The sequence below is a fragment of the Somniosus microcephalus genome, chromosome 2 (genome assembly GCF_052327205.1).
Source record: "Somniosus microcephalus isolate GS21.2 chromosome 2, FLI_Smic_1.0, whole genome shotgun sequence".
In the NCBI taxonomy this organism is placed as follows: domain Eukaryota; kingdom Metazoa; phylum Chordata; class Chondrichthyes; order Squaliformes; family Somniosidae; genus Somniosus; species Somniosus microcephalus.
Window position 1 is genome coordinate 157,874,843 of NC_140988.1, and position 144,179 is coordinate 158,019,021.

The 144,179-nt window shown below is 44.2% G+C and overlaps 2 protein-coding genes across 4 annotated transcripts; both read left to right on the plus strand.

The window, feature by feature from the left end:
• The first annotated feature begins 18,692 nt into the window (after window positions 1–18,692).
• Window positions 18,693–100,911, plus strand: lin54 (lin-54 DREAM MuvB core complex component). 3 transcript variants are annotated; one of them, XR_015073252.1, is made up of 15 exons: window positions 18,694–19,703; window positions 22,294–22,973; window positions 32,310–32,403; window positions 32,495–32,637; window positions 35,072–35,230; window positions 41,712–41,928; window positions 48,424–48,494; window positions 51,115–51,312; window positions 53,278–53,369; window positions 54,192–54,263; window positions 65,508–65,610; window positions 69,748–69,885; window positions 79,306–79,508; window positions 93,521–94,990; window positions 99,649–100,911. XR_015073252.1 is itself a non-coding variant. In XM_085964805.1 (14 exons), the coding sequence occupies exons 2-14, from the start codon at window positions 22,320–22,322 to the stop codon at window positions 93,720–93,722; spliced, it is 2,346 nt and encodes a 781-aa protein (XP_085820931.1). In that variant the 5' UTR covers window positions 18,694–19,703; window positions 22,294–22,319; the 3' UTR covers window positions 93,723–100,911. The 3 variants fall into 3 exon arrangements, 2 of the variants coding, with proteins under 2 accessions (XP_085820944.1, XP_085820931.1); XM_085964805.1 differs by having other exon boundaries at window positions 93,521–100,911; XM_085964818.1 differs by lacking the exon at window positions 35,072–35,230 and having other exon boundaries at window positions 18,693–19,703; window positions 93,521–100,911.
• Window positions 100,912–112,826: 11,915 nt separating this feature from the next.
• LOC147123062 (small ribosomal subunit protein RACK1-like) lies at window positions 112,827–118,476 on the plus strand. The gene is made up of 8 exons (XM_085964832.1): window positions 112,827–113,016; window positions 113,700–113,871; window positions 114,397–114,544; window positions 114,899–114,994; window positions 115,717–115,827; window positions 116,921–117,061; window positions 117,754–117,855; window positions 118,294–118,476. Exons 1-8 carry the CDS (start codon window positions 112,908–112,910, stop codon window positions 118,357–118,359), a joined length of 945 nt encoding a protein of 314 aa, XP_085820958.1. The 5' UTR covers window positions 112,827–112,907; the 3' UTR covers window positions 118,360–118,476.
• Window positions 118,477–144,179: the final 25,703 nt, after the last annotated feature.

Genomic DNA, 144,179 nt, shown 5'->3' on the forward strand with positions numbered 1-144,179 from the left:
CTGCTTTTGTACTCAATACCTCTATTTATGAAGCCCAAGATCCCATATGCTTTGCTAACCACTCTCTCAATATGTCCTGCCACCTTCAGGATCTATGCACATGAACCCCCAGGTCCCTCTGTCCCTGCACACTCTTTAGAACTGTGCCATTAAGTCTATATTGTCTCTCCCTATCCCTTCTGCCAAAATGCATCACCTCACACTTCTCCGTATTAAATTCCACCTGCCACTTGTCTGCCCATTCTGTTAGTCTATCGATGTCCTGTTGCAGTCGATTGGCATCCTCCTCACTGATTGCCACACCTCCAAGTTTGGTATCATCGGCAAATTTTGAAATTTTACTCTGTATTCCAATATCCAGGTCATTTATCAAAAAAAGCAGTGGTCCTAGCACTAACCCTAGGGAACACTACTGTTTACCATCTTCCAGTCTGAAAAACAACCATTTACCACGACTCGCTGTTTTCTGTCCTTAAGCCAATTTCTTATCCAAGCTGACATTGACCCTCCTATTCATGAGTCCATGCCTCTGTTTTTGGCTATGACTCCCTGTCTGCCTTGGAGACACTAACCCGCCTCCTGACGTTACGTAGGGTCGGGTCAGGTGCGGCGGACTTTCAGCCTCAAAGCCAGGCTTTGGCAGGCCAGATACGGCACATGGGCTGTATTTTGCCAACCACTGCTGTAGACAATAGTTGAAATGGCAGAGGGTGCGAACAAGGAAAGAGGGCTGGAGAAGGTTGTTTGGGGGGGATGGGGAGTAAGTCTTGGACGGATTTGAAAATGGGAATAAGAAAGAATTTGTATTTATATAGCCCTTGTGAAATGCTATACAGCCAGTGAATTATCTTTTGAAGTGCAGTCACTTGTTGGCACATGCGGCAGCCAATTTGTGTACAGCAAGGCTCCACAAACAGCAATGGGGTAAATGATCAGTTAATCTGTTTGTGTTGAATGCGGGACAACTATTGGCCAGGACACTGGGAGAAGTTGGATAACTTGGTGGACAGATTGAGATCAGGTGGCTTAGTCTTTTTTTTGAAACCTCTGCTGGAGAAGAGTTATAGTAAGTTTGCATTGAAGTAGAGACCATTTATACTGTGCGGAATGGGCCGTATGTGAGACTTGTGAACATTCAGTTTCTCCAAAGTAGCCAATACATTTTTAAATGAGTGCAAACTTCTGCTTGGTCTGCCCAGCTGTGAAACTTCTCTAATGTCCAGATTCCAAAATGGCAATCCCAGTTTGTGTGCCATTGATTACAATATGTGTATTTGCCATTGCAGGCAACAAGTGAAGTCCCATTTTTAAGATGGTTTGGCTACCTCCTGTGCCATTTGTCTGTGTTGTTTACATTGTACGGTTGTCATTGGCTGCATTCTTGCTGTTGGAGGCAACACTCTATTGGAAAAGGAGCAGATAATTTGTGCAGGAAGTAGAAATGTCACACTGACTTAATTACAGGGTGGTTTTTTGAGCTTGGAGTTAGGGAAAAGCATAGAATAAGTAAAGGCCATTCGTTCCACCAAGCCTTCTATCTCCACAGATTATCCCTTCATGGATTCTTCCCCAATTATTTAATCTCCTTGCTATCTTGGGTCAAGGAGAAAATTCATGTATAATTTCTCCCTGACTTGGAGGTAGTTGAGTGAAACTGCAGAATATCAGTATACCCTCACTGACATTCTGACCTGGCGGTTGCTTTCTACAGATTACGCTTTGTTTGGTCGCTGCAAGCACCATATCCTATTTGATTCTGTCTTTCGATCCATATCTCTAACCTTCAATTCCACTCAACCAGATAGTTATCTAGCCCTATTCTAAAGGCATTAAGTACAGAATAGTACTGCATGTGTGGCTCATTTTGTACTTGATGCAGGAGGGTCCAAAGTTGACACTGAGTGACGTAACTAGAAAAGTGAATGCTTTCATTCTTCAGCAATTGCTCTTCTCACCTTGGTGTATACAAAAAAACCCTGGAAGGTTTTGAAAAGAAAAAAAAACTTTGAAGGAGCTTCCCAATGGTTTAATGGGTAAACGTCTGGTACTGAGGCATACAGATCAGAATGTCTTTGGTTTGCTCGACAGTCTGTGTTGAGTTAGGTCATCTCAGTCAGGGCAGCTATTGGTGTGCTAAAATCATTTCCCCAGGACTAGGAAAGGGGAAAATCAGGAAGGATTCCTGCTTCTGATTGCTATCCATTGATCCATGCTGCAAATGTGGTAGATTAGCCACAATTGTTTGGCTTTAGTTAGATATGCAAAATTCAATGAGCTTTTTAACACAAGTCTAATAGCCTGCTGATGCTCACTGTCAAGGCTCAAAATGAAGAATGGCTGTCTGAATGACATTCTGGACGAAAACCAATGCTTGTGTCCGTAAGTGTCACAAGGACTTGATGCAAGGGGTCAGAGAAACTAGAAAATAAAACTCCAAAGAATCTGACATGATGACCTAAGAAATAGGAGCAGGAGTAGGCCATTTGGCCCTCTGAGTTTGCTCCGCCATTCAATAAGATCGTGGCTGATCTTCGACTTCAACTCCACCTTTCTGCACTATCCCCATATCCCTTGATTCCCTTAATATCCAAAAATCTAGCGATCTCTGTCTTGAATACTGAGCATCCATAGCCTTCTGGAGTAGAGAATTCCAAAGATTCACAACCCTTTGAGTGAAGACATTTCTCCTCATCTCAGTCCTAAATGGCTGACCCCTTATTCTGAGACTGTGACCTCTGGTTCTAGACTCCCCAGCCAGGGGAAACATCCTCTCAACATCTACCCTGTCAAGTCCTCTAAGAATTTTATGCATTTCAATGGGATCACCTCTCATTCTTCTAAACTCCAGAGAATATAAGCCTATTCTACTCAATCTGTTCTCACAGGACAATCCCTCCATCCCAGGAATCAGTCTGGTGAACCTTTGTTGCACTCCCTCTAAGGCAAGTATATCCTCCCTTGGGTAAGGAGACCAAGACTGTACATAGTATTCCAGGTGTGGTCTCACCAAGATCCTATATAATTGCAGTAAGATGTCTACTCTTATTTCAATCCTTTTGTAATAAAGGCTAACATATTTGTTTTCCTAATTGTTTGCTGTACCTGCATGTTAACTTTCAGTGATTTGTGTACAAGGACACCAGGTCCCTCTGAATACCAACATGTCCCAATCTCTCACCATTTAAAAAAAAAATCTGCTTTTTAATTTTTCCTACTAAAGTGGATAACTTCACATTTTCCATATTATATCACATGTTCTTGCCCAGTCACTTAAGGTGTCTATATCCCTTTGCATCCTCCTCACAACTTCCTTTCCCACCTAGCTTTGTATTGTCAGCAAACTTGGATACATTACACTCGGTCCCTTCATCTAAGTCATTAGATTGTAAATAGTTGAGGCCCAAGCACTGATCCTTGTGGTACCCCATTAGTTACAGCTTATCAAACTGAAAATGACCTGTTTATTCCTACTCTCTGTTTTGTGTCCATTAACCAATCCTCAATCCATCCATGCTAATATATTACTCAATCCCATGAGCCCCAATTTTGTGTAATAACCTCTTGTGTGGCAACTTACTGAGTGCTTTCTGAAAATCCAAATACACTACATCTACTGGTTCCCCCTTATCTACCCTGCCAGTTACAATCTCAAAATACTCTAATAGATTTGTCAAACACAATTTCCCTTTCATAAATCAGTATTGACTCTGCCCAATCATATGATTTTCCAAGTGCCCTGTTACCACATCCCTAATAATAGATTCTAGCATTTTTCCTACTACTGATGTCAGGCTAACTGGTCTATAGTTCCCTGTTTTCTCTCTACCTCCTTTCTTAAATAGCGGGGTTACATTTGTTACCTTCCAATCCGCGGGGACCGTTCTAGAATCTAGAGAATTCTGAAAGATTAAAACTAATGCATCCACTATCTCTGTAGCCACCTATTTTAAAACCCTAGGTTGCAGGCCATCAGGCCCATGGAATTTGTCAGCTTTTAGTCCCACTAATTTATCCAGTACTATTTCTTTACTAACACTAATTTCTTTAAGTTCCTCATTCTCACTAGACCCTTGGTTTTTCACTATTTTTGGAATGTTTTTTGTCTCCTTCCGTGAAGACTGATACAAAGTATTTGTTTAATGTCTCTGCCATTTCCTTATTCCCTATTATAATTTCTCCTGTCTCTGCCTGCAAGGGACCCATGTTTACTTTCGTTAACCTCTTCCTTTTTACATACCTATAGAAGCTAGTCGTTTGCTCGTTTACTCTCATTCTATTTTCTCCCCCTTTTTCAATTTCTTGATCCTCTTTTGCTGAATTCTAAAATCCTCCCAATCCTCAGGCTTACTACTTTTGGCCACATTATAAGCCTCTTTTAATCTAATACTATCTTTAACTTCTCTTGTTAGCCACGGTTGGACCACTTTTCCCGTGGTTTTTTTTATCCTTAAGGGAATGTATATTCATTGTGAATTATGAATTATTTCTTTAAATGTTTGCCATTGCTCATCTACTGTCATATCTTTTAATCTAGTTTTTTTAACCTACCTTGGCCAACTCGCCCCTCATACCTATGTAATTTTCTTTGTTCAGATTTAAGACCCTAGTTTCGGCCTTGACTAAACCACTCTCAAACTCTATAAAATTCTATTACCTGTATATTATGAGCACTGTACCCAGAGGCTCCTTTACGACAAGCTTATTAATTAACCTTGTCTCATTGCACAATACTAGATTTAAAATAGCCTGTTCCTTAGTTGGTTCCTCGACATACTGATCTAGAAACTATCTTGAATGCATGCCATGAACTTTCCCTCTGCACTATTACTGCAAATTTGCCCAGTCTATATGAAGATTAAAGTTACCCATAATTACTGTATTACCCTTGTTACATGCACCTCGAATTTCCTGATTTATACTGTGCCCGACACTACAAATACTGTTAGGGGACCTATAAACTACTCCCACCAGTGTTTTCTGCTCCTTGTTGTTTCTTAGCTCCACCCAAAGTGATTCTACATCTTGTTTTTCAGAGCTAAGATCCTTTCTCTCTACTGTCTTTATCCCACCCTTTATAATCAGATCTAGCCCCCCTCCTTTTCCATTCTGCCTATCTCTTCTAAAAGTCAAGTATCCTGAAATATTTAGTTCCCAACCTTGGTCACTCAGCAACCATGTCTCCGTAATGACTATTAAATCAAACCCATTTACTTCTATCTGTGCTATTCATTCATCTATTTTGTTGCGAATACTTCGTGCATTCAGATATAGAGCCTTTAGTATCAGCAGTGGCTCAGTGGGTAGCACACTCGCCTCTGAATCAGTAGGTTGTGGGTTCAAGTCCCACTCCAGGGACTTGAGCACACAAATCTAGGCTGACACTCCCTCAGTGCAGTGTTGAGTTCTTGCCCAGGCCAACATCCCCAGCATCGAAGCTTTGACCACGCTCAATCAGCTCCGATGCACGGGTCACATTGTCCGCATGCCCGATACGAGACTCCCAAAACAAGCGCTCTACTCGGAGCTCCGGCACGGCAAGAGAGCCCCCGGTGGGGAGAGGAAACGCTTCAAGGACACCCTCAAAGCCTCCTTGAAAAAGTGTAACATCCCCACCGACACCTGGGAATCCCTGGCCCAAGACCGCACAAAGTGGAGGAGAAGCATCCGGGAAGGCGCCGAACACCTCGACTCTCTTCGCCGGGAGCAAGCGGAAGCCAAGTGCAAGGAGCGCACGTCAACCCAAGCACCCCACCCACCCGCCCCTTCAACCACCGTCTGCCCCACCTGTGACAGCGACTGTAGGTCCTGCGAACTCATTTTTAATGTGGAAGCAAGTCATCCTCGGTTCCGAGGGACTGCCGAAGAAGAAGAAGCAGTGCTGAGGGAGTGCTGCACTGTCAGAGGTGTCGTCTTTCAGATGAGACGTTAAACTGAGGCCCCGTCTGCCCTCCCAGCTGGATGTAAAAGATCCCATGGCACTATTTTGAAGAAGAGCAGGGGAGTTATCCCCGGTGGCCTGGCCAATATTTATTCTTCAATCAACGTAACAAAAACAGTTTACCTAGTTATTATCACATTGCTGTTTGTGGGAGCTTGCTGTGTGCAAATTGGCTGCCACGTTTCCCACATTTCAACAGTGACTACACTCCAAAAGTACTTCATTGGCTGTAAAGCGCTTTGAGACGTCCGGTGGTTGTGAGAGGCGCTATATAAATATAAGTCTTTCTGTCTAACTTTTTTCTGCTTTTCCTTGATGTCACCTTAGTCACTAATGCCCTATTATCTTTGTTAAACTCTCTGTCCCTTTGGGACCCACTCTGCTTAGTTTTACCCAAATCACTACTCTGCTCTACGCCTTGACATTTCTCTTACTGCTTTTGAATTTACCCTTTCCTGAATCCTCCCAATTCCCCTTCATTAGTTTAAAGCCCTATCTACCATCCTAGTTATTCGATTCGCCAGGACACTGGTCCCAGCCTGGTTTAAGTGGAGACCGTCCCAATGAACAGCTCCCTCTTTCCCCAGTACTGGTGCCAGTGCTCCATCACTTTAAACCTCTGCCTCCTACACCACTCATTCAGCCATGCATTTAACCTTCTAATCTGCTTGTCCCTATGCCAATTTGCGCCTAATAATCCAGAGATTATTGCATGTGAGATTCTGCGTTTTAATTTGGACCCTAGCTCCTCAAAGTCTCTCAGTAGAATCTCATTCCTAGTTCTACCTATGTGGATCACGACAGCTGGAGCCTCCCTCCCACTCCCAAGTTCCTTAACCCTGGCACCGGACAGGTAACAGTCTTTGGAACTCTTGGTCGTGGCTCCAGAGAACAGTATCTATCCCCCTGACTATACTGTCCCCACCACTATAATATTCCTTTTCACCCCCCCCGCCATTTGAATGGCCTCCTGTACCACGGTGCCGTGTTAGTTTGCTCATCGACCCTACATGCTTTGCTCTCATCCACACAAGCAGCAAGAACCTCGTACCTGTTGGATAAGGGCAAAGGCCGAGGCTCCTCCAGCACTGCACCTGGGGTCCCCTTACCTGCCTTAGTCACAGTCATGCCCTCCAGTCCCTGATCACTAACCAGGCCTGTACCACTAAGGGGTGTGACTGCCTCCTGGATCAAAGTGTCCAGGTAACTCTTCCTGCTTCCTGATTCCCTGCAATGTTTGCACCTCGGACTCCAGCTTAACATCTCTGAGCTGAAGCTCCTCGAGATGCAGACACTTACTGTAGACGTGGTCGTCCGGTATCACGATGCTCTCCACAAACTCCCACAAGCTGCAGTTGCAGCACACCACTTGTACTGCCATCCCTACGTAATCTTATTTTATTTAATTAAAGTTTATGTATCTAATTAACTTAGCTTATAATTTAATTTTTTAACTAATTACTTAATAAGAACATAAGAAGTAGGAGCAGGAGTAGGCCATACGACCCCTCGGGCCTGCTCCGCCATTCAATAGGATCATAGCTGATCCGAACCTAGACTCGCGTCCACTTCCCTGCTCGCTCCCCGTAACCCCTTATTCCCTTATCAGCTAGGAAACTGTCTATCTCTGTTTTAAATTTATTTAATGTCGCAGCTTCCACAGCTCTCTGAGGTAGCAAATTCCATAGATTTACTACCCTCTGAGTGAAGAAGTTTCTCCTCATCTCAGTTTTGAAACGGCAGCCCCTTATTCTAAGATTATGCCCCCTAGTTCTAATCTCACCCATCAGTGGAAACATCCTCACCGCATCCACCCGATCAAGCCCCTTCACAATCTTATATGTTTCGATAAGATCGCCTCTCATTCTTCTGAATTCCAATGAGTAGAGTCCCAACCTTTCCTCATAAGTCAACCCCCTCATCTCCGGAATCAACCGAGTGAACCTTCTCTGAACTGCCTCAAGAGCAAGCATATCTTTTCTTAAATATGGAAACCAAAACTGTACGCAGTATTCCAGGTGTGGCCTCACCAGTACCCTGTATAACTGCAGCAAGACTTCCCTGCTTTTATACTCCATCCCCCTTGCAATAAAAGCCAAGATTCCATTGGCCTTCCTGACCACCTGCTGTACCTGCATACTAACCTTCTGTGTTTCATGCACCAGGACCCCCAGATCCCTTTGAACTGTAGCACTTTGCAGTTTCTCTCCATTTAGATAATAACTTGCTCTTTGATTTTTTTCTGCCAAAGTGCATAACCTCACACTTTCCAACATTATATTCCATCTGCCAAATTTTTGTCCACTCACTTAGGCTGTCTATGTCCTTTTGCAGGTTTTTAATGTCCTCCTCACTCACTGCTTTCCCCTCCCATCTTTGTATCGTCAGCAAACTTGGATACGTTGCACTCGGTCCCTTCCTCCAAATCATTAATATAGATTGTAAAGAGTTGGGGTCCCAGCACTGACCCCTGCAGAACACCACTAGTTACTGATTGCCAACCCGAGAATGAACCATTTATCCCAACTCTCTGTTTTCTGTTAGATAGCCAATCTTCCACCCATGCCAGTATATTGCCCCCAATCCCGTGATTTTTTATCTTGTGCAGTAATCTTTTGTGTGGCACCTTGTCAAATGCCTTTTGGAAGTCCAAATACACCATGTCCATTGGTTCCCCTTTATCCACCCTGTTTGTTACGTCCTCAAAGAATTCGAGCAAATTTGTCAAACATGACTTCCCCTTCATAAAACCATGCTGACTCTGTCCGATTAAATTATGCTTATCCAAATGTCCTGTTACTGCTTCCTTAATAATGGACTCCAACATTTTACCAACCACAGATGTTAGGCTAACTGGTCTATAGTTTCCAGCCTTTTGCCTGCCTCCCTTTTTAAATAAGGGCGTTACATTAGCAGTTTTCCAATCTGCTGGGACCTTTCCTGAATCCAGGGAGTTTTGGAAAATTACCACCAATGCATCCACAATCCCTACCGCTACTTCTCTCAAGACCCTAGGATGTAAGCCATCAGGTCCAGGGGATTTATCCGCCTTTAGTCCCATTATCTTACCGAGTACCACTTCCTTAGTGATTTTGATCGTGTTTAGCTCCTCCCCCCCTTTCCCCCCCCCCCCCCCCCCATAGCCACCTGTTTGTCTAGTGTTGGGATATTTTTAGTGTCCTCTACTGTAAAGACTGATACAAAATATTTGTTCAGCATTTTTGCCATCTCCATATTTCCCACCATTAATTTCCCGGTCTCGTCCTCTAAGGGACCAACATTCACTTTAACCACCCTTTTTCTTTTTATATAACTGTAGAAACTCTTGCTATCTGTTTTTATATTTTTTGCTAGTTTACTTGATCTAGTTTAGGTTCTAGGTAGATTAAATTTAATATTTACCTCTATCATAAAGCACTAGAAGTATTGGATGCAAAATGCAGCATCTCCTTCCCCCTCTGCACCGAATTCACACTTTCTCCAAATTCCCAACTTTTACACTCTGTTTAGGTGCAATCTGTCTAAGACCACTCTGTGATGACTGTTGGGGAATAAGGGACCTTCATTACAGTAGCTGATCTATAATAAAAACAGAAAATGCTGGAAATACTCAGCAGGTCAGGCAGCATCTGTGGAGAGAGAAACAGAGTTAACGTTTCAGGTCGATGACCTTTCGTCAGAACTGGAAAAAAGTTAGGGATGTAACAGATTTTAAGCAAGTGCAGAGGCAGGGAAAGGGGGGAGGGGAGGAAAGAATACAAGGGAGGACAAAAAGAAAATACTGCAGATGCTGGAAATCTGAAAAAAATTGCTGGAGATACTCAGCAGGTCAGGCAGCATCTGTGAAGAGAGAAATAGAGTTAATGTTTCAGGTTGATGTCCTTTCGTCAGAACTGGGAGGATCTGTGATAGGATGGAAGGCAGGAGTGATTAAATGACAAAAGGTATGATAGTACGAAGCAAAAGGAGATGGTAATGGACAAGAAAAGAAACAAAAGATGAGTCTAGATGAGGTGTGAATGGGAATGGCAGAATCATCAACCGCTGCCATGTGAGAGAAAAAAATAGGGGCAGAGGTTATGATCTGAAATTGTTGAGCTCGATGTTGAATCCAGAAGGCTGTAAAGTGCCTAATCGAAAGATGAGGTGCTGTTCCTCGAGCTTCATTGGAACAGTGTAAGAGGCCAAGGTCAGAGTGGGAGTGGAGTGGACTCAACATCGAGTTCAACCATGTAATTAATAGAAACCATATTATAACAATTTTTTGTAATTTATGAATGTCAGCAGTATCCTGAGGTTTAATAACTGTCCTAAATTCACGGTCAGCTATCTATTTTTGTAAGTTCGTTTGAAAAGCAACTTTATGGTAAACCATCTTTTTATGGCAGAATGGTGATGCAGCAATTTGGGGCACCAGTATGTGTAACCGTGATGTGCTCCTGGGATTTTGCTATGTGGCATGGTTCTTGTCTCGGCTGTGTTGTAGGAAATTGCTGTGCAGAGGCTAGGCAGTTTCCCACAGAGTGGGAGAGGAACGTCATCCCCCTTGCTGCTCTTGCACTCCTCTTGGTGGTTGTTTCAGAGAACTGTTGGCAGAAATCTTCAAGTAAGTCACTTGTGTTTCCTCTTGGCTGCAGTTGCTGCATGGCCTGTTGAGGTGAAGGAATGTGTAGCAAACCAAAGGCCAGTGGAGCTTTTGATGTGATGGTGCAGAGAGAACAGCTGTTCTAACAGTGGCTGTCCGTTGAAGTCTGCTCAGCTGGAAGTATCTTTTATAAAATGCTGTAACATTACTACCATTTTGATGTGCACGTAAGAATTTGTTTCCAGAACCTTCGGTTGACCTTGTAAATCCTGTCAGTGTGAGGGAAACGTCACTGTTTCAAAGGTGTAGTGCATTGGTTCCAATGAGTTGTACCATGGGGGTAATGGATGCAAATTTATGCCTGTAATTTTCCGTAGTAAGTTCTCAATCAGAGTAGATATTAGGATGTTCTGGAGAAAACAAATACATGCTTTCTCCAAAGGAAATTGAAGGGCAGTTTGTGAAAGAGAATGTCATGTTGCTACTTCCCCATTGCACCACCTTGAGTGGCAAAAGATCAAGTTGCCTGCTTATCTTTTTTTGTCAGGATAGTGTGTGATGGTCCCTAAAAAAGGCAAATATTATTTAAAAAATATTGACAAACTAGGTCTCCAGAAAGATGGTCTGGTATACATGATCACTTAAGCTATTTACAATGAAAGCTTTCTTTTGGATGAGATGCTAAACATCGCCTACCCCCTCAGGTGGACATAAATGGTTTCATGGCACCGTTCAAAGAAGAGCAGAGGAGTTCTTCCGAAGTTCTAGTCAACATTTATCACTCAACCAACATAATTAAAACAGACTAACTAGTTGTTTACCTCATTGCTGTTTATGGGACGTTGATGTGTGCAAATGGGTTGCCACATTGCCCTACATTGCAAAAGTGACAACCCGTCAAAAGTAATTCAATGGCTAGGGAGGAGCTGAACAGCGGTCAAGGGATGGAGGAGCAATTGCTGAGAAGTAGGGAAAAGAAAGGGAGAGAAATTTTTGGAGTTATTAGCTGAGACTTCTACAATGTTACACTCAAACGTGCCATTTGGCCCATCGTCTGTCAGTGTATTTCTCCACAAGTCACCTAGTCTAATTTGACTCTCCTGTTTAATCCCCCATACCCTTTATTATAATCTGACCTCTGCCAAAACAATCCACTGTACTGGCATCATCCTGGAGAGCAAAGATAAGCCCAGGCTTCTTTTATCTGCTGTCAACTGCTTCCTTAAACCCTTCTTCCTGTCCCTCCACCCTCATCGCTAACAAGTGTGAGGAGTTCATGGATTTTTTTTGTCATCAAGATAGACATCATCCCTTCAATTCCCTCTGCTGCTGCTGCTTTCCTATCCTTTCCCACTACGTCAAACATTCTCGCACTTCCCCTCTCAACCTAGCCCTGAACTTCTGTCTGTCCTATCTTCCCATGCCCTCTCCAAGCTCATCTCATCCATGAGGCCAACTTCCTGTTCCCTCAACTCCATTCCCACTTAACCCCTAACTATTCAACTTCTCCTCATCGCCCCCATGCTAGCTAAGATTGTAAATGGTTCCAAGCACTGCCTCCATCCCTATCAAAATTACTGTCATCACCCCCTTCTCACAAAAAAATACCCACAACCCCATCTTTCCTCACAAAGTAACACCCCACCCCAGACTCCCTTTCCTCTCCAATGTCCTTTGGGGCAGGGGAGGATTTTGGAGATAGGGAGGGATGAAACCAAGAAGGAATTTTCAAAGGATGAGAATTTTAAATGATGGACTGGAAGCCAGTCTAAGATAGCAAAGACAGGTGATGAGCAGCTCAGACTTGGTGTGGAGCAGGAAATGGGCAAGAGTTTTGTGTGAGCTGAAGTTCAGAGGATAAAGGATTTGTGGCCATCCAAGATTACAATGGACACCCACATGGAAACTGACTCCGTTTCTGTGAATGACGACGGCAAGGGACAGCAAGTAGATGTAGGCGGGGGCTGGTCAATGGATGAATCTTTGGAGGACTCCCAAGGTGACTGTGCAGTGATGGGAACAGAAGGTATTGCAAGAAATGTTCTGGCAATGGTCGGATAGTAGGACTAAATGAAGGCAGTCCCATTGAGCTGGACAACAGAGGAGATGCATTGGTGGAGAATGATGCGATGAATTGTGTTGAAGGCTGCAGAGAGGTCGGGGAGGAATAACGCACCGTGGCCACAGCATCAGAGAATATTGTTTGTGACAGTACTGTATGAGGTTTAGAAGCCTAATTGGAGAAACTGGCATGGACCTGAGATGTGACAACACGTTCAAGGGAGTTGGTGAGGAAACGTACCTGACATGCCTTCCAGGCCCACATGCTAGCTCATATTGTAAATGGTTCACTCTCCTTGGGTACTTTTTTTTTCCACTACCCCGGCTTTCAAATCTGCCGTCATCACCACTGTTCCCTCTAAGATGCGCAGCCGCACACTGATCCCTGAGCTCCCATGCATTTCAAATGAAAAGCCGCGCTGGACAGCTGGAGTGGGGGAGGGGCCCAATACACAATGGCCCAGATTCCAGACAGAGTCGTTTGCAAATCTTGCCACCTCAGAGCTGAACCCAATTGGAAATGAACAAGAGAGTTGGGGCAGTGGCCACATGTTAAGGGAGTGGGTGACTTGTTGATTGTGTTGCCCTCTGAGAAGTTTCACGTGCTGCAGGCAGAAGCGGTAGAGGAGCTGAGCTCAGCCGGCTCCCAGCAGCTGTGGTGGCCGAGTGGTGAAGGTGTTGGATTGGAAATCCTAATTCCGCACAGGTTTGGATCCTACCTGCGGCGGATCAATTTATTCTTTCGTCTAGTTCACCTTGGTGATCCCTGGCCCTGAAACTGCTCAGCCGGCTCCCATGGTGATGAGGGCAGCGTGTCCTTCCTCTTTTGGTGCCGTGGTTCCGGGGGCCTGTGTACAGAAACTCCGCGTTCAGCGCGGAGCGTATCAGAGCGGGCCAGTTCAGTGCAGCCAGCCACCACTATGGGGCTGGACCAAGCCTTCAAATCAGTGGGAGATTGGTAGATAAACAACGTGTACCTCATCTTATTAAACCTAGACAGGTGAGTGAGTTGCTGAGTTTTACCTGCAACAGGTGAGTAAGAAAGCACTTTGTTGCTGTCAGATGGCAGTGACATGTTTTAGGAGAGGAAATGAGAAACGAGTTTGTGTGCGAATTTTGAGTTGTATGTGAATCCACTTTTTAAAATAAAATGATCCTACTGCAGATGGGTTTGTAAGATTAGGCTTTCAATCATTAGGTGAAGCATTTTAGCAGAGGGAATGAGTGATTAACACAAGTTTAACTTATTTTTATTTGCTACTTTTTACTAAATCCAATGTTGCACCAGGGGTGGATTTATGGTTTTAGTCTTGTTGCTGATGAAAGTTAATAAAAACCTTAATAATAAAAAGTGGGGAAAATTGCAGCTTACTTTTGAAAATCAGAATTCTGGCATCCTGTTTATATTTTTAGAAATGTTGAGGCACCTCACTTTCTATAGGCCAACCCAATTAGTGCATCTGTCTTCTGAAGAATTCAAACTTCCTGGGCGCAACAAAGGTTGCCTCTTGTGTTGGATGGTAGAGTGAGTGTGGCTAGCTGAAGACACAGCCGTCATTGGTGGAACGATTAAAATCGGGGAATGTGCAAGAGGCCCGAATTGGAGGAGCACCGAGATCTCGGAGGGTTGTAGGAACTGTTCCTTGTAAGATGTGCAGCCGCGCAGCGATCTGTAAGGTCCCGCACACTTAAATTCAAAGGCCGTGCGCAGTGAGTTGGAAAGCTTGGAGCGGTGGGAAGGGCCCAATACACAGTGGCCCAGGAATCCTCACAGAGAGTTGTTTATGACCTCGGAGCCGATCCAAATTGGAATAGCATTTGCAAAGATACGGAGCCCTGGAACCCGGTGAGCGTTGTCTTGGGATTCTGTCAGTACTTTTTTCTGTGGAGACAAGTGTAGTCCGTTCCCGGAGACTGAGTGGCGGTTACACTTTGGAACAACACAGGTGGAGGCATAGCACATGTACAGTGGTTGCTGGAAGGAGGCTACAGCAAACAACTTTTAGGCCCCCGGTGAAACAAAAATGAGAATTTTTTTTTAATTCGGAAAATTGTTTAAAGCTGAAAAAAATACGGGAAAATTATGTTGAATGTAAGTTCCAGTTAAATTTTGCCAGGTGTTGTCCCCTTTTTGAAAGAGTTTTTCAGGGTTGTTTAAATCATGTTGAGAGAGGGGAAAATGTTTGTGTCTGAGTCTGTGAGAGACTGAGGGAACGGCAGCAGAAAAAGAGGAAACCGCTTCTCCAAAACTGATCCCAACTCATCGCCAAGGCTGCGGATAGATAACCGGCCTCCTTAGGATTGGGGAGTTTAACCACTTTATTCACTTTCTTGTTTGAGCTCTGTTTGGAATTAGAGTTTATTTTATCATTTTTGTTGTATGTTTAACGACGGCGTTGAAGCGGGAAAGAGAAGAAACTTGGAGCAACTTCTTCTGTCAAAGCTGTAACTAGATTTTTAATGAACTTTTCACAAAAATGAGTGTTAACACTTTTCCCACCTAAGTTTCGAATATGATTTTGGAAGAAACGAGCAAAAATCAATTTTCCCCTCATCTAAACAAGTTTCAACCAGGTCTTGAAGTCCAAATACTTTTAAAGAGGCTCAAATGCTTAACACATTTTAAAATTGAAATTTCTCTTTGATTTTGAGCGATCGAGTGAATTGAGTAGCTTTACACAAACATGCAACCATGCTGTTGAGGAGGGGGAGGATTTGTAGGAGTTACATATTACTTTTTATTGACCTTTTTAAAAATATATCATTAAAATGTTTAGGAAGAGAACCAAAAAAGGGGGGAAAAACACAAACCATTTTATTTTGTCTGTTCTATAGTCCTAACTAGTCTCAGGAATAATGTAAATATACATTTCCTCTTAATCGTTTAGTGGAGTGTTAATAGAAGCAAGTTATGTAATGTTGTAGAAAAATTGCAGGAAGCTACTTTAGAAGAAAACACTGTTTATTGAGAAAGACACAGGCAGTACTTGATTAAACCGATGTACAATTTTGATTTGGTATAAATGTTTGAAATAGGAGATTAAACATTGAGAGTACAATGGAGTTTGTTTCCCACTATTTAATTGCAAATTACCAAAAAAAAAAAAAAAAAAAAAAAAAAAAATAATTCAACTCTTTTTGTGATAAGAGCAGGGATTAATATTGTGGAGAATGTTTGAGAGAAAAACATTAGAAGCGAAATTCTTAAATTAACATCTTTATGTCATCATATTAGTTAACATTTCCACGTCAGTTTGATTGGTTTTCCTGTCCAAGAAGAAAGATGAATGATTTAACAAAAATAAACAAAGCTTTTCCTGCTTTTTGTTTTTAATTCAGTATGTGTTTTTCTGCACTTGTGAATAAGTGCTGCATTTCTGACATGTTACGTGGGGTGGAGGCGGGGCGGGGGGGGATGCTGGTTCAAGAAGACAAGCTTTATTCATGGAAGTGATTGAAGTTGAAAATACGGATACCCGTTTTTGTTCAGTTCTTTTTTAACACTGTGAACTACAGCACTTTATATTTGTTGGTTGTCTGGTTGCATTGTGATTAATATTCTAATTACTTATGTGGACGTACAGCACGTCAGCGCCATAGGAAAGCCGCTGCTTGTGCAGCCATTGCTATAGTGATGTGAGGGATGGGCTAATACGTTCAAATCTTTAGAATTAATACATATTGCACGAATAGATATGCCTCTTTCAGCTCACCTTGGACTTTTGGATTGTTTGTTGCTGCAAAACTGTGTAACTGAGTGACGTTTCTGAAGTGTTAATGCATTATTATGCAGTTCTTTTATATCCCAGTCATTTCTGACAAGTAATTTAAAAAAAAAAAATAGAGTTTGTACATGACGAACTAAAAGCTTTTAATTAATTCTACCGTAAACAAACTTGCACAATAGGCATGTAAATGACAAATTAATTTCTATATAGATAAATGTGAGGTGGTGCATTTTGGTTGGAGGAATAAGGAGACTAAATGGAGTAGAGGTGCAAAGGGATCTAGGGATATAGATTCACAAATCATTAAAAGTAGCAACGCAGGTTAATAAAGCAATAAAAGTGCAAATAAAGGTAGTGTCTGACTAATTTGATTGAATTTTTTGAGGAGGTAACAAGGAGGGTTGATGAGGGTAGTGCGTTTGATGTAGTTTAGCAAGGCTTTTGACAAGATCCCACATGGCAGACTGGTCAGAAAAGTAAAAGCCCATGGGATCCAAGGGAAAGTTGGATCCAAAATTGGCTCAGTGGTAGGAAGCAAAGGGTAATGGTCAACGGGTGTTTTTGTGACTGGAAGGCTGTTTCCAGTGGGGTTCTGCAGGGCTCAGTACTAGGTCCCTTGCTTTTTATGTGGTGTATATCAATGATTTAGACTTTAATGTAGCGGGCATGATTAAGAAGTTTGCAAGTGAGACGAAAATTGGCCGTGTGGTTGATAGTGAGGAAGAAAGCAGTAGACAGCAAGAAGATATCAATGGACTGGTCAGGTGGGCAGAAAAGTGGCAAATGGAATTCAATCCAGAGAAGTGTGAGGTAATCCATTTGAGGAGGACTAACCAGGCAAGGGAATGCACAATAAATGGTAGGTTACTGAGAAGTGCGGAGGATCAGAGGGACCTTGGAGAGCATGTCCACAGATCCCTGAAGGTAGCAGGACAGGTAGATAAGGTGGTTAGAAGGCATATGGGATACTTTCCTTTATTAGCCAAGGCATAGAATATAAGAGCAGGGAGGTTGTGCTTGAACTGTATAAAACGCTAGTTAGGCCACAGCTAGAGTACTGTGTACAGTTCTGGTCACCACATTACAGGAAAGATGTGATTGCACTAGAGAGGGTACAGAGGAGATTTACGAGGATGTTGCCAGGACTGGAGAATTTTTGCTATGAGGAAAGATTGGATAGGCTGGGGTTGTTTTCTTTGGAACAGAGGAGGCTGAGGGGAAACCTAATTGAGGTGTATAAAATTATGAGGGGCCTAGATAGAGTGGATAGGAAGGACCTATTTCCCCTAGCAGAGAGGTCAATAACCAGGGGACATAGATTTAAAGTAATTGGTAGAAGGATTAGAGGGGAGTTGGGAACTTTTTTCACCCAGAGGGTGGTGGGGGTCTGGAACTCACTGCCTGAAAGGGTGGTAGAGGCAGAAACCCTCATCGCATTTAAAAAGTATTTGGATTTGCACTTGAAGTGCCGTAACCTACAAGACTATGGACCAAGAGCTGGAAAGTGGGATTAGGCTGGATAGCTCTTTTTCGGCCGGCCAAGACACAATGGGCTGAATGGCCTTTTTCTGTGCCGTAAATTTTTATGATTCTATAAAGCACTAGGGTTCATTTTTAAAGGAATGGAATTCAAAAGCTAATGGCCACTTACACAAGATATCTGAGGGTTGGTTCAGCACAGTTGGGGGTGGGGGATAGACTTTTTTTTCTTTTGTACTGTAAAATAAATTCCTCTTTTCCCCATTGGGCTTATGTTTCAAACAAATAAGGCCATAGTTGTGCTTTATTGTGGAGTGTGCATTAAGATTCTCCTTAGAAAGAAAAACTTACATTTATACCGCGCCTTTCACAACCACCGGATGTCTCAAAGCACTTTACAGTCAATGAAATACTTTTTGAAGTGTAAGTCACTGTTGTAATGTGGAAAACGTGGCAGCCAATTTGCACACAGCAAGCTCCTACAAACAGCAATGTGATAATGACCAGATAATCTGCTTTTTTCTTTCATGGGTTGTGGGCGCATTTATTATTCATTCCTAATTACTCTTGAGAAGGTGGCGGTGAGCCGTCTTCTTGAACTGCTGCAGTCCGTGTGGTGAAGGTACTCCCACAGTGCTGTTAGGGAGGGAGTTCCAGGATTTTGACTCAGTGATGATGAAGGATCGGCAATATACTTCTAAGTCAGGATGTTGTGTGACTTGGAGGGGAACTTGAAGGTGGTGGTGTTCCCATGCCCCTGCTGCCCTTGTCCTTCTAGGTGGAAGAGGTTGCGGGTTTGAGATGTGCTGCCGAAGAAGCCATGGCGAGTTGCTGCAGTGCATCTTGTAGATGGTGTATACTGCAGCCATGGTACGCCGGTGGTGGAGAGAGTGAATGTTTAAGGTGGCGGATGGGGTGCCAGTTAAGCGGGCTGCTTTGCCCTGGATGGTGTCGAGCTTCTTGAGTGTTGTTGGAGCTGCACTCATCCAGGCAAGTGGAGAATATTCCATCACACTCCTTACTTGTGCCTTGTAGATGGTGGAAAGGGATAAATATTGGCCAGGACACCAGGGATAATTCCCCTGCTCTTCTTCGAAACAGTGCCTTGGGATCTTTTACGTCCACCTGAGAGAGCAGACAGGGCTTCAATTTAACGTCTCATCTGAAAGATGGCACCTCCGACAGTGCAGCACTTCCTCAGCACTGCACTGGAGTGTCAGCCTAGATTTACGTACTCGAGTTCCTGGAGTGGGACTTGAGCAGCAAGCACAAGTGAGCACCGTTCCGCTACTGGTTTAAGTATTGTGGTGTTTTAAGGACCTGGTTTAATAGATGTTAACATATTCTAATTCAGTGCTGTTATTATGGACCTCAGTCATGAGCTCGAAGCTTGATGGATGCAACCAAATGTCGGTGTTCATCCCTAAAATATGCAATGTCAATACTTGCCCTCATGCTTGCCTGGAAGGTGACCTTTGTGTAATTTGTGGCTTTAATCTCTATCTGCTTTTTGCTGCATATGTACATGATAAAGCCCAGGCCATGTTGTGACCATAGTGCTACCCTGGAGTAGTTTAGATCCTCTTGGATTCCAGGACGAAAGTGGAGCTATAACAAGTATAAACAAAGCTTCAAAATGAAGAGAAAAGGAACATTTCCCAACACTGCCAGGTGCAAGAACATCAATCCCACTCATCTAGTGTTCAAATTTGGTATTTCAGATTATATGACTGCAAAAAGGAGTACATGGCATTGGTTCTTATCAGCTCTGCAGATATATGCCATTATTTGTGTATATGATTGTCACAGATCCCATTAATTGTTGTATACTGAAGAAATGTCAATGCAAAAGATTGGATAACTATCAACATGTAGCCACAGAAGATATTTTGAATCACCACTCTGAAGCAGAGTAAGTTCACAGGCAACTTTTAAAAATTTGAACATTTTTCCTGTTAATTGTCAAATATTTGTATATAACTTTTAAATCAACATGTAACCTTGCTTGTATGTTCAGAAGTACCTAGTTAAAATTCACTTGTAGATTCTGCAGACCGCCCTGATATATGAACTTGTAGAAATCCCCTCACTTTCGCTCTCCCCTTCGCTCACTCTTTCTCTCTCGCAACCCTCCACTGCCTCTGATTTGTCACGCTGCTTGTCTAACATCCGGTATTAGATGAGCAAAATGTCCCCATATTAAATATTGGGAAGACCAAAGCCATTGTCTTCTGTCCCCGCCACAAACTCCATTCCCATCCATTGACCCAATCTCTCCCACTGACCACTGTTTTAGGCTGAACCAGACCATTCGCAACCTTGGTGTCCTATTTGACCCTGAGCTGAACTCTGACTCCATATCCTCTCCATCACTAAGACCACCTACTTCCACATCCGTAATATCACCTGTCTTCACCCCTGCCTCAGCCCAGCTGCTGCTGAAACCCTCATCCATGCTTTTGTTACCTTCAGACTCAACGATTCTAATGCTCTCTTGGCCAGCCTCCCATCTTCCACCTCCATAAACTTGGGTTCATCCAAAAGTCTGCTGCTCATATCCTAACTCGCACCAAGTCCTGTTCATCATCCCTGTTCTTGCTGACCTACCTTAACTCCCAGTCTCCGAACACCTCCATTTTAAAATTCTCATCCTTGTGTTCAAAACCCTCCATGGTCTCGTCCTTCCTTGTGTCTGTAACCTCTTCCAGCCCTACAACCTTTCGAGAACTCTGCGTTCCTCCAACTCTGGTTTCTTGTCCATTACCCACTTCCTTAACCCTACCATTAGTGGCCGTGCCTTCAGTCATCTAGGCCCCAGGCCCTGGAATTCCCTCCCTAAACCCCTCTATCTCTCTCCTCCTTTAAGACCCTCTTTAAAACATTTTGGCCTAGAAATTCGGTTGGTTGCGCCAGGGATTAGCGCCTAAAGAGGGCAATAACTGGGGCGATAGCCAAATTCCGGTGGGGCGCAAGGCGTTTAGCGCCTCTCCCTATATTGAGTATGCATTTAGCGCCGGCGCTAACGCTTAGCGCCCGCTCATGGGCGCAGGCTAATTATGATGTCATCTGAGTGTGCAACGCCTTTTCGGCGCCCCAGACGGGAAATTCAGTGGCGCCCCCCTCCGTAGCGCCTGGCGCTATTAGTGACAGTTTTCCTGGGCCTTGCCAAGTCGCTTTCGGGCTGGAGGAGCGTTATTTAAAGGGGACTGGTGTGGTTTAAAAACGGCACACATTTCTGGTGCACAACTTCCTCGAGAGCTACAAAGAGTTGCTGACCTGCACACTGAGAGCCATTTGACCACTGGGCCCACGCTGGCAGAGGAACAGCAGCCTTCTGACCATCGCCTTGCTGTTGGTGAGCCTTGACAACGGGGAACCTTCCTGTGGGCACTTATTATGGGGCCTGCATTGGAGGGGAACGTCCTGCTGCTGAATCATCTGGAAAGGGCACTGAGACGCTGGGAGAGGGGGGCGGGCATGGCCAGACGGAGGAGGGCCAACGGATGTCGCCACAGCAGACCTTACGCTGGCAGGGTTTTCCGACAGCAGTTTTCCTACATGAACATGCCGGAGGAGCAGTGTGTCAGAAGGCTGCGATTTAGAAAGGAGGTGGTGACTGAGCTGTACCAGCTGCTTCAGCCAGATCTGCAGCCGGTCTGATACCCCCAAGCCTGTGAAGGGCAAGATGCATGTAAATAGCAGGCATGGCCATTGTAAATGAAGAAAGTGTTTCATTACACAAAATGTGGTTCCTTCAAACATGAGAAAGCTATGGCAACAGAAAGCAAAACGAACACATTGGCACATAACTGGCTCTCACACCCGGGAGACTGTCCAAAACATAAATCACATTCCGACCATCTTCCTTGGCCTTGATTCCACTGCGCCAACCAAAGCATCCAATGCCCCATCAGTGAGGCGTTCCGCCCTCTGCCTCACCCTTTCCATTTCTTGCTAGGCTAGTGCGCCACAGGTAGGCTCCCACCGCTTTGAAGGCCTACAAGGCAGTGAGTGTGTCTGGTGATGCCAATTGACCTGCCCCTTTAAGAGCTGGCCGGCACCAGTGTGTCTCAGGGAAAGTGATTATTGAAAGCACCTGTGCTGCGCCCCGCCACAGCGATATTGGGTAGCGCCTCTGCGTTAGCGCCTTAAGAGTCGCGTGCAGCGCCTGATTTACTGCCGCAAACACCATCAGGGGCGCAATGACCCAATATCGCACCAGGTGGCGCTAAGTCACAGCTGGCGGTACTCTTAGCGCTTCGCCAGATCTAACGCCCCAAACGGGGCTATACCGAATTTCTAGGCCTTTCTCTTTAACTAAGCTTTTGGTTATCTCTCCTAATGCAAGTTGTTGTTGAATAATGCACATTGAGCTGGTAGCCACCAAGGATGAATCCTGAGAGAACTTTTCTTTTTGCCAAGTCTGTTTTTAAAACCTGATACATGGTTATTTCAATTGCTGCAGCTGCAGATTTTACTTTTTTTCTCGCCTTTTGTTTCAGTTACCCAGTCCTCGCAAAGCATTAAGATGGAGGTGGTATCGGCTGAGGTGAATAGCCTGCTTCCTGAGGAGATAATGGACACAACCATCATCGAAGATGACAGTATTGAGGCTGTCACGATAACATCAGAGCATGGGGATCCCGTTCCCATGGAAACTGAACTCGAGGAAATTGTAGATCCAGATGAAGGCAAGAACTCTCAGATTCTGTCGAGCATTGCAGACCACGTCACTGTGTTGACAAATAGTACTATTATTTTAAGTGACCCAAGTGTAAAAATGGAAGTTAATACTGAGAGTGCATCAAAGACTACTGGTAAAATTGACCTCCCAAGCACAACTGCTGGAACACCTGTGACTTTAGCAGCAAATCAGATTGTCCTTAATCCAGTATCAGAACCCTCTGATTACCACATCTCCAGCCAAACGATTAAGTCGGAGCCAGTAGGACAACAGCTGGTAGTGACTACACTTGGAAAGTCCAGACAGTCCATCGTACTTTCATTGCCACCAAGTCAAGCAGCCCACCTTCAAGTCTCATCTCAATTACAAGCCATGGACCCCCAGGTGCAGAAACAAATCAAGGTGGTTACTCTTGGTGGAAGAGTTGAGGGAAAGGCAGCAGCTGGAGTATCAAATGCATCAGCTCAGACTACACAAAATCAGATGAAAACTGTGCAGGTAAGAGATGAGATGTTTCTAATTAAATTCAGTTACTGTACTGAAGCTTAATAGATTGCAAATCTGGTGAAGGTATTGAACACTTAATGACGACAGAACCGGAGGTGTCAACATAGAAAAAACCCTATCTATGTGACATTTTCATTAGTGAGCTGTGTACCTCGTGAAGTTGTTTTGCAGTACAGTTAGCTAAAAGTGACAAGCTGTGCCTGTCAAGTGGGTATTGGGTCATGGCTAAGTGACATTAGAACATTGCCCTCTCTTTCAGGTTCTTTTCTCTGTCTTAATTTATCTCCCTTTCTCTTTCCTTCCCTTTTTCTCACCTCACAGCCTGCCTGACTCTGGGATGAGCTTTTAGTGCTTTAATAAAGGGCTTTCACTGCTGCTGTGAATGCTAGGTTCGTCGCCTCTGTTGCTTTCTCTTATTCCTTAGCGAGAGAAATGCTGAATGCAGATCACACGATATTGCAGATGAGGGAGGGCATTTAGTTCAACTTAATTCATTCATTCCTGAGTCAGAAGGTCGTGTGTTCAAGTCTCACTCCAGAGACTTAAGCACAAAAATGTAGGCTGACACTGCCAGAGGCGCCGTCTTTCGGATGAGATGTTAAACCGAGGCCCTGTTTGCTCTCTCAAGTGGACGTAAAAGATCCCAAGGCACTATTTCAAAGATGAGCAGGGGAGTTATCCCCGGTGTCCTGGCCAATACTTATCCCTCAATCAACATCACTAAAAACAGATTATCTGGTCATTATCACATTGCTGTTTGTGAGAGCTTGCTGTGTGCAAATTGACTGCCGCGTTTCCTACTTTACAGCAGTGACTACACTTCAAAAGTAGTTCATTGACTGTAAAGCGCTTTGGGATGTCCTGCGGTCGTGAAAGGCGCTATATAAATGTAAGTCTTTTTCTTTCATTGCTGCTTCTAGTTGTTTCTTATGATTCCAGTTTCTTATGATTCCAGTGTCTTTGTCTCCACTACTTTTATCCAGAAATCAATTCCAAGTGAATACTCATTGTATGAAGAAAACCCTCCTGATATCTGTCCTAAAGTTAGCATTTACTAGTTTGAATTTGTATCCCTTTGTCCTACTGCCCCTACTTAATTTAAAGTAGTACAGTATTCTAGATTAACCTTTTCCATACTATTTATCTTTTATATAGCTCTATAAGATCGCGTCTCCAATATCTCCTTTCTAGGCTTAAAAACCCAGGTCTCTCCAATATTTCCTCAGACATCCGACGAGAGATCAGCCTTGTGGCTCTTCTCGGCAATGCTTTTGGCATCTCAATATCTCGTTGTTCAGCAACCAGAACTGGACACAGTACTCGAGGTGTGGTCTGACTGGAGCACTGTGTGCAGTTTGATCATGATTTCCTCTGTTTTGGCTGTGTAGTTCATTCAGCTATTGGCTTTGTTGATTGCTGCTATACATGTTGAGCACTGAGTCTTCTAAAACTCTTAGGTTTCTTTAAACTTCATCCGTGGCTATTTCAAAACCATTCATGAAGTATTTATGTTGCCCATTTTTCCTTTTATGCACAATACTTTATATTTGTCTGCATTAATTTTTATCTGCCATTGGTTAGCCGATGTACATGTTTTGGTTAGCTCATTCTATAGTCTCTGGTCTGCCTCTCATTCCACAACCCCTCCTTGTTTGATGTTTGAAAATTTAACCAATTTGCATTGAGTTTCAAAATACTAGTCACTGTAAATTTGAAGAGTAGTGGTCCAAGCACTGAGCCCTGGCAGGCCACTCAGAACTTCCTCACCACCCTGACATCACCTCTCCAGCCAGTTTCTTATCCATAACTACCACTTTAAGTTTAATTAGTAATCTTTCACATGGAACTTCAAATACATTTTGGAAGCCTAACAATGTCAAGGAGTTTGGTGTAGGCGACTTGGGTTATCACTTCCTCAAAGAAATCAAGGAAGTTGATCAGGCAGGATCTTCCATATCTAAACCTGTGTTAACTGCTGTTTATTTACTAGGTGATTATTGTACAGATATTCCTCAAGTCTACTACTGATCAATTCCATTAATTTACATGGAATCAAAGTAAGACTAATGGCTCTGTAGTTGCCTGCCTGTGTTTTGTTACCGATTTTGAATGTGGGCACCATGTTGGCCTGTTTTAAATCTATTTGTATTTCCTCAGCGTCCATAATTGTCAGTGCCTCGCAAATCTCCTCACTAGTCTCTCAACCTTCTGGGATAATACCAGCTAACCCTAAGGATTTACTTGTTATAAGACCTAGAACAATACGTCATAGAACCAACCAGGGAACAGGCTATTTTAGATCTTGTAATGAGACGGGGTTAATTAGTAATCTCATAGTAAAGGATCCTCTGGGGAAGAGTGATCATAATGTGATAAACTTTCACGTTGAGTTTGAGAGTGAAATACTTCAGTCTGAAACGAGAGTCTTAAACTTAAATAAAGCCAATTACATAGTTATGAGGGGCGAGTTGGCTAAGGTAGATTGGGAAATTAGATTAAAAGGTATGATGGTAGATAAGCAGTGGCAAACATTTAAATAAATATTCCAAATTTCTCAACGAATATACATTCCATGGAGAAATAAAAATTTCACAGGAAAAGTGATCCATCTGTGGCTAACTAAAGAAGTTAAGCCTAGTATTAGATTAAAAGAAGAGGCTTATAATGTTGCGAAGAATAGTAGTAAGCCTGAGGATTAGGAGTGCTTTAGAAACCAGCAAAGGATGACCAAAAAATTGATAAGGGAGAAAATAGAATGAGAGTAAACTAGCAAGAAATATAAAAACAGATTGTAAGAGCTTCTACAAGTCTGTAAAAAGGAAGAGAGTAGCAAGAGTAAACATTCGTACCTTAGAGGCTGAGACAGGTGAAATTATAATGGGAAATAAGGAAATGGCAGAGACTTCAAACAAATATTTTGTATCTGCCTTCACAGCAGAAGATACAAAAACATACCAAAAATTTTGGGGAACCAAGGGGCTAATGAGAGTGAGGAACTTTAAAGTAATTAAGATCAGTAGAGGAAAATGTACTTGAGAAACTAATGGGACTAAAAGCTGACAAATCCCCTGGACCTGATGGTTTACATCCTTGGGTTCTAAAAGAGGTGGCTGCAGAGATAGTGGATGCATTGGTTGTTATCTTCCATAATTCCCTAGATTCTAGAACGGTCCCCGCAGATTGGAAGGTAGGAAATGTAACCCCACTATTCTAAAAAGGAGGGAGAGAAAACGGGGAACTACAGGCCAGTTAGCCTGTCGTCTGGAAAGTGCTGGAATCCATTATTAAGGAAGTGGTAACAGGGCACTTAGAAAATCATAATATGATTTAGGCAGAGTCAACATGGTTTTATGAAAGGGAAATCATATTTGACAAATTTATTAGAGTTTTTTGAGGTTGTAACTAGCAGAATAGATAAAGTGGAACCAGTAGATATAGTATATTTGGATTTCCAAAAGGCATTCGATTAGGTGCCCCATAAAAGGTTGCTACACAAGATAAGGGCTCATGGGGTTGGGGTTAATATATTAGCACGGATAGAAGATTGGTTAATAGACAGAAAACAGAGAGTAGGGATAAACGGGTCATTTTCTGGTTGGCTGGCTGTAACTAGTGGGGTGCCGCAAGGATCAGTGCTTGGGCCTCGGCTATTTACAATCTATATTAATGACCTAGATGAAAGGACTGAGTGCAATGTATCCAAGTTTACTGATGATTCAAAGCTAGGTGGGAAAGTAAGATGTGAGGAGAACACAGAGCCTGCAAAGGGATATAGACAGGTTCAGTGAGTGGGCAATAAGGTGGCAGATGGAGTATAATGTGGGGAAATATGAAGTTATTCACTTTGGTAGGAAGAATAGAAAAACAGAATATTTAAAAAATGTTGGTCAATACAATATTAAATGTTGGTGTTCAGAGAGATTTAGGTGTCCTCGTACAGGAAACACAAAGCTAGCATGCAGGTACAGTAAGCAATTAGGAAGGTGATGTGCCTTCAATAACCACAAAACTAGAAGTTATAGACTTTAACAAGTTGGCTTTTAATCACTAAGATCTGAGCTAACATCTCAACACACCGACTGGCTCACAGGAATGAGTCATACAGATCCTGAGATCTTTAAGTAAGAGAAGTCAGGGGCGGAGCCAAGAGCCAAGACCTGGAACCTTCCAGGTTAGCCAGGAAAGAAGAAGTGAAACTAAACACCGTGTGGGGGAGGGTAATATACATGAGTGCAAAACGAATACAGGCAAGACAAACAGATTTCATTACAGAAGGCAAATGGCATGTTGGCCTTTATTGCAAGGGCGTTGGAGTACAAGAGTAAGGAAGTCTTGCTACAATTGTACAGGGCTTTGGTGAGACCACACTTGGAGTACTGTGCACAGTTTTTGTCTCTTCATCTGAGAAAGGATATGCATGCCTTAGAGGCGGTGGAACGAAGGTTCATTAGATAGATCTCTGGCATGAGAGGGTTGTCCTATGAGGAGAGATTGAGTAGATTGGGCCTGTACTCTCTGGAGTTTAGAAGAATGAGAGGTGATCTCATTGAAACACACAAGATTCTGAGGGGATTTGACAGGGTAGATGCTGAGAGGTTGTTTCCCCTGGCTGGAGAGTCTAGAACAAGGGGCATAATCTCAGGGTAAGGGGTCGGCCATTTAAGATTGAGATGAGGATGAATTTCTTCACTGAGGGTTGTGAATCTTTGGAATTCTCTACCTGAATGGGTGGTGGATGCTGAGTCGTTGAGTATATTCAAGGCTGAGATCGATGGATTTTTGTACTCCTCGGGGAATCGAGGGATATGGGGATTGGGCGGGAAAGTGGAGTTGAGGTCAAAGATCAGCCATGATTTTATTGAATAGTGGGAGCAGGCTCGAAGGGCCATATGGCCTACTCCTGTTCCAAATTCTTTTGTTCTTTAATCATGTCGTATTTTCATCTCATTTACATTGAAGTTTTGAGTTATACCTTGGTACTCTTTTTTTGGGTTGTGGTGTGCATGTGTTATCTTTTGACTACTTTTTTGGAGATGGGGAGGAGTGAGGCCACGAGTGATTTTAAACACAAGAATGGGAATTTTAAGTTGGAAGTGTTGGCAACTGGGAACCAATGTAGGTCAGCAAGAACAAATGGGTGAGAGGGATTTGGTGCAGGATAGGATTCATGATCCTGCTTGTGCTGTGCAAGATGCTTGGCTCCAGACATAGTGAAATGTCATTTTTTTCATGGATATCCTTTGATCCATTGTTTGAAAACCATTAGGGGACACTTTGTGCTGTGGGCTCATGCTCACTCGGGACTGAATTGAGTCTGTCTAGCTGGATTTATTTTGGACCCTTATTGCCAACTCGGAGGTTATCATGCCATCAGTCTGGGCTGGATTTGGACCCAGGTCCTAGAGGTGTAAGTCCTGACATTGTCTAATCTACTGCACTAACCAGATCCCAAAAGTAAATTTTAATGCTTTGATCAATAGTTTATAAACAATTTCTGCTGAAGTTGTGAACTAATCTAATATTGAGCTGTAGACAAGTTTTTCTTCGACTGATTTTATGGTGCAAAGAGCATGAGAGAATGCAAGAAGAAAATATTATGTTTTTCTTATAGTGATGGGACAGGTTTTGCTTTGAGAATTCATCTTGCATTCCGAGGTAAATGCTAAACATTAGTAATTTTCTTGAAGAGCAAGTTACATTGATATATTTGAACATCCAACAGCGAATACAGAGCACACCGGTTTCCTGCCCCCCACTATCTCTGTGCATGGTGTGTAAGGGACCTCGAAGGGAGGAAATAATGTAAAATGTAGCAATTAAAAAATATATATATACACATACCATGCATGTGTGAAAGTCGCCATCAATAGCAAAGCACTTAACCTTTACGAGGTGTTGTAATGAACTTCATTACAAAGGTTTGTGTTCTATTTCTCCCCCTGATTATTTGAGGTTAGTCAATGCTGATTTAAATAGTTGTTAAAGCTAACGATTTAACTCCCTCATACTAACAATGTATGATTTACAGGCTGTAGTTAAGACACCCTAGATTTATGGTAACACAAGCTGAAATGTTGTAAAGCAGTAACACATCAAAGGGTTTAAATAATGAGCATTTTGAACTGACTTACCACCTGTGATGCTGCCTCAACTCCAAGCTGGGATACAGTTTTGTAACACTCAAGTCAGACTCTTTATTATGTACCGCTGGAGTTCTTGGGGGCTTTTCTGTTTTCTTTTTGCATTTGAGCAGTAGGTGTTATAATAGATAATGGATATCAGGCTTCCCCTGGAAACCTCCTTCCTATCTGATGCTAGGGAGTACAGGAAACTTTGTGCTATCCGGCACCGACGGGACCGAGCTGTTGCCGTCCCATCAAAACTGCCGGACAAACCAGCGCTAATGTTGAAACATACGGAGATTTTGAGCTCCGTATCTGGCAACAAACCCTGTTGCTTGCTTCTAAACAGTCGGCCGTACCTTGCAAGCGTCTCTGTAGCTTAGCAACAGCTTCAGCGAGACCTTGCAGAGCCTGACTGGTGGAAAAAAAAGCAACGAAAAGAAGAAAAAAAACGAACGAAACGGCTCCTGATTTTTGCCGGTGGCTCGAGCATTCCGGACAGTTAACCTCCGGATAAACCAAAGTTTCCTGTACTAAGTTTAATTTAACTGTGATAGGGAAATAAATACACTACTGTACAGTATTTGCAGTACATATCCACATAGATCATTAAGCTGGTTTCACTTCTGAAGAGCCACATTATTCTTGAGTTGTTTAAATTCACGTGTCTAACAGCCATGTTTTTCTTGAGATATATTGGCAAAGCAGAACCCTGAAAAGCTGACTGTTGAAACTGGCTGTAGATATATTGAATTCATTAAATAAATATATTAAACCTGGGTGGTGAGGGGTGGGGGGAGAATTGTAGATTAATAGCAGTCAGTCTCTTTTAAACACTGCAGCCATAAAAATGAGTTCTAAAAGGGAGCTAACCACCACATTTTTAAGTATTGGTTTAAAAAATTGCAACAAGTTATCAATGATAGCTTAATTTTACAATCTGCCCTTGAATAATCTGTGTGAGATAGGGAAATTAGAGCTACAAAGATACAGCCATCACTCAATACTCCTTGCTCGTTTTTACATTGTTATAGTTGCAACTATTTCATTTAGTTGCTATTATTTGGATCCCAAGTCGACTGTTTCAGCTTTAAAATGTCACAAAGTTATTTTTGTACTTGAGCAGTTAAAAGGATTAAACAACATTTTCATCTTGCTGCATCTGCTATTCAATGGAATGTCTTTTGATCATCATTTGATTTGATTTATTGTAATAGCACTAGTGATGTGATTTTAAATAAGCCTGCATACAACAAATACTTCCCTTGATGCACTTTCTCTCTTTTGGTCCCCAGAAATAATGTTGTACCAAGGGAGAGCTTCTTGGCAATACATCAATCCACTAATTTTACATTTAACTATAAACAAAATTCTATTTGCATGAAACATTTGAAATCGCATTTGCCGCAGTGCAGATCTTTTTAGTTGGAGAACTCTAACTAAATGACTGCAGTAGAACTACCATTATTTTGTTTCCCTGGTGAATAATGGAAATTGGCAGATTAACAAGAATCTGCAAAATTTGGTTATGCATATATGACACAGCAATGCACTAGTCACAGAAATAAGGGCAAATGCAATACAATAAAACATTGAATTCAATCTATTGTGGGCTGTGAGATTGATTTATGTTCGACAGGGGTGGTTGATGTTCGAGGGCAATGCAATGAGGTGACATCTTCCATAACTCTTTGTCTCAAATTCTGGCAGAGTATGAATAATAGAGGTTCCACTATATTCAAAACAATTGCATTATAATCTTAGAATCACTCCTCGTTACCCATTTCTTCAGTGTATGAAAAGCTCACAGACCAGCATTCTTTAGTCGGATCTGAGCGTTCTGCAATTAAGAGTCCTGAATGACTACAGAGCTTCTAAATCAGTGAAATGGAAACCAAAATTAAACCACTGTTATTTCCTTTTTTTAAATTGAGCCTAAATTAATATCCAGTATGAGTGTTCTTGCATGAAACACACATCTGATTACTCCCCCTCCCCCTTCTCCTACACCCCTGTGCCAAATGGCTGTAGAAAGACATTCTTCCTTTTGTGCTCCAGCTATTTCCACAAATCTTTGGCTCAAATTTATTTTCTCCTCGCTTGCCAGCTCTCCTGGCAGGTTCTCTGCCTGCTTCTATTGGGTGGTATCTATAAAAAGAAGGAAAACTAATAAGTAAAATCAAACGAGAAAAAAATTGGGATTGAAGAATCAAAGATTCTAGAGAATATTAAAAATACATTTTTAAATTGCATCAGTTATGTTTCAATCACAACAACAACAGCTTGTATTTATATAGTGCCTTTTAATGTAGTAAAATGTCCCAAGGCGCTTCACACGAGTGTTATAAAACAAAATTTGACACCGAGGCACATGGAGAAATTAGGGCAGGTGACCAAAGGCTTGGTCAAAGAGGTAGGTTTTAAGGAATGTCTTAAAGGAGGAAAGGTAGAGCGGTGGAGAGGTTTAGGTAGGGAATTCCAGAGCTTAGGCCCTAGGCAGCTAAAGGCATGGCAGCAAATGGTTGAGCGATTAAAATCTGAGATGCTCAAGAGGCCACAATTAGAGGAGCACAGATATCTCGGAAGGGGGTGCGGGGTTGTAGGGCTGGAGGAGATTGCAGAATTAGGGAGGGGCGAGGCCATGGAGGGATTTGAAAACAAGGATGAGAATTTTAAAATCGAGGTGTTGCTTAACCAGGATCTCTTCACATTCTGCAACCTAATTTGGAGTCCAAATGTCCAGTGCCGTGAAGTAGTGAGACATATTTGGGCTAAATGACGTAACCAGACTCTGACTTTTGCCTAAAGTCTGCTACCTATAACGTACAAGTAGAAAATAGTCAATCACCCCTGGCGTTATACACGCACACGTCAGAGGATTTGGTCTCTCACCGTCTCTGCTGTCTTTGTGTTGCTGTTTCTGTCTCTCTTTTTTTCCTCTTTTCTTCCTTCCCCATATCTCTTGTTGGTTTTCTCTCTCTTCCCTTTTTGGATGGGTAGTGTGGCAGGGAAAGGACCCAACAATGGCTGCAGGCTGCATTTGGACTGGTCCAGCTAGCCTGTCTCATCCAAACAGTGTGCAGCCTACATGCACTATTACACCCTTCGTGTGACAGAATCTCCTGGTAGGGGCCCAAAACCAGCAAAAAAGGCCAATTTAAGGATTTATTATTTTTTTATTTACTGAAGTTTATGTATTTTGCAGATCGCCAAGAAATGCACGCCCACTTCTGCTGCAGGACCAATGATCACAAAATTCATCATTGCCAAACCCGTCCACAACAAGAACCTTATAACAGGTCATTCTACCACAGTTCTTATGTGAACTTTATTCTGCAGAATGTGTATATTCAAATGTATTTACTTTTGTTTTTTGTGGTTATTTTGCAGGTAGAGTTCTTCCTCAGAATACACTTGGAACTGCCCCAAATACCATCACCATTTCTGAAGGTGGTATTGGGTCCAATCTCCATTCTGCAGCACAACAGACCGCTAACAAGATAGCTATCTCTCCACTGAAGTCTCCAAATAAGGTTCGCTCTCTCCCTCTCTGTTTGGAGCGGGGCAGGGGTTTGGGGGGGGGGGGGGGCGGGCGGAGGTGGTGGTAATGGGGGGAAGGAATTTGGAAAAGTTTAAAATTTGAAGTCTGGAATTGACTAATTTTATTTGACTTATATTACTTTTAAAATTAAAAAATTGTGAGGTTGATTCTGTGCTATTACTAGCTATTCCCACTTATCCTCTCCTCTCAAAAAGGAAAACAACTGAAAGAACAGTGGTACTGGGTAGCAGTCAATTATACTATTTTTCACCTGGGGTCTGAGTTTGAATCAGTCTTAGCCACATAGGATGAGTTTTTTTTTCTCTTTGTAAGGGTCTTGTGTGAAATGAGTTTGAGCAGTCTTAATCTAATTATTAAAGGGAGTGGGTCATGCTGCACATTTACCCATAATTTGGTAGAACTTAGTAATGGTGTACAAAATGGAGGTGTCATGCTGATTCGCTTGGGTTGCTCCTCTTCTGAGGCATATTGTTGGCGCAGAGAGGAGCAGCTTTACTCTGCATTTAATCCAAGATATACCTGACCTGAAAGTGCTTTATGCATATTGGTTCTAACACATTGCATTTGTTGGCAAGGGGAGGAGGAGGAGGACATCCAATGTTTAGCAACAGTAATTTCACAGAAGAGGGGGAAACTAGTGAAAAAATCTTTTCATTCATGTGTCACTGTACAACATTAGATTTGTCATTACACAATCAAGGTTCCTTGGTACCAAGCCAAGGCTTCACATTTGTTGAGAAAAGTATCAGTGTTGTGCTTTGTGCCACAGAATTTCCCATCTTATTATGTATAGCTGGTTTTGTCATAACAGCATGGAAAATACTGGATGGTTGGCAATGGATTACTATCTGTATTCCACTACCACCATCCATTCATCTTGTTAGAAATTGGTTTTGAGAGTGGTATTGTAGGCAATTTAAAGTAGCCCTTGAGTGATGGGACTTTGCAGAATAATGGCATGTTATAGAATCTCCCAGGAAACCTGATTTGCACAATTATTTTCACACTCATCCATCCAAATTGAGAATAGAAGTGGAAGAACACAAAGGACTGAATGACACAAGGAGCTGGAGAGTTCTCCCTTTACCCTGGGGCCTGGATTTATTTATAAAGCCTGAGGGTGCTTCAGATTTTAACATTTTTCTTTTTCCACCTTTAACGATGATTAAGTTAGGAGATTTCAGTAATCCCACAATTTTGCATTGTTCTACATAAATACAGCTGTATTTCCCCTGACAACTTTGTAGTACTTCATCCTTTCACAAAAGGGTTGCATATAGATGTGGCTTATTAAGTATTCATCATCATTCTTCCTGTGCCATTGAGGCACATTAGGCAGAAACCAATTGGCACCATCCAATTCTGTCTTGGGATTTTGTTTTCAGCTCCTGTAGTTGCAAGTGCACTACAGCTGTATCCGTTACTGTGTTGCATAGAGTTACTCTTGTTCGACCTCTCACTCTTCTCTTGTGGTTTCCAATTCCATGATTGCTAAGGGATTCTTGTGTCAGGCATTCTCAGAATGTGAGCATTATAGATCCATCTTCTCTCCTGGATTGTTCTAATCAGTGGTGGCGCCTGTGCTCTTTGAAGTACGCTTTCATTTGTCACTTTGTTAAACCATCTGATGTTGAAGAGCCATTACAGACATCTACAGTGGAAGCTGTTGAGATGGCTTTGTTAGACTTCCAGGTTTTTGATCCATATAGGAGCATAACCAGCACATTGCTCTTAAAAATTCTCAACTTCGTTTTCTCTCCAATCGCATTTGACTTTCAGATTGAGTGAAGTGTTTGAAAAGTTCCACTAGCTTTTCCAATGCAAGCTTTGACATCTGACATGCAGTCTCCATCGTCCTGCACCACACTGCCTAAGTATGTGAAAGAACGCACAGTTTGCAGTCATTCACCTTCCAGGTGTTCTTTGTCAGAATTAACCCGGGTTTTTGCACCGTTTATGTATAATCCAACTTTCTGGCTGTTTCTGAGAGAGTCTAGCCTGTCTTTCTTTGCATGTCTTCTGATCCGTTGGAGGGAATAGGCTGTTCCCATTCCATGCTTTTCTTCTGCCCCCCTCTAATGCCTTTCCAAAGCAGTCCTGCTGCAAGTGACCTGCAGTATGGAATTGAAATGGTAATAGGATCATTTTGTATGGTGACAAACAGAAAATGTTAATCAGTATTAACTATTTTGGGGGAAATAATTGATTTTGAATCACAAAACTAAATGTTTATGCTATCTTTCTGATTTGCTAGTGGAAGGAAGACATACCAATACGCACAGTTCTATTAATAAAGGATTTGGTGAAAATGTATTGGGTCTCTAAATTTGTTGGGTTACTCTTTCATCTATAGACAAGAATAAAAATGAAATTTGATATTTTTTTTCTGTCGCCTAAACATTTAGCATTTGACAGTCGTGTCAGTGGCCTCACGGGCACCAAACTCGCCTCAGAAGTCACTGACTGTTCCACTCACCATGGCTTTGGGGCAGCAGGTTCTCACAATGCAGCAGACAACACCAACATCTCCAGCCAAATCTGCCTCAAGTCATGCCACGCTGCAGGTAAAGCTTTTTCAGGCCTAAGCCAAATTATGGAATTGTAAAACTGCATTATAGTATTGATGGGTGCAGTCTTAGCTGCAATAGTTTTTCATTTTAATCCATAGGTCTAATTAATGATCTTTAAACCATTGAAATCACTGGATTATTCATTAAGTAGGTAATTATACTTTTTGGCTGCATTTTGCTTATGGTGCAAAAGATATTTTCAAATTGAACCAGGCTAAAGGGTTGAGATTAGTTTGTTCCACTCAAGGAGATGTACTTTATTTCTAATTAAACACTTCTACAGTTCTTTCCATTATTTCTAGTCATTTCAATAATGGTGCATTGGGCTACATGCTCATGCTATCATGCTGTGACAGAGTTCCCTATTGTGTGTTTGTGCACAACTTTTACTCGTACAGCAAGTTTCCCAATACCCTATTCTGATTGAGAGGTACAAGTGGGCACAAGATGTATAAGGGAAGTGGAGAGGAAAGTCTGGTTTGTTGATCATGGCACTTTTGTACACCACCTATTGACTGCTTATGGAGCAGCACTTGTAGACGTCTTGGAGCTGGTTGAGTACCTGCATTCTTGAACAAGAACAGTGACGAATGCAGTCTAAAGGAGAAAAGAGGTGAACTTGAAGGCACAGTGGATTAGTAAACTAGTTCAGCTCTGGATTCAAATCTAGCACAGACAAAATTAATTGAAAGTGTTTTTGGCTGTAAGCCAGCCAAATTAAATTGATTTTGGTGTACTAAATTGAATTCCTAGTGAGCAAGAAACCACAGTTGGTTTTCAATTACTGTTTCTAGTTGCCAATGGGACTTCCACATTTGAAATATTAGAAAACGGCAATACTTCAATGCTCTAAAAGAGGGTTAAGGCAGCCACATCTAGCATGCTTATTTCTGTTCAAATTAAAAATTAACTGTTGCAGAAAAATTAAGTCATTTAAATCTTTCTAAGATGACTAGCTGTGTTGAAGTTGTACTCAGTGGCTATGTTGGAAGTATTCAGTCATGGGCTAAGTTTGTTTAACAAATTCAAATGGGACAAGGAGCTGCTGTTAATATGTTAGGGAGGGGAAAAAATTGCACCAAAGAACCCACTGCCAGTGGGAGTGCTGCAGGGTTACATTTACATTTACTTTTCATTTCCAGCAACACTGCTCTCCTCCCTTCCAATGGAATCTTCCTTACCAATCCACAATATTACAGGTCCTGACTGGAGGGGGAAGAGCACCATTGTTGGAAGTGAAAGTGAATGCTATCTGTTTAATTTCCTAACAGTAGATTAGCTTTTCCACCAGCAGGTTTTTCAGAAATGAGTGCTTTTCATAGCACTTAATCTCACCATAAGAGGGAGGGAGGCTTGCTGTTGGGCTCGTCCACCTATTTAAAAGCATGCAAAACAACTTAAAAAAAATATTTATAAAGAGAGCCCACACGGGGTTGCTGTGTCAAGGATGACAGTACTACAACCTCTCAACAGATTATGGAAAGCCAACAGCTGGAGACTGCCAGACTCCCTCACCATTTAAACTTCCTCTGGAATCCTTTCCCACCAAATCCTTGGTGCAATGGCCACTGATGCAGCTGCCTCTAACTCTCCTGAATCCCAATACTGTTCCTTCTAATTCAGTTACTTGCCTGAGCTCTGATGCTGGTGTCACGACCTGTCCATGGTTGTAGAAAAGTTTTTAAAAAAAAGAAAAAGTGCAAAGTGAAGCAGCAGGGAGAGAGAGAAAGAAGTGTAAGCGGTTTTTGATCCTAGCCCAATTGCTAGACAGACGGTTCGAATCGCCCCCGCCTTAAGAAAGTTCTATACCTGGGAATTATTATTCAGAGTTTAAATGAAATAAGTCACGGACAGGAATGCTTCAGTGAAAAATCAAACTTGTATTTATTTGGTCTAACACACACTGGCTAAAACATGCACTACTTTAGGGGCAGCACGGTGGCATAGTGGTTAGCACTGTTGCCTCACAGCGCCAGGGACCCGGGTTCAAATCCGGCCTCGGGTGACTCTCTGTGTGGAGTTTGCACATTCTCCCCGTGTTTGCGTGGGTTCCCTCCGGGTGCTCCGGTTTCCTCCCACAGTCCAAAGATGTGCGGGTTAGGTTGATTGGCTATGATAAATTGACCCTTAGTGTTAGGGGGATTAAATACGTGGGGTTACGGGGATAGGGTGGGATATGTGTTGGTGTAGGGGTTTACGGGGATCGGGTGGGATATGTGTTGGTGCAGGCTCGATGGGCCGAAATGGCCTCTATCTGCACTGTGGGGTTTCTGTGATTCTGTGTGATACTAAACAAAATCACTGTCTCTGTGGAGAATAAAATCCAGGTTACAAACAACATACATACAGTACAAAACTGGGGACTATAACAAGCAGTAATTCCCTTGTTGCTATGGTGGACTCTAATTCCACCCCTACCAACGAATTACCCAGTCGCATAAACCCCTTCGCCTGGCTGAACCAAACAAAGCTCCCACATAGAAACATAGAAGATAGGAGCAGGAGTAGGCCATTCGGCCCCTCGAGCCTGCTCCGCCATTCAATGCGATCATGGCTGATCATCCAAATTCAGTACCCGGTCCCTGCTTTCTCCCCATACCCCTTGATCCCTTTAGCCGTAAGAAATATATCCAACTCCTTCTTGAATATATTTAATGAATTGGCCTCTACTGCCTTCTGTGGTAGAGAATTCCACAGGTTCACCACTCTCTGGGTGAAGAAATTCCTCCTCATTTCTGTCCTAAATGGCTTACCCCTTATCCTTAGACTGTGACCCCTGGTTCTGGACTCCCCGACCATTGGGAACATCCTTCCTGCATCTAGTCTGTCTAGTCCTGTCAGAATTTTATAAGTTTCAATGAGATCCCCTCTCATTCTTCTAAACTCCAGCAAGTACAAGCCCAGTCGTCCCAATCTCTCCTCATACGTCATTCCTGCCATCCCAGGTATCAGTCTGCTGAATCTTCGCTGAACTCCTTCCATGGCAAGAACATCCTTCCTCAGATAAGGCGACCAAAACTGCACACAATACTCAAGGTGTGGTCTCACCAAGGCCCTGTACAACTGCAACAAGACATCCTTGTTCCTGTACTCAAACCCTCTCGCTACGAAGGCCAACATACCATTTGCCTTCTTAACCGCCTGCTGCACCTGCATGCTTACCTTCAGCGACTGGTGCACAAGGACACCCAGGTCTCGTTGCACTTCCCCTTTACCCAATCTATTGCCATTCAGATAATAATCTGCCTTCCTGTTTTTGCCACCAAAGTGGATAACCTCACATTTATCCACATTATATTGCATCTGCCATGCTTCTACCCAATCACCCAACATGTCCAAATCATCCTGTAGTTTCTCGGCATCCTCCTCACAGCACACACGCCCACCCAGCTTTGTGTCATCTGCAAATTTGGAGATATTACATCTAGTTCCCTTGTCTAGATCATTAATATATATTCTGAATAGCTGGGGTCCAAGGACCGATCCCTGCGGTATCCCACTAGTCACTGCCTGCCATTCGGAAAAAGACCCGTTTATTCTAACTCTTTGCTTTCTGTCTGCCAACCAGTTCTCTATCCAAGTCAATACCTTGCCCCCAATCCCATGTGCCTTAACTTTACACGCTAATCTCTTATGTGGGACCTTATCGAAAGCCTTCTGAAAGCCCATCCACTGGTTCTCCCTTATCTATTTTACTAGTTACATCCTCAAAAAATTCCAGTAGATTAGTCAAGCACGATTTACCTTTTGTAAATCCATGTTGACTTTGTCCGATCCTGCCACTGTTTTCCAAGTGCTCTGCTATTGCATCTTAATAATGGACTCTAGCATTTTCCCTACTACCGATGTCAGGCTTACCGGTCTGTAATTCACCCTCGGAATAGCCCAAAAACTTCACTTCTGAGAGCCCTTACAGCTCACCCAGCTCGCCTGGGATATCGGGTTACCGGCTTGGGATACTCGAGACTATGCTTACCCCCACATGTGGTCGGTTTCGATCGCTCCGCTCGGCGGCTTCTCTGGTATTAGGCCAATCTTGTTGGAGCAGGGGCGAGAGAGAGAGAATGGTGGAAAATAATCTATCTTTATAGGAGTCTCTGCTACCCCTGTCTTTCCCGCCAATCTTTAAAATCCTTTTGTTTCTAAGCACTCCGGTGCTTAATCAGTGATGGGTCACTATCGGACCCATGAGTATTCTGTGATTGGATTAATGGCCCTAAGTCTGGGACATATCTTTGGTCTTTGTGTTGGGAAAAACTGGCTCCTCTTTGGATGGCAGAGGCTAGTGGGTTCATTGTTCTGCTTCTCTTCTGAGATGGAGGTGAGAAGTGCTTTGCATATTAGAGTGGCCTTTCTAATAAGTTCAAGTTCAATGGCCCCCTTCCTTTTTCCAGGACTGTCGGGCAAACCCATACATTCTGGATGACTGACAGTTCTTTTGTCACGGCCAACTGCCATGCGTTCTCTGGAGTTTTAACAAAACCAGCCCCCCACGCATCTGCACAGGGCGATCCCACCACAGGGAAAACACCCTCAGCCCATAAAGTTCACAAAAATATTCTCGACTGAGTCCATTCTTCAAACAGAGAGTTTGCGATCTCTTCAGAAGCTGAAGTAGAGGAGGGGGCAGACTGAAGTGCCAGCAGAGAAGGGGAAAGAAATGAACTGATGGAACTGGAAGTGGTGTGATCAAGAAACAAAAGTAGACATGTTTAATGATTATTCTACTCAGCTCAGAAGTGATTTAATCATATGTGGCCCAGTTGCTATTTGGGGAGAAGCTGGGTTCATGTTCAAACGTTGGCTTTATTGGGTGAGTTATCCAGCTGTTGGCGAGACCTCTAGATGGAGTAATGTACAACAGAGGAAGGACAAGTAACAAGACTTGCATGTACCCCACAGAAAACCACCTATTTGGTCATACTGAAACTGTGAAGAAATTCCACAGCTTAAACTCTACCACCATGTTTCCTGAAAACTTTTGTACAGCAATGCTAAAGACACTCGGTACCGATTGTATTTAGAAAGTGGCATGATTTTGACCACACACTACCTTGTGTCATTGCACAGTCTGATCTGTTGTAAAGAGGGTTCTTCTAGTGGGTTAGCTGAGTCGGCCTGTTTTCCTTCCTTGTAAAATAGCACAGCATTTTATCCAGGGATGATCTCTAAACTGCAACCTAAAGCTAAGCATTCTATTGATTTTTAGCCTGGACAACTAGGAAAGCTATTTTGTTGGTAAACAACAATTTGGAAATTGGTTCTAAATGGGTTTATAACCTTCAGGCATCTTGGCCCTACTCTTGGATCTCCCTTCCTAAAGCCCTCTGCCTTGCTGTTACTCACCCCATCTTTAAAAACCTCCTCAGACCTGAGATTTTCAACTATGCTTTCAGTCGGCTCTCCTGACTCTCTCAATTTCTCATTTGTGAAGCACCTTGGGATGTTTACTGCATTGAAGGTGCTATATAAATGGCTTGACCATAACTTGCTATCAATTTTTCAAATCTTCCATAAACAAATTTGGAAGAATCCACAACAGTGATCTTACGGGAAGAGCAGACTTAATGGGTCAAATGATCTTTCCTGTACTTCTAAACCCAAATACCACACATTTTATTGTATAAATGTTAACTGTAATTCTGGGCGATTGTAGTAAACAAAGGTTGTTGCTCATGCAAACTGTAATGCATTGAAAACCTTGCATCTGTGCTCACTTCCTGTCTGTAAAAATGTACTAACCGTTGTCATGTATTAACTTATTCTCATTATAAATTTCTCTGTTCATATTTATAATAGGAATAATGGTAATGTTGCACAGCCTCTGTTTTTGTCTCCTAGTTCCTCATCCTGTACTGCAGAGAGCCTCCTGTGTTCTAACCATCTCAACTTCTCTGCTTCCAAAATTGCTGCAAGTTTATCTGAGTAGTAGCTACAAATAATGACAATGTATTACTTTAAAATGGGGACTGAATTACACCTGCACACCCTTGTCTAAATATCCCCCCTCCATACTGTAACCTCGCTTCACCTAAATACTACAGTTGGTCTCCATTCCCCACATACGTTGCCATAGGAGATCGACTAGTTATATATTAAAAGCTTTGCATATTGTGTGCACTTCCTGTCATTTCCTGCAATGCTTTCTCTGCCAAACCTTTTTGGTAACACTCCTATTGTTAAAAGACAGCATATTTTCTGAGTTACTGTGAGCAGTTCCACAGGAGATCTGCTAGTATTAAACTAAAATGCTACTTTAAATGCAAAACCAATTTTAAACTTGAACCAGTAATGAAAGTTTATTTAATTGCACAAACCATATGATATTTGAGGTTTTTTTGGAAAATGCTCTGGTAACTAATCTGCTTTCAAAGTTTTTGGGGTCTGCAATTATTTTGTGAGTATGAGAATTCCAGTTTATAAAGTTTACCATGATATTTTTTTATTGATCACTATGTATGGACTTCCTGAGCAGACAGTGAAACCAGCAGTCCAGACGCTAACTATGGGAACAATGAATGCCACCCAGTTCAAAACCATCATTCCTCTGGCAACACCACCTAATGTTCAGCAGATTCAAGTACCAGGCAGCAAGTTTCATTATGTACGCCTAGTTACTGCAACAACGGCCAGCGGCTCCCCTCAGACGGTCAGCTCCAACTCCAGCACCAACACACAACCCTTATCGCAAGGTTTGCTTCAAGAAAATTAAATTTTGTGGAATTTGTTTTGTGTCATGGAGTTTAATCTATATTAAAACATTTCTGAAATGTCAATTTTTCTGATCTAGGAATTGGTTGGTGTCAAATATTAAGAACTAAAGCTTTCCAGCCAATAACTATAAACAGTTCATAAGGTGTGGAGAGAAAGGTTAATGTTAAGTTTACAAGGAACAGTAATTATTTAATAGTTCTAGCCGAGGAGTAAATATTTTTCCTGTAAACTCATTTAGTGACCCATGTATGCTTAGTATTTTTAGCTTAAAATGTTGTTTCTTCCAGAAATTTTATTTCAGCATTATCAAAACCACTGTTTTCACCCCCCTCCTTTAAAAGTCACATCCTTGACCCCTCTATCCCTGCAAACTACCGTCCCATCTCCAATCTCCCTTTTGCTCTCGAGTTCTTGAATATGTTGGTGCCTCCCAAATCTGTGCCCATCTTTCCTGCAACTTCCTGTTTGAAGCTCTTTAGTCAGGTTTCCGCCCCTGCCACAGCACTGAAACAGTCCTAATCCAAGTCACAAATTACATTCACTGTGACCGTATCCCTCCTTGTCCTTTCTGCAGTTTTTGACACGGTCACCATCCACCTCTAACACCTTTACTCCACTGCCCACCTGAGTGGGAAAGCCCTATTTGATTGTAGGCAGAGTATCTCTAGCAATGGCTTCTCTTTCTGCCTTTGCACTGTTGCCTCAAGTCCTCCAAGGAACTATTCTTTGCCTCTTCTCCATCTACATGTTTCCCCTTGGCAACATCATCCATAGATATGGGATCCACTTCCAAATATATTCTGACGGTACGCAGCTCTATCTCCGCTACCTCTCTCGATTCCTCTACTGCCCGTGTGGTCAGACTACCTATCCAATGTACAGTGATGGATGAGCTGCAGTTTCCTCCAGTTGAACATTGGGAAGACTGAAGCCATCGTCTTCAGCTCCTGCCACAAACTCCATACCCTCACCATCGATTCTCTCCCTGGCCATTGTCTAGGGCTGCACCAGACTGTTGACAATCTTGGCATCCTATTTGACCCTGAGCTGGACTTCCGACCCCATATAGTCTCCATCACAAAGAGTGCTTACTTCACTTCAGTAACATTGCCTGCTTTCATCCTTACATCATCTGCTGTTGAAACCCTAAGTAATGCTTTGTTATCTCCAGACTCCACTGCTCTCATCTTCCACTTTCTGTAGACTTCATTTCATCCAAAACTTTGCTGTCTGTATCTTATCCCACACCAGGTCCTGCTCACCTATCATCCCTATCCTTACTGACCTACGTTGGCTCCCGGTCACCAACGCCTGTAATCTAAAATTTGCATCTGTGTTTAAATGCCTTCATAGCCTGATCCCATCCTACCTCTAATTTTCCCCAGCCCTGCAGTCACCTGCCCTGAACTCTGTTCCTCTGATTTTGGCCTTTTGTGCATCTCTTCCTCCTTCCCTTCGCCCCACCATTGGTGGATGTGTCTTCAGACATCTAGGCCCTTTGCTCTGGATTTTCCTCCCCAAACACCCCCACCTCTTCACTGTCCTCCTTTTTAGACTTCTTTGACCAAGCTTTTGGTCACCTCTCCGAATACTCCTCCTTTGGCTCAGTGTCCATTTTGTCAGATTGCATCAATGTCTGGGATGCTTTTCTACATTAAAGGCACTAGATAAATGTTGCAAATTTTGAGAGTGAAACTTTGGCGGTTTTATAACTTGTGTAACTTTAAGAAGAGAAAACTGTCTGTTATTCCCAGGTGTTAGTTTTATAGTTTATACTGTTGATGATATTGTTTTTTGTGTTGGAGCTGCTGGATGTCATTTTAAGGACCAGCTGCCACTGTTTTTTGCCTGCCTTGATCATACTGAAGAAATGGTCATTTTTAGGTTATTAGTCAAATTTGCAGATGGGAAATAAGTTTGGAGGAAATTGGCAGAGTTGATCATCAGTTAGTACGTAGCTAATGGATAATAGGAATTCTACAGCAGGAAAATGCATATCAAGATATTTGCAGTGCTTCCACAGTGGCTGTAACAAAAGAGCTCTGGCCCAAACATTTTGACTGGTACAACACCACCATTATTGTCTAGTTACATTGCGCAGATGACATGACCAAGGGGCATTAAACAATGTCTCGCACTGACTCCAGAGTGTAACATTCCAATTTCCTCTCAATTGAGTGCCTCAGGACACACCAATGTGCATACAAATGCATGCAGTGATGTGAAGTGTGCATATTCTCCAAATTTGCACAGTGATGTTTTGAATTTGAGTAAACTGGAGTTCTTCTTATCACCCAGTCAAAAACAACTTGCATTTATACAGCACCTTTTAAAGTATTAAACATCCCAAGGCGCGTCACAGGAGTGTTATCGAACAAAATTTGACACCGAGCCACATATAAGGAGATATTGGGACAGGTGAGGTAGGTTTTAAGGAGCGTCTTAAAGGAGGAGAGAGGTAGGTTTAGGGAGGGAATTCCAGAGCTTGGGGCCTAGGCAGCTGAAGTAATGTACAAGCTTATTTATTGCATTTACCATGCTTGAACGGGGCTGCAAGCTGGTTCCAGGTTACTATGTTGCCTCTAGCTGTTGGAAGCATAAAATGTTAGCACAGAAAGCGGCCATTTGGCCCATCGTGCCTGCACTAACTCTGAAAGAGCTATCCACTTACTCCCATTTCCCTACCCTTTCCCTATATCCTTTAAAATTTTTCTCATGAATATTTATCCATGCCCCTTTTAAAAGCAGTTATGGATTCTGCTTCCACCACGGTTTCTGGTAAAGCGTTCCATTCCCTAAGAACACATTGGGCAGGATTTTGCTCTTAGCAGCGAGCGAACGGCGCCACCCGTTCATTACACTTGCACTTGCCCACAGACATTCTACGGGATATTGCACTGGAACTTGCTGTAATTAGGGCCATTAAGGGATGGACAGGACAATACCACAGGTGAGATGGCAGAAATATTAAATCATTATTTCGCTTTGGTATTTACCAGGGAGATAGAAATGGTGGACATGACATTGGATGATGAGATGAGTAATGAGAAGTGCATTTAAAATAAAAAAAGGGGATATTTTAAACTAATCAAACTCAAAGAAGATAAAACCTCTGATTTTATTGCATCCACGCATTTTAAAAGAATCTAGGGAAGAGATAGCAGAGGCATTACTACACATATTTAATAATTTGTTAGAAAAAGGTGTCGTACCAGAGGACTGGCGGATAGCTAATATAATACCTATATTTAAGAAGGGACATAGAACATGTCCAGGGAATTATAGACCGGTCAGCTTAACATCGGTGGTAGGAAAAATAATGGAATCCCTACTAAAGGAGAGAATAGAAGAACATTTAGAAACGAAAAGTATAATAATAAATAGTCCACATGGATTTCAAAAGGAAAAATCTTGCTTGGCCAACCTTATTGAATTTTTTGAAGCGGTAACAGAGAGTAGACAAGGGTAATGCAGTAGATGTAATTTATCTAGATTTTCAAAAGGCCTTCGATAAGGTACCGCATAATAGACTAATGAATAAGGTCAGAGAATGCGGACTTGGGACAAGTAGCAGAATGGATTGCTAGCTAGCTTCAAGACAGATAGCAGAGAGTGGGAGTAAAGGGTAGCAGAAGGTGGGTAGTGGTGTTCCACAAGGATCAGTGCTGGGACCACTGCTGTTCACAATTTACATTAACGATTTAGACTTTGGAATCAAAAACACAATTTCTAAATTTGCAGGTGATACCAAATTGGGGCGATAGTCAATACTGAGGAGGACTGCAACAAATGACAGGAGGACATTAATAAACTTGCAGAATGGGTAAATAATTGGCAAATGAAGTTCAACACAGACAAATGTGAGGTATTACATTTTGGAAGGAAGAATAAAGAGGTGACTTATCACTTGGAGGGTGAGAGTCTCGGTGGGGTAGAGGAACAAAGGAATCTCGGTGTACAAATACACAAATCACTAAAAGTTGCGCCGCAGGTTAGCAAGGCCATTAAAAATGCAAACCAAGCACTAGGGTTTATTTCTCGAGGGATAGAATTGAAAAGTAGGGAAGTTATGCTAAACCTGTATCGAACCTTGGTTAGACCACAGTCTAAGTGGTACTGCGTGGAGTACTGCATGCAGTTCTGGTCACCATATTCTAAAAAGGATATAGAGGCACTGGAGAGGGTGCAGAGAAGATTTACAAGGATGATGCCAGAAATGTGAGGGCATACATATCAGGAAAGGATTAACAGGCTGGATCTCTCTTCTCTTGAAAAAAGAAGGCTGAGAGGTGACCTAATAGAGGTCTATAAAATTATGAAAGGTTTTCATAGAGTGGATACAGAGGGAATGTTTCCACTTGTGGGGAAGAGCATAACTAGAGCCCATTGATATAAGATAGTCACTAAGAAATCCAATAGGGAATTCAGAAGAAACTTCTTTACCCAAAGAGTGGTGAGAATGTGGAACTCGTTACCACAAGGGGTGGCTGAAGCGAATGGTATAGATTCATTTAAGGGGAGGCTGGACAGACATCTGAGGGAGATGGGAATAGAGGGTTATGCTGATAGATTTAGACGAGGAAAGACTGGAGGAGGCTCGAGTGGAGCATGAACACCGGGCATAGACTGGTTGGGCCAAATGGCCTGTTTGTGCCGTATATCCTATGTAATTCGAGGGATCTGGGACTTGTGTGAACAGGGCAAGCAACTGTGTATCTCCTTAACCAATTAGATTGAAGAATCGTTAATGAGCAGCACAGAGTCTGAACCAAGAAGTGCCAGTTAGAATATTTAATTCAATGTAAAATCAGGTACTGAAAACGAAATAGAGAGGGAAAGAAAGATAGGATTAAGAGAGAATGATAAAGACAAAGAAGAATGAAAAATTATTTGTAAATTAAAAAAAAACCTCCAACAATAATTAAAATATGAAGGAATGAGACTCCACACTTGTTGCCGTTAATTTTCAGTGCTAGCGAGGTTGTTTGACAGTAATTAAAACTTATCATGCTGTTAAAAATTTACTTACATTGGAATGGACAAGCCCTAACTTTTTCTGGCGAGTTTAGTGGGTATGTATCACGTAAGAAGCCCAACCTCACGCTGTTGAATGTATCTCCATGCCGAGTCTCTCAGCAAGATACGGTATAGCACAGCTTCTGGAGGTGCAGGGTAACTCGGACAGCAGCCACCTGACTTACGCATTTAACTGTGCATGTGCGGACGACGGAAGTTGCTGTCCAATTTACACGTTAATAACGGTGAGGCTTAACGTTCTTTCTGCAGCAAAATCCTGTGTTTTTTAATTCTAGCCTCTCCCTTCATTCATGAAGGATCTTAAATTTATGCCCTCTGGTTACTGACTCCTGGACCAGTAGAAATAGTTTTTTCCCAAAAAGCCCTCAAAATTTTAAGTTTAATTTGGAATCTATGTGCCCAATCTGTGTCCTCCTGAAGTTACTTACCGCCTTCTTCACAGCTAACCATGCTCCCTATTTACGTCATCTGCAAATTTAGATTTTTGCACGACATTGCCTCAGTCCATAGAAAAGCATTAGTCCGAACACTGACCACTGAGGACACCACTGTTTGTATCCCTCCTGTCCAAAAAACAACCATTAACCAGTATTCTCTATTTTCTGACCTTCAACTTCCTATTCAAACTGCCACATTATTTATGAATGCTGAGCTGTATTGCCAAATACATAGAGTATAAATCCAGGGCTATCGTGTGCTGCTCTGGTCAGGCCACACCTTGAGTACTGCATTCATTTTGGTCATCAAAGCACAAGCCCTGGAAAGCATTGTAGCAAAGGTCTACAAGGCTGATTCTTGTGTCAGGTTCAGGACTGAGTTATGTGAAAGGCTAGAAATGCTCACTCTTCAGCCCTGAAAAGGAGGTAAATAATAGGAGACCTTTTTTTAGAGATATGCAAGATGCTAAATGGTTATTCCAGAGCACATGTGAAGTTAAATCATGACTAAGACAAGGAAAGTGGAAGGCAAGGTCTGAGTTCATTCCAGGGGCAGTTGGCTGCTGTGATGAAGGATCTATAAGTTTGAATGGAAAGGGGAGCATGGAGGGCTCAATGGATCCTCCCATCTGTACTTTTAAACTTAAATTTGTAAAAATATTACAAAATTATGTTTGTTCTCTTGAGCCACAATTAAAATATATTTAAAACCTAAGTACATAACCTTTTGCTGATGAAGCAGAGCAAATTTACATTAAAAAAAAAATTGTTTCTAACCCTTTGAGTGCCAGAACCTCTAGCAGTTTTCAAAGTATATTTTCCAAAGCTACAAAACTTGCTTCCACTATGAATATTACCAGTTACAGTATTATAACATGAATTATATTCAGAGCTATAGATGATTTAATTTATAGTTTATTTTTGGTGGGAGGGGTCTAAAGTTCTACAATATTTCCATCATGTCCTGTTTTGTCACACTTTTTTGATTCTCTTAAACAGCTAAAACAGTTGTACTGAATCCACAAGTTCGAATGTCTGTCCCAATTGCACCAGCACAGAGTATAAAAAATGTAAGTAATAAGTCAAATGCTATAATGTAGTTTGTCTTTACATCTATGCACATCATTCAGCCATATCGCTGATAAACTGCTGCCATTTCAATAACTGTTCACTGGTTTAATGCTCATGTATTTTTGTAAAATAGTGCTATTTTTGTTCGAACCAGCATTTATAACGTAATGCACTATATTTATAATTTGTTAACCAGACATTTGCCTCTGTCATATTCCACATCCCTACACTGACATTTTTCAGAGGACTATCTGTGCCATGTGCCTGCAGCTTGATTTCTTCACTATTTGCATTTGCTTTAGTTTTTTTTTTAAACAATTTAATTTTTACCTTGACCCTTTTTCTTTTGTGCTGTTTCTCTTCATATAAATGTCAGGGTGTCGGTCTTTTACTGTTAAATTTTGATTTGTGCAGGTGGACTTTACATTCATTAACTTCAGTGTATGATTTGTTACTTGCTCTCCACTCTTTCAATCTTTGTGCAGTGCTAGAAGAGATGGACTAGTATAGAATACAGAATTTTCTTTTGTTGCAATTTCATTAAAAAAAAAGTTACTTTTTTTTTGGATCATAAAATAATACAGCACAGAAGGAGGCCAATCGTGCCCGTGCCAGCCCTTTGAAAGAGCTATCCAATTAGTCCCACTCCCCAACTCTTTTCCCTTGGCCCTGGATATTTTTCCCCTTCAAGTATTTATCCAGTTCCCTTTTGAAAGTTGTTATTGAATTTGCTTCCAGCAACCTTTCAGGCAGTACATTCCAGATCATCAGAACTCCGTGCATAATTTATTTTTCCTCCTCTTGCCACTGGTTATTTTGCCAATTACCTTAAATCTGTCTCCTCTGGTTAACAATCCTTCTATCACTGGAACAGTTTCTCCTTATTTACTCTATCAAAACCGTTCATGATTTTAACACCTCTATTGAATCTCCCCTTAACCTTATCTGCTCTGAAGAGAACAACCCCAGTTTCTCTAGTCTCTCCACGTAACGGAAATCTTTCATCCCTGGTATCATTTTAGTAAATCTCCTCTGCGTCCGCTAAGGCCTTGACATCCTTCCTAAAGTGTGGCACCTAGAATTGGCCACAATACACTAGCTGAGGCCGAACCAATGTTTCATAAAGGTTTAGCATAACTTGCATATAAAGAATTATAAAGCCATGGATCCCATATGCCTTTTTAACAGTCTTCTTAACTTGTCCTGCCACCTTCAAAGACTTGTGTACTTACACCCCCAGGTCTCTCTGTTCCTGCACCTGCTTTAAAATTGTACTGTTTAGTTTATATTACCTCTCCTCACTCTTCCAACCAAAATGAATCACTTCACTGCGTTAAATTTCGTTTGCCGTGTGTCTGCCCATTTCACCAGTCTGTGTATGTCCTTCTGATGTCTGTTACTATCCTCCTCACTGTTTACTACATTTCTGACTTTCGTGTCATCTGCAAACTTTGAAATTATGCCCTGTATACCCAAGTCCAGGTCATTAATATACACCAAAAAGAGCAGTGGTCCTAACCCCACTTCCCTTCAGTCTGCAAAACAACTGTTCACCACTAATCTCTGCTTTCTGTCCCTTAGCCAATTTTGTGTCCACTGCCTTTTAATTCCATGGGCTTTAATTTTGCTAACAATGGGTAGCAGTTATGCTACAGCTATACAAAGCCCTGGTTAGACCACACCTGGAGTACTGTGAGCAGTTCTGGGCACCACACCGTAGGAAGTATACATTGGCCTTGGAGGGAGTGCAGTGTAGATATACCAGAATAATGCCTGGACTCCAAGGGTCAAATTATGAGAAGAAATTACACAAACTAAGGTTGTATTCCCTGCAATTTAGAAAGTTAAGTGGTGATTTGATTGAAGTTTTCAAGATATTAAGGGGAACTGATAGGGTAAATAGAGAGAAACTTTCCACTGGTTGGGGAGTCTAAGGGGACATAGCCTAAAAATTAGGCCCAGGACTTTCAGGAGTGAAGTTAGGAAACACTTCTACACGCAAAAGGTGGTAGAAGTCTGGAACTCTCTTCCGCTAACAGCAATTGATGCTAGGTCAATTGTTAATTTTAAATCTGAGATTGATAGATTTTTGTAACCAAAGGTATTAAGGGATATGGGGCAAAGGCCCACGTTAGGTCACGGATCAGCCATGATCTGATTGAATGGCGGAACAGGCTCGAGGGGCTAAATGGCCTACTTCTGTTCCTTAGTCTATTATGTGGTACTTTATCAAATGTCTTTTGAAAGTCCATATACACATCGACCTCAGTACCCACATCAATCCTCTCTGTCACTTCATTGTTGCAAGGGCCTTTAGACTGCTGCTTCCCTGCACTTTGCTGAGTGTGTACATGTTTAATTTTTTTAGCGTCTGTAAAATAATTGTATGTAATTATAACACACTGTTATTGCAAACCTCTCCTAAAATGAGAATTTCTTTGGCCCTTGCTGAAGTTTCATTTAATGCAGGCAGAGGAGTTCAAACCCTCATTAAATGAACCCTTGATTTTTAAAAATGCTTTTGAGTTTTGATTGTATACAAACCAAAGGTAACGTTCTACCTCACAGTAGTTAATACTCAAGTTTTAAAACCAAATGTTTTTGTAATTCTGGCTTTAGGTGCTTCCTAAACCCATCGGCAGCACTACACAAATAGTTACCACCAGCCAGCCCCAGCAGAGACTCATTATGCCTGCAACAGCACTGCCACAGATCCAGCCCAATTTAACGAACCTCCCACCAGGCACTGTTCTGGCACCAGCCCCTGGAACTGGCAGCATGGGATACGCAGTAGTTCCAGCTCAATACGTTACACAGGCAAGTAGAACAATTACTTGCTCGGACTTGTAGAATTGAAGTTGTTTTGAAATGTATAAGATGATTGTAACTTAATTCAATTTTTTGCCTTCTACACCCAGAAGCTGCTTTTCTACTATGTGAGACCTGTTCTAGCACTGCTGGATTGCACTGCATCAGGCAGTCTGCTGCAACCGGGAAGTAAACCTACTGGGATTTGCTATGGGGCATGCCCAGAAGACCTGGTTTAAAAATAATTCTTTCCAGGTGCAGGCCTTGGTGAACCCTGGCAAACTTATTTCCAGTTGCAGCTAGCTGTGAGCCTCATGTGCCAAGAATATGTGGTGTTAGTGTTGGTTTTGCGTGGTATAAAAGCAGCTATAGACTGTATTTGTAATTGTGATTCACTGATTCTTTTCACTGTTTCCTGCTCATGACTGTGATCAATAGAACAATGGTTTTTGCTCCCTGTTGTTAGTACAGGTTCTTGCTTTGGAAATCAATGTGAACTGCTTGTGTGCGTACTGAGCACTGGCTGCCATGCTGTGAAAATCAACACCATTCAATTAGAATGCTATCATGCCATTGATTGCACATGATGAATACAGAATTTTCATTCTTTTCTGTCGCTATACATGTCAGCCTTCGTCTTTTTTTAAAATACAAGAACATAAGGAACAAAAAAACTAAATGCTGGAAATCTGAAACAAAATAATGGAAATATACAGATCATTAGGATCTGTGAAGAAAATGTTTCAGGTAAAATGCTTCATCAATGCCATTGTAGTAAAGGATTGCACCTGCAACATTCAAGTATTTATCTAAAAATTACTGACCTTTGTTTTGAGCTTGAAGATGAGCTATCACGCCACAGCTTACAGAATTATAACTCCAATTTTTAAAAATGCTGTTCTGTATCACTTAACTCTAGTCCTGTAACTCTTCAATCATAAGTATAAATGGTTCAGTGGTAGCACTCTTGCCTTTGTCAGAAAATCGTGATTTCAAGCTTCACTCCAGAGACTTGAACACAAAATCTAAGCTGACACTCCCAGTGCAGTACTGAGGGAGCGCAGCACTATCGCAAGTGCCATCTTTCAGATCAGACGTTAAACTGAGGCCTGTCTGCCCTCTTGGGTGGATGTAAAAGATCCCACAGCACTACTTCGAAGAAGAGCAGGGGAGTCCTGGCCAATATTTACCCCTCAACCAACACCTTAAAAAAAAAAAAAAAAAATCAGATTATCTGGTCATTATCACATTGCTGTTTGTGGGACCTTGCTGTGTGCAAATTGGCTGCAGCATTTCCTACATTACTACACTTCTAAAGCATTTCATTGACTGTAAAGTGTTTTGGGACGTCTTGAGGTCACGAAAGACGCTCCATAAATGTAAGTCTTTCTTTCTTGATACACCCATTACATTGACCAGCTGAATTAGGGTTCTATTCTCCCAATATTGACGTGTATATAAGTACACTTACCCTGATTCCCAAACGCATATGTGCTTTGTCTAATGTAGTTCTAAGCCATGAAGACTAGAAGATCCCAGGTTTCACTGCTGATCTCAGCTAAGACTGCAATTGTGAAGCTACAATTAGCATTAATGCCCCGGGTTATGGAAAAGAAAGATTATTCAGGTTTCCCACCACTACCCAGTGACTGTTAGCGCAAAGTGCTTTTATGTCAGGTGAGGGCAGAATGGGGACCCTTGTGATGCTTTCTGCAGCTGAATAGTTGCTTTAATTCATACGTGAAGATACCAGATGACGCCTAACATTGCATTATACTTCAGAATAGAGGTGAAAACTGAAAGTAGTACTTTCATTTATCCTAAAGATATACTGAAATAGTTCTCCATAGATACTGTGTTTTGTTCAGATAATGCATTTATAAATAATTTTAAAACTATTATAGGTGTTAGTAAACAGACGAGGAAAGTGATAAAATATGCTGCAGGTTATTTAACTTTTTTTCTTTTCATTAGTTACAACAGACCTCCTATGTTTCAATATCCAGTAACAATGGGTTTTCTGGAACATCCAGTATTCAGACTCAAGCAAAGTTGCCCATCAATGGGTAAGTCATTAAAACATCTTAACGTTAGTATATATAATGATTGCAAAGTTCAAAATGCTACTGTTGACTTCCATGAACCTAAATTTCAGATGTCTCTTTTTCAGCTTATGGGTCAGTAACTTTCTATACAGTAAAATATCCAAGTGACGGGCAGTGGAAACTTGCCTATATTAACTGGTATTATTCTGTCCACTGGGCTTTCTGCATTTGTCTTTTTCGGGTCAAGCAATGTCCTTCGCTGTTCTTTCCTCCCTCCTGCAAGATTTTGATGATACAGAATATAAATATAATCCTACAAACGGCGTGAGAAAGTTAGGGACATGGGTTTAATTTATTGATATTTCTCCTTCCTCTGAGTTATTAACTTGAGCTGTGTTTGTGGAGTGCCTTCACATTTGTGGCCTAAAGTCAGGCCATCTGGTGGCTCACAAATTTCTGCCACTTTTCTAGCTATAATTCATGAATTTTTCACTGCTGTTCAGAAAATATCAGCTTGTTAGATGCTGAAACACTATTGCTTTAATTGTCAGTGTTGCTTTAGTGATTGAGGAAGCAGTTCCACACTTTTATAATGCTTTCAAATAGAATTTTTTAAAGAAAAAATAAGGTGGGAAGAACATTTTGAGCAAAATGTGCATTGTTTAAATTGCATGAAGAGCAATTTGCATACATACATTGATTCCAAAAATTCCATGGGTGTTGAAATTAGTTCTGCTTTGTAAACCATAATTCCTATATTAAACAATGTATTCATTAGCCAGTTAAATTAACTTTATTTTTATTTCTTCTTTCTCTCTCCACCTCTTTTTCTCTTTTATGCAGGTCATCAACTTCAGAATCAGGATCACGACCTAGGAAACCTTGTAATTGTACAAAGTCTCAGTGCCTCAAGCTGTAAGTAAGATGTTTTCAGTAGCACTGCAAAACATTGATGTCCTATTTTTTTTAAATTCATTGATGGGATGTGGGCGTCGCTGGCTAGGCCTGCATTTAGTGCCCATCCCTAATTGCCCTTGAGAAGATGGTGGTGAGCTGCCTTCTTGAACCGCTGCAGTCCATATGGTGTAGGTACACCCACAATGCTGTTAGGAAGGGAGTTCCAGGATTTTGGCCCAGCGACAGTGAAGGAACGGCGATACAGGTCCAAGTCAGGATGGTGTGTGGCTTGGAGGGGAACTTGTAGGTGGTGATGTTCCCATGCGTCTGCTGCCCTTGTCCTTCTAAGTGGTAGAGGTCGCGGGTTTGGAAGGTGCTGTTGAAGGAGCTTTGGCGAGTTGCTGCAGTGCATCTTGTAGATGGTACACACTGCAGCCACAGTGCGCCGGTGGTGGAGGGAGTGAATGTTGGAGGTGGTGGATGGAGTGCCAATCAAGCGGGCTGCTTTATCCTGAATGGTGTCGAGCTTCTTAAGTGTTGTTGGAGCTGCACTCATCCAGGCAGGTGGAGAGTATTCCATCACACTCCTGATTTGTGCCTTGTAGATGGTGGAAAGGCTTTGGGGAGTCAGGAGGTGAGACGCTCGCTGCAGAATTCCCAGCCTCTGGCCTGCTCTTGTAGCCACAGTATTTATATGGCTGGTCCAGTTCAGTTTCTGATCAATGGTAACCCCCAGGATGTTGATAGTGGGGGATTCAGCGATGGTAATGCCATTGAATGTCAAGGGGAGATGGTTAGAGTCTCGCTTGTTGGAGATGGTCATTGCCTGGCACTTGTGTGGTGCGAATGTTACTTGCCACTTGTCAGCCCAAGTCTGAATGTTGTCCAGGTTTGTGAAGTGTTTACTGACTCCTCTTCTCTCTTTCCCCTCCCCGCCCCCCCTCCCCCCGCCTCCCCCCCGAGTACTGAAAAATATTTTGTAAATTTGAAAAAGCACTATCTTTTAATGAGTATCCATGATGTGGAGATGCTGGTGTTGGACTGGGGTGGACAAATGTAAGAAGTCACACAACACCAGGTTATAGTCCAACAGCTTTATTTGAAATCACAAGCTTTCGGAGCGCTGCTCCTTCGTCAGGTGAAGTGGAGAGATGCATATAGGCACAGCTTATATAGTACTGCCAGATGATTACAGGTAATCTTTCTAACTGCCCTTTATCACACCTCGGCAGAGAGATAATCACAGCAATCAAAGGTGTGAATGGTGTCCAAACAGGTCAGTCAGGAAAACATTACATCAAAGAGTCATCCTGACTCGAATCGTCGTTGGTTTGTTCTCTCTACACAGATGCGGCCGGACCTGCTGTGATTTCCAGCAAAAAAATAGTTTTTTGTTTTTCATACAGACCCTAGCACCTGCAACATTTGACCCCACATCATTGTTCTTTGATGTAATGTTTTCCTGACTGACCTGTTTGGACACCATTCACACCTTTGATTGCTGTGATTATCTCTCTGCCGAGTTGTGATAAAGGGCAGTTAGAAAGATTACCTGTAATCATCTGGCAGTATTCTCTGACTATATAAGCTGTGCCTATATGCATCTCTCCACTTCACCTGATGAAGGAGCAGCACTCCGAAAGCTTGTGATTTCAAATAAAGCTGTTGGACTATAACCTGGTGTTGTGTGACTTCTTACATTTTAATGAGTATGTTGGTGGACTGGGTGAGGTGCTAGTGTATCACCTCTGGGACCTGGTTTCACACCCAGTCCAGACTGATGGGAGAGTGTCTCCTCTCACTTCTGTCTGCAATGGTCCAATGTGAAATGAGTTGGCACTTTCAATACAGTTCCTAATGAGCATAGACCGACAATACAGAACTAAATGGCACACTTTCTTTCTTAATGCATATACAGTACTACATTGATCAGCTGGATTAGGGTCCCATTCTCCCAATTATTGAAGTGTATCAGGGGATTTAAGGACATGGTTAATAGTGGAGAAAAGGAGCTGGGGGAGTCACAGGATGGTAGAAGTGGATAAAATGTCAACTGTTGCAATAGGAGTTTTCTTCTGATGTTTCAGCTCTGGTATAAGACTAGAGTGCAGGGCGCTTTGCTATGCTTCATGATGGCACTGGTTGCCTGAAATGGTTAGTATCCCACTGTCCAGTACTAAGCTTCTTCACCATTAGAATAAAATTCACGAATTGTTACTCTTTTAAAAAATAAAACACACACACACACACCTTTCTGGTCTTGCTGCTCTTGAGCTGACCACAAGGGCTGGTCTTCAGAGAAGAACCCTGTGGCAGCTTTCACAATGATTCCTCACTCATTTTCTTCCCCTATCCTTAATAGGGACATGTTTCAACTACATCAAACAAAAACAACTTGCATTTATATAATGGCCCTGAATTTGCGGTTGGAGGTGTACCTCCGGAGTACGCCTCCGACCTGCGAAACATCTATGAACCTACCTCCTGGCTCCAAAGCTACGGAGAGTTTGGGTCCTGGGCCTCCATGTGTAAGCCTGCGTAAAGGCCCACAGATCCCAGGGACGTAGGTGGTTTGGAAACATCCCTGGGATCACGTGGGCCAGGTCCTCCAATGAGAAAGGAGGATTCCATTTCCAAATGGAATCCCCTACAAACCCTAATGGAATCCCCAAATAATTAAACAATTTAGACAACTCTAATAAATATAAATGTTCTGATTTTCAAATGTAATTAAAAGTCCCTTCATTACAGCAAATACAATAAAAATGTAATTTTTTGAAAAATAATGTTAAACATTTTAATCTGGGCCAATATTTGCATAAACTAATTTTAAGTGTTTGTGCATTTTTTTATTTTTTATTTAAGATTTATAACAACCCTTACGCTGGTGAAAGCAGGCCCTACGCCTGCTTTTACCAGCCGTAAGAGTTTCGTGGGCAGTAGTTGGGCAAATAGCGAAAGCCAGCGAAGTGATTTTCTAGTCGGTTCGGATGATCCGTCAAGGCATACCTTAACAGATCGCAAGTTCCGGATTTTACATAGAATCATACAAAGTTACAGCACGGAAGGAGGCCATTTCGGCCCATCATGTCTGCGCCGGCCAACAAAGAGCTATTCAGCCTAATTCCACTTCCCAGCTCTTGGTCCATAGCCCTGCAGGTTACAGCATCCCAAGTGCACATCCAAGTACTTTTTAAAATGTGGTTAGGGTTCCTGCCTCTACCACCCTTTCAGGCTGTGAGTTCCAGACCCCCACAACCCTCTGGGTGAAGAAATTTCCCCTCAAATCCCCTCTAAACCTTCCACCAATTACTTTAAATCTGTGCCCCCTGGTTTTTGACCCCTCTGCTAAGGGAAATAGGTCCTTCCTATCCACTTTATCTATGCCCCTCATAATTTTATACACCTCTAAGGTCTCCCCTCAGCATCCTCTGTTCCAAGGAAAACAGACCCAGGCTATCCAGTCTTTCCTCATAGCTAAGATTCTCTACTCCCGGCAACATCCTTGTAAATCTCCTATGTACCCTCTCTAGTGCAATCACATCTTTCCTGTAATGTGCTGACCAGAACTGCACGCAGTATTCTAGCTGAGGCCTAACTAGTGTTTTATACAGTTGAAGCATAACCCTCCTGCATGCGCAGTGCATGCAGAAACACGGAACTTGCGGGGCCTTCAGAAGGCTTATGACGGCGTCGCTGAGCGTATGCCATCGAGGACGCCATAAATTCTGGCCCATTGGGCTGGATTTTCTCAATGGGGACGTGCTGGAGGCGGGACTTCTGGTTTCAGGGTTTCAGTCCTGTCCCCAGCAACGTCTGACCAACCCACGCTATTTTCCCTTGATTGACCTTGTTACCGGCCAATTAAGGGAAAGCTGGTGACAGATGATGTCCGCGTATGACGCTTCATCTGTCGAAAATTCTTTGCCAGATGAACTGTCAGCGTTTGACAGCTTTGAGAAGCTGTCAAACACTGACAATCTCTGCTAAGGTGAGCCGTTGCACACATGCTCAACAAGATCTCTCTTCTCAGCAGAAAGCAGATGGCTGCTGCATCTGAGAATGCAGCAGCCATTCTGTCATCTCTGCCGTTGAGATGAGGCATCTCCGGATCCTCAAAGGTTGAAGCCTGCAGAAAGAAGCAAAGGTAAGGAAACTTTTTCCAGCACTTTACACTCACCTTTTATACTTAACCTGTCCACACTTGCACCCACCACTTACCTCTACAGCTGACATTTCGACCCCTCTCACCCCCGCAGACCCACTGCTCGCCTCGCTGACCCTGGCGAGGTTCGCAGCCGTCAGGAAGCCCACACTTGCAGGTGTAAAATGGGGAAAAGCCTCAAAACTGCCTGTTAACAGGCAGTTAATTGGCTCTAACCCCCTTCCTGCCTCAAGGAGACAGATCCCTGCGCGACTCGGGGACCCGCCTCCCGGGAAGATGGCACGAAGGCGGATTGGGAGCAGTGTCGGTATCCGCTCCCAGTTTCTGCCGTTTTCCCGGCAGTCCCGCCTCCATACCCGCCTCCCCAGGGCTGGGAAAATTCCCCCCATTGTCTTTTGTGTAGAAAAATGGCCCATGGTGCTTCACAAATGAACAATCGGACAAAAAAAAAAATGCAGATTCAAATTTAAAAAAAATTAATTCTCGGGATGTGGACAACGCTGACAAAGGCAGCATTTATTGCCCATCCCCAGTTGCCCTTGAGAAGGTGGGCAGCCTCCTTGACCTGTTGAACTCCATGTGGTGATGGTGCTCCCGCAATACTGTTAGATAGGGAGTTCCAGGATTTTGACCTAGTGGTGAAGGAACAGCAATATTAGTCAAAGTCAGAATGGTGCAACTTGGAGGTGATGGTGTTCCCATGTACTCACTACCCTTGTCCTTCTAGGTAGTGGAGGTTGTAGGTTTTGGAGATGCTGCCGAAGAAGCCTTGGCAAGTTTTTTTTTGTTTCAAAAATATACTTTATTCATAAAAATTTGTCAAAATACATTACAATACAGGCCACATCACATTTCTTGTAGTACAATACAAATTAACTGTGGTACATGACACTCATTTTACAGAGACAAATTGCAATATATTTTCATTGCACATTTTATAAGTCATACAGCCCGAGGGTTCAAGATACATTTCAATACTTGTCAAAATACATTACAATACAATCCATATTGCATGTAGCATAATGCAGATGAATGCAGTACATGGTACTCTATTTACACAAACAGATTACAAGTACATTTTCATTAAGCCATTTCTGCATCATACGGCCCGAGGTTTTTTTTTATACTGGTTCCAGCCCCTCGGTGTACTGTGACGGGAGGGCCTTAAACTGTGGCCCTTCCCCATCGTGCCTCTGCGGCAGCGGCGCCAACCTTTAGTGCGTCCCTCAGCACGTAATCCTGGACCTTGGAATGTGCCAGTCTGCAACACTCGGTCGTGGACAACTCCTTACTCTGGAAGACCAGCAAGTTTTGGGCAGACCAAAGGGCGTCTTTCACCGAGTTGATGGCCTTCCAGCAGCAGTTGATGTTTGTCTCGGTGTGCGTCCCTGGGAACAGTCCGTAGAGCGCAGATTCCTGTGTTATGGAGCTGCTCAGGATGAACCTCGACAAAGACCACTGCATCTCTTTCCAAACCTTCTTTGCAAAGGCACATTCCAGAAGGAGTTGGATGACTGTCTCGTCCCCCCTGCAGCCGCCTTGAGGGCAGCGTGCGGTGGAGCTGAGACGTCGGGAGTGCATGAAGGATCTGATGGGGAGGGCCCTTCTCACCACCAGCCAAGCTACGTCTTGGTGCTTGTTTGAAAGTTCTGGCGATGAAGCATTCTGCCAAATGACTTCGACAGTCTGCTCGGGGAACCATCGACAGGATCCACCATCTCCTTTTTCCATAGGGCCTCGAGGACATTACGTGCTGACCACTGCTTTATGGCCTTGTGGTCAAAGGTGTTTCCCTTAAACTTTTCCACGAAGGACAGGTGGTCCGGCACGGTCCAGCTGGATGAAGCATTCCGCGCCAGCGTGGCCAGACCCATCCTTCGCAGCACCGGGGACAGATCTAACCTCAGCACCTAGTGACACTTGGTGTTTGCGTACCGAGGGTCTATGCACAGCTTGATGCAGCCGCACACAAAGGTGGCCCTCGGGATGAGGGCGACGTTGGGTACGTTCTTTCCCCCTTTAGCTGGAGATTTGTACATCGTGTCCCTCCGAAAACGGTCCATTTTTGATCTCCAGATAAAGTGGAAGATGGCTTGGGTGACTGCGGCGGCACTGGAGTGGGGTATGGGCCAGACCTGCGCCATGTACAGCAACACAGAGAGCACCTCGCACCTGATGATCAGGTTCTTGCCCGCAATCGATCGGGTGCGCTGCTCCCATATTTCCAGTTTCTGCTTGACCATGTCAGTACGCTCCTCTCAGTTTTTGGTGCACACCCCAGCCGCACCGAAGCATATTCCCAGCACCTTCAGGTAATCTGACCTGACGGTGAAGGGGACAAAGGATCAGTCGGCCCAGTTCCCAAAGAAGTAGTCTTGGCAAGTTGCTGTGGTACATCTTGTAGATAGTTTTTTTTTTACTAGTGGTGGGGCTGCGGATGGTAGAGAGATGCAAGAGTAAACAGGAAGTAATCATAGAGAGCCTCATCGGTGATTGAGACCTCCTGAAGTGGAGAGGCTGAGCGAGCTGGCAAGGTTGAGGAGATGATCGTGTTTACATGAAGGGTGAAATTCAGTTAAGATCGAGCAGCAAAGTCTGAGGAGTCCAGTGTTGAGGCACAGGTTGAAATCAACAGGGGTGAGGAGTTTCATGGTGTAAAGGCAAAGGAAGGAGATATTGGTGGGGAAGTCAGCACAGGACTAGGTAGAGTTTTACACAATTTTAAGGGAGGTGGGATCAATGAAAGAGAGTGAGCTTGAAGGAGGTGAAGACCACTGTTCCCTCTAAGGCGCGTGGCCGCGCACACGTCCCAGAGCTAGCACGCACTTCAATTGAAATGTGTGCAGAGAACTGGACAGCTGGAGCGGGGGAGGGGCTCAGTACACTGGCCTGGAATGCAGAGTCGTTTGCGAGTCTTACGACCTCAGCGCCAATCCCAATTGGAAAGTAACAAAAGAGTTGGGGCAGCAGCCACATGATGAGGGAGTGGGTGCGGGGTTGGTTGTGTCGGCCTCTGGAAAGCTGCAGGCAGAAGCTGTCGAGGAGCCGTGCTCAGCTGGTTGCCATGGTGATGAGGGTAGCGTCTCCCTCCTTCTCCTTTGGCGCCATGGTTCCAGGGTCCTGTTATACACAAACTCCATGGGGCCAGCTCAGTGCAGGCTGTCACCGCTATGGGGTTCGACAAAGCTTTAAAAATCGGCGGGAGAGATCGGTAGATAACCACGTGTACCTCATCTTATTAAATCTGTTACAGCTGAGTGATTCACCGAGTTTTACCTGCATCAGGTAAGAAGGGACTTTGTTGCTGTCAGATGGCAGTGTCATGTTTTAGCCGAGGAAATGAGAAACTAGTTTGTGCGAAGTTTGAGCTGTACGTGAATCCACTTGTTAAAATAAAATGACCCTACTGCAGATGGGTTTGTAAGATTAGGCTTTGAATCATTAGGTGAAGCAAGGAAGCATTTTAGCAGAAGGAAGAAGAGTGATTAATACAAGTTTAACTTACTTTTATTTGCTACTTTTTAATAAATCCAATGTTGCACCAGGGGTGGATTTATGGTTTTAGTTTTGTTGCTGTTGGAAGTTAATAAAAACCTTAACATAAAAAGTGGAGGAAATTGGAGCTTACTTTTCAAAATCAGAATTCTGGCGTCCGGTTTATTTTTAGAAATGTTGAGGCACCTCACTTTCTACAGGCCAACTCATTTAGCACATCTGTCTGCTGAAGAATTCAAGCTGCCTGTGGGCAACAAAGGTTGCCTTTGTCAGAAACAAAAATAGGAGTTTTTTTTTTTTACATTTGGAAAATTGTTTAAAGCCGGAATAAATATGGGAAAATTATAATTTTACTGTAGATAAAGTTGCAGATTGGGCATGTAAATGACAAATGAATTTCCATATAGATAAGTGTGAGGTGGTGCATTTTGGTTGGAGGAATAAGGAGGCGACCTACTCCTTGGAAAAATAAGAGACTAAATGGAGTAGAGGTGCAAAGGGATCTGGGGGTATAGATTCACAAATCATTAAAAGTAGCAACGCAGGTTAAAAAAGCCATAAAAGTGCAAACAAAGCACTGGGGTTCATTTCTAGAGGAATAGAATTCAAAAGCAGAGCGGTTATGTTAATCTTGTATAGAACCTTGTCTGATTGTCTCATGATTTGAAACGGTGGGATGGCAATATGGCATTACTGTATAACAACAGAAAACGCTGGAAAAACTCAGCAGGTCAGGCAACATCCGTGGAGAGAAATTTGAGTTGACGTTTCGGGTCGAACCCTTCTTCAAAACTGGAAAGAAAAGAAAATAGATCGAAGGCAGGGCTGCGATCGGACAAAAGAAGTGAAAGAAACAAAAGAAGTAAAAGAGCTAGACCCCATACAGCCCTTCCCCTTCGCCTGGCACCTTCCCGTGCAAGCGGAGGAGATGTAACACCTGCCCCTATACCTCCCCCCTTCCCACTGTCCAGGGCCCCAAACACCCCTTCCAGGTGAAACAGCGATTTACTTGTACTTCTCGCAATCTAGTATACTGTATTCGCTGCTCACGATGCGGTCTCCTCTACATTGGGGAGACCAAACGCAGATTGGGTGACCGCTTTGCGAAACACCTCCGTTCAGTCCGTAAGGGTGACCCCGAGCTTCCGGTCGCCTGTCATTTTAATTCACCGCTCCATTCCCACTCGGACCTCACCGTCCTTGGCCTCTTGTATTGTTCCACGGAAGCTCAACGTAAACTTGAGGAACAGCACCTCATCTTCCGATTTAGGCACTCTGCAGCCTTCCGGACTCAATATCGAGTTCAACAATTTCAGATCATAACCTCGGCCCCTATTACATATTTTTTCTTGTAATTTTTCCACTCCTTTCCCACCCCCCCACCCCCCTTTCCTTTTGTTTCCTCTCTCACACCTGGCAGCTATCTCTTGCCCTGCCAGTACACTTTACATCTAATCTCAGCCTATTACAATCTCGTCTAGCTCTTTGACTTCTTTTGTTTCTTTCACTTCTTTTGTCCGATCGCAGCCCTGCCTTCGATCTATTTTCTTTTCTTTCCAGTTTTGAAGAAGGGTTCGACACGAAACGTCAACTCAAATTTCTCTCCACGGATGTTGCCTGACCTGCTAAGTTTTTCCAGCATTTTCTGTTGTTATTTCGGATTTCCAACATCTGCAGTATTTTGCTATCGTGGCATTACTGTATATATGCTTTTAAGTGGTTGCTGTTGCTGTCGTTGTTGGTGTAAAAGTTATTGTTGTAAAATTTGCCCACAGACGAAAAGGTCGCGTTCAAAGGAGTTCGTGGCCCACTCAGTACAAAAAAAGAATTAGAGGGAACATTGGTGAAGACGCCAAAGTATTAAGGAATGCAGCTGAGGTGGGACTTGGCAATAAGAGCTATGCCACCACCATGGCTGTTTGGGCAGGGCAGGTGGTGATGTGTAGTCAGATGGGCATGCGTCACCACATGTACGCAAGGTTTCTGTCAATGCCAAGATGGTGATAGATTCATCTGTCATTAGGTTATGGATAACTGGAGCCTTCTTCCATATTGCCTTTGAGAATGTTCACTCCCTCGAGAACAAGATGAAGATTTATTATCTGCCAGCAGGATCAGGAGACAGTCAATGGGAGAGGCAAGATGGGGATAAGGTTAGAGAGGTTAGCCCTTTGAGATGGTTGCTGAAAGAGTGAGACAGTTGGAGTTGCTGCCCTGATAGAGCCATTGACTGGTGCCACAATAGACAGAAAATACCGAGGGCGAGGCAGAGGGACTTTAGTTTGGGAAGCTGGTAGAAAAGAAGGTATTATAAGGAATTGATGAGTGGGGGAAGTTTTTAGGGAGGCAATGTGCTGGAGAAGGGGGAGATGAATGATTAGAACGGTCATGCAAATAGTGGCATGGCTGCATGAGCTGATGAGGACAAAGCTGAGCAGGGCCTGAAGATGACTAAAAGAGAAAAGTTGGTGTGGGACGCTCCAGTCTGGAAAAAAAAAGTTAAGTAAAATAATTTAGACACCACATTTCACCCATTAGGCCACCTTGTAGTTCCTTGGCTGTCCTGTATTCTGTCTATTCTAGACATAAAGTTATATAACAGCTCAGCTACTTATTGATGATTATAAAAATAAGATTCAACTGCTAGATTTGTCTTGATTTCCAGCGCCCCCCCCCCCAAAATTCTAAGCATCCTTTACAAATCTGTTTCATGCAGCAGGTTATGATGCATGGCACCCTAAGCATAAAGTATGTTTATCAAAAACATCTGGTTAATGAATGTTTAAAAATAAATTTTAGCGAATTTCAGGAATAAGGGATTTCAAATTAACCAATTTAAAGATGGGGGAAAATGAGGTTGATCATCATGTCACTCAACTGCTGACATTTCTTATGCAACATTTTGACGTTATACACTTGATGCAAGTTGTTGCAGAACATTTGACTATGCTAAACTAATTGTTGTGCTTTACCTTTTTTGTGTTCTATTTGTTTCTTGATTCATTATTAATTTTATTCTCATGTTGAAACTGGAGGAGTTGACCCACTCTGCTTTCAGCTAGGCATAGCACCTCCCCAGGGCCACATACCCACAAGTCATGGAGAGCCCAATTGGCAGCCTCCATTGGTGCCCAAGCACACCCACCCCCCCCCCCCCCCCACCCAGCCGATCCACAGGTAAGCGATGAGTGCAAATAGTGAAATGCTCTTGCCATCTGAAAATCATGCAGGCAACATCAGAGCTCATGTTCATAGCTGATCTGCCGATCAGTTGCACTCAATACAGGCAGCTCAGTAGCACGTGACAGACACACAGTGCCTCATTCTCCTAGACAAGCTTAAAAACTCAATAAAGCTATTAAGACTAAAATGGGTGACAACCCCCCATTTATGCAACTCTGATTTATTTCTATTGCAGTGTCTTTATAAAATTTAAGCAGAATTTGTGTAATATCCTTGCTCAAGCTGCCAGGAATGCTACACAATCTGATAGTGAGATTAACTCATCATCATTTGTTTTTATTAATATATTTGTGGACATTTTATATTAATGAAAATCATTAATCTTAATTAACGTAAAACTTCAACTTTTATTTATTTAGATACTGTGATTGCTTTGCAAATGGAGAATTTTGCAATAACTGCAATTGTACCAACTGCTTCAACAATCTGGAACATGAAGCTGAGCGGCTAAAAGCAATAAAGGTGAGATTCTTTAGTGTACCTCTTGAATGTAAAGATGCAATGGTAAAGGTCTAATTTATGTGGCAATTGATCTTGGGATTCTTTCTGCCCAGGATGCCCACTAACCTCACCAACCTACTTCCATCCCGTTCACCTCACCAAACACCACTACCCATTTTAGATTCTGTTAGTGGATCAACAATCTCCGCTGCTCTCTCTATTTCTCTCGAGCGAGCCCAGCTGAAAATGCATATGTGGTCGACAGATAGGGATAGGATTAGACTCTGTTGTGATGTCCCAGTAGCTGAATAGCTAAAGTTCACACGTGAAGATTGATCACTTGGGCAAGGTATCCGAGGGTTCATGGAACCCTTTTATTTGTACCCCATCAAGGAGTCAGTACCTTCAGAAAAGGAGGACGGATTAGAAAGTTAACAACAGGAAAAAAAATAGCAAAAAGCGCCATTGACATAAATTTATTTTTCTTGGCTGTTGAGGCAGATGTGATTTTTGGGGTTAAACGTGGACTTGGATATCATGACCCAGCATTGCTAATTATGTTTGTGGCCAAAAGACATGGAGGGGGAGAAATTCATTATAGCCCCGTTTGGGGCGCTAACTTTTTTAAAAGTTGAAGAAATTAGCGGCAGATGCTGATGCCGTTTAACTTTAAAGAAATTTGGTTTTGCGCTCCAGGAAGGAGCCACTTAGTCTTACAATAGTAGTAGGAAAATTATGAGACCCCAAAATTAGAGATAAAATAACTGAATACTTAGAAGGACATGAACTTTTCAAATACTCAACATGCATTTGTGTAAGATAGGTCATGTTCAAGTAATCTGAAATAACTTTTTTTTGCCGATAATGATCGAAAGCTTAAATGGGGGGAATTCAATAGATGTAGTTTATATGGACCACAAGAACACATTTGATAATATGCATCATAGAAATTGGTTGAGAAGATCGTGGTCCATGGTATAAAAGGTAAAGTGGCAGCATGGGTAGAGGGGTGGCTAAAAGGCAGACAGCAAACAATTACAATTAATGAGATGTCTCCTAGACTGGCAGATAGTGGCTAGTGGGGTGCCCGCGGATGGGTGTTTGTAAAGAAGGATAATTTTTTTTTACATAAGTAGTAAATTTCAGGCTATAGCTGGAATACTGTGTGTAATTTTGGGTTCCTCATCCAGAAAGTGATAATAGCCCAGGAGGAAGTGTAATGTAGGTTTACCAGAATAATGGGTCTTGGTTATGATGGAAGACAACAGCAACTGCGGCTATATTCTATTTGAGAAGAATTAGGGGATTTGACAGAGGCATTAAAAAATGACATGGAATAGGCAAGATAGAGAAACATGGTTAGATTACTTTCATTGGTCTGCAAAACAAAGACAAGCGAGCAAGGTAAAAGATGGAAAAATAGAGGAATGAGTGTACAGGAAACTTTGTGATATCCGGCACCGACGGGACCGAGCTGTTGCCGTCCCATCAAAACTGCCGGACAAACCAGCGCTAATGTTAAAACATACGGAAGCTTTTGAGCTCCGTATCTAGCAACAAACCCAACAGCTTCTAAACAGTCGGCCGTAGCTTGCAAGCGTCTCTGTAGCTAAGCAACAGCTTTAGCTAGACCTTGCAGAGCCTGACTAGTGGGGAAAAAAGCAACGAAAAGAAAAAAAACTTACCAAACCGACTCCTGAATTTTGCTGGTGGCTCGAGCATTCCGGACAGTTAACCTCCGGATAAACCAAAGTTTCCTGTACAAGTTTTTGGAACATGGAATAAATCGCCATAAGTGGTGATCGATGCCAGATCAATTACAGCATTCAAAAGGTGCTGAAAGAAAAAATAAAAGTATGGGGAAGATAGTGGAAAGGAGTGTACAAAAATCACCTCCCAAGAGGGGTCTAAATACAGTCCCGCCTCAACCCGTCTCCCCAAGGCTGGCACAATCCAGCCCAAAGCTTGGAAATGTAGTAAACAGTGAGAAGGATGGTAGCAGACTTCAGGCAGGCATAGTCAGACTGGTGAAATGGGCAGACACATGGCAGATTAAATTTTATACTGAGACGTGTGAAGTGATTAATTTTGGAAGGAAAAATGAGGCAATAGAAACTAAACAGTATAATTTCAAAGGGGGTGCAGGAACAGAGAGATCTGGGGATTCACATACACAAATCTTTGAAGGTGCAGGACACGTTGCTATGGCTTTTAAAGCATACAGGATCTGTGGTTTTATAAATAGAGGAATAAGTACAAAAGCAAAGAAGTTATCATCAACAACAACAACTTGCATTTATATAGCACCTTTAACGTAGTAAAACGTCCCAAGGCACTTCACAGGAGCGTTATCAAACAAGATTTATAAATCACTGGTTAGGCCTCAGCTAGAGTACTGTGTCCAATTCTGGGCACCACACTTTATGAAAGATGTCAAGGCCTTGGAGAAGGTACAGAGGAAATTTACCAGAATGTTACCAGGGATGAAGGACTTCAGTTATGTGGAGAGACTAGATAAACTGGGATTGTTCTCCTTGGAGCAGAGAATGTTAAGGAGAGATTTAATCGAGGTATTCAAAATGATGAGGGGTTTTGATAAAGTAGATAGGGAAAAATTGATTCCACTGGCGGGAGGGTCATAAGCAGAGGGCACAGATTTAAAATAATTGGCAAAAACTCCAGGGGGAAATGAGACGATTTTTTACGCAGCAAGTTGTTATGTTCTGGAATGTACAGCCTGAAAGGGTGGTGGACACAAATTTAATCGTAACTTTCAAAAGGGAATTCGAGATATACTTGAAAAGGAGAAATTTGCAGGGCTACAGGGAAACAGCAGGGAGTGGGACTAACTGGATAGCTCTTTCAAAGAGCCGGCAAAGACAGTGGTCCGAATGGCCTCTTTCTGTGCCCTATCAGTAGATGGTGAGACCTCCAACATGTCATCATTCAAGGATTTGCCAGAAGGCCAAACCAACTACCCCCTCTCCCGAGTGTATGTTCTCAGCAGACACTTCATGGTGGACTCGCATGAATAGAATTGTCTCCACTGTAATAGGGTAGATGGCTCATTAACATATCATCACCCCCCCCCCCCCCCGCAAACCTTCATTTCAGTGCTGCAGCTTGTAGTTTTTTAAAAAATCTTGTGAATTCATATTGTTAAAACCTTAACCGTAACTCATTCCTAAATCCTCTCCATGAAGAATAAAAGTCAAAATCTCAAAACGTGACAGCAACTTCCAGGTTTAATGTGCAGTATGCTATAGAACCCAGAGTATTGTTCAGGTTCGTAACTGCATATTGGATGGTTTTAAAGTAGGACATTTCAAAATGTCCCCATTGCAGTGGTGGGTGATGGCCACCATTGCCCATTACTAAATTCTTGGTGATAAAACAGAGTATCTGTGTGAGCCTAGACAGTGGGTTGGCTATTCGGCTGGCCAAGCCTGGTCCTCTTTCCCAAGATCTACAAATGTATCCTTTCTATTACTAGTTACTGGATTGTGACTTCAAGTGGAATCCCTGTCTGATTTTCCTTTTTCTCCTCTTCCTCTGCCCTCTCTTTCACCCCCCCCTCCCCCCAAGCAAGGTAATTGCAGCACTCTTAATGCTGGCAAAGCAGATTAGCTAATGCAACATAAAACAATGATCAAATTATACGCTTTGCTGATCTGTGCAACTCTGTACGACAGTGCAATTATCTTGTTTCTATATACAAATATTTTGTGATAGACAATTCTCTTTATGTAATCCAGTAGCCATCTTATATGTAAATAAAAAAGGGAAGAGATTTCATTTTTAAGAGGGACTGCTTGGTATTTGGTGAGAAAATCAATTAAGGGGTTATAGGCAGTGAACTGTGCATTCAACTCTAGGGCAGGCCAAAATGGTCTTTTTTTGGTCTTGTACTTTCCTATGTTACTAAAACATTTTCTTTCCCCACATTTTATTTAAGCCAAGCATTAGCAAGGACAGTTGTAGGATAATATCTTGAACCCGGTTTGTGTCTGTGTTTCACCAAAGGCGGATTCTTGCAATGTTTTTGTGCTGGTGTTGTATAGCATTTTTGATTGAAAAGTGTGGTTGAAGGAAAGAGTACTGCACCATTTTATGTTCTTGGAACTCTAAATGCCCTAAAATATCCTCTTTCTTTTCCAGGCATGTCTTGATAGGAATCCAGAAGCATTTAAACCGAAGATTGGAAAAGGAAAGGAAGGTGAATCTGATCGACGGCACAGCAAAGGGTGTAACTGTAAGAGGTCAGGGTGTCTGAAGAATTATTGTGAATGCTATGAGGTAAGAATGATTGGGAGATGTTTTGTTCAGGACTCCTAACATTCAGATTTGAAACTGAGTGCAGTGTTTACTTGACTTCAGAGCAAAACCAGTATCTTTCCCTGATGTGCCTGAGGTTCCAAATCTCAATCTAGCTCACTAGACTTTATTAGCTTGATTATTTTTAAATGAACTTCTACAAATTTGTGTTTCCCCCTCCCCCCAGTTTTATTTGTCCTTTCCTGAAGGTGCTGCCTTCTGGGGTTTAATCTGACAACTCTTCAGTACCTTTCCCAAGTGTTATACATCCTGTATGAGTTTAATGGGAATTATTGACAGACTAATGGGCGTCGCAGCTGAGCTGGATCCAAACCTCACCCGATATCTACACACATGCACATTTTCTTTTCATTCATGGGATGTGGGCGTCGCTGGCAAGCCCAGCATTTATTGCCCATCCCTAATTGCCCTTGAGAAGGTGGTCGTGAGCCACCGTCTTGAACCGCTGCAGTCCGTGTGGTGAAGGTACTCCCACAATGCTGTTGGGGAGGGAGTTCCAGGATTTAGGAACGGCGATATACTTCTAAGTCAGGATGTTGTGTGACTTTGAGGGGAACTTGGAGGTGGTGGTCTTCCCATGTGCCTGCTGCCCTTGTCCTTCTAGGTGGAAGAGGTCGCAGGTTTGGGAGGTGCTGCCGAAGAAGCCCTGGTGAGTTGCTGCAGTGCATCTTGTAGATGGTACACACTGCAGCCACGGTACACTGGTGGTGGAGGGAGTGAATGTTTAAGGTGGTGGATGGGTTGCCAATCAAGCGGGCTGCTTTGTCCTAGATGGCGTCAAGCTTCTTGAGTGTTGTTGGAGCTGCACTCATCCAGGCAAGTGGAGAGTATTCCATCACACTCCTGACTTGTGCCTTGTAGACGGTGGAAAGGCTTTGGGGGAGTCGTGAGGTGAGACACTCGCCGCACAATACCTAGTTCTTGTTGCCACAGTATTTATGTGGCTGGTCCAGTTAAGTTTCTGGTCAATGGTGACCCCCCAGGATGTTGATGGTGGGGGATTCGGCGATGGTAATGCCGTTGAATATCAAGGGGCGGTGGTTAGACCCTCGCTTGTTGGAGATGGTCATTGCCTGGCACTTGTGTGGCGCCAATGTTACCTGCCACTTATCAGCCCAAGTCCAGGTCTTGTTGCGTGCGGGCATGGACTGCTTCATTATCTGAGGAGTTGTGAATGGCGCTGAACACTGTCCAGTTATCAGCGAACATCCCTATTTCTGACCTTATGTTAGAGGGAAGGTCATTGATGATGCCGCTGAAGATGGTTGGGTCTAGGACACTGCCCTGAGGAACTCTTGCAGCGATGTCCTGGGGCTGTGATGATTGACCTTCAGCCACCACAACCATCTTCCTTTGTGCTAGGTATGACTCCAGCCAGTTCACAGGGGTGATTGGATAATGATCAAAGGTGAAACCCCTGACTGATTTTATCCTTCCCTAGACCAGGGATAATTCGGCTAATTGCAGATCTCGAACTGCTGCTGAGATCAACTAATTTAACACAGACCAAGGCATCTACATGTGTTGAAGTTCTAATATCGGTCATGTCTATCATTTCCTCATACTGAAAATTAGTTCTGTGCAAAAAATAAAATGCCATACTGACTGGCCAATATTACATAGAATCTACAGCACAGAAACCGGCCATTAGGCCCAAAAGGTCTATGCCGCACGAGCCACCTTCCACCCCTCTTCTAACTCTATCGGCATATCCTTCTATTCATTTCTCCCTCGTGTACTTATCCAGCATCCCCTTAAATGCATCTATACTCCTTGTGGTAGTGAGTTCCACCTTCTTATTCTTTGGGTAAAGAAGTTTCTCCTGAATTCCCTATTGGATTTATTGGTGACTGTTTTATATTTATGGCCCCTAGTTTCGGTCTGCCCCGCAAGTGGAAACATCTCTTCTATGCCTTGGAAGTTCCTGCCAGCTGATGTTACCAGTTAGATGCAGGTTTATTTCAAGCAATCTTAGCTTTCACTAATATTGTTCAAGGTAACTGCAAATTATCACGATGCTATTAATACTGCAAGAAAAGTCAGCTTCTAGAACTCCACCCCCACCCACCTTCTGTACTGAAGACACTGATGTGTTGGGGTTCACAGGTGCCTGCAGCCTTCCAGTACATCGCCCAAGTAGCTGTTATCCTTCAATGAGCCTTCAGAGCCCAAGGGTCAGCATGCTTGTTTTTGTGACCATGGGGCATGATTCTGATCCTGCCCTTACCCAATACATTCCATCATTTCAATAAGGAAATGTCCACACTGGTTTTGGACTGCAATACACAAACCAACAAAGAAAATCTTGAGTATTGCCGAAAGACTACCTTTCTCACTGTAGGAAAACTATGGGTATTCTGGACACATTACTGGAATTAAGGAAAAGTTGAAGGTTAATCCTTGCATAGTACAAAATGGTGGAAACAGAAAGGATTCATACATTCTAATTTGACCAGGTTTCTAACTGATGACAAGTTGAACTGGGTGTGACCAAAATTGCAGTCCAATAAAACGGACTAATGTGCTATGGTGTTTGGAACTATCTAGAAAGCCACTTGAACATATGTGTTTTCAGAAAATTATGACTTAAGGTCAGGGAAGAGGAAAGGATTATAAAACTTTATTGGTAGTTATAGTTTCTGACCTGTCTGCCCTGGTTTAATAACACCTTGGAAAAGGATCTATTTGATTGAATTGATCATCTTGGATGTTTTATTAATGGTCGTACTCTGATAAGTGGAATTGTCTTGGTGAAATTTCATGTATTTAAGATCACATTTGGCCCACCAAAAGTAGAACATGTGGGGATGGCTTTAGGAGCAATTTCTTGGGCAGATTAGAAGTTTAAGAAAAACTGTAAAGAGCTTTTGGAGCAGTTTTTTTTTTTAAACGAGAAAGGGTTAAGAAGGAGGAAGATATTGAATTTATATAGCACCTTTCACAACCTCAGGATGTCCCAAAACGCTTTACAGCCAATGAAGCACTTTTGAAGTGTGGTCACTGTTATAATGTAAAACGAGGGGAGGTTGAAGATGAAGCCCAAGCATCTGAGTGGAATGCACAATTGGCCAGCGCAATAGCAGTCAGGGTTGTATATCATATGCCCATGTCAGAGGAACAGGTTGAATACTGGAAGTTACCAGCAATGTATTAAGTACAGGTTGTAAACTTAACTTTGCTAAGCTACACTGTAACCTGGGACAATGAACACAACTGTCATACTATTACTAAGCAAAACCCAGCTGATGTTACAATCTAGTGATGCACTTAAAACTACTGTCATGCCTATAATTTTGACTGATTATTTTACTACAATCATCAATAATTTAACTTGTGATGGTAACTACCTGTGTTAGCATAGATAATAATTGTTAAATGAGGTTGTATAAAGGAACATTTCTGTGTCTGAATTCATTTTTGCTGACTCCAGTAAGCAGATGTTGTATACACTTCAATCAGTGCTGTATCACAGTGCTGCAGTTATTGATTTGGTTTGGTTAACGATCAATGTGTTATAGTCTAAAGGCAAGTGACTTGGGCATCTTGTAAACCTTAAATACAAATCATAGATCCCAATCTAGTTTTCCAACATGCACATGGAGGGCAGGAAGGGGAAATAGAAGAGAAAGAGTTTAATCAAATATTCTTCAATTATACATTGGAATTTCAGATACAATGGCCCAGAAATTCGGGTCGGGGGCTTCCCACAGGTGCAAGCCCCCGACCTGCACTTACCTTGCGCGCCGGCAGTTGAGCTGTAGGGCCCCGTGGAATTCCGATCCGGGGCTTGGCCCAGCTGCCGGCGCGCTGTGCTTGCGTATCCCAGGGGCGCAGTTGTTCGATGCGTCCCCTGGGATCACGTGGGCCATGGGCAGCCAATCGGAGGAGGGACAAGCCCATTCATAAGATTGACCGGAGGACCTGTCAAAACTTATAAATACTACGGCCCCAAAATAGCAGTAAACCTTCAAATAATTTTTTTTTTAAATCACACTTTTTAAATAAACTATAAATTACATTAACTATTTTAAACAATTTAAATTTTTGAAAAAAATAATTTTATATTCTACGGGGCTAAAAATAAACTTACCATGCTTTAAAGTATTTAAAAATAATAAACCTGTGGGAAAAAATGTTTTAATTTTAATTAATTGATCACTTACCTTGTAAAAAGCAGGCCTTACGCCTGCTTTTTTACATTTCTAAATCCTGCAGGCTTACGATCCCGGGAAAACCTGCAAAAAAAAAAAAACTACGTTCAAAGCGCACGCGCAGCCTCTCCTGCGCGCGCATTCGACCTCTGAACCTCTTCGTTCAGAGGACCGGAAGTGCCGGTTTCCCGCGCATGCAGAAAACCGGCACTTCCATTCGGCCTACGGGTGAGTACCCCGTGCGTACTCACCCGTGGAGACCCAAATTTCTGGGCCAATATTTCTTGCATATTTGGAGATTTAGCATTGATCTAGTCAACACTACAAAACAAGATGTCAGGTAGTGCTATTTAATGAAAAGTTTCAGTAATCTTAAACAAAATATTGTCTGTACTAGAATCACAATGGAGTGAGGTGCATATTTTGTTTAAGGTTACTGAAACTTTTCATTAAATAGCACCGCCTGACATCTTGTTTTGTACTGTTGACTAGATCAATGCCATAGCTGTGAAAATGATTTGCTGAGAAACACTGAAGTTTGATAGGTAATTGAGGATGTCACAAGTTATTAATATCAAGTCCTAGGAGAGAATTTTAAAAAAACTTTTTTTTACTATTAAAACTGCTTCCACAACTAGGGCCACTATTCGGACAATTTTTCCAAGTTTGGAATAGCCCGACCTCAGTATCTTCTGACCTTGTGTACATTTAAAGGCAAGGATGCACTAAACCACAGTTGCTAACAATAGTTATGGTTTTGCAAAAGTTTTTGTTAAGGTTAAATTCTTCAGCAGGGCCATCTTTGCATCTGCCAGTTTGAGTTGAATGTTTCAGTTTTTCAGGAGTCTGTTGATGTTATTGTCACTGAATGTTCAGAATACCTTTTCTTGAAAGATAATGTATCCATCAGATAAAATTAGGGCTAGATACAAACTAGTGTGCAAAGTAGCACTGAATGGCCGTCTATGTTCTTTTGTGCTATTGGATGGGAAAATTGGTCAGAACTTCCCCCACCCCGCCTCTTAATATTTGCATTAGCATTGCATCTCTTAGATATTTAAGATCAATAACCCCCTCCCCTTAAAAAAAAAACACTTAAGATCCTCCAAGTGTAATGTTGAATTTAAAAAAAAATTTTTTTTTTTGCAGATTCATAGCATCCTTTCCATACTTGTTAAATTCTGATTGGATGCTGTAGATGAATGTCATTGGGGATGCAAATTAATGTATTGTTGATTAGGGCAAATAAGTTTTCGTCTCTGTTCCAAATGCTAGCAGCATAACATTAAACTTTAATTTAAAATGGACTTCTGAGACCCCAGTTTATTTGGAGTTTAAACTATTCCCGTACATTTTAAAATTAGTTGGGATGAATTTTATACTTTTTTTTAAATGCAGGAAGCCACAGAGATGATGGAAAGGGCTTTCAACTTCTGTATGCTCAGCAGAAGTAATCAGTACTGATTTTATGCCATGTGTTAATTGTTGATACTTCATTTTATTGCACCTCACTCCATTGTGATTCTAGTACAGACAATATTTTGTTTAAGATTACTGGGGCCTTTCATTTAAGGTGGCACAGTTTGACTGTAGTTTTTTTTGTTGATATGGTTGAGATCATTTGGCAATTATCCTTCTACAGTTGAAAATTATGAGGACTTTTGACAGGAAAACTTAGCACTTTTTTTTTAAGTGCTCAATTGAGCCAGCTCCTTCCACAGAAATGGACAATGCACAACAGGAGTACTATATTGATTTGAACGGAGGGTCACTTAGCAAACCTATTGATGAGTGCAGAGTCCAAGTATTTAACCTCATCTTCATTATTGTACATGGGCAGACACGGTGGGGTCTTGATTATCTGAGTGTCATTGTCATAATGAAAATTCAACCTTCATATGATCAAACTGCTGCCCGTTTTCTCAAATAGCTGTTTGAGAATAATTATCCTCTGGGATTTTAAGACTGTTAGGTAAATCAAGAACTAGCAGACAGATAAACTATTTACAAAAACAAATATATTGTCCCTCTTCGCCTCCCCTCCTTGAAAAGCCTTCTTGGAACACACCTTTTCAATCAAACTTTTGGGCACCACACTTAATCTTTCATGATTTGCATACTTTTTTCTGAGTACCAATACACAAATCACTAAAAGTTGCAACACAGATTAGCAAGGCCATAAAAAAAGCAAACCAAGCACTAGGGTTTATTTCTAGAGGTATAGAAATGAAAAGTAGGGAAGTTATGCTAAACCTGTATCGAACCTTGGTTAAACCACACTTTGAGTACTACATACAGTTCTGGTCGCCATATTATAAAAAGGATATAGAGGCACTGGAGAGGGTGTAGAGAAGATTTACAAGGATGATACCAGAAATGCGAGGGTGTATTTATCAGGAAAAGATGAACAGGCTGGGACTCTTCTCTTGAAAAAAGAAGGCTGAGGGGTGACCTAATAGAGGTCTTTACAATTATGAAAGGTTTTGATAGAGTGGATACAATGTTTCCACTTGTGGGGAAGAGCATAACTAGAGGCCATCAATATAAGATAGTCACCAAGAAATCCAATAGGGAATTCAGAAGAAACTTCTTTACCCAAAGAGTGGTGAGAATGTGGAACTCGCTATCACAGGGAGTGGTTGAAGCGAATAGTATAGATGCATTTAAGGGGAGGCTAGACAAGCATGAGGACGAAGGGAATAGAAGGTTACGCTGATAGATTTAGATGAGGAAAGGTGGGAGGAGGCTTGAGTGGAGCTTAAATGCCAGCATAGATTGGTTGGGCCGAATGGCCTGTTTCTGTCCTGTATATTCTATGTAATCTATCCCTATATCTGCTATACTACCCTGGACAGTTGCCATCCATATGCGATAATTACTCCTCCCCAAGCCCCACTCGGACAACAACAACTTGTATTTATGTAGTGCCATTAATATAGAAAACATGTCCCAAGACGCTTACGGAAAGAAAAATGAACGCCAAGTCAAAGGAGAAGATATTAGGAGGAGTGACCAAACGCATGGTTAAATAATTTTAAGGAGGGTCTTAAGAGGGAATTTTTTACGGAGGAAATTCCAGAGCATTGGGCCAAGTTAGAGTCCCCCCCCCGCCCCCAAGGATGGGCGCAGAACAAAATGGATTTGGAAAGGGTTAGGGAGTCGTAGATATGGGGTACATGGAAGTGGTTGGAAATGGCCGTGGGAGTAGAGAGGTTGTGGGAGATGGCAAAGACAAGAGTTCATATGGAGACCGATGTTTAGGGAGAACAAGAGGCCAATACAATCAGAGGAGAGAAGGCATGGGGAGCTGAGAAGGAGAAATCAGAGGATAAGGAGTCACTTATTTCAATGGTTGAGGTGGGGATATCGGTACAAGATACTTGCCATGGGTCTTGAAGGGGCGGTAGACAATGAGGATTTCAAAATAGTGCGAGGGGTGGAACAAGGTGAGGTGCTCAATAGTGGAGAAGGTGCCAGAGGAATAGGGAGAGAGACCAAGGTGTGATTTGGTAAAAAGGGGCACACTGTCACTTGAATAAGGGTCAAGATGTTGACACCCATGTGCCAAGTTTCAGTCAAAGTTAGTATGTCAATGCAATCATTCATACATAAGGCCGTGTGTGGCAACAACCATGTTACTCTGGAGGCAATTATTGTGTCCTGTGGAGTATTTGATCTTTTTAGTCTATACTTATTAGGTTAGGAACATGATCTGGATATTTGTCCACCTTTTTTAATGAAGGAATCAATGAACACAGTATCAAGCACTTTTGCTCAGAGTCTGTTTCACATGTCTGCTGCTTTATGGGAAAATATTTCTTCTAAATTCTGGTTTCACTTAGGATTTGCTAATATTGAATCCGTCTCTTTTCCTGTGCTCACTGTCTAAGTCAAATAGACTGCTCGCATCGGTGCCTCTTAGTCTTTTGAAGACATGGGCTATACCTGCCCCCCTCCTCCCCCCCCCCCCCCCCCCCCCCAACCAAACCTTCTATTCTCCAAGTGAAAGTTCAACTCTATGGGTTAAACTTTCAACTTCGGGGACATAAAACAGACAGCATCGGATCTGCCGCCCATTATACATCTCGCCTGATTTTTGTTGTTTGTTCCCATTGTGTGCGGTGTATGACAGGCAGCCAATCCCCTACTGCCTATGAATCTCTGCTCATAAGACCCTAGGTCCAGGAATCCCATTCCCGAGTGCTGCCATTTGGAAGTACCTTTGGAAAAACCCCATGACTACATTTTACAACAGTAAACTACAAAAAAATTCTGCTGCACCCATGAGTGAATTAAAAATGCATTTCCTCTTGCAGAACAAACATTGGTGAAGTAGAGAGTTTATTTGATGTGGAGGCTGTGCATTTTTTCTTTGTGCAGACTATCTAGTCTCAATGTTTCAATGACAGTAATGGAAAAGTCAGTTGTGGAATCCTTTACTGTGGAACAATACAATGGCTAAAATGTACAATTTTGTTTTAGCTGAAAGGGAGCAATCCCGACTAAATAGCATACAAGATAAATGGGAGGAGTATGTGTGGTAAACCACTTTTATCGTTCACTATCGTTACACTATGGTTATCACTGTTTATATCGTTACACTATGGTTATCACTGTTTACACTGTTGTATCACTACACAAGGTTACCTCTTGCCACGCTGTTATACCTGGGCTGACCACAGCTGACTCCGCCCATGGCTCCGCCTGCTTGCCCAGGTATAAAGGTGGTCGACTGGCTGGTATTCCTCCTTGTTGGATCCGATCACCCACGAGGGTGGGCTCTGTTATTTAGCCAATAAAAACCTATAGTTACTAACTTAACTCGTCGCTTTTCATGAACTGAATTGATAGGTATATCAGTATGTAGGACATCTGCTCAGCCCTGACACTTGGTCTGATGTTTGGCATAATCGCAACACTGGTTTATGACATAAACTGACTGATAACCTGAGAACATTTTGCCTCTCTTGTCTATTCTCACTAAAGCAGTGCTACATGGGATTAGCAGTCTTGAAGACCTCTTGGAACTGCAATGTCTTGGGTGGATCTCTAAATCAAAATTTGACGGTTCTGCTGAGAATGCCCTCTGTTTTGGAGAGGTGCAATATTACTATTTCATAAATTGTTCAGCTCATTGGAATGCAAAATGATGATTGCCAGCTGTAAGATGAAGAAGAATGCGTGAAATACACTGGATCTAATGTTTTCTCTTCACATTTTTGCTCATCAGGCAAAGATCATGTGTTCATCAATATGTAAATGTATTGGCTGTAAAAATTTTGAGGAGAGCCCTGAGCGAAAGACCCTAATGCATTTGGCGGATGCCGCAGAAGTCCGTGTCCAGCAACAGACTGCTGCGAAAACCAAGCTTTCATCACAGATCTCCGATTTACTCACCAGAACAACGCCAGCAGTTACAAGTGGAGGAGGAAAGTAGGTGACTCACTATTCCAGAGCTAGAGTTCAGACTGTAGCTAAAAATACCATTGTTTCAAGGTTATTTAGATGAAAATAGAATATTTTTACCTTATCACATTTACTTGGTCTCCCCATAATTTTTTAAAAAGTTTTAATTTCTTTTAACTAACAGAGTTAGTAGTTGCAAACTACCGCCCGCCTCCAACTCCCCATTTTCTCTCAAGTCGTTGAATGTGTTGTCATGTCCCAAATGCGTGTCTATCTTTCAACAACTCCATGTCTGAATTAGGTTTCCATTCCTGCCACAGCACTGAAACGGCCTTATCCAGTCACAGATAACATTCTCTGTGACTGTGATGCATTATCCTTCCTCGCCCTTCTTGACCTCTCTGCAACATTCAACACAGGCAACCACGCTATCTTCCTCCATTTTCCAGTGAGTTTACCCTCACTTGGTTCCAATCTTATCTATCCGATCATAGGCAAAGCATCTGAAGCAATGGCTTCTCTTCCCACCCCAGGACTATTGCATGCAGAATAACAGCCTGGGATACATTTCATCTAGGCCTGGCGATTTATCTACTTTCAAAGATGCTAAACCCCTTAATACTTCCTCTCTCACTGTTTATCTCATTTAATATTTCACACTCCTCCTTAACTGGAATGTCTGCATCATCCCGCTCTTTTGTGAAGATAGACACAAAGTATTCATTAAGAATCATGCCCACGTCTTCCGCCTCCACACACAAGCTTCCTTTTTGGTCTCTAATAGGCCCTACTCTTTCTTTAGTTATCCTCTAGCTCTTTATGTATTTATAAAACATCTTTGAGTTTTCCTTGATTTTACTTGCCTATATTTTTTCATGCCCTCTCTGTGCTTTCCTAATTTCCTTTTCAATTTTACCCCTGCTCTTTCTGTACTCCTAGGCTTTCTGCAGTATTTACCTCTTGGTATCCAACATAAGCTTCCCTTTTTTGCATTGTCTTACCCTGTATGCCCCTTGACATTCAGGGGGCTCTAGATTTCAGAGTCCCACCCTTTTTCTTTGTGGTAACATATTTGCTCTGAACCCTCACTATCTCCTCCTTTAATGCCTCCCACTGCTCTGACACTGATTTACCTTCAAGTAGCTGTTTCCGGTCCACTTTTTCTAAATTACATTTCAGCTAAGTAAAATTGACCTTTTCCCCACTCGAACTTTTACTCCTCATAGAGTCATAGAGTAATACAGCACGGATAGAGGCCCTTCGGCCCATCGTGTCCGCGCCGGCCATCAAGCCCTGTCTAATCTAATCCCATATTCCAGCATTTGGCCCGTAGCCTTGTATGCTATGGCATTTCAAGTGCACATCCAAATGCTTCTTAAATGTTGTGAGGGTTTCTGCCTCCACAACCCTTTCAGGCAGTGAGTTCCAGACTCCAACCACCCTCTGGGTGAAAAAGTTCTTTCTCAAATCCCCTCTAAACCTCCCGCCCTTTACCTTGAATCTATGCCCCCTAGTTATTGACCCCTCTACTAAGGGAAAAAGCTCCTCAGCATCCATCCTATCTATGCCCCTCATAATTTTGTACACCTCAATCATGTCCCCCCTCAGCCTCCTCAGCTCCAAGGAAAACAAACCCAATCTGCCCAGTCTCTCTTCATAGCTGAAGCGCTCCAGCCCTGGTAACATCCTGGTGAACCTCCTCTGCACCCTCTCTAACGCGATCACATCCTTCCTGTAGTGTGGCGACCAGAACTGCACACAGTATTCCAGCTGTGGCCTAACCAGTGTTTTATACAGCTCCATCATAACCTCCTTGCTCTTATATTCAATGCCTCGGCTAATGAAGGCAAGTATCCCATATGCCTTTTTTACCACCTTATCCACCTGTTCCGCCGCCTTCAGGGATCTGTGTACTTGCACACCCAGATCCCTCTGACCCTCCGTCTTGCCTAGGGTCTTTCCATTCATTGTGTATTCCTTTGCATTGTGTATTCCTTTTCCTGATCTATCTTTGTCCTTTTCTATAACTACGCTAAATCTAACTGAATTATGATGACTACCACCAGAATGCTCTCCCACTGATGCCCCTTCCACCTGCCCAGCTTCATTCCCTAAAACTAAGTCCAGAACTGCCCCCTCTCTTGATGGGCTTGCTATGTACAAGCCAAAAAAGTTCTCCTGAATGCATTTTAGAATTCTGCGCCCTCTACCTTTTACACTGATTCTATCCCAGTTAATATTAGGGTAGTTAAAATCCCCTACTGTTACTGCCCTATTGTTTTTGCACTTCAGACATTTGCCTACATATTTGCCCTTCTATCTCCCTCTGACTATTTGGGGGTCTATAGTACACTTAGCACTGTAATTGTCTCTTTTTTGTTCTTCAGTTCAACCCATATGGCCTCATTTGATGATCCTTCTAACATATCATCCCTCCTTACAGCTGTAATTGTTTCTTTAACCAATATTGCAACCCTCCCTCCTTTTTATCCCCCTCTCTATCTAGTCTGAAAACCCCGTAACCAGGAATGTTGAGCTGTCATTCCTGCCCTTTCAGCCATGCTTCAGTACTAGTTATGATATCCTTCCACATGTCTGTATCTGTGCCCTCAGCTCATCTGCCTTATTCACTAGACTCCCTGCATTGAAGTATATACCATTAAGCACTGCCAAACCCCTTTGTTGTCTATTTTCTAGCCTTTGTTTCCTCTCCCACCCAAACTCACTTAGTAATTTACTGCCTTCCATTTCCAGCTTTGCTTCTCTCCCTTCTGAATCTATGCTCAGGTCCCCATCCCCCTGCCAAGCTAGTTTAAACCCCAACAGCACTAGCAAATCTCCCCGCGAGGATATTGGTCCCGACTCTGTTGAGGTGCAACCCATCCGACTTGTACAAGTTCCACCTCCTCCAGAACTAGTCCCAAAGTCTCAGGAATCTAAAGCCCTCCCTCCTGCACCATCTCTCCAGCCATGCATTCATCTGCTCCAGCCTCCTATTTCAATACTTACTAGAGCATGGCACCGACACCAGAGGTTACTACCTTCGAGGTCCTGCTTGTGGATCACTTTCCTAGCTCCCTAAAATCTGCCTGCAGGATTTCATCCCTCTTTCTACCTATGTCATTAGTATCAATATGGACCATGACTTCTGGCTGTTCACCCTCCCCCTCAGAATGTCATAGTCATAGAGTCATAACAGCACAGAAGGAGGCCATTCGGCCCATCGAGTCCATGCCGGCCCTCTGTAGAGCAATCCAGTCAGTCCCGTAGCCCTGCAAGTTTATTTCCCTCAAGTGCCTATCCAGTCTCCCCTTGAAAACATTAAGGGGTCGATTTTCAGTGTGCCGTGAGGCGGGCCTTTAGGCGTACGGGGGGCTAAAATCCCAAATTCGGGGGTCCCGACACCATCCCGCCCAAAACCCGCCTCCATGTAAGTTTCAAAGGAGGCGAGTACCCGCCCCGCATTGGGACCCGCCAACCCGAGGTGGGAAGGGATTAGTGCCAATTAACTGCCTGTTAACAGGTAGTTAACAGGCAGTTTTTAGCCTAATCCCTATTTTGAAGGGTGTCGTGTGGGATTCCCGACGGCTCCAAACCACGCCAGGTTAGAGGAGTCGGGCCGTCGGGTTGAAGGACTTGGAGGGGTCGAGATGTCGGTATTCAGGTGAGTGATGGGTGTATGAGTGCAAAGGTAAGTGTGTTTGGTGTGTCTAAAGTGTGTAAAGAAGTTTAAATTACCTGTACTTACCTTTACAGCCTTCCTTCCTCTAGGCTTCGGGAGTCCATCATTCAGCCGGCACTGAAAGCAGAACGGCTGCGATCTGTCAAAAGTGACAGCCTGCAGCTTTCAGTACCGGTGAGATTTCTAACTGAGTCTGCGTAGAAGGACTCCGGTTAGAAGTAAGACTGTCAGTGTTTGACAGCTTCAAACAGCTGTGAAACACTGATATTTCATCTGTCAACACGTCTTGACAGATGAAATTTCAGTCTGTGACGTGACCTGTTGCTGGGTGGCCCTTAATTGGCCTGCTGAGCCCGCTGGGCGGGCTCAACAAGGTCAATCAAATGAAAATCGCATGGATTGGCCGCATCTCGATGGAGGCAGGACTACAACCCGAAAGTTGTAGCCCCGCCTCCTTCCCGACTTCTGAATGAAAATCCAGCCCCAAGTGTCTCCGCTTCCACCACTTCCGTCGGCAGCGAATTCCAGGTCATCACCACTCGCTGTGTAAAAAAGTTTTTCCTCACATCCCCCCCCTGTATCTCTTGCCCAACACCTTAAATCTGTGTCCCCTAGTCCTTGTACCATCAACTAGTGGGAACAGCCTTTCCCCGTCTAGCCTATTCAAAACGTCATAATCTTGTACACCTCTATCAAATCACCCCTCAACCTCCTTTGCTCTAATGAAAACAAATCCAGCTTCTCCAACCTGTCCTTGTAGCTAAGATCCCCCATCCCCGGAACCATTCTGGTAAATCTCATCTGCACCCTCTCAAGGGCCTTCACATCCTTCCTAAAATGTGGTGACCAGAACTGGACGCAATACTCCAGTTGTGGCCTAACTAGCGCTTTATAAAGGTTCAGCATAACTCCTCTACTTTTGTACTCAATACCTCTATTTATGAAGCCCAAGATCCCATATGCTTTGTTAACCACTCTCAATATGTCCTGCCACCTTCAGGGACCTATGCACATTAACTCCCAAGACCCTCTGTCCCTGCACACTCTTTAAAACTGTGCCACTAAGTGTATATTGCCTCTCCCTGTTCCTTCTGCCAAAATGCATCACCTCACACTTCTCTCTCTTAAATTCCATCTGCCACTTGTCTGCCCATTCTGCTAGCCTTTCTATGTCCTGTTGCAGTCGATTGATATCATCATCACTGTTTGCCACACCCCCAAATTTGGTGTCATTGACAAATTTAGAAATTCTACTGTATTCCAATATCCAGGTCATTTATTTATATATTATTTATATCAAAAAAAGCAGTGGCCCCAGCACTGACACTTGAACACCACTGTCTACCATCCTCCAGTCTGAAAAACAGCCATTTACCACAACTCGCTGTTTTCTGACCTTAAGCCAAATCCTTATCCAAGCTGCCACTGACCCACCTATTCCATGAGCCTCGATTTTGTTAACCAGCCTTCTATGTGGTAATTTGTCAAACGTCTTCCAAAAATCCATGTAGACAACATCCATTGCATTCCCTTCATCAATCCTCTCTGTTACTTCATCAAAAAATTCAATTAGCTTAGTCAAACACGATCTTCCTTTTACAAACCCGTGTTGGCTCTCCTTAATTAGCTTAAACCTCTCCAAATGCCCGTTAATTTTTTCCTTGATTATTGTTTCTAAAACTTCACCCACCACTGATAAACTGACCGGCCTGTAGTTACTAGGATTGTCCTTACCCCCTTTCTTGAACAATGGTGTCACATTTGCCACTTTCCAATCCTCGGGCACCTCCCCTGCATCTATGGAAGATTGGAAAATTATGGCAAGCCCTTCCGCTATCTCCTCCCCCAATTCCCTTAGCAACCTGGGATGCAAGCTATCTGGACCAGGCCACTGATCCACTCTAAGCATACCCAGCCTTTCTAGTACATCCTGTCTATCAATTTTCACCCCTTCCATTGCTTCTACCTTTTCCACTTCTACCGCTATTTTGTCGGCATCCACCTCCTTAGTAAACACCGATACAAAGTACTCATTGAGTATTCTAGCCTTGCCCTGCGCCTCTAAGCATATATCACCTTCTTTGTCTCTAATAGACCCCACCCCGCTTCTTACTACCCGCTTACTGTTTATATGCCGGTAGAAGATTTTTGGGTTCTCTTTTATGTTAACCGCCATTCTACTCCATATTCTCTCTTTGCCAATCTTATTTTCATCTTCACATCCCCTCTCAACTTAATTTGGTCTGGTTCTCCCTTGAAGAATTCACCTGACATTCATCATACACCCTCTTTTTTTGTTTCATCATCATCTCCATCTCCCTCATCATTCAAGGAGCACTTGCTTTGGTTCCCCTACCCTTCCCATTTGTTGGAATGTACTTAGCACATCTCCTCCTTAAAGATCACCCATTGTTCCGTTACAGTTTTTCCTGTCAGTCTTTGGTTCCATTTTACCCTGGCTAGATCCTTCCGCATCCCATTGAAATTAGCCCTATTCCAGTTTAGAAGTTCCACTCTAGATTGTTCCATGCTCCTCTCCATTGCTAATCTAAATCTTATGATACGATGATCATTCGTACCCAAGTGTTCTCCCACAGACACTTGGTCGACCTGGCCCACCTCATTCCCCAGCACCAGATCCAGCAATGCCTCCTTCCTAGTTGGGCCAAGAACATATTGGTCAAGGAAATTCTCCTGAACACATTTCAGAAATTCCTCCCCCTCATTTCCCTTTAGCCTATCATTATCCCAATCGATAGTTGGGTAATTAAAGTCCCCAATATCACCACTCTAACGCTTGCATATCTCCCTCTCACTATTTGGAGGCCTGTAGAATATCCCCAATAGCGTGATCATACCCTTTTTGCTCCTCAACTCTAACCAAATGGATTCTGTCCTTGTCCCCTCAAGAACATCCTCCCTTTCCAATGCTACAATGTCTTCCTTAATCAGCACTGCCACCCCACCTCCCTTTTTTTCCTTCCCTATCTTTTCTGAACACCTTTGTACCCTTGAATATTAAGTGCCCAGTCCTCACCATTTTAAAGCCATGTTTCCATTAATGCCACATCATATTGCCACACAGCTAATTGTGCCTGTAACTCACCAACCTTATTCACCACACTTTGTGCATTTACATACATGCATTCTAAACCCACTTTTGAATTTTTCGTAGTCTTAGTCTGCTCCTTATCTAATATAGTACTATTACCGCCTCTAGTACTATCCATCACACTCACTCTTTTATGCACCTTATTCCTCTTTTCTACTCCTATATGCTGGTGCCCATCACCCTGCCAAGTTAGTTTAAACCCTCCCCAACAGCACTAACAAACCTCCCCGTGAGAATATTGGTCCTGGCTCTGTTGAGGTGTAACCCATCCGGCTTGTACAGGTCCCACCTTCCCCAGAAACGGTCCCAATGCCTCAGGAATCTAAAGCCCTCCCTCCTGCACCATCTCTCCAGCCACGCATTCATCTGTTCTATCCTCCTATTCCTGTACTCATAGCACGTGGCACCGGGAGTAATCCGGAGATTACTACCTTTTGAGGTCCAGCTTTTTAATCTCTCTCCTAGCTCCCTAAATTCTGCCTGCAGGACCTCATCCCTCTTTCTGCCTATGTCGTTGGTACCGATATGGACAACGACCTCTGGCTGTTCACCCTCCCCCCTCAGAGTGTCCTGCAGTTGCTCAGTTACACCCTTGACCCTGGCACTAGGGAGGCAACATACCATCCTGAAGTCACGTTTACAGCCGCAGAAACACCTGTCTTCTCCCCTAACTATCGAATCCCTAACCACTATTGCTCTTCCACTCTTTTTCCTTCCCCCACTGTGCCGCTGAGCCACCCATGGTGCCGTGGATTTGACTCTGGCTGCACTCCCCAGAGGAACCATCACCATCACCGTCACCAGTACTCAGAACAGAATACTGGTTGGAGAGCGCGATGCACTCCGGGGACTCCTGCACTACTTGCCTGGTCCTCTTCTGTGGCGGTCATCCATTCCTCCTCTGCCTGCATACTCTTAAGCTGCGGGGTGACCATCTCTAGAAACGTGCTATCCACGTAACTCTCAGCCTCGCGGATGCACCGCGGTGACTCCAGCCGCCACTCAAGCTCCGAAACCCGGAACTCGAGTTGCTGTAGCTGGTGACACTTTCCGCACATGTGGTCGTCCAGGCCTTCCCACATGGCACAGGATGTGCACTCCGTGGGACTGAGCTGCCCTGCCATGCCTCTATTTAATAGACTAAGAACTAACCCAACAGAAATAAACTTATGAACTTAAAAAAAAAAACACACTCGCCAGCTACTCACCAATCAACTCCTTCCCTTGTACCAATGTCACTTTTTTTTTACTCTGTCGTCACTTTTTCAAAAACTGCCTCTGTTGAGTTGCTGCCGCTCCTTTTAACTGCTCCACTCTCGCTGTGCTCCCGCCAGGTCCGCTCCTTCTGGTCTCGGGCTCCTGCCACTTGGGAATGCTCCTTTTAACTGCTCCGCTCTCGCTGTGCTCCCTCCAGGTGCGCTCCTTCCGGTCTCGGGCTCCTGCTGCTCGGGGCTGTCCTGCAGTCACTCGGTGACATCCTTGACCCTGGCACCAGGGAGGCAACATACCATCCTGGAGTCACGTCTGCGGCCGCAGAAACGCCTGTCTGTTCCCCTAACTATTGAATATCCTATCACTACTGCTTTTCTGACCTTCCTCCTCTTTCCCTGCCCCCACCCCACACTCCCGTACAGCTGAGCCACCCATGGTGCCGTGGACTTAGCTCTGGCTGTACTCCCCAGAGGAACCATTGTGCTCACCAGTATTCAGAACAGAGCAAGAGCGAGATGCACTCTGGACTCCTGCACTACCTGCCTGGTGCTGATGCTGCCCCTTGGCAACATCACCTGCAGGCCTGGGGTCTGCTTCCAGTGTATGCTGACAACACTCAACTCTACCTCTCCACCGCTCCGCTGCCTCAGTGTTCTCGCACTGTTGCACAATTTCCTCCAGCTAAAATTTGGGAAGGCTGAAGTCATCATCTTTGGTTCCCACCACAGATTCCATATCTTTGCTCCTCCCTGGCCACTGCCTCAGGCTGGACCTGTTTGAAACCTTGGCATGCTATCGGAACTGAACTGAGCTTTTGACCGCATATCACCTTCATCACAAAGACTGCCTACGTCTATGTAACATTGCTCGCCTCTGTTCCTACTTCAGTCCATCTACTGCTGAATCCCTCATCTATGCCTTTGTCACCTCCAGACTCGATTATTCCTATGCTCCCTTGGCTGACCTATCCTCCACCCTCCATAAACTTCAGCTCATCTAAAACTCTGCTGCCCATATTCTATCCTGCACCAAATTTCGCTTACCTATCACCTCTTCCTCACTGACCTACATTTGCTGCTGGTTCCCCAACCCCATGGGGGAGAAATTGGGTGCATTTGCGCCTTCGGGGGCGCCAACGAGGCGCTACCAGCTTTGCGACCGGGCACAGCGCTAGTACCGACGGCCGCAAGATTGAGCTGGAGATTTGCAGCAGCGATAACCACTCGTGCCACGATCTCCTGCGCCCAGGGATCATGACGTCATCTGGGTGCGTAGCGCCCCGGCTCAGAAATTCACACTCACCCCCTGCCTGAGTGCCTGCATTTAGCAACGACAGGTACAGGAGGCGGTTTGCTGTTGGATGAGCGCTATATGAAGGGGTCAACTTACGGGGGGGGGTGGGGTCGGTGGGGTTTGTCAGCAAACAATGCTGCCTCGTCAGTTTGACTCAAGCAGACAGGCATTTTAACCCAGTTGACCGTTTTCAACTTGAAGGAGTATTCTGGCTGAGAAAAATTTATCACATTTATTTGGGTTACATTTGATAGTGCAACATTTCCATCATTTAATGGGGGCTGTATTGGTACTGGACCTCGCCCTCCAGCTTCACCATCAGAGGCAGCGGAGGCAGAGAGAAAGATTGGAAAACGTGGTCAGAGGAAGGAGGGCCAACAGGGCTCTCAACAGGAGGTCTTACCCTCCCAGGGTATTCTGGGAGCAGTTCTACTACATTCATCTCTCAGAGGAGCAGTGCCTTAGAAGGCTCTGCTTCAGCAAGGAGGTGGTCACGGAGCTCTGCCACCTCCTGCAGCCCGAGCTCCAGCCTCAGCCCAGGACCAGGACATCTCTCTCAGTGGCTGTGAAGGTCACAGTCGTTCTCAATTTCTACGCCAGCGGCTCCTTCCAGGCTTAACAGGGGATATTGCAAACATTTTGCAGTTCGCCGTCCATTGCTGTATCCGGGAGGTAACAGACGCTCTCTACAGAAGAAGGGAGTACATCTCATTCCCCATGACCAGAGAGAAACAGGATGAACGCTCGTGGCTTTGCAAGGATAGTGGGCTTCCCCATGGTTCAGGGCGCAATTGACTGCACCCACGTGGCATTGCGGGCACCTCCTCACAATGCAGAGGTGTTCCGTAACCGCAAAGGCTACCACTCTCTGAACGTGCAGTTGGTGTGTGACCACAGCAGCGCATCCTCGCCGTCGATGCCCGCTATCCTGGCAGCAGCCATGATGCATTCATCCTGCGACAGCTCGTGGTTGGCTGCTCGGAGACAAGGGTTACCCACTCGCCAGCTGGCTGATGACACCTCTCCACAACCCCAACACTCCTGTTCAGCACGCATACAATGACAGCCATAGCACCACCAGGAACCTGATCGAACAGACTATCGGGGTGCTAAAGCAACAGTTCCTCTGCCTTGACCGCTCTGGAGGAGCCCTGCAGTACTCCCCTGATCACGTGTCCCTTTTTATCGTTGTGTGCTGCATGCTGCACAACCTGGCCATTCTGAAGGCCCAGGCATTGCCACCAGGGATTACAGGTCCACCTCAGGGGGAGGAGGAGGATGAAGAGGAGGAGGGAGCAACTCAATCTTGCTTCTGCAAGGGCCGTTCGTGAGAGCCTCATTCGACAGAATATGTGCAATGTCAAATTAACAATTTAATATCGAACACAACTCTCTCTTATGAAACACAACTATTCATAAAGAAACTCAATGGCCCAGAAATTCGGGTCGGGGGCTTCCCGCGGGTGCAAGCCCCCGACCTGCACTTACCTTGCGCGCCGGCAGTTGAGTTGTAGGGCCCTGTGGAATTGCGCTCCGGGGCCTGGCCCAGCTGCCGGCACGCAGTGCTTGCATGTCCCAGGGGCGTAGTTAGTGCGATGCGTCCCCTGGGATCACGTGAGCCATGGGCAGCCAATCGGAGCAGGGAATGCTCCATTCATAAGATTGACAGGAAGACCTGTCAAAACTTATGAATACTACGGCCCCAAAATAGCAGTAAACCTTCAAATAATTTTTTTTTTAAATCACACTTTTTAAATAAACTATAAATTACATTAAATAACTATTTTAAACAATTTAAATTTTTGAAAAAAAGAATTTTCTATTCTAACGGGGCTAAAAATAAACTTACTTGCTTTAAAGTATTTAAAAATAATAAACCTGTGGAAAAAATGTTTTAATTTTAATTAATTGACCACTTACCTTGTAAAAAGCAGGCCTTACGCCTGCTTTTTACATTTCTAAATACTGCAGGCTTACAATCCCGGGAAAACCTGCAAAAAAAAAAACTTAAGTTCAAAGCGCATGCACAGCCTCTCCTGCGCGCGCGTTCGACCTCTGAACACCTTCGTTCAGAGGATCGGAAGTGCCGGTTTCCCGTGCATGCAGAAAACCGGCACTTCCATTCGGCCTACGGGTGAGTACTCTGTGCGTACTCGCCCGTGGAGACCTGAATTTCTGGGCCAATATATTTACAAACACATTAATTTACTAACACACACTACCCTCATTTGCTACTAAAGTATTCTTTACTCACCCTTCTTCAATGATTTCCCTCCCCTTTTGAGTTCTCCCCTCCCAACCTTACTGCTCCTCCGTAATGTGGCCCCAGTGGCTGTAGCAAGGCTACTGAGTCTGGGAGCCAGAGACTGCAGATGACCTTGCAGGACTCCCTCGGCCACCTCTAGGCCTGGAAGGTCCGGCTGCAGACTGCACCACCTCAGCATGGGCAGCAGCAGTCTGGGCTGGCTGGATGACGGGCAGCAACAAGGGCAATAGTGGAGTGGCAGTGGTGGGAGCAGGAATGCAATCATCCTGAGAGGACAGCACCTTCCTGCTTGACCCACACACTGCCACTTCCCCGGGGCAGAACCTCAGCATCCAGAGCAATCTGCTCGAGCACAGATTGCTGGCCTGCTGCGGCACCGTGAGATCCCCGGTGGACTGTGGGCGCCCGAGGAGAAGTGTTTAGCGCTCCACCTCCCTATTGGGGCGCTAAAACTCAATTTCACGTTCGCCAGCGCTGATGTTAGCGCCCCAAAATGGTAGATACTGAATTTTTCCCCCCATAAGTTTTAAATGTTCAATCTTGCATTTAAAACTCTTCATGGCTTTGCCCCTGCCTATCTCTGTAACTTCCTCCAACCCTACAACACCCTTTCCCCCGCAAGCTCTACATTTCTTGCTCCATCATTGGTGGCTGTGCCTTCAGCTACTTAGGCCCCACCTTCTGGAATTCCCTGCCTAAGCTTCTATACCTCACTCTCCTCATTTCAGACCCTCCATAAAGCCCACCTCTTTGACCAAGATTTTGATCAATCTTCCTAAAATCTCCGCCTTTAGCTTGGTGTCCATTTATTGATGACATCTCTGAAGTGCCTTCGGATGTTTTTTCCAACGTTAAAGGCATTATATCAATGCAAGTTATTGCATTAGATATATTTTGGAGAAAATCAACTATGTTCTTGTTCAAGTGTTGTTTTTATTACTTTCCTGTTTTATTCATTGAATTGCAGTCTCTTCAGTCCAGTTTAACGCAGAGATACTTAGAATATTATTAAACTGGAAGTGATGCTTCTTATTGATTCCTGTTGTTTAATCCCAAAATTTCCCCATTGTTGAAAAGATTTGTCGATTGGTGAGCATCAGCAGACTTCCATATTTCCTCCTCCTTTCCTCCCCCCACCCCCATACACAACATATACAGTACTTGCTTGTTAGCTATGACATTACTGAATTGTTAGATTTGAGGAATGTTCTGCATTGTGCATTGAAGTCCATTAAGAGTTGAACTGAGGTTGTTTAAGCTTCTTTTATTCCATTTATCTGGGTTGGATTTGAACTTGTGTTGCACATTGGACAGGAGCATATTTTTTGCTTTCAGATGTGCTACCCAGACCCTTATAATGTCCTCCTGGTACATTAGAATGTTTTAGTTGTCAGTCTGTAGTGATCATTCAGATATACTTGTCAAGTCATGATTGCCAAAAATAAACCTTGCTTTTCTAATTGATTGTGCTGATCAGTTTAGTGCTACAATTTTAATTCTTTACATAGCAGAAAATATTTCATTTCATTAGCAGCTCTAATAGAATTCACCGTAATCTTTCAATTCTTGATAAGTAAAGGACGTTGAACAGCTGGTGGTAGGTATAAAGTGAGAGAGATTAAATTAAGTGCAATAAAACCAGTTTGTACAAAATTAGCACTGAGTTGTGTGTTGTTCAACTGTTGAACAGACATTCACTTTTAGTATTTTACAATCCTGTCAATATTCTAGATGAAGTCAGTTTACTTAGGACATTCCCAAGGTTAACCCAGGGTTTTCCTGGTCTAATCTGGCATAGACCTGCATCATTTTTCCATTGAGCCATTATGGAAACACCCTACATTAATCTGATTCTTGATCTAAGTTCATAATTAACCTCTCAAATATTAGTTTCATTCAAAAATTTACTTTTTAGGAGCCATCATTCTGGATAGCCACTTGTGCATAAAGATTTTGTTTAATCCCCCCTTCCAAAAAAATTAGTAGTAAACCTTTTTGAATTTGACATGTACTTAGCAGAATTATGAATTTTTGAACCCACTGCCTTTTGCCAGCGAGTTTCTGCTGTGGTCCAGGTTCTGCAGTGGCAGGTTCACTCCAGGTTCTGCAGTGGCAGGTTCACTCCAGGTTCTTCTCTTTGCCTCAGGGATCTCTAATGAATGAAGTAGACAAATGAACTTTGATTTGGATCGAGAAACTTCCAGAATTACTGCAAGAAATCCATAATACCTATAGTCACTTAGTCCCTTTTGGCACCCAAAAAAATTCAGAAAGGATGAAGAGATTTCCTCTAGATGTTGGGTGTAGTAAGACGACAAACTTATTTATAAGGAGCGTAATATATTTAATAATTTGACCACACCACCTAATGGACGGAGAAAATCTTCCCTAAGGTTCTTCTAACTAAAATGTAAGAACTGCCAATGGTTAATTTTTTTCACTCTCTTTCTGGCTTTTAATTGTCTTTTTTTCAGGTTGCCGTTCACATTTGTTACAAAAGAAGTGGCAGAAGCAACTTGTGAGTGTCTTCTGGCACAAGCCGAGGAAGCAGAGAAGAATAGCCAGACAAAAGCTGTCACTGAACGCATGATTCTAGAAGAATTTGGGCGCTGTTTAATGCAGATTATAAACTCAGCGGGAAAAGCTAAAGGAGATGCCTGTGCTCTGAGCTGCTAATCCATTTGTGCTCCACCATGGGAGCTGAACAGGAAGAATCATTTGGGAAAACTCGGCTGAGAGGTTTTTTTAAAAAGAAAATGCTGAAGCGTTTTGGGCTTGCCATGATGTTTTACAGCTGTACGGTTAGCGAAGACTTTCAATAAGTCAGATTATTCCTTCTTGGCAGACTTTCTGTGCATTGTCTGACTGAGGTGCCTTTTTTAAACTTAAAATGCTTAGAATGCAGAGTAAGTAGATTTTATGATGTAAAATCAGTGTGTGAATATGCAAAACCCTCATGAAGGAGACACTGTTTTGATGCTGGTGGTGACATTTTATATATTCTGCATCCCTCTATGCAAGGCTGCTTTCTCTTTGTTGACATTCTTTCCCCCAAGCTGTCATGGACACCTTGGGCATTCTATCCCCCCCCAATGATGAGTATCTTTTAGCCTGAGGTACAAACTGTCTCTGGATCTGACAGTGGAAGATCTGAGTACTGTACCTTCAATTAATCATACCCTCAGAAATTACATGCAAAGAGCACTATGAGGATCAAGTTTTTGACATAATGACTCTGTTTTAAAAATGTAACAGAGCCTGAGGGTGGAAATAAGATTTTATGTGGCTGAGATGCTTTGCATTACGTTTGTCCTCCTTGTTGTTAATGTAAATGTACCCACCTCTCCTTTTGGAATACATCATCAATGATTGAGTTACTTGGTCCACAGCACATTGAAAATCTGTCAACTTACTGTGCACGAGTAATTGATAGACCACAATGGTGCTTTATCATACTCATGATCAACTGAAAGATGCGCCTTATGTCAGGAATTACGGAATTCATCTATGTAGGTACTATTGGTTATCAGTGCTCTTGACCCGCTGACCTTTTGAAAACTTTGCCAGCATGTATCCACCTCTGAACACGGCTGCCAATTAATAAGACCACTGGGTGGCACAGTAGAGTGGGGAGAGATGGGTTTTCTGCTCCTCCCACATTAAGTTCCCTATCTTGGCCATTTTGCCACGGAGAGCTGCCACGCAGAGGCCACAGACACTTTCCTGCCAAAAGGGAAAATCAGAGTAAGGAGCCATCCCTGGGCCAGTACGAACAGTATTGGCAGAGACCTAGAAGCAACCTCTTGACTATGAATGGAGATCAGGAAAGGGAGAGAAAATGCTACAATGGTGAAATCTTTTATCTTTCCAAAAAAAAGTAATCAGAGGAACACAATTTTGTTGCACATGGATCATCTAGCATTGTGACAACACAATTTTTTAGGGTAAGTATATTTTTATGTTATGTAAAAGCATATTTGCACGTCCTTTTTCTAAGTGTGTTCTGTTCAATGAAAATGCTACAACCATTTCAAAGATTAAAAAATAGAGGTAGGAACCTAAAAGTGAGATTGTTTATCTCTCTGAACATGTCATAATACCCATTAAGTGTGACCGTGCAATATGCAAAAGCTCAAGACACACTTTATTTTAACATTAAACTTTTTTTGTAAAATATGAATAAAACTGGCTATTTCCTTTTTTTTCAATTTGATGATTAAAACTCCACAGTATCCCGATGCTTTAAAAAAATAAAAAAAATAAGTGCTTTCTAAGTATTGCTACATGATTCCTCTACGTGATATGCAGCTGCAGAAAGACATTGAAAGTGTTGCCGGTCTGACCTCAAAAATGAACAGTCTGCTTAATAAAACTTGGTACCACCAGTGTTCTCAGTGTCATAATCTTCACAAAACCTTTTTGTTCATTACTGCTATTTTCATATAACTTAAGGAATAGCCTGTTAACATACTGAAAGACAAAGAGGTTTTTCAAATGTATTTTTACAGAACATTAGAACAGGGTATTTGATGCTAATTAAAATCCATGCCTGCCTTAGATTAATTATTCTGAGCGAGTGATGGTGTATAAAATGTGAATTAATGGCTAACTGGCTTCTCAAGCTTGTACTTTATCGGGTTTCAAGTGGGGATAGGCATAGTCTTTCTCTGCTGTACCAGTAATTGAAATGCTATACTAATTTGTATATATTCTGTTAATTTAGTCTCTGCAGCTGTATTATGTGTATTTAAATAGTATACAAAAAGACTTTGGTTATCTAAATGGAATTTGGACTACATGTGTAGATTGTGAAAATAGTGTGGCGATTGTTGTGGGTGTTTTTCTGGCATTAATTTGAAGGTGGTGTTTTCATACCTTTCATTTTGTGCGTAATATTGACTTTTTTTCACCCCAGTTAAGTACAATGCAAGAAGCTTTCTGTAATAATCCAAGTATTAAATGGATTAATTGCCTTCTGTGCCACCTTTGAAAGCAGAAGTATGCTTTATTTATATTAACTTCAGTTAAATCCATTTGTTTAGACTTGTATTTAATGCAAACTGGGAAGGCTATGATGGATAGGTAATATTGTTTACCAATTACATGTGATTTTGTTTTTATTTGGTCATTTTAATATATTGTGACGCCTTAACCTGGCAGCCAGATCAATGAACATCAATGCTTGAATGGATAATTCAAATAAGTTCGCCAGAAACCAGCCATCACATTTGGATATTTCAGATACAAGCTACAGGATGCCCGCTTTCAAGTTAACATTGTAAAGCAACATATGTCCTTCGTACTGTTTATGGTGGTCCTAGTAATATGACTTGCTCAGATATATTCTAGAACTGTTTACTGCATTTTAAATCTGTTAATTTTGGGAGGATTAGACATGACACATGATTACCAGTAGAGATTCCTTGAATTGCTGTCATTTCAATAGCTAGATGAGCCCCGTGTAGACAGAGCCAAGATAAATGAAGTAATGGTCTGGAATTTGCTGTCCGGATGATGGCGAACTGGCAACGTTCGCCGTCATTCTGCCTTTGAAACTGACTGCAACTTTGGGATTTGGCGCAGGCGGAAATCCTGAAGTTGCGGTCTGTCATTAACTGCTCCGAAACAAGCTGTGCTGTTACACCCCCCACAGAGCCGGCAATCAGTGTAATCAGCCAAATCATTGAAACTGATGAAAACTTTGGCTCTTCCGCAGTAAGTATGTTGTTAAAATCCCCACTAAAAGTTAGATCCAAAGGGATGAGGTGTAACTGGGGTTTTAACAACGTATTGACTACTAAACAAGGGTTATGGCCCTGGAAAACTAATTTTAATTTTGTGCAATGTGAAATTTTCCATTTTAATTTTTTTTTTTTTTTTAATTTTAAATTTTTTTTTAAAGTTTGTTCATCTTTATTTCAGCTTTGCCCTTTCCTCATGTGAGAGCCCCAATCTTTGTTTTGCGCCGCTCTAATATTTTTTTAAAGTTTGAATTTTAAGAGCTTGCCCACTTCCTTGTTCGCTGTCTGAGATGTCACAGCAGCTTGCGTGAGGGGATCCCCACTACTCTGTTGATTTGAATTGATCGTCAGAAAACCCGAACTTCTCGACACGTAGATTGTGAGATCAGTGTGCGAAGCTTGCATTGGGGCCAGCGGTGAATGGTTTTGCTTCATAGAATAGAATCATAGAATTGTTACAGCACAGTAGGAGGCCATTCGGCCTGTCGAACCCGTGCCGGCTCTCTGCAAGAGCACTTCAGCTAGTCCCACTCCCCCGCCCTTTCCCCGTAGCCCTGTAATTTTTTTTCCTTCAGGTACTTATCCAATTCCCCTTTGAAAGCCATGATTGAGTCTGCCTCCACCACTGTTTCAAGCAGTGCAATCCAGATCCTAATCACTCGCTGAGTAAAAAATGTTTTTCCTCATGTCGCCTTTGGATCTTCTGCCAATCACCTTAAATCTGTGTCCTCTGGTTCTCGACCCTTCCGCCAATGGGAACAGTTTCTCTCTATCTACTCTGCCTAGACCTCTCATGATTTTGAACACCTCTTTCAAATCTCCCCTCAATCTTCTCTGCTCTAAGGAGAACAACCCCAGCTTTTCCAGTCTATCCACATAACTGTAATTCCTCATCTCTGGAACCATTCTTGTAAATCTTTTCTGCACCCTTTCTAAAGCCTTCACATCCTTCCTAAAGTGCGCTGCCCAGAATTGGACACAATACGCCAGTTGAGGCCGAACCAGTGTTTTATAAAGCTTCATCATAACTTCCTTGCTTTTGTACTTTATGCCTCTATTTATAAAGTCCAGGATCCTGTATACTTTTTTAACCTCTTTCTCAACCTGCCCTGCCACCTTCAATGATATGTTCACATATACCCCCAGGTCTCTCTGTTCCTGCACTCCCTTTAGAATTGTACCCTTTAGTTTATATTGCCTCTCCTTGTTCTTTCTACCAAAATGTATCACTTCGCCGCTGACTGCAAATTCCAGGCCATTCTGTTTAAACCCTCATTATTACATGAGTCACCTTGCTGATCAGTGATCAGCTTTGTACTTGCTTGTATGATTGTGAAGGGACAATCTATTATTTACATTTTTTAGGTATTGATTTTACAGGATTAATAAATGATGAGAAAGTTTAGAGAACACACCCAAGATAATTCATGTTTAAGAACTCAGTTTTAAAGTGTAAATGCTAAAACAATGAGTGTTGGCCTGTAACCATTAAAGGAAAAATAGTCTTGTAGCGACTAGGCTTCTATTTTTTTTGCAGGGGGTGGGAGGGTGCAACACACTGGGGTTACCAGTGTATGGCACTATGGAGTGCTGGGGCATGGGTTCTTTATTCTCTGATCTAAGTTTCAATTCCCCAGCTGCATTGCTATGGGGAAGCACTGAGAGGAGCCTAGTCACCCCCACAGGTCATCATCTGACTGCTCTTGGATACTTCCTAGCAACTGGCCGTGTGACATTGGAAGATACCAATGAGCAGGTGACCCTCAACCCTCACATTTGCAGTCTGTATGATCCAGGAGAAAAGGATTTCATATCATCCCAAAAGTAAAGTTGGATAAGATGTTTTGTAGTTTAACCTCACTTGTTTTGTTTTTGGATTTCCTCTCCTTTTTCTGATCTGTGCACATCATTTCTCAGCCAAGGGAGCAGGTAAACAGCTTGGCGTGCTAGTTGAGAAGCTAGGTTTCGGTGGGTTTCTTTTATGGATGTTTCTCCACTGACTAGTTGAATCATAAAGTAACTATATGGGTTTAAACCCTTATTCTGTCTTTCTGGAACATTGCTTTGAACTTGTTAACTGCTGTCTACCTGCACTAGCAGAGAGGTATTGCTGGGCCTCTGATTTTCTATAATTCCAACTATGATATCATATGGGCACCATGTACTAGATGCAGATGTGTTTCAGCGTTTAACATTGTAATGAGGTATCAAGCATTCCTTTTCCTTTTTTTCCCCCTATCTTTTCCTGTCTCCTTCATGGGGAGAATTGCCAGCAGCCAGATCTTGAATACCTTGCAACATTGAATTCCATTGGCAAAGGCCTAGGAGCAGGTTGACCATGATTGGTGCATGGACCAGGAAGATGTAGGAGAAAATAGTTTGTGTGTTCCCTAACATAAACACCACTTCAAAAGTTCTGCAGATGTTGCTGGTCCCAGGATTCCCAATGCAATGTAGTCCAACTTGACCTTGTGATCCTGTTATGATATTTGACTTTCACTAACGCTAGATCAGAAATTGAAGTACAGTAATTATTTCCCCCACCCTAAACCTAGAACTGGGCCCCTTCTCCTTTAGTGATTATTGATCTTTGGGGAATGCCAGATTTTCCCCATTACAAATCACGTTTAACAGAAATTGTTCCACAGTATGATTTTGAGGTACATTTTTAAAAATAATTAGTATTGACTATAATGAGTGGACATATTTATTGTCCTAACAAACCTGATTAAATCATGATAGCCTTACTAGTTGCACTGCCATCTTGTTTGTGAATTTCTGAGGAGTATTACTGTATTAAGAATGTTTCTTTTTAAAGGTTGCAGTTATACGGTCACTTTTACATTCTTTCTACTTTGCAGCACTGCAAGAGTGACTATAACTGTAAAGTGGGGTCATGATCTGACTGGAGCAAAGAAGTGTTGGGCCCTGCCCTTCATTGAGGCTATCTCACACCACTTGGACTTGACGTTGTGATGTCAAGCTGGGTTTGTTGGACCTCTTGGGCACTTTATGAACTGAAGTAGATTTTTCTTAATGTTCTGAGAAAGTGGATGCTCCTGCTTGTGCTGTCAAAACATTTAATATTTACTGGTAAGGATGAAAGCTCTGCATGTTTAAGTACACTTACACAGCGTGCTCATGTCAGAGTACGAGCTTGGTAGTGCTCAGGTGCTGTCGGCTGCAAAAGAGGATCTGTTGCTTAAGACTGATAATGGCCAAAAAAGGATCGCAAACCATTACATTTTTTTTTGTGTTGCTTTTCCTATGCTGTTTTTTGAATTACCAAATGAGGACTGGGGGTGTTGTAGTGTCAGCTGGTATTGCATCATTTCCCTAGCTTCTACGTTTTTATTGCCCCCTCCCAACATTTGTCCATGTGTATGATCTACCCTTTTGTAAATCATCCTGTTTTTATATATTCTGTGGTATACTGAAACTGATGTGTGTATTTAATTGCAGTTGCTGTCTAAAAGGTTTCTGACTACTGCACTGCTTGATCTTGGTATGAATGTCAAATTTGTTCACTTATTTCTGTGGAGAATAAATCAGCTTTAACTACCCTAGCACAGGGTCTCTAATTCTTTATCCTCCACATCATTTATAACTTCACATATTTAAAGGGAATCATCACCATGTTAAACACTGCATACACACCAACCACTTTCAAGGGATCTGCAGCAGTTTTCATTATTTGTTTTTCTTGAAAGTGGTGACTTTTGGAGAGAAATTGAGATCAGATCAATTTGATGGATACCATGTAATTTAATCATAACTGGCATATGTTTTTGAAGCAACAGTCAGACATTATATGCTATTAATGATTTCAGCTGCTTGCTTAGTAAGCTGAAAAAAATTAAAGTTACAGTGGTTAGAACAAAACTGAATAAAAACATGTAATTGGTGCTAATCACCAGATCCAAGTTTCATCAAGTGTTCAGGTACTTGATAATTTCCCACTTTACATTTTAAATGGAATTCTGAAACTGTTTCATTTCAGTGTTTATCACTTTTAATTGTAACTTGTGTTTATTAGAGACAAATGGTTTTATTTTGTAATGTACTTGTATGCCAATTTTTATATATGGTAAATAGCTGCATTTATAATAAATTGTATCATTGGCCACTTGCTTTATTGCTCATTTGTCTTGTCTTGATTTTAACATAATGCCAAAAGTTTTATTTTGGAATGTTGCTATTAAAACTGGTGTTTTTGGCCACCTGGTGTACAATCCAGAATGGTTGAATGTAGGGCATGACCAGAATATACAAAGGGCAATTGAGAAGAGAGGTCCACACCTGAAATATTAATCTGCTCTTTATCACTACAGATGGTGACAGATTGTGGAACTTGCTGTATATGTCCAGAATTTTCTGTTTGTATTTCAGATTTCCAGCTTGTTTCTGAATGACCTTCTTGTAGCTCCTCCAGCAGTCAATCAAAGGGAAGCTTATATGCAGTGTGGTATGTATGGTGCAAGATTTTCAATTGCAGGATGTTGCAATCCCTAAAAACCAATGCCTCACTGAGCCTCCTTGCTGTAAAATAAAGGAATCCTGATGTGTAACACAAGCTATCTCAATGATAGCTGACAAGGAAGTGGTTTCCCCCACCCCAACCGACATGTGGCTGGGGCATATTTGAATTGAAATGAGTGTTACTTGGCTTCTAAGTATCATTTAGTCTGGGGCTCTTTTAAGGTGATGACACAATGCCAAACCACATCCCTGAAGAAGATCACAGACCAACTCAGGAAGGGAAATAAGCCAACTACATTGACCTGCCTAAAGCCAGGCAAGGATGGTCACATTCTAACCAACAAAATATGGGGCAGGACTCCTGGCCCCTCAACTCAATGATATCCCAAGGATCATGAGTGAACAAGTCAATTTACCTCTGTGTTGCTCCCATTGAACGCACGGCTGTGCCAACAAATCTAAATACCAATGCACTCGTCTGCAAGCTCTGTGAAATCAGTGTACATAGTAATACAGAAAATTGTGTGCTTATAAACTCTTTAAACCCTTATGTTTTGTTACCTCCATACGCACTTCGATAATATTAGAACTCTGGAGGGATGAGTCCTCTCTACATTGTTACCACAGCTTATTGTATATTAATCTTGTTCTGACATTTTTAACGATTAGTCTTTAAAAAAGTAATGGAAAAAAGGCAGATGGAATGACTTTTTTTCGTTGGCTCCCAGTTAAGCAACGCCTTGATTTTAAAATTCTCATCCTTGTTTTCAAATCCCTCCATGGCCTTGCCCCTCTATCTCTGTAATCTCCAGCCGCACAACCCCCCGCCCCCCCCCCCCCCCCCCCCCCCCCCGAACCAAAAAAAAATATCTCCGCTCCTCTAATTCTGCCCTCTTGAGAATCCCTGATTTTAATCGCTCAACCATCAGTGGCCATGCCTTCAGCTGCCTCAGCCCTAAGCTCTGGAAATCCCTCCCCAAACCTCTCTACCTCTCTTTCTCCTTTAAGACACTCCTTAAAACCTATCTCTTTGACCAAGCTTTTGGTCATCTGCCCTAATTTCTCCTTATATGGCTTGGTGTCAAATTTTTATTTTTTGTGGCAAAACACTCCTGTGAAGCACCTTAGGACCTTTGACTACGTTAAAGGTGCTATATAAATACAAGTTGTTGTTGTTGTAATACAATGGCAAAATTGACCAGGGTTCCTGTTGCAGATTTCAGTCTAGTGACCTCTGCTGGATATGTGTGTGAATAGTGGATGAGGAGAGGGTTGGCCTGGCCTGCGATACTAATGTACTATTTGTAGACTTGGCTTCAAGAATAGCCATTTGGGTAAGGTATAGATGGTTGCTACTGTCTTTTTAAATATACTCCAGTATGTGTCATTATCTTCAGGAGGAAAAAGCTATGACTGAAAATTTTGTTGGAGTAATGGATTTGCACTCAATATTTTCTTTCAGAAACCTTAAACTAAATGAATAAGTTGTTTCAATCTAGTAACTGTATTCAGTAATTTCATTCTGCCATTTGCCCCTTCCAATTTTCTCTCCTGTTTTATATCATCCTGAAAGTGGTAACCTGTGAACATAGCTGCAGTTTTTAAATGTAAAAGCTACTTAACTGCAATGATGCAGTTTTCTCACCATCAGCTGCAGTTAGGAATATAATATGCCCACCTTAATTTGTTCTGATGGTACCAAAGCCCCTTTTTTGGAGGTTCATTGGTTCGGAAAGTGGAAAAAGATGTTTTCACTTGACCTCACCAATGTCTGTACAATCGATCAACTTTTCCTGTTCTGCAAGTCAGGATATTTTTTCTTCTCTTTTCCTGAAGAAATAGACTTCTTGCTGAAGTACAGTATAACTCATACCAGTCACCCTCCAGCATCACCTCCCTTAAGTGGCCCATATTCCCGTGATGTTTACACTTGAGTGTCAGGCTATTCAGCAATGCACAGCATAGCGGTAGCCTCATACTGTCCACACATCTACTTTCAGCAACTCCGCCGCATCTGCTCCGACGATGCCACCTTCCATACCAGTACTTCCGACATGTCTTCCTTTTTCCTCAACCGAGGATTCCCCTCTACTGTGATTGACATGGCCCTCGACTGTGTCCGTTCTATCTCCCGCACTTCTGCCCTCACCCCTGCCCCTCCCTCCCGGAACCACGATAGAGTTCCCCTTGCCCTCACCTTTCACCCCACCAGCCTCCACATTCAACGGATCATCCTCCGCCATTTCCAGCGTGATCCCACCACCAAACGCATCTTCCCCTGACCTCCCCTTTCAGCATTCCGTAGGGACCGCTCCCTCCGCGACACCCTAGTCCACTCCTCTACCACCCCCAGCACCCCTTCCCCTTTGCCCGGCACCTTCCCATGCAAGCGCAGGAGATGCAACACATGCCCTTATACCTTCCCACTGGACAGGGCCCCAAACACCCCTTCCAGGTGGAACAGCGATTTACTTGTACTTCCTGCAATTTAGTATACTGTATTCGCTGCTCACAATGTGGTCTCCTCTACATTGGGGAGACCAAACACAGATTGGGTGACCGCTTTGCGGAACACCTCCGTTCAGTCCGTAAGGGGGATCCCGAGCTCCTGGTGGCCTGTCACTTTAATTCACCGCCCCATTCCCACTCGGACCTCACCGTCCTCAGCCTCTTGCATTGTTCCACGGAAGTTCAGCGTAAGCTTGAGGAACAGCATCTCATCTTTCAATTAGGCACTCTACAGCCTTCTGGACTCAACATAGAGTTCAACAATTTCAGATCATAACCTCGGCCCCTATCACATATATATATATATATATATATATATATTTTTTTTTCCCCCTTTTTTTAATCCACACTTTCGTCTGGGCTTTTTTCTTCCCTCCCACATGGCAGCTGTCCTTCATTCACACTTCAACTAGAGCCATCCTTTGTTCCTTGAATATCTCTTAATGCCTCTTAATCTCTCCTGCTTTCTATCCTATCTCTGACCTTCCCTTTTGTTCTTTCATCCCCTCCCCCTTTTCCCAGCCCCCACTTGCTTTAAAATCTATCCCTTTTCCTGCTTTTTTTCCAGTTCTGACGAAGGGTCTTCGACCTGAAACGTTAACTCCATTTCTCTCTCCACAGATGCTGCCCTGGCCTGCTGAGTTTTTCCAACGTTTTCTGTTATTTTGGATTTCCAGCATCCGCAGTATTTTGCTATCGTACTTTCAGCAACAGTTGTTCGATAGCAATCCGCAGTAGGAACTACAAAATAGCACTCGGTTGATTTTCCCCATCCTAACTTTAGAGATGTGGAGGTCAAAAGTAATGCCTCTATTGCTATCGGACTGAGATAAGTTAATTTTATTCATTCACAGGATGTGGGCATCGCTGGCAAGGCCAACATTTATTGCCCTTGCAGGTGGCGGTGCGCTGCCTTCTTGAACTGCTGCAGTCTGTGTGGTGAAGGTACTCCCACAGTGCTGTTTGTTAACAGGCTGGGGATCAAATCTGGGACTTTCCTCGTCTATACAAATCTGCTGTTCGTTAGATAAACTTGTGGAACTATCCGGAAGCACCAGTCTTGTTTCCTGCTGTGATAATCTTCCCTCCCATCTCAGCAGGAGGTTCGACAGTTGGAGTGCAGTCCACAACAGCCGAGATCAGTTAACTTCGGACAGACTAGGAATCGAACCTGGTTCGTATGGTTCAATCCCATGGGGGATTGTCTTTAACTACTAGGAAATTATGGCGCTATAGTTATATTTTAGAAATTTTGTAAGAGTTAAATTTCCCGTTCTTCTATTGCTATATACTCTGGTTTATATTTCAGCCCATGTTATATTTCCAGATTTTACCCTCCATGCTGTTTTTAATGTTTATGGCTGGACTGTAGACTGCATTCTTTATGAATTGGTACCTTCATCTTTATTCTCCAAGTTAGTGTGATTAGGTTTAATGGTTAATCCTGAATAATGGTAAATCACTTACTGGAGGATACCCACCATGTTCTGCCTATCACCTCAGAACGTGGACAGTAACATGCTGCTGGACCACTGCAGAGGGGCTACACTATTTAGACAGTTTAATTTGTAACTAAATCTGACCATCAAAACAAAAAGTCAACATCTAGTACAATAAGCAAACTTAAACAACTTAAAACTAGTCTGTTTAAAATAAGGACCTAGTTTGAAATTCTCACAGACTTTCTCAGCAAGGTCTTTATAAATTCAGTGTTGGATGGTAAATCACGAGATGATTTTTCATAGAGCCCCTTTTGCCACATAGTAGTGGCAATGCAAATATGGAACTGAGGACAACCAAAGTGTTCTATTTTCGAATGTAAACAGAGTTTCCATCCTAATTCTGTTGAAGTAAAAATTACAACAGTAACTACACTTCATTGGCTGTAAACGCTTTGGGCCTTCCTGAGATTGTGAAACGGACTATATAAATGCAAGACTCTTCTTGCACTATGACGGTGTAAGCAACTTCACTGAAAGGCATCCTGCGCCTTCTCGCTGCAGGATGTGTGATGTATAACCTCTGTGGAAAATGCAATGGGAACCTGCATCTGTTGACTTCCAAGGCATGGGGCCCATAGTAAAATGGTATTTCAGGATTAGGTGTAACTAATATACTCCTTTACTATTTGGAAGAATGATGTCATGTTATTTTCCCATGCTTTTCGGGTATAGTTGAGGTACATTCCCATGGGGGAAAGGTAGGACAACCCTGGATGATGAAAGAGATAGAGAGTAAGATAAATCAGAAAAAGGGGGTGTATGACAGATGTCGGGTTGAGAATGCAAGGGAAAACCAGGCTGAACATAGAAAGTTCAGAGGAGAAGTAATAAAAGAAAATAAGAGGGGTAAAGAGAGAGTATGAGAATGAATTGCTAGCTAAAATAAAAGGGAATCCAAAAGTCTTCTATAGGCATATAAATAGTAAACAGGAAGTAAGAGGGGTGGGGCCGATTAGGGACCAAAAAGGAGACCTATGCATGGAGGCAGAGGGCATAGCTGAGGTACTAAATGAGTACTTTGGCAGCATCTTTTCCTTGGTAAAGACAGATACAAAGGCAATATAAACTAAAGGGTACAATCCTAAAGGGGGTGTATGAACAGAAAGACCTGTGGGGTATATGTGCACAAATCGTTGAAGGTGGCAGGACAGGTTGAGAAAGCAGTTTAAGAAAAAGCATACGGGATCCTGGGCTTTATAACTAGAGGCATAGAGCACAAAAGCAAGGAAGTTATAATGAACCTTTATAAAACACTGGTCTGACCTCAACTGGAGTATTGTGTCCAATTCTGGGCACCGTACTTTAGGAAGGATGTGAAGGCCTTGGAGAGGGTGCAGAAAAGATTTAGGACTAGTTCCAGGGGTGAGGGACTTCAGTTACGTGGATAGATTAGAGAAGCTGGGGTTGTTCTCCTTGGAGCAGAGAAGTTTGAGAGGAGATTTGATAGAGGTGTTCAAAATCATGATCGGTCGAGACAGAGCAGATAGAGAGAAACTGTTCCCGTTGGCGGAAGGGTCAAGAACCAGATGACATAAGAACATAAGAAATAGGAGCAGGAGTAGGCCAATTGGCCCCTCGAGCCTGCTCCGCCATTCAATAAGATCATGGCTGATCTGATCCTAACCGCCAATCCACTATGACAGGACTATCTCCTGAATCTAACAGCATTAGACACACGAAAACAGGAGCCAGGATCAGGCTACACGGCCCCTGGGCCCGCTCCGCTACCCACAGGGCCATGACCTATCCGAACCTAGACTCATGTCCAAATTCCTGCCCGCTCCCCGTAACCCTTAATTCCCTTTTCTACTAGGAAACTGTCTATTTCTGTTTTAAATTTATGTAATGATGTAGCTTCGACAGCTTTTTGGGGCAGCATATTCCATGGACCTACCACCCTCTGAGTGAAGTAGTTCCTCCTCATCTCAGTTTTGAAAGAGCAGCCCCTTATTCTAAGACTATGCCCCCTAGTTCTAGTTTCACCCATCATCTGGAACATCCTCCCTGCATCCACCCGATCCAACCCCTTCATAATCTTATATGTTTCAATAAGATCGCCTCTCATTCTTCTGAACTCCAATGAGTAGAGTCCCAATCTACTCAACCTCTCCTCATATGTCCATCCCCTCATCCCCGGGATTAATCGAGTGAACCTTCTTTGTACTGACTCGAGAGCAAGTATGTCTTTTCTTAAGTATGGACACCAAAACTGTATGCAGTATTCCAGGTGCGGTCTCACCAATACCTTGTACAACTGAAGCAATACTTCCCTATTTTTATATTCTATCCCCCTAGCAATGAAAGCCAACATTCCATTGGCCTTCTTAATCACTTGCTGCACCTGCATACTAACCTTTTGAGTTTCGTGCACCAGGACCCCCAGATCCCTTTGTACTTCAGTACTTTCCAGTTTCTTGCCATTAAGATAATAACTTGCTCTACGATTTTTCCTGCCAAAGTGCATAACCTCACACTTTCCAGTATTGTATTCCATCTGCCAAATCTCTGCCCACTTACTTAGCCTGTCTATGTCCCCTTGCAGGTTTTTTATGTCCTCCTCACTCACTACTTTCCCTCCCATCTTAGTATCATCTGCAAACTTTGATGTGTTACACTCGGTCCCCTCCTCCAAATCGTTAATATAGATTGTAAAGAGTTGGGGACCCAGCACTGACCCCTGCGGAACACCACTGGTTACTGATTGCCAGTCTGAATATGAACCATTTATCCCAACTCTCTGCCTTCTGTTAGATAGCCAATCCTCTATCCATGCCAGAATATTACCCCCAATCCCGTGATTTTTTATCTTAAGCAATAATCTTTTGTGTGGCACCTTGTCAAATGCCTTTTGGAAGTCTAAATACACTACGTCCACTGGTTCCCCTTTATCCACCCTATATGTTACTTCCTCAAAGAACTCCAGCAAATTTCTCAAACATGACTTCCCCTTCATAAAACCATGCTGACTTTGTCCTATTAAATTATGATTATCCAAATGTCCTGTTACTGTCTCCTTAATAATGGACTCCAAAATTTTACCTACCACAGATGTTAGGCTAACCGGTCTATAGTTTCCAGCCTTCTGTCTACTGCCCTTTTTGAATAAGGGTGTTACATTAGCAGTTTTCCAGTCTGCCGGGACCTTTGCTGAGTCCAGGGAGTTTTGGAAGATTATTACCAATGCATCCACAATCCCTACCGCCACTTCCCTCAAAACCCTGGGATGTAAGCCATCAGGTCCAGGTGATTTATCCGCCTTGAGTCCCATTATTTTACCAAGTACTACTTCCTTAGTGATTTTAATCGTATTTAGCTCCTCCCCCCCTATAGCCCCCTGCTTGTCAAGTGTTGGGATATTCTTGGTGTCCTCTACTGTAAAGACTGATACAAAATATTCATTCAGTGTTTTTGCCATCTCCATATTTCCCACCATTAATTTCCCGGTCTCATCCTCTAAGGGACCAACATTTACTTTAGCCACCCTTTTTCTTTTTATATAACTGTAAAAACTCTTACTATCTGTCTTTATATTTTTTGCTAATTTACTTTCATAATCTATCTTCCCTTTCTTAATCAATCTTTTTGTTATTTTTTGCTGTCTTTTAAAGTTTTCCCAATCCTCTATCCTCCCACTAGATTTGGCTACCTTATATGCCCTTGTTTTTAGTCGAATACTATCCTTAATTTCTTTCCTTAGCCACGGATGGCTGTCTTTTCTTTTACACCCTTTTTTTCTCAGTGGAATATACTTTTTTTGGAATTTGTAAAATAACTCCTTAAATGTACACCACTGATCATGTATCGTCTTATCCTTTAACCTATTTTCCCAATCCACTTTACTCAATTCCGCTCTCATACCTTCATAGTCTCCTTTATTCAAGCTTAGCACGCTTGTTTGAGATACAGCCTCCTCACCCTCTAACTGAATATGGAATTCAACCATGTTATGGTCACTCATTCCAAGGGGATCCTTTACTAGGACATTTTTAATTAATCCTGTCTCGTTACACAGGACCAGATCTAAGGTTGCTTGCCCCCTGGTTGGTTCAGTTACATACTGCTCAAGAAACCCATCCCTAATACACTCAATGAACTCATCCTCAAGGCAGCCCTGCCCAATTTGATTCGTCCAATTTATATGATAGTTAAAATCCCCCATAATTATAGATGTTCCCTTATTACAAGCCTCAACTATTTCCTGATTGATACTCCGTCCAACCGAGTTGCGACTGTTCGGAGGCCTATATACTACACCCACTAGTGTTTTTTTCCCCTTATTATTCCTTATCTCCACCCAAACTGTTTCATTAGCCTGATCCTTTGACCCAATATCATTTCTCTGTATTACAGTGATTCCTTCCTTTATTAACATAGCCACCCCACCTCCCCTTCCTTCCTGCCTGTCCTTCCTGATTGTTAAATAACCTGGTATGTTTAATTCCCAGGCATTGTCACCCTGCAGCCATGTTTCTGTAATGGCCACAAGATCATACCCATATGTAGCTATTTGTGCCTTTAACTCGTCTATTTTGTTACGAATGCTACGTGCATTCAGATAGAGAACTTTCAAATATGTTTTGTGACACTTAGTTCCTGCTATTGCCCTTTTTATTACTTTACCTTTTACTCCACACCTTCTACCCCTTCCTGACACGCTCTGGTTTTTAATTTCCCCACTGCTACCTAAGTCTTTGACCTTCTCTGTTGTCATTTTTATTATTTGCTCTCTAGGAACCTCCCCCCCCACTAGTTAGTTTAAAGCCCTCTCTGCAGCCCTAGTTATATGATCCGCCAGGACTCTAGCCCCAGCACTGGCCAAGTGAAGCCCGTCCCAACGGAACAGCTCCCTTCTGTCCCAGTACTGGTGCCAGTGTCCCAGGAAGCAAAACCCATTTCTCCCACACCAGTCTTTGAGCCATGCATTTAACTCTCTTATTTTATTTGTCCTAGCCAAATTCGCTCGTGGCTCAGGTAATAATCCAGAGATTATTACCCTTGTGGTTCTGCTTTTTAATTTGGCCCCTAGCTGCTCAAACTCCCTCAGCAGAACCTCCTTCCTTGTCCTATCTATGTCGTTGGTACCAACATGGACCACGACAACTGGATCCTCCCCCTCCCACTCCAAGTTTCTGTCCTTGGCTGCAGAGAACTCTATCTATCCCCCTAATAATACTATCCCCTACCACAACAACATTTCTATTTACTCCCCCCTCTTGAATGGCCCCCCTCTCCACGGTGCTGTGGCCAGGTTGCTCATCCTCCCTGCAGCCCCTGCTTCCGTCTCCACAGGGAGTAAGAAGCTCGAACCTGTTGGACAAGAGCAAGGGCTGCGGCTCCTCCAACACTACCTTCTGGATCCCCGTACCTGCCTCACTCGTGGTCACACCGTCCTGTCCCTGACCATGGGCTACATCTGAATTAATTAACTTCATAGGTGTGACCACCTCCTGAAACAGAGTCCAGGTACTTCTCCCCCTCCCTGATGTGTCGCAGTATCTGAAGCTCAGACTCCAGCTCATCAACACGGAGCTGGAGATCCTGTAGCAGCAGACACTTGTCACAGATGTAATCACCGTTAGCCTCAATGGGGTCTACCGACTCCCACATCTCGCAACAGTAACACATCATCTGCTCCATTCTATGTAATTAATTATAAAAAAATTTATTTAATTAATTGGATTTAGATTAAAGGTGATTGGCAGAAGAACCAAAGGCGACATGAGGAAAAACTTTTTTGCACAGCGAGTGGTTAGGATCTGGAATGCACTGCCTGAAAGGGTGCTGGAGGCAGATTCAATCGTGGCTTTCAAAGGGGAATTGGATAAGTACCTGAAGGAAAAACATTTGCAGGGCTACGGGGAAAGGGCACAGGAGTGATACAAGCTGAAGTGCTCTTGCAGAGAGCCGGCATGGGCTCGACTGGTCGAATGGCCTCCTTCTGTGCTGTAACCATTCTATGATTCTTGAATCATTTGTTTATATAAAGGACTGCCTTGGGCAATATAGAGGAAAATTGCACCGTACTGAAAATCTTATGATTTCAGTTCGTGAGTTGCTTTTGCTATTTCAATGCTTTTTTTTTTAAGTCTATAACTGGAGTAACTTTGTGCTTACAGTTGCCATCTGTTATTCTACTACATTTGTTTAAAGTGCCACCAATTCTATTATAATAATTGACTTAGAGCAGCAATATTAATACTAAACATCCTCATTTCCTGTCGGGTAAGGAGAAATGTAGAGGAAATCGAAGGCTGTTTTGATACTGGGTGCTTGCTTCGAGCATGGGATTCTCTCTTGGGGATACAACCAGACCGATTTGGATAATGTAGATTATAATTTTGGACTAATACGTCCAGGAGTTGTTACTTAATTCCTTTTAGTCATCAAAAAAAGCCTTTCCTCTGAAAGTTTCACCTGTGGTTAATCCTATTGGGATATTGGATCAATGGGTTGGATGATTTGCCAATGTTGTTTCCTGAAATGTAATTCTTGTAACTTCACAACTAATACAAAAGCAAAATACTGCGGATGCTGGAAATCTGAAATAAAAACAGAAAATTCTGGAAATACTTTGCAGGTCAGGCAGCATCTGCGGAGCGAGAAACAGTGTTAACATTTCAGGCCGATGACCTTTCGTCAGACCCACGTTCCGGTACATTGACTATATCTGTGCTGTTTTCTGCTCTCACCCCAAACTGGAAAATTTCATCAACTTTGCTTCCAATTTCCACCCTTACCTTACCTTCACTTGGTCCTTGACTCTTCCCTTCCTCTGTCTCCATTTCTGGGGATAGGCTGTCAAACAATATCTACTATGAACCCACTGACTCCTATAGCTACCCTCATTACCATCCTCCTACTCCACTTCCCCTAAGGACTCTATTTAATTCTCCCAGTTTCTGTGTCTCCATCGCATCTGTTCTGAGGATGCCACCTTCCATACTAGTACTTCCGATATGTCTTCCTTTTTCCTCAACCGAGGATTCCCCTTTACTGTGATTGACAGGGCTCTTAACCGTGTCTGTTTTATTTCCCGCACTTCTGCTCTCACCCCTTCCCCTCCCTCGCAGAAGGACCTTTCACCCCACCAGCCTCCACATTGAACAGATCGGCCTGTGCCATTTCCACTACCTCCAGCGTGATCCTACCACCAAACACATCCCCCCCTTCCTTCAGCATTCCGAAGGGACCTCTCCCTCGGCGCCACCCTGGTCCACTCCTCAATCACCCCCAACAACTCTTCCCCTTTGCAGGGCACTGCGGCTAGCTGAAAGGGGAGGGGAAGATGTGTTGGGCGGTGGGGGAAATGGCGGCGGGTGAACCGTTGAAGGGGGAGGCTGGTGGGGGTGGAAGGTGAGAATAAGCCCGTTGTGTATTTCCAACAATCTTTGCTTGTGTTTGACTTCGGATTTTCGAAGTTTTGTTTTAAATTTGGCGCAGTAACCTCTGGGCTGCTGCTTTGTGGGGGGCGGGAGTGCGAGCTGTCAATCAGCTGCCGCAAGCCCCGCCGCTAGGGGTGCGTCATATCCGTGGGCGCGCGCGCGCGCGCGCGCCACTTCCTCTTTCCCTGGTCCTGGCGGCTGGCGGCGCTCGAGCGGTGGCCCTGCTTCAATCCGACTCCATCCGCCACCATGAGCGAGCAAATGACCCTCCGGGGCACGCTCAAGGGCCACAGCGGCTGGGTCACCCAGATCGCCACCACGCCGCGCTTCCCAGACATCATCCTGTCGGCGTCTCGAGGTACCTGACCCAGGGGCCTGCTGGAGGGCTGGGCCTGGCCGGGGCTCCGTGCTGAGGGCCGGGCTCGGTCTGGGGGTGGCGGGGAGCGGGGCCTGTCCAAAGTGGCGAGGCGGCTGGCCGGGCTGCTGGGTGTCCGGAGCGGACCCTGGGGTTTGGGAGCTCAGGCTCAGGGTGGAGTCGGCGGTCGGGCCCCGGGAGCTGCCATGTGGCGGAGGCCGGGAGCGAGGGTGGGGCCGGAGCCGGGCAGCGGCCGCACGGGGTGGGGGGACTCGGTGCCGGGGGGAGTGGGGTTGGAGGCTCTCGGGGGCCCGAACCCGGAGTCACTCGCGGTCTCCGAGTGACCGTGGTTGCCACGTGGACCCATTCCGGCCTAAACCGCGCCGCCAGGCGCCGAGGGACTGGGTGTGAAACTTTTAAAATAAACTATCGGGTTGTACTTTGTGACCCAAGTGGTTGGTGTGGCTTCCAGACTCCTATTTCCTTGGAACTGTTCCCTGGCCACCTGTGTTTTTCTCCAGCCTGCATCAGGAACATGCCACACGCGGACCTACGCTTTGTTACACTGCAAAGTTAAGCCAAAGCGGGTGTGGTGCAAATTACGAGTGAAATTCCTTCCTATTGTGCTAGATGATATTTAGTGGTAGGTTAAAAGTATCTAAATATCTTTTGTGTTTTTAATACAGATAAAACCCTTATTATGTGGAAGTTGACCAGGGATGAAACAAATTACGGTGTACCCCAACATGCTATGTACGGTCACTCGCATTTTGTCAGTGATGTGGTCATCTCATCTGATGGACAGTTTGCCCTGTCTGGATCGTGGGATGGCACTTTGAGACTGTGGGACTTGACGACGTAAGTCTGGATGGTTGCTGATCTTTGGTGAACTTTTAGCAGTTTGTGATGTGTAGAAACTAATCAAGTCTACAGGATGTATAGAAAATTAATCTAGTGTACTCAGACCCGTTAAACATGTGGATGTGTAGGAGGTTTTACAGGTTTTGCTTGCAAGGAAATTCTTTTGGCTGGAGTGGCATATTACCTTTTTAATGGAGGAGATCCTGGCTGGTATTAGGCATTGGTTTGGGGAATTAAGGAGGCAAAATGCTACCAAGTCTCCACATATTTCGTATAAGTGGCCATTCTTCATGTGTGCTTGTATCACGAGAAGTGATTTGCTTTCGGTGGGGGTGGTTGAACTTCATACTTTAATCTGGCATCCATGTGGTCAATAGTGATCGGAAAAGAAATTCTTCTCTTTTTCCCCCCCGCCACCGTCCAAAACCACCACTCTTCCCATTTTGGAGAGTTTTTGGTCACTTCGCAGCAATCTATCAATCAAACTATATATTTTTTTTTTCTGGTTTTCTTTATAAATAGTGGAGAATGTACCCGCCAATTTGTTGGCCACACTAAAGATGTTCTGAGCGTTGCCTTCTCTGCAGATAACCGTCAGATTGTGTCTGGCTCACGTGACAAAACGATCAAGCTGTGGAACACTCTGGGAGTGTGTAAATACACCATACAGGTACATATTAACCCTTTTCTGATCATGTCTCAAAACAAGATTATAAAATAAACCGCTCCAGTTTTCAGTGGAAAATAAAACAATCTAGTTATAGTGCACAGGATCTATAGTAGATCCTTGAATGTATGTCCACTGGATATGGCTGACAAAAACGCTTGATTTTTTTTTGTACAAAATTCAGGTTACCCCGTGATTAAAATTTGGTCACATAATTTGAGTTATCCTTTTTTATAAGGAGAAGACTACCTGTCCTGCAAATATGAGGGTTTCCTGTTGTTCGTTAGTAGAACAATATCCTTTATTGTATATTAACACACACTAAATTTTCTAAACTGACATTTCTCTCCTATTTAGGAAGATGGACACACTGAGTGGACATCTTGTGTCCGCTTCTCTCCAAACAACAGTAACCCAATCATTGTTTCCTGTGGCTGGGACAAACTAGTAAAGGTAAGAGAATGGTGCTGTAGTTTACTAGTTAGATAATCCATGTGTGTCTTAGTAAGCAATGTGGATTAATTAAAAGGAAAAATGCAAATTCTGGTTTAATTGTTGTTTACTTTATTTTCTTTTCACAGCTACGCCTTGAGATAAAATCTCAGATGTTTGCCTTTAAGAATGGTCTGGACACGCTTTAAGCTGCATCGTCCTCGTTTCCACACACTTGCCCTGTGTATACAGTCTTGAAAATATGGAAGCAAATGGGATTTTAGTTTAAAGGTGTGTGTTCCAGCCCTTCTTAAAGGTGAGTGCTTTGCTCTACTATCTTTTTTCTGTTGTAGCTCCTCTTTCTGTCCATGACTAATAAGACACACTGTCACCTAGCTAATCTTTTAAATTTCTACTTTTGGCATCCGAGAGGTGTATAAAGGATTAAGATGAATATACATGTCCAATGATTAGAACTTTTTCACTGCTGTTCACATCATGATTTTCTATGATTATGTTGTAAGGCTGAGGACATGTAGTCAGGTAGAACAAATAACTTTAGTCTTAGCTTTTAGAATTATGACAAGCCTTCATAACAACTTTGAAAAGTTATGGCAAAATGCTGGTATTTGGATTCTGGCTTATGTCAGGTTTTGGTATTTGATCAGTGATTTAACTAGTAGCATTTTATTCCTTCAAGCATTATACTGATTTTTGTGATGTTTTTCTGTCTTAATCACTAGGTTTGGAACCTTACAAACTGCAAATTGAAGACCAACCACATTGGTCACACTGGGTACCTGAATTCTGTGGCAGTCTCCCCTGATGGTTCTCTGTGTGCCTCAGGTGGAAAGGTATGCACTTTTACTGCACTGTCTTTAATGATTCTTGATGGTTTTGTGAGCTTGCTAACTAAGTTTAACATGAAAACAAGAATTCGGAAACACAATGGATACTGCATAATTGACCTGCTAGGAAATTGTGACATTTATAACAAACTATTTGACCAGTGTTATCAGCAGCTCTGAAATGCTGAGGAAAAATTGCTTTACCAGATTTTATTTCAAGTTGTTTTCATTTATGTCATATACAAGTGTTGCATGACGCCAAATGCTCTTCCGCCAGATAAAATTGTACTGCTGTGTGGTTTTCACAGTTCATTATGTAGCACGAAGACTTCACACCATTACACGTTTTGTATCCTATTGGCAGTTGTGTCAAATTTTAAGTATTTACGTTTTAAATAAAATTAATTTTTACAACTATTGAAGCTGCTTTCCTTCTGGCTGTATCTGCTCCTACGGCATTACTGTCAGAATAACCTCAGATGTTCTCTTATGCAAGGGTGTCCCATAAACATTTGAACCAGTTGTAAAACTGTTGCCAATTTTCTATCGCAACCCCAAATCCATTTCCAGTTCTTCCCAGAGGACTGGAAGGGCGTGCTCTCTAATTTGGATTCTCATCAGTTAATGGTGGTTGAAAATTGGGTTAGTTGTGAATAAAATTGCTGGCAAGAATGTCGCAGATTAAGTACAGAAATTAAGTAGGCTTAGCTACTAGGTCTTCATTTGTGTTGAGCAAGGATTTTTCAATTTTTGAAGTAAGCTCTTCATTTGGGAGGAACTACAGGAAACTTTCTGGTATCCGGCACGGACGGGACCGAGCTGGTGCCGGTCTATCAACAATGCAGGAGAATTGAGCGCTATAGTTAAAAGATACGGAGCTCAGCGCTCCGTCTAAAGCAACAAACCCTGTTAGCTTCAAAACAATCAGCACAGCTTTAGATGCTTGTACAGCCAGAAATGAGTTAAAAAAAGTTATCTGAACCGACTCCTGAATTTTGCCGGTTAACCGACATTTCCGGTTATTTAGTGGCCGGTTAATCGAAAGTTTCCTGTATAGCATTTTCTGATTTTAATGGTTTGTTTGCTATTCATTCTGTAGGATGGTCAAGCTCTTCTGTGGGATCTGAATGAAGGGAAGCACTTGTACACCCTGGATGGTGGGGCTGTCATCAATGCTTTGTGCTTCAGCCCCAACAGGTACTGGCTTTGTGCTGCTACTGGTCCCAGCATCAGGATTTGGGTAGGTTATTGTTGCTATAAGATTTGCATTTTGATTTTTACTTTTGGTTAGATGTGCAGTTACACAAATTGATGAAATTGTCCACTTTTTAAAAATAAATAAATAATGTCATTATGCAGAACAGTTGGCTGTGATGAGTCTCTTATGCCTATCTGAGAATATATCTGCGGAAGCTTCAGAGGCTGTTCCTGAGCTAACATTGCATTTCTAAAGGGTGGGGGCACTTTTTTGGTGACATCTTTGGATTTTCTACACTTAAGATGGCTTGGGTGAAAAGATAATAGTTTTCTTAAAGCAGTTGTGGTAGTCTTGTGCTTGGTGTATTGCTCGACGCACTTAACTGCATCTGGAAATATAATAATAACAAAGATTCAAGGAGTGAGTAAACCGGGGGTTTGGGGGATAAAGGGGGATACGTTGGAGACAATATGTTAACGTCTTGATTTCACCACCGTAGGAAAGAGGAACTGTAATGTATTTTTCTGTTTGGGACGGATAGATGGTGCCATAGAGCATCTGGGGCCATGTGCTTATTTCCCTGTTGCTAATGGATTTTTATGCAGTCTTTCTGGTTTTCCTTGTGTTTTCAGGCTTTTGATTTGTACATTGAAGTCTTTATTTGTGAAATGTGCGGGTCTTAAAACTAAGCTCAGTTTGCAGGCTTGTTGAAGCTCATTCTTTCTTCCCCAAAGGATTTGGAGGGCAAGATCATAGTCGATGAACTACGTCAAGAAGTTATCAGCAAGGCTGAGCCACCACAGTGCACAGCACTAGCCTGGTCTGCTGATGGTCAGGTAATTGAGTTCTGTTCTATTTTTCTTCACTTTATTGGGTAGTGCTCAACTGAGCAATTTGTCTCTAGATGTTCATGACTGTCCCATTGATTATACTCTGTCACTAACTACCCAGCTGACCCTGTAAGGGGCAGGATTATAAACCTATTGAAATGAGGGTACAGTCCAGAAATTTTTGCGCTGTAGAATTGGTAGTGTAACATTATAGCTTTAACTAAACTTGTTTTATCTAGTGATAATTAGCAATTTTTCCCCAAAAGAAGCCAAACCAAATGGGAATCGGCATCTAGAAGCCAGATTAGCAAAGCTGTAATGAAGTGACAAATTTAAAAAATCGTTCCTGTTAAAGGTTTGTGGAATAGGTGGTAAATGAATATATTGGTAAGATTCAGTATTTTGGCATTTTTCACCACTCATTGACTTTTTTCATCTCCACAGACCCTGTTTGCAGGTTACACTGATAACCTAATCCGTGTCTGGCAAGTAACTATTGGAACCAAATGAAAACGTTTTGTTTCTGTTGGGAGAGGAATGGTACAAGTTAACTACTGAAGTCTTGGAACATGCTATTCAGAAACCAAAAATGAAAAGCAAATAAATTGGTTGGACAAAATGGTACAATTTTGTAATTGTGGTCTTTTTTGAAAAAAATTCAGTGTGCTAACGGGTTCCCATTCTGGACACATCACTAACTTATTCCTATGGTCAAAAAAGTGCTAAACATACTGTACCAAAAAATGAATGGTTTTCTAGGCTATCTGCAGCTCTTTGCTGAAGTTAGGGTGGATGACTACATTTCCTCACTGACAGCTAATTTTCCAGATGTCCCTCTTCCTCTGATAAATATATTCCAAACTGCTGGAAGATTATGTATTTTATCCTTTAATATAACAGTACAGTTACACATGTGCTTGATGAGCTGTGGCAGCCTAGTCAAGCACATCAGGCATCACAGGCACGCTGATCCTACTCGGGTTGCTGAGTAAATGTAGTTCCTGATGTTGAAAGTAGCCAATAGTGTATCCTCCCACACCCATTTCACCAATATAATTCTATGGAATCACTCTCCTGAGGAATCTAACTATTTCAACGTATTTGTCTGATGTTCAAAAACACAAGATTGATTCAACCCAGTGTGTCTGACTAACACTGGAAGTAACACTCATTAATGTGACCTAGTAAAGGGAGGAAGTAATTTGAGCACAAAAGACCATAATGTGCATTTATATAGTGCCTTTAACATAGTAAAATGTCCCACGGTGCTTCACAGGAGCATTGTCAAACAAAACTTGATACGAGCCACATATGGCAATATTAGGACAGATGACCAAAAGCTTGGTCAAAGAGGTAGGTTTTATGGAGTGTCTTAGAAAATAGGAGTAGGCCATTCGACCCCTCGAGCCTGCTCCTCCATTCAATGAGATCATGGGTACTGAGTTCCAAACTCAGTACCCTGCCTTCTCCCCATATCCCTTTAGCCTTAAGAAATATATTTAATGAATTGGCCTCAACTGCCTTGTGTGGTAGAGAATTCCATGGGTTCACCACTCTCTGGGTGAAGAAATTCCTCCTCCATTTCTGTCCTAAATAGCTTACCCCTTATCCTTACACTGTGACCCCTGGTTCTGGACTCCCCTGCCATCAGGAACATCCTTCCTGTATCTAGTCTGTCTAGTCCTGTTATTAGAATTTTATAAGTTTCAATGAGATCCCCTCTCATTGTTCTAAACTCCAGCGAGTGTAAGCCCAGTCGACCCAATCTCTCCTACGTCATTCCTGTCATCCCAGGCATCAGTCTGGTGAATCTTCGCTGCACTCCCTCCATGGTAAGAACATCCTCAGATAAGGATCTTAAAGGAGGAACGCGAGGCTGAGAGGTTTAGGAAGGAAATTGCAGACCTCGGCAGCTGAAGGCACGGCTGCCAAAGGAGCAGTGGTTAAAATAAGGAATGTGCAGGAGGCCAGAATTGGAGGGGTAATGAAGGTGTCGTTTAACTGGGAGCCAATCTTGGTGAACAGGACTTATGTGAGTTAGAATTCAGGCAGCAGAGTTGGATGAGCTTCAGTTTATGGAGGGTGGAAGCTGGGAGGCTGGTCAGCAGTGCATTGAAATAATAAAGTCTAGGGGTAACAAAAGCATAGATGAGGGTTTCAGCAGCAGATGAGCTGAGGCAGGGCCAGAGTCAGGCAATGTTACTGAGGTGGAAATTGGCAGTTTTTGTGATGACACTCCAGGTCAAGTACAACACTAAGGTTGCGACCGTCTAGTTCAGCCTCAGACAGTGGCTAGGGGATGGTGTTTTATGGTAGGGACCAAAGACTTGAGTTTGGCCTATGCAATGTTTAGTTGAACATTTTTGCTCATCCACTACTAGCCGCTGGACAAGCAGATTAACAATTTAGACACAGTTGGTTCGAGAGGTAATGGTGAGGTAGAGTTGGGTGCCATCGGCATATTCCTGGAACCTGATGTGTTTTTGGATGATGTTGCCGACCTGAGAAATAAGGGGCCAAGGATAGATTCTTGGGGAACACCAGATGTAACGATGCGTGAGCGGGAAAAGCTATTGCAGGTGATTCTCTGACTATGATTAGATAGAGAAGAATGGAACCAGGCGAGTGCAGTCCCACCCAGCTGAACGTTGGAGGAGGTTGGTGTGGGCAACCATATAAAAGGCTACAGACAGGATGAGGAGGGATAGTTTATCATTCACAGTCACATAGGATGTCATTTGTGACTGATGAGAGCTGTTTCGGTCCTGTGGCGGGTGGAAACATGGTTGGCAGGATTCAAACTTGGAGTTCCGGTAAGCAAACAAGAAATTATCCACCTTGTGTTGTTGTGGTATGTCGTCATTATGCATTGCCTTTATTGCCTTTTTAAAGGTCTGATCAAACCTCTCAGCCAATCCATTTGTGGCTGGATGATATGGGGCAGATGTGTAATGCTTCACCCCATTATTCCTCATAAACCTCTGGAAATCCTCTGACACAAACTGTGGCCCATTGTCGGAGCAAATCTGTTCTGGCAAGCCATTCCTGGCGAAGATGGTCCGTAGGACTGCAATAGTTTTCTCCGTGGTGGTGGAGGACATTTTGATGACCTCTGGCCATTTCGAATGGGCGTCCACAGCGATTAGGAACATTGAGTCCATAAATGGACCAGCAAAATCAATGTGTACCCGTTGCCATGGAGATGAGGGCCACTCCCATGGATGTAGAGGGGCCTGTGGTGGAGCGTTTTGGACCTTCTGGCATCCTGTGCATCTCGGTCATATCCTCGATTTCTTTATCGATTCCCGGCCACCACACAAACGCCCTGGCTAGGCTCTTCATTTTTACCCCTCCCAGATGACCCTCATGAAGCTCATTGAGCACTCTATCTCTCAACTTGGGTGGAATTACCACTCGGGATCCACACATCAAGATCCCCCGGCACACTGACAGCTGTTCTCTCCTTGGCGAGAATGCTGGCAACAGTGAGTCGCCATGTGCTGGCCATCCCTTCACCGTCAAATCATAGACCCGAGAGAGTGTCGGGTCATTTCGGGTTTCCTTCTCTATACTTGAGTTTGTAACAGGTAGACATTCGACTATGGTCGCATGGAATATCTCAACAGGGTCCACTGCAGGTGCTTCCTCTACCGTAGGCAACGGTAGGCGCGACAGCCCATCAGCGTTTCCATGTTGTTTCGTACCCTTGTACTCTATGTCGTACTGATGTGCCCCTAGAAAAAGTGACCATCTTTGCAGCCGTTGCGCCGTCATCACCGGAACGCCCTTCTTTGGGTTAAAAATGGAGACCAGGGGCTGATGATCAGTCAGTAGGGTGAATTTCTGCCCGTGCAGATAGTGATTGAACTTCTTCACCCCCCACACCAGGCTGAGGGCCTCCCTATCAATCTGGGCGTAGTTACGCTCGGCTGAGGTTAACGAGCGCGACGCAAAGGCTATTGGCCTCTCTGAACCGTCAAGGAATTTGTGTGACAGTACCGCTCCGATGCCATAGGGAGACGCATCACATGCTAACCGAATCGGCAGTGTTGGATTGTAGTGGGCCAATACTTCTTTTGAAGTGATTAGGCATTTATATTTCTGAAAGGCACGCTTACACTCATCACTCCATTTCCATGTTACTCCAGTTTGCAGCAGGGCGTTCAGTGGGTGCAGAATTGTAGATAAATTCGGCAAGAACTTATGGTAGTAGTTCACCAACCCGAGGAACGACCTCAGTTGCGACACATTTTCCGGTGCTGGAGCCTTGACTACAGCCTCAATCTTGTCCGGCGACTTATGCAACCCTTCCTCATCAATCATGTGGCCACAATACGAGATTTGTCTCCTGAAGAACTCGCATTTGGGGCGGTTGGCTCGTAGCCCATATTCGTGTAATCTCGTGAGCACCTGCTCCAGGTTGGCAAGGTGTTCACTGTCACTTTCGCCCGTAACCAGGATGTTGTCCAAATAACACTGGGTTCCCGGGATCCTTTGCAGGACTTGTTCCATCGCCCTCTGCCAAATAGCCGAGGCTGATGCTACCCCGAATACCAGTCGATTGTACTGGTAAAGGCCTTTGTGAGTGTTTATCGTGAGGTATTTCCAAGATGCTTCTTCCACCTCCATTTGTAGATACGCTTGGGCCAGATCAATCTTTGTAAAGCGTTTCCCTCCAGATAGTGAGGCGAAAATATCTTCTATCCGTGGAAGTGGATATTGTACTGTGTGCAGGACTGGGTTCACAGTTACCTTGAAGTCCCCACAGATGCGAACCTTCTTCGGTTCCCCAGGCGTGCTGCTCAATGATTTCTTCATTACAGGAATGATGGGTGTGGCCCACTCGCTCCAGTCCACCTTGGACAGCACACCCGAATGCTCCAGACTCCAGCTCTGCTTCAACGGCTGGGCGGATCGCGTATGGTACCGGTCTGGCCTTAAAAAAAATTTGGGTTTGCGTCATCTTCGATTTTTATCGTTGCCGTTACTCCTTTTAGAGTCCCAAGTTCTTGTTGGAACACCTCTTTCGCGTCAGTTAGAATCTTTGACAGTCGTCCAGGTGTGACGTCGTCATCCTTTTTATCAGTCACAGTTAGCGCCTGAATGGAATGCCAATCCAATTGTATTTTTCGGATCCATTCACATCCCAATAATGGTGGTCCTCCATCTGGTAGTATATATAGATACAGTTTCTGTGTTTCCTTGCCGTTGTATTCAACTGGCACCCTTATTTTTCCTCTGGGGTAGACTTTTTGCCCCGTGTACGTCTTCAATACAATGGACGTGTCCTTCAAGGGTATGTGTGGGAATAGCCGCTCATAGTCTCGTCGATTCATGACAGTTAGGGCTGATCCTGTGTCCAATTCCATCTTTACTGGGGACCCTGCTATCATGAGGGTGACCCAAATGGTTCGGTGATCCTCCTTTTCGATCACGTGTAACTTTAGACAACTTAGTCTCCTGCTCCCGGAGTCCTTATCACTCTCCTGATCTTCCGAACTACTGTCTGTCAATTTCTTTACTTTCTTGTACTTTTCCTTAGTGGTTCTTGTAGTGTTGGTTTTCTTTCCCGACCTGCAGACTCTTGCTATGTGTCCCATTTTCCCACATTGCCTGCATACTTTGTCCTTAAACCAGCAGTCCTTCTGATCATGGGTTGTTCTGCCGCAGCGATAGCACTTTTCTGCTCCATACGCCATTTCGTTAGCGCTGTATTCTTGTGGTTTCTGTTGTATTTCCACAGCTCCCCGTGCTGCTGCTTCGTAGGATACTGACACGCTGAAAGCCTGTTCTAGCGTCAGGTCCTTTTCCGAAAGTCGTTTCTGGGTTCCTTCACTCTGGAGCCCGCAGACAAACTTATCCCGTAAGGTGTCTGCCAGTCCTGCTCCGAACAGGCAGTGCTTCGATAACTTGCGTAGTTCCGTAAGATAGTCAGCATTGCTCTCATCTTTGTGCTGGTTTCTTTTATGGAACTTGAATCTTTCTGCTATCAGCAGCGGTGTAGGGTTTAGGTGTTCCTGTAAGGTATTAACAATCTCTTCAAAACTTTTCTCCATTGGTTTAGCTGGGGTAATTAAATTCCGCACTAGGCCATATGTTCTCGCGCCCATCAAATTTAATAATACCGACGCCTTCTTTCCATCGGCCACCTCATTTGCCTTGCAGTACACTTCAATTCTTTCCACATACGTGGTCCAGTCTTCTACCTCGCTGTCGAAAGCAGTGATACTGCCACTTTTCGGCATCTTGGGTGATTTAAAATGGTGCCTCCCGCGCTTTTTCTTCTTCACCAATGGATTAAAATGGCGCCTCCCGCGCTTTTCCTTCTTCCCCAATGGAATAAAATGGCGCCTCCCGCGCTTTTCCTTCTTCCCCTTGCTGCCACGCTGCTCCTAGCGTTCTGCAGGGTAATGGCGGCGACCCGCGGCTTCGGCGCGTCTCACTTTTCCTTCCCATTGTTTTATTTTCGCTACGCTGCCCGGTTCTTGAGCACCGACCGCGCCCTGTGCGCTCCACCCTCTCTCTCTTTTCCTCCCGACGACGCTGCGCGGCCCCTTTGCAGAGCCGCTCGATCGAGCTCGAGCCCGCCGCAGTCCGGAAGGGTCAGCGCACTACCTGCTACCAGCACGATTTGCTGGAACACCTTGACTGGGGAGCCAAGCCCAGCTCTCCACAGCCTCTCCTGCAACTCTCCGAACTCCAATGGATCCTTGGGCGGTTGCCCGCGGTCGACGCCTGTTGTTCTGACTTCGACCTCCAAAAGCTTCTTCTCAGGGAAAGATCCCCGTGAGGTGATGTAGTACTGCAGGTGAGTTCGAACCTGCTCATCGCCACTGTAGTGTCCGCGCCTTAATAATACACGGACTGCAGGAGAACAATAAAACAGGTATTTACTGAACAGAGGGTAACTTAAGACTGACGTACAGAAGCCTGCTATGGCTTTATATACAGGGGTGGTCACTGCCGGTACTGCAGTATAGAATCAGTTCTTCTCTTAAAGGTACATACACAACAACAACCACCAGGGGCAATGGCAGACAGGAGGTGGCCAAGCCACTTTAGAGACCTTGAGCCAACTGGAGGAGACGGTGCTCAACATCATTGGAGGGGAAGTCACCAAGGCCATGGCAATGGGCGAAGTTGAAGCCCTTGCTGACAATGACGATCTGCTCATTCCTAATCATTCTCACATTCTACTTCCCCCTCATCCCACAATCTCTTGTGCCTTTCTGCTTTCAGATAACCAAGAACTGCCAGGAGGCCAGCCCGTCCCCGAAGTCATAGTGGAGAGTGGAGAAGAAGACGACGACACACCGTCACTGCATCTGACACTCGCAGACAGCAGCTCAGAAACTGGCACTGCACGGAATGTAGACGGTAGTATAGATGCTGGATCTGCACATGGTGAGGCACCGAACACGAGTGGGCTGCAGCAAGGCCAAGGGAAAGGGTAGCCCGGGGGGCCAGCTCCCCAGAGGGTGAGATCGCGCATGAGTTCTGCTGTTCACGACTCAGATGATGACCTCGATGAGCCAGACAGCCTCTTGGCAATGTCAAGGAGCATAGAGGAGTCCGGCTCAAACATTGGACGGAGCTTTTGCACAGAGCTTGGAGCTCAGGCTGTGTGTGATGGGCGATGTCGTGGCTTCCATTGCAGCACAGGTAGAAACGACCCAACGTCTCAGTGCTGGAGTGGAAGCACAGACTGCTCTTCTGCAGGCTCAGCTTGCTGCCACCCAAGCTCAGACTGCTGCCGTCATCACTGGGTTTACCAGTGATAGCCTTCCTGTTCCCACCACTGCTCTTGCCGCTGCCTGTCAGCCAGCCCAGACTACTGCCGCCCATGCCGAGGTGGTGCAGTCTACAGCCGAGCCTTCTAGGTCCACAGCTGGTCGAGGCCATCCTGCAAGGCTATCTGAAGTCTCCCGCATGGACACTCAGCAGCTTTCCATCAGCCATGCTGCAGCCACTGGGGGAGCACTGCGTAGGAGCACTGGACTAGGAAATGGCACACGAACGACAGGCACTAAGGGATTGCACAAGGGCGATTAGTTCATATTGTAATGTTGATTGAATACTGAAATTTATTAATTTTGTTTGGAATATTTGTTTTGTCGTGGCTCTCATTTCAGCTCTGTGCCCAGGAGGATGCTGGGATATTCCGTGACAGAGGGATGGTATGATAGGTATGTGGTGAGCAACGGGGATCTGGGGTTTCATTCACACAAATTTGAGTCTGATGAGGCATTTACTGCCTGCCTCCTCCCTTCTCGTCCTCCTTCCTCTTCCTCTTCCTGCTCTCCCTCCTCTCCCTCGTCCTCCTCCTGAGCTGGTCCCGCAATCCCTGCTGGCAAGGGCTGTGTCCTCATGACAGCCAAGTTGTGAAGCATGCAGCAGACCACCACGAAATGGGACACCCGCTCCGGCAAGTACTGGAGGGCTCCTCCAGAGCGGTCAAGGCAGTGGAACCGTTGCTGCAGCAGCCCGATGGTCTGCTCGATGATGTTCCTGGTGGCAGCTTGGCTCTTATATCAGTGCTGGGCAGGAGTGGTGGAGTTGTGGAGGAGAGTGGATTGCCCTCGTCTCTAACAGCCACCCTCGGGTTTGATGTGGTGGCTGGAAGATTGCTGGCACACAGGACTGGCGCAGGATGAAGGCATCATGGCTGCTGCCAGGATAGCGGGCATTGACCATCAGAATGCGCCTGGTGTAGTTGCAGAACAACTGCACATTAAGCAAGTGGTAGCTTTTGCAGTTACGGAAGATCTCAGGATTGGTATACGGCGCCTGCAAAGCCACATGGGTGCAGTTGATGGCGCCCTGCAACAGGGGAAAGCCCGCTATCCTGGCAAAGCCACGTGCGTACTCCTCCTGCTTCTCTGTTCAGAAAGAAGTCAACGCAGTCCCTTCTCCTGGTGTAGAGAGCTTCTGTTGAGGGCTACAGTGACCTTGAGGGCCACTGGGAAAGCCGTGGTCACCCTGCTCTGAGGCTGCAGGTCTGGTTGCAGGAGGTGACAGAGTTCTGTGACCACCTCCTTGGTGAAGCGGAGCCTCCTAATACACTGCTCCTCGCTTAAGAAGTGCTCTCAGAAGACCCTAGGTGGGCAATGCCTCCTGGTGCGAACCTTCCTGGCCCTCCTCCTCCTCCCTCTGCACGCATCTTCTCTTCTTCGCTGCCTCCGCTCCCTCTCCCGAAGATACACGAGGCGGACTGCAACTAGAGTCCCAATGACTGTGAGCAAGTGTTGTGAGCAGAAGCCTTTAAATAAGATTGAAGGAACACTCCCTGTCACCTTAGGAACTTGAAACAAGTGTAGAAAGCTGCAAGAGTTGCAAAAAGTTACATAGAGGCAGTCCAACTGAAAAAGCATGACAGCTGTAAGTTGTTGCTGATGATCCCTTTAAATAGCGCAGCTGGAGGCTCCTTCCTGCTTGTGAACGCTTGGTCAGCTGTTCGTGATTAACACAGGCCAGTAAGTGGAGCGGCGAACTCGAAAATGGCAGATTGGGCATCAAGTGAGCGTTGCACACTCACTGATGTCACAATCTGCATAATCTACATGTCTCCAGTGAGCGCAGACATCGGCAGCGCTGCCGACCTGCCAAAAATGCCGGCCACGCGGGATACACCAGAAGTGAGGTGGCCGCCATTTTTTCACCAAAACAGGCCTTAATGGTCAACACCAATACCTCCAATTTCTAGGCCCATGAGTTCCAGCCTTGACCTTTGGGGAGCCTCCAACTTCACCCAACCCCCACGCTATGCTCTCCATGTCATTTACCTCCGGTGAGGCTTCCTCAAACACTCAAGGGCTTGATGTTGCTGGGCCCACCTGTGTGCATCTGCTTCATTCTATTGTGTGCCACGTTCTGCAAGTAGTGTTGAGATCTTGGTGCTTGTAAAAGGACACCTAAGTATGTTCAGGTTGGTCAAGAGAACTACAAGCATCTCGCATGAAACAGACACAATGTTCAATGCTTTCCAATAAGCCAGCATCTTACAGCACCCTGCATTACTCACTACCTGCTGCATGTACCAGCACAGGTGATTCAGATAATGAGTTTATTGAGAACAACAAATGAATCACAGGTAAAGTAATCAGGAGCAGGTGGTGATGACAGTGGAGGGGTATGAACCAGCAGATCAGATCGCTTCCTTCTTCAGCTGCTGGCCCAGAGAATTACATTTCAGATCCTCCACATAATAGAATGCTGCTATCTGAACTGCAGCATACCAGACTCGACTATTACAATGGTCTCCAGGCCAGCCTTCGGACCTTCATAAACTTGGGCTCATCCAAAGCTCTACTATCTTACTTTGCACCAAGTCCCGTTCACCCATCACACCTGATTTCAGCAGAGGAAGAAGCAGAGACTGGCAATGTTACAGAGGTGGAAGCAGGCTGTCTTGGTGATGTGGATATGGGATCGTAAGCTCAGCTCGGGGTCAAATAGGACGCCGAGTTTGTGAACAGATTTATAAAGTGGTAGGATTACCTCCTATTGTGGCTCAATATTGACCTTTTAATACATGCCAACGTCTGATTTGCTTTACTCACTGCCACCGAGCATCACTAATAAAGGATGGGACTTTGCAGTGTCCCGGTGTACGTGATCATCCAGTCCCGAGTAGTGTAGGAGGGAATGTGATTGTGCAGCCTTACAGCACGTGCATCTCTCTGATCCTTGGTAGTGTATGGTGGAATGGAAGTATGTTTTTTCCCGTTGTGTGAAATATTAAATGCTTGGTACTCTGCTAAAGAAATTGTGCGTGTTCTAGGGTTAAATCATTATGCAAGCTACTTGTTTCACAAAGACTATCCCTGAGTCCATTTACAATGACCTCCTCATAGTTACTTCCATTGAGGAGAATTATTTCCAGCTTACTCCAATTAACTTTATATTTTGAATTAAAGCACACTCTCAAAATAATTACTGACAGAGGGGGAATTGATATCCAGCGGCTTGGAATAGAACTGGATACAAAATCATGTATTCCTACTTGCTAATGCCAGGGCCAATTGTGAGTCATCAAGGATGTCAGTGGCAGGAAATATAATATTTCCATTTTCAGCAGTTCCAGTATCAAGAACTTAGCTCTGCTGTGCCTCAACAATGTGCCTGAACACTAAACGCAGAGGAACAACGGAGGAATTACCCACCGGTGTAATTCTATTCCAATTCCCTACATCAGTCACCTTCATGAATTCAATAAGGAACTGATTAGTCTTTCTTCTTTAAACAAAATCCAATCACAATATTAGAGGCAACATACAAAAATAATTCAGTGATTCTGTCACTAATTCTGTAATGTTACCAAATGATTCAGTTGTATGTCATTACAGTTTATATGTAGAGTTATATAGGCCTAGAAATTCAGTATCGCTACGTTTGGGGCGCTACAGCCGGGAGTTCGCTAAATTTAGCGCCCGGCGCAACTTAGCGCCATCTTCGCCAAAATTGAGTTGCATCGCCCCAAGAGGTTGCTGCTGCGCTAAAGCAGGCGATGCACGACTATCATTAGGCGCTAAGCCGGCGAGCCGGGGCGCTACCACCGAGGGCGGGCACAGCGCAGGTGCGGCAAGTTGTTGATTGAAGGCAGACACGCTGGCGCCGGTCAGCTCTTAAAGGGGGAGGGTCAATTTGTTTTGCTCCCACGCCCTGCACACTGCAGCCCTGAATCCAGGCCTAAACAGAGCTGCTTCAAAATTGCAACGCCCACGACTATGGAGAAGGCCAGGGAGCGAGCGCAGCGCTTCAGCGAGGGTGCCCTGAAGCTTCTGGTTGGCGCAGTGGAGCGCAGGCAACCTGTCCTGTTCCCTGACAGTGGCAGGAGGCCGCTGCCCAGTGAGTACAGAAAAGCCTGGAGGGAGGTGGCAAACAGGGTGACCTCCAGCAGCTTGGTCCCCAGGACACCCACGCAGTGCAGAAAAAAGTTCAAAGACCTCACTCGGGTTGTCAGGGTGAGTACCCTTTCCAGTACCCTCTTCATCCCTGCATGTGCACCTCACTTTACGGCCAAAGGGTCCTGAAAGCCCCAATGCCCAGCCCTCATCCAACAGCTATCGGACTCTCATGAAAATCACATGCACATTCACCACTTTACACACTGTCAGGGCTATTCCACCATGGGAGGCAGTGCAGGCAAGATGAGGGCTTGACACTGTCAGGGCTATTCCACCATGGGAGGCAGTGCAGGCAAGATGAGGGCTTGACACTGTCAGGGCTATTCCACCATGGGAGGCAGTGCAGGCAAGATGAGGGCTTGACACTGTCAGGGCTATTCCACCATGGGAGGCAGTGCAGGCAAGATGAGGGCTTGACACTGTCAGGGCTATTCCACCATGGGAGGCAGTGCAGGCAAGATCAGGGCTTGACACTGTCAGGGCTATTCCACCATGGGAGGCAGTGCGGGCAAGATGAGGGCTTGACACTGTCAGGGCTATTCCACCATGGGAGGCAGTGCAGGCAAGATCAGGGCTTGACACTGTCAGGGCTATTCCACCATGGGAAGCAGTGCAGGCAAGATCAGGGCTTGACACTGTCCGGGCTATTCCACCATGGGAGGCAGTGCAGGCAAGATCAGGGCTTGACACTGTCAGGGCTATTCCACCATGGGAGGCAGTGCAGGCAAGATGAGGGCTTGACACTGTCAGGGCTATTCCACCATGGGAAGCAGTGCAGGAAAGATCAGGGCTTGACACTGTCAGGGCTATTCCACCATGGGAGGCAGTGCAGGCAAGATCAAGGCTTGACACTGCCAGGGCTATTCTACCATGGGAAGCAGTGCAGGAAAGATCAGGGCTTGACACTGTCAGGGCTATTCCACCATGGGAGGCAGTGCAGGCAAGATCAGGGCTTGACACTGTCAGGGCTATTCCACCATGGGAGGCAGTGCAGGCAAGATCAGGGCTTGACACTGTACTCAGAGGCCATCCTTTCTCTTGCAGGGCAAGCTGGCCCACAATTGTAGGCAGCAGCTAAGGACCGGGGGAGGCCGTTCTGACCTTAAAGAGCTCAGCGACCTGGAGCAGCGAGTTGAGCGGATTATGGGAGGCCGGCTGATTGGCCCCGTCGCCAGTGGAGATGCCGACCCCGTTCTGGACAGCAATGGTAAGGTCATCACCTTTTTGACCTCTCTCTTTCCACTTGTGCCTCACACCAGCATCCTTTGCCACTCTTGAACCAATGCAGTGCATAGCAGCACTCATGCCTCCCTCACTGCCGCCCTGTCCTCACTCTAAAGCAACTCTTGTGCCTCCCTGCTTTCAGATGCTGAATCGCCAGGTGAGGAGGCGGGCCCTCTAGCTGGCACTGTGTCTGATTCGGAATTCGAGGAGGAGGAAGAGGAAGCCGGCCCATCAGTGCCACCCTCAGCCGAGGCAGCCCATGGCCATGATGGGGACACGTCTTCCCTAGAGGGGAGCAGGGGGAAGGGTCTGATGATGTTGAAGTTCCAGGGCCCAGCGGGCTGCAGCAACGCGGGAGGGGTGGGGAAGCTCGGCGGCCTTCTCCCCGGAGGGTGAGTGCGGCCTCCAGTTCTGCTACGGTGAGCGCAGAGGAGGTGCGGCTCCTTGGTGAAATGGGCGCCCAGGCTGAGCGCAGGCACACTGAGCTCATGGCTGCAGTGGCAAGGATGCCTGACTCCATAGAGTCACTGGCAAGGAGTGTTCAGGAATTCGGGGCAGCACAGGCCAGGAGTCTGCAGGAATTCAGTGCAGCACAGGCCAGGAGTCTGCAGGACTTCGGGGCAGCACAGGCCAGGAGTCTGCAGGACTTCGGGGCAGCACAGGCTAGGAGTCAGCAGGACTTCGCTGCATCACATGCGGCTTCCAGCCAAGTGCTTAGTCGTGCCATGCATTCACTGGCTGGTCTGGTGCAGACACAGATCAGGGCCACACGGGCACTAACTGCTGCCACCCTCGCTGGATCGGCCAGGAATCGCTGGGGCCCTCGCCGCGCCACAGCAGCCCAGCAGGCTGTGCTTCAGCAGATTGCTGCGCATGCTTCAGTGCTGGCCCGTGTGCGAGTGCCAATGTATCAGCCGACCAGGGAGTGCCTGTGCTCTGTCAGGTTGGCAGCATTCCTGCTGCCAACACTGTCACTCCTCCACTGCAGCTACCACCATCCGTAGGACAGACTGCTGCCGCCCAAGCAGAGTTGGAGCAGTCAGCAGCCGGGCCCTCCAGGCCCAGAGCTGGTCCAGGCCATCCCCCAAGGGCATCTGCCGACTCACCATCTGACCCTCAGCAGCCTTCCCCCAGCCTTGCTGCAGCCACTGGGGTCCCATTGAGGAGGAGCTGCAGGGTGGGAAGGGGCCAATCGCGCAAGCGAGGCGGATCACCCTCGCAGGCGAAAAAGTAGGTGTGGCAAAATGTTTTTTTTATATGAAGGCCGAGAATGTGATTTTTTTTTACATGAAGGCCGAGGATTTTATGTTTTTTTTTTATATGAAGGCCGAGGATCATGGTCATTTTTGTTTAACTTTTTTTTCATTTTCTCCAGGTTGTGAGAGCCAGTTATGTGTCTGACTGTTTTTTGGGGGGTTTCTCTGTATTTGTTTGTAATGCGGGAAAGACACAGAGTTTGTCAAATAAAAAATGGTCTTTATTCAGATTGTCCATGTTTGCACTTTGAACTATTTGTTGCCTTGACCGGCTGAGGGTTTGCGGAGCGGCTCCATTCATGTTCTTTCAATGGCACAAGCCATTCCCTGAGAGGGGGCCTAGAACCGACTTGCAATAAGCCGCTGACGGACGGCCCTTGCACTTTGTGCCTCCCTCCCGTCTTGGTGCTCCTCCTCCTCCTCCTCTGGTGGTCCTCCAATGTCTGCTGGCAGTGGCTGAGTCCTGAGGATAGCCAGGTTGTGCAGCATGCAGCACACTACAACGAAATGGGATACTCACTGTAGGGCTCCCCCGGAATGATCCAGACAGCGGAACTGTTGCTTCAGCACGCCAATTGTGTGCTCAATGATGTTCCTGGTCGTTTGATGGCTGTCATTGTATCGTTCTTCAGCAGGGGTGGTGGGCGCACGGAGCGGGGTCATCAGCCAGGTGCACAAAGGATAGCCCTTGTCCCCGATAAGCCAGCCTCCTGGGCAAGCCGGGGTTTCGAAAATGTCTGCCACAGAAGTCTGGCGCAGGATGAAGGCGTCGTGGCTGCTGCCTGGAAAGTGGGCATTGACAGCTAGTATGAGCTGCCTGTGGTCACACACCAACTGGACATTCATCGAATGGTAGCCCTTCCGGTTGCGGTAATCCTCGGCATTCTCTAGAGGCGCCCGCAAAGCCACATGCGTGCAGTCAATGGCGCCCTGGACCATGGGGAAGCCCGCTATTCTTGCAAATCCCATTGCGCTCTCTTGCTGCTTGTCCGGGGTCATGGGGAAGGAAATGTACTGACGTCTCCTTCTGAAGAGGGCATTCGTCACCTGGCGGATGCAGTAATGCACCGCGAACTAGGAGACATTGGCAATGTCCCCAGTAGTGGATTGGAAGGAGCCGGTGGCATAGAAGTTGAGAGCCACTGTCACCTTCACTGCCACCGACAGCGACGTCCTGCTCCTCAGCTGTGGCTGCAGATCTCTCTGAAGCAGGTGGCATATCTCAGTGACCACCTCCCTTCTGAATCGCAGCCTCCGAATACACTGCTCCTCAGACATGTTGAGGTATGAGAACTGCTGGCGGTATACCCTGGGTGGGTAAGGCCTCCTGTGCCGACGCCTGTTGGCCCTCCTCCATCTGGCCATGATTGGTACTCTCTCTCGGCGTCTCTGAGCCCTTTCAATGCAATGGAGAAACCCAACGTTTCCACCCATTGCAGCCCCCATTATATGTGGCGACTCAAGGCTATGGCACTGAAAGTTAAATCCAACTGCAAAGCTCTGGCCTGAAGCCAGAAGTACCTGTGCGAGCACTGAGTCAAAGCAGAAAGCTCTCTCCCTTTGCCTCTCTCCAAATCTCTCTCTCTCACACAGGAGTGGAACAAAATGGCTGCCACAAAGAATGCAGGAAGAGTCCCCTTTAAATAGCGCCCCACAGCGACTGGGAACCGTTCCACTCAACCAGTCGCTGGGAGCGCCAGGCGCACAGAAGGGGGGCGCCACTGAAGTTCTGGTTCGGGGCACACCAAGGGCGTTGCACCATGAAATGACGTCAGGATCTGCGCGCTGCGGTTTTGCGTCGCCGCTAATTCTTGACTGAAGTTCGCAAGAGGCGCAGATCACGCCGCGCCCGGGCGCTAGCCGCTTCGCGCCCCACTTCTCGCCCTCTTAAGGTACTAGCGGCTGGCGCTAACAACTGAATTTCTAGGCCATAGAGCCTACAGCACAGTAACAGGCCACTCGGCCCACTGGTCCACGCCAGCGTTTATATTTCACACGAGCCTCCTCCCAGCCCTCTTCATCTAACCCTATCAGCATATCCTTCTATTCCTTTCTCCCTAATGTGCTTATCTAGCTTCCCCTTAAATGTATCTATGCTATTTGCCTCAACTACTCCTTGTGGTAGCGAGTTCCACATACATACTACACTTTGAGTAAAGAAGCTTCACCTGAATTTCCTCTTGGATTTATTAGTGACTATCTTATATTGATGACCTTTAGTTTTGGACTCCCCCACAAGTGGAAACATTTCCTTCTCTTTTCTAGAGAAAACAGCTCCAGCCTGTTCAGCCTTTCCTGATGAGTATATACTCTCAGTTCTGGTATCATCCTTGTGAATCTTTTTTGCACCCTCTCCAGTGCCTCTATATTGTTTTTATAATTTGGAGAGCAGAACTGTGCACAGTATTTTACATGTGATCTAACCAAGGTTCCATACAACTTCTCTGCTTTTCAATTCTATCCCTTTAGAAATGAACCCCAGTATTTGGTTTGCTTTTTTAATGGCCTTATTAACTGTGTTGCTACTTTAGTGATTTGTGTATCTGTACCCCTACACCCCTTTGCTCCTTTACCCCATTTAGACTCTTATTATCCAAGCAGTATGTGGCCTCCTTATTCTTCCTACCAAAATGCACCACCTCACGGTTATCTATATTGAAATTAATTTGCCAATTACACGCACATTCTTCAAGTTTATTAATGTCTTATTGTATTTTGTCGCATTCTTCCTCAGTATTAACTACACCCCCCCCCCAATTTGGTGCCGCCCACAAATTTTGTGAGACATTTAACAACAGAGGCATCATTACACACTCGATCCTGTCCTCCGTGAGCCCTTACACACTCGATCCTGTCCACCGTGAGCCCTTACACACTTGATCCTGTCCACCGCAAGCCCTTACACACTCGATCCTGTCCTCCGCGAGCCCTTACGCACTTGACCCTGTCCTCCGCAAGCCCTTACACACTCGATCCTGTCCTCCGTGAGCCCTTACACACTCGATCCTGTCCACCGCGAGCCCTTACACACTCGATCCTGTCCTCCGTGAGCCCTTACACACTCGATCCTGTCCACCGCGAGCCCTTACACACTCGATCCTGTCCTCCGTGAGCCCTTACACACTCGATCCTGTCCACCGCGAGCCCTTACACACTCGACCCTGTCCTCCGCAAGCCCTTACACACTTGACCCTGTCCTCCGTGAGCCCTTACACACTCGATCCTGTCCACCGCGAGCCCTTACACACTCGATCCTGTCCACCGCGAGCCCTTACACACTCGACCCTGTCCTCCGCAAGCCCTTACACACTCGATCCTGTCCACCGCGAGCCCTTACACACTCGATCCTGTCCACCGCGAGCCCTTACACACTCGATCCTGTCCTCCGCAAGCCCTTACACACTCGATCCTGTCCTTCACGAGCCCTTACACGTTCAATCCTGTCCTTCACGAGCCTTTACACTTACACACTCTATCCAGTCGTCCAGAAGCCTATAGAATCATAGAAGTTTACAGCACAGAAGGAGGCCATTCGGCCCATCGTGTCTGTGCCAGCCGAAAAAGAGTTATCCAGCCTAATCCCACTTTCCAGCTCTTGGTCCGTAGCCTTGTAGGTCACTGCAATCAGAGTGCATATCCAAGTTATTTTAAAATGCTTTCTGCCTCTACCACCCTTTCAGGCAGTAAGTTGCAGACCCCCATCACCCTCTGGGTGAAAACAGTTCTTCTCAAATCCCCTCTAATCCTTTTACCAATTACATTAAATCTATGTCCCCTGGTTATTCACCTCTCTGCTAAGGGAAATAGGTCCTTCCAATCCACTCTATCTAGGCCCCTCATAATTTTATACACCTCAATTAAATCTCACCTCAGCCTCCTCTGTTCCAAAGAAAACAACCCCAGCCTATCCAACTTTCCTCATAGCTAAAATTCTCTAGTCTTGTTAAATCTCCTCTGTACCCTCGCCAGTGCAATCACATCTTTCCTGTAATGTGGTGACCAGGACTACACGCGGTACTCTAGCTGTGGCCTAACTAGTGTTTTATACAGTTCAAGCATAACCTCTCTGCATTTATATTCTGTGCCTCAGCTAATAAAGGAAAGCATCCCTTGTGCCTTCCTAACCACCTTATCTACCTCTCCTGCTACCTTCAGCGATCTGTGGACATGCACTCCAAGGTCTCTCTGTTCCTCTACACTTCTCAGTATCCTACCATTTATTGTGCATTCCCTTGCCTTGTTAGCCCTCCCCAAATGGATTACCTCACACTTCTCCAGATTGAATTCCATTTGCCACTTTTCTGCCCACCTGACCAGTCCATTGATATCTTCCTGCAGTCTACAGCTTTCGACCTCACTATCAACCACATGGCCAATTTTTGCATCATCTGCTAACTTCTTAATCATGCCCCCTACATTGAAGCCTAAATCATTGATATATACCACAAGAAGCAAAGGACCTAGTACTGAGCCCTGCGGAACCCCATTGGAAGCAGCCTTCCAGTCACAAAAACACCTGTTGACCATTACCTTTTGCTTCCTATCACTGAGCCAATTTTGGATCAACTTGCCACTTTCCCTTGGATCCCATGGCTTTTATATTTTTGACCAGTCTGCTATGTGGGACCTTGTCAAAAGCCTTGCTAAAATCCACGCAGACTACATCAAATACGTTACCCTCATCGACCCTCCTTGTTATCTCAAAAAATTCAATCAAGTTAGTCAGACACGACCTTCCCTTAACAAATCCATGTGAACTTTCCTTGATTAATCCGTGCCTTTCTAAATGATGATTAATACAGTCCCTCAGAATTTTTTTCAATAATTTCCCCACTACTGAGGTTAAGCTGACTGGCTGTAATTACTCGGTCTATCCCTTTCTCCCTTCTTAAACAACGATACAACGTTAGCAGTCCTCTGGCATCACGCCAGTAGCCAGAGAGGATTGGAAAATGATGGTCAGAGACTCCACTATTTCTTCCCTTGCTTCTCTTAACAGCCTGGGATACATTTCATCCGGGCCTGGTGATTTATCTACTTTCAAAGATACTGAACCCCTTAATATTTCCTCTCTCACTATATTTATCTCATCTAATATTTCAAACTCCACGCCCTTAATTATAATGTCTGCATCGTTCCTCTCTTTTGTGAAGACAGATGCGAAGTATTTATTAAGAACCAAACCCATGTCTTCCCCCTCCACACACAGGTTACCTTTTTGGTCTCTAATAGGCCCTACCCTTTCCTTAGTTATCCTCTTGCTCTTTATGTATTTATAAAACATCTTTGGGTTTTTCTTGATTTTACTTGCCTATATTTTTTCATGCCCTCTCTTTGCTTTCCAAATTTCTTTTTTAATTTCACCCCTGCACTTTTTATACTCCTCTCGGCTTCCTGCAGTATTTAGCTCTCAGTATCTGACAAAAGCTTCCCTTTTTTGCCTTATCCTACCCTGTATGCTCCTTGACATCCAGGGGGCTCTAGATTTGGGAGTCCCACCCTTTAACTTTGTGGGAACATACCTGCTCTGAACCCTCACTATCTCCTCCTTGAATGCCTCCCACTGCTCTGACATGTACACACGATGCTGTCCTCTGCGAGCCTTCACACAGACACACTTGATCCATAACAGGTGTAGAGTGCAGAATATGTCGGATATTCAACATTCTGTTTTTTTGATTGATAGTTTTTGTGAAATATCTCTACAGACTTGCAGAGTGGTATTCCTAACTCGATTTAAAATTCTACTCATGTAAACAAGTACAGTAGCATAAGGATGATATTTTCACAAATAAATTATGGGGGGTAGGAGTTGTGAGTTATATTTTTCTTTCCACTCCTCAGGCATGTAAACTGGGTCCAAACCTCTGATGAAGCTGGTTCATAAATCATAGAATCATAGAATAGTACAGCACAGAAGGAGGCCATTTGGTCCATCGAGTCTGCGCCGGCTCTTTCGAAGAGTAATCCAGTTAATCCCATTCCTCGCTCTTTCTCCATATCCCTGCAATTTTTCCTCCTTCAAGTATTTATCCAATTTCCTTTTGAAGGCTACTATTGAATCTGTATCCACCACCCTATCAGGTAGTGCATTCCAAATCTTAACTGTTCGTTGCCTAAAAAACTTTTTCCTCATGTCACCTCTGGTTCTTTTGCCAATCACCTTAAATCTGAGCCCTCTCGTTATTGACCCTTCAGCCATTAGAAACAGTTTCTCTTTATTTATTCTATCTAATCCCTTCATGATTTTAAACACCTCTATCAAATCTCCTCTTAGCCTTCACTGCTCCAAGGAGAACAACCCCAACTTCTCTAGTCTACCCACGTAAAAGTAATCCCTCATCTCTGGCACTATTCTAATAAATCTCTTCTGTACCCTCTCCAAAGCCTTCACGTCCTTCCTAAAGTGTGGTGCCCAGAATTGGTCACAATACTCCGGCTGGGGACGAACTCGTGTTTTATATTGGTTTAGCATAATTTCCTGGCTTTTGTACTCTATGGGGGCGATTTTCCCAGCCCCGAGGTACGGGTTTGGAGGCGGGACAGTTGGCAAAATGGCAAAAACTGAGGGTGAGTTTGATGGGTGCGATTCGGTCCCGCCTCCTGTAAGGGGTTCTTAGATCGCAGAGGTTTCTCTCTCTCCAGAGGCCTCTCTCTCTTGCACAGTAAACTTTCGAGTGGTTTGACCCACTCCCCCTTAGATTCTATACACTGGACTTTGAGGCAGGAACTACAATGCAGAGAATACTCTATAGACCAGGTTTAATGAAAACGAAATGAAACTTTATTGCATAAAGGAACAAATTGAATGTGAGCCAATAAGGTACATGGGAGGGAAAAACAAATCATAATACAGTACTAACCAACATATATACAGGCATATTATACTTTACAAAAGCCATCACGAAATGGGGAAACACACGGAACATCGAGGGACAACAACTCATTGTTAAAATTATACCCAAAATGCCCACCCCCTAAGCCTAGCTAGATCAGATTATGAGGGGCCAGAAATATGCTCACCAATCCAATGAAAAAGTATAAGATTTTGAAAGGTCTGCATTTTGATCCTCTCAGGCGTCCTGTCTCCACGTGGTCAACGCTGCGGGCTGCGACACTCTCTCTTCTTCCTCGAGGTGAAGGTCACGGATAGGCTGGATGTCAGCAGGCCTGGACATCGGTGCGGGGAGAAACCAACTGTTTTACCATTTTCGCATGGGTTTCGTCGCACAGCCCAGTTGGTTTACCGTTTTCATATAGGTTTCTACCTATCTTTGTCAGCGTCCCGGGGTTGGTCGATGATCTCCCAACAGTTACCCCGGGGCTAGATGCTGACTTGATCTCCCATTTCGAACCTCGATCCTCCGTCGTCTCCACTTGAACTCTGCACCAATACCGAAAAGGGGTGCGTTTTTCGATGGCTGGCGATGTAAAGAAGAAGATCAGAAAAAAAGCCCTCAATAGCTACTCCGGGTCCCCAGATATACTTCTCAAAAGAGGCCCTTATCTCCCGCCAGATCAAGGTTAGTCTTTGTTTAACTTTTGGCGGGCTTGTAGCACAGCGGGGTAGTTATTATGTTTTAAACTACTTTGGGATGGCCGGTAACGGCCATCTCTGGTCTGGAATGACCGTGTATTGTTTTTAATGTCCTTCCGATGTCTTAAACGGTTCTTGATGTTCCCCCTATGAATATGAAACTGTTTCCCTTTGTCTGGGTAAACATTTAGATGACCTTTATCTACAGGCCGATCTGACTGGATCCGCATCCAATCCATATGTATGTGGTTCTGTCTGGTTTCGTTTTCTCCGAAATGGCCTTCCAGAACTTACTGTGGGCTGAATCCACAAAGGCTGTCTGGGGACTGCAGGAACCATTTTAAAGTGTCCCAAAAGCTAGTCACGGGGCCTGGTGGCCATTTTGTGTGCCCCTTTTTCTGGGCTTCTTTTAAAACCGTCTTTAAAATTAAGGCCTTTTCTGCCAATAGACCCTTATAGGACAATGTTCAAATTTTGCGAATCTTACAGTCCATCAGTCGGGAGAGCGGTTAAGGGCCTCTATAATCCTATTTTGACAGGCCTTTGTTATTTTACCACATTTTCAACGTGTTGCACGGCCCCCCTAAACCACGCCAACTAATCCTGGCGGGCTGACAAGTGGGTGGCCTCACAGCTGCAGCTCCACCATTAAAATGGAGCTTTCATCAGAGAGCAGTAGCAGGCGGCAGAACTTTGGTTCCAAAGGCCTTTCAGCACTTTTAACAGACCTACTGAAGTCGGAAGTTCTGCAGCTTCTATCTCTCAACTGTGGGACCTCCTTGGAAGACCCCTCTCCCTGCCAGCAGCATGGGAACAATTTATTTCCTTTCACCATGGACCTCAGATTCAGATGAAGAGCAGCCACGGCAGCAGCAGAACCAGGCAGCTCAGCAGCAACAACAGCAGGAGCCCCAACCTCCTGCTCACCCACCTGATGCTGCACAGGGCAGAAGGCGCCAGCGCATGGAAGCATGTCGTGCAAGGAATGCCCTCATCCTGGCCAGATTTGCATAGGTTGCCTATTGTGGCACATGTGCTTGGCTCCTTCTTAACATATGATAGACAATGGACCTGACTCTCTGGCCTCCTTTCACTCTGACCACCAGCCTGAACACGCAAGTGTCGCGGAGCCCGCAATGTGGAGCTGCCTAAGCTGAAATAACAGATGCCATCACGCTAACAGTTTGCTATCACCTAATTTTAATACATTCCCACAGGGATGACATTTCATCAATAAACAGAATCAATCATCCAATCTGCACACAGATCTGGAGGTTATGGGGGAGAAATTCGGTATAGCCCTGTTTGGGGCGCCGCTATCAGCCGTGCGCCAAATTTAGCTGGCGCTAATTATCGCCTTCGACTGCAAACTTGGCTTTTATCGCCCCTGGAGGTGATTGGAGCGCTAAATCAGGCGCTACACACCTCTCTTAAGGCGCTAAGGCCGAGGAGCGAGGCGCTACCTCAGAGGGCGGGCGCAGCGCAGGTGCTGTCAGTTAGCGATTGAACACAGACACACTGGCGCCAGTCAGTTCTTAAAGGGGAGGGTCAATCTTGCTCTCCAGCCACACCCTGCTTATTGGAGCCTTGAATCTCGGCCTGGACAGACCTGTGGCTAAATCTTCCAGCCAAGGACTATGGAGAGGGCCAGGGAGCGAGCACAGCGCTTCAGTGAGCAGGCCTTGGAGGCTCTGGTTGGCGCGGTGGAGCGCAGAAGATCTATACTGTACCCAGAGAGTGGCAGGAGGCCTTTGCCACGCGAGTACAGAAGAGTGTGGAGGGAGGTGGCTCAGAGTGTCTCCTCAAGGAGCATGGTGCCCAGGACCCATATCCAATGTAGGAAAAAGTTCAATGACCTCACTCGGGTCGTCAGGGTGAGTGGCCTTTTTTCAATAACTCTCCATCCCTCCATCTCAAACTCACTCTATGGCCAGAGGGTCTTAAAACCCCAATGCCCAATACTCATCCAACACCTATGGCCCTTTCATCAAACACACACGCACATTCCACACTTTGCATACAGTAAGGGTTATTCAACTATGGGAGGCACATCAGGCAAGACCATGGCTGCATACAGTAAGGGCTATTCAACTATGGGAGGCATTTCAGGCAAGACCATGGCTGTATATTTACTCAGACGCCATCCTTTTTCTTGCAGGCCAAGCTATCTCATAATAGGAGACAGCAGCAACGGACGGGTGGAGGGTGGCCTCAGCTGCAACCCCTCAGCGATCTTGAGCGCGTCCACAGGATTGTGGCAAGCTGGGTGATGGGTCCCGTTGCCACTGGAGACGCCGACCCCATTCTGGACAGCAATGGTAAGGTCATCACCTTCTTGTCCTCTCTCCTTCCACTTGTTCCTCACAACACCAGCCTTTGACACTTTCAATCCAAATTACTAAATCGCTGCACTCATTCCTCCCTTGCTGCCACCCTGTCCTCACGCTAAAGCCACTCTTGTTCCTCCCTGCTTTCAGATGGTGATTCACCAGGTGAGGAGACAGGCCCTCAAGCTGCCAGTGGGAATGAAGCTGAAGGCGAGGAGGAAGAGGAAGCCAGAGCATCAGCGCCACCCTCTCCTGAGGAAGCCCATGCCCACACTGGGAACACGCCTTCTCTGGAGGGGAGTAGGGGGTGTGGTCTGATGAGGGTGAAGCTCCAGGACCCAGCGGGCTGCAGCAATGCGATGGGGGTAGGGAAGCTCGGGGGCCTTCTCCCGGAGGGAGAGTGTGCCATCAAGTCCTGCTGCACTGGACGCAGAGGAGCGGGTTCTCACTGAAATGAGCGCCCAGGCGGAGCACAGGCACACTGAGCTCATGGCTGCAGTGGGAAGGATGCCCGAATGCATTGAATCACTGGCAAGGAGTGTGGAGCACTTCGCTGTAGCACAGGCGGCTGCCACGCAAATGCTTAGTGCTGCAATGCAGTCATTGGCTGCCATGATCCCATCTCCGACTGCTCTCATGCAGACGCAGATTGAGGCCACACGAGCACTGACTGCTGCTATCCTCGCTGGTTCGGACACATTTCCCCGGGGCTCTCACCGCGCCGCAGCAGGCCAGCAATCTGTGCTCCAGCAGATTGCTCCAGATGCTGAAGTGCTGCCCCGTGGGAGTGCCAGTGTGTCGGTCGAGCAGGGAGTTGCTGTCCTCTCTCAAGATGACAGCATTCCTGCTGCCACCACTGTCACTTCTCCACTGCACTTGCCACCGCCTGTAGCCCAGACTGCTGCCGCCCATGCAGAGTTGGTGCCGTCTGCAGCCGGGACCTCCAGGCCCAGAGCTGGTCGAGGCCGTCCTTCAAGGGCATCTGCAGTCTCAGGTTGTGACAATCAGCAGCCTTCCAACCAACCTTGCTGCAGCCACTGGGGTCCCATTACGGAGGAGCTGCAGGGTGGAAAGGGGGGAATTGCGCAAGGGAAGATCACCCTCGAAGGGCAAAAAGTAGGAGGTGTGACAAAATGTTGGTCATTGTTTTGTTAAAGGCCGAAGTTCGTGGTCAAATTTTTAAAAACTGTTTTGGACATTGTCTCCAGGTTGTGAGAGGCAGTTATGTTAATTACTTTTTTTTGTGTGTTTCTTTCTATTAGTTTGTCATGCGGAAATGAGACACACAGAGTTTGTAAAATAAATAAGTTTTTGTATTCAAAATGTACATGTTTGGTCTTTGCAATCATTGTTGCCTTGACCGGCTTAGGGGTTGCGGGTTGGTTTCATTCAGGTTGTTTTCCTCAGAAGGGGCCTAGAAGCGACTTGCTATGAGCCTTTGACGGACAGCCCTTCCACTTTGTACATTGTGTGCCTCCCTCCCGCCTTGGTGCTGCTGATGATCATCCTCCTCATCTTCCTCCTCCTCTTCTTCCTCCTCCTCTGGTGGTGCTCCAATGGCTGGTGGCATTGGCTGGGTCCTGAGGATTGCAAGGTTATGCAGCATGCAGCACACAACAACGAAGTGGGAGACTCGCTCAGGCGAGTACTGCAGGGCTCCTCCAGAATGGTCCAGACAGCGGAACTGTTGCTTGAGCACGCCAATTGTGTGCTCAACGATGTTCCTGGTAGCTTGATGGCTCTCGTTGTATCGCAGCTCAGCAGGGGTGTTGGGCGAACGGAGCGGTGTCATCAGCCAGGTGCACAGAGGATATCCCTTGTCCCCAAGAAGGCAACCACCTGGGTGATGTGGTGCCTGGAAAAGGTCTGCCACAGAAGTCTGGCGCAGGATGAAGGCATCGTGGCTGCTGCCAGGAAAGTGGGCATTGACAGCGAGTATCAGCTGTCTGTGGTCACAGACCAACTGAATGTTTAAGGAATGGAAGCCCTTTAGGTTGCGGAAATCCTCTGCATTCTCATGCAGCGCACACAAAGCCACATGCGTGCAGTCAATGGTGCTCTGCACCATGGGGAAGCCCGC

Excerpts from the sequence above, each read along its gene's own strand:
- lin54 (XM_085964805.1), top strand. The coding sequence starts at position 22,320 with ATGGAGGTGGTATCGGCTGAGGTGAATAGCCTGCTTCCTGAGGAGATA. Across the intron at positions 51,313-53,277 it reads CAGCTCAATACGTTACACAG|TTACAACAGACCTCCTATGT; the intron begins GCAAGTAGAACA and ends TCTTTTCATTAG. Across the intron at positions 53,370-54,191 it reads GCAAAGTTGCCCATCAATGG|GTCATCAACTTCAGAATCAG; the intron begins GTAAGTCATTAA and ends TCTTTTATGCAG.
- LOC147123062 (XM_085964832.1), top strand. The coding sequence starts at position 112,908 with ATGAGCGAGCAAATGACCCTCCGGGGCACGCTCAAGGGCCACAGCGGC. Across the intron at positions 113,017-113,699 it reads CATCCTGTCGGCGTCTCGAG|ATAAAACCCTTATTATGTGG; the intron begins GTACCTGACCCA and ends TTTTTAATACAG. Across the intron at positions 113,872-114,396 it reads AGACTGTGGGACTTGACGAC|TGGAGAATGTACCCGCCAAT; the intron begins GTAAGTCTGGAT and ends CTTTATAAATAG.